The 144,179-nt window shown below is 40.0% G+C and overlaps 3 protein-coding genes, 2 long non-coding RNA genes, 9 other non-coding genes and 4 pseudogenes across 21 annotated transcripts; 10 read left to right on the top strand and 8 right to left on the bottom strand.

The window, feature by feature from the left end:
* Positions 1 to 16,162: 16,162 nt before the first annotated feature.
* LOC128604593 (uncharacterized) lies at positions 16,163 to 28,649 on the bottom strand. The gene is made up of 3 exons (XR_008385209.1): positions 23,643 to 28,649; positions 18,104 to 18,759; positions 16,163 to 16,468 (listed from the first exon to the last, which is right to left on the bottom strand). It is a non-coding gene; the product is annotated as an uncharacterized LOC128604593 (long non-coding RNA).
* trnav-aac (transfer RNA valine (anticodon AAC)) lies at positions 20,893 to 20,965 on the bottom strand. The gene has a single exon. It is a non-coding gene; the product is annotated as a tRNA-Val (tRNA).
* Positions 22,335 to 22,407, bottom strand: trnav-cac (transfer RNA valine (anticodon CAC)). The gene has a single exon. It is a non-coding gene; the product is annotated as a tRNA-Val (tRNA).
* On the top strand, positions 22,504 to 22,575 carry trnag-ucc (transfer RNA glycine (anticodon UCC)). The gene has a single exon. It is a non-coding gene; the product is annotated as a tRNA-Gly (tRNA).
* Positions 28,650 to 30,541: 1,892 nt separating the features above from the next.
* On the bottom strand, positions 30,542 to 48,456 carry LOC128604587 (E3 ubiquitin-protein ligase UBR2-like; annotated as a pseudogene).
* Positions 48,457 to 55,806: 7,350 nt separating this feature from the next.
* Positions 55,807 to 124,287, top strand: LOC128604588 (E3 ubiquitin-protein ligase UBR2-like). Of its 4 annotated transcripts, none has more exons than XM_053619731.1 (5): positions 55,807 to 56,389; positions 118,579 to 119,104; positions 119,180 to 120,127; positions 120,276 to 120,448; positions 120,860 to 121,578. In XM_053619731.1, exons 3-5 carry the CDS (start codon positions 120,047 to 120,049, stop codon positions 121,095 to 121,097), a joined length of 492 nt encoding a protein of 163 aa, XP_053475706.1. In that variant the 5' UTR covers positions 55,807 to 56,389; positions 118,579 to 119,104; positions 119,180 to 120,046; the 3' UTR covers positions 121,098 to 121,578. The 4 variants fall into 4 exon arrangements, 3 of the variants coding, with proteins under 3 accessions (XP_053475706.1, XP_053475707.1, XP_053475705.1); XR_008385207.1 differs by lacking the exon at positions 55,807 to 56,389 and adding an exon at positions 122,240 to 124,287 and having other exon boundaries at positions 117,356 to 119,104; positions 120,860 to 121,248; XM_053619730.1 differs by lacking the exon at positions 55,807 to 56,389 and having other exon boundaries at positions 117,374 to 119,104.
* Positions 65,918 to 65,999, top strand: trnas-gcu (transfer RNA serine (anticodon GCU)). Its single transcript has one exon. It is a non-coding gene; the product is annotated as a tRNA-Ser (tRNA).
* Positions 68,157 to 68,238, top strand: trnal-uag (transfer RNA leucine (anticodon UAG)). Its single transcript has one exon. It is a non-coding gene; the product is annotated as a tRNA-Leu (tRNA).
* On the top strand, positions 73,135 to 76,271 carry LOC128604590 (dynein axonemal heavy chain 6-like). The gene is made up of 2 exons (XM_053619733.1): positions 73,135 to 73,220; positions 75,373 to 76,271. Exon 2 carries the CDS (start codon positions 75,428 to 75,430, stop codon positions 75,824 to 75,826), a length of 399 nt encoding a protein of 132 aa, XP_053475708.1. The 5' UTR covers positions 73,135 to 73,220; positions 75,373 to 75,427; the 3' UTR covers positions 75,827 to 76,271.
* On the top strand, positions 90,827 to 96,580 carry LOC128604592 (E3 ubiquitin-protein ligase UBR2-like; annotated as a pseudogene).
* LOC128604591 (E3 ubiquitin-protein ligase UBR2-like) lies at positions 97,058 to 100,046 on the top strand. Its single transcript, XM_053619734.1, has 5 exons — positions 97,058 to 97,079; positions 97,541 to 97,641; positions 97,770 to 97,826; positions 99,765 to 99,829; positions 99,913 to 100,046. Exons 2-5 carry the CDS (start codon positions 97,571 to 97,573, stop codon positions 100,044 to 100,046), a joined length of 327 nt encoding a protein of 108 aa, XP_053475709.1. The 5' UTR covers positions 97,058 to 97,079; positions 97,541 to 97,570.
* On the bottom strand, positions 107,010 to 107,128 carry LOC128604596 (uncharacterized; annotated as a pseudogene).
* On the bottom strand, positions 107,329 to 107,447 carry LOC128604597 (uncharacterized; annotated as a pseudogene).
* An 85-nt stretch (positions 124,288 to 124,372) lies between the features above and the next one.
* LOC128604594 (uncharacterized) lies at positions 124,373 to 140,221 on the top strand. Of its 5 annotated transcripts, none has more exons than XR_008385214.1 (5): positions 124,373 to 126,449; positions 126,562 to 130,797; positions 134,280 to 134,935; positions 136,530 to 136,655; positions 137,174 to 137,489. It is a non-coding gene; the product is annotated as an uncharacterized LOC128604594 (long non-coding RNA). The 5 variants fall into 5 exon arrangements; XR_008385213.1 differs by lacking the exons at positions 124,373 to 126,449; positions 126,562 to 130,797 and adding exons at positions 139,372 to 139,425; positions 139,933 to 140,221 and having other exon boundaries at positions 132,168 to 134,935; positions 137,174 to 137,288; XR_008385211.1 differs by having other exon boundaries at positions 124,373 to 130,797.
* On the bottom strand, positions 131,897 to 131,968 carry trnag-ucc (transfer RNA glycine (anticodon UCC)). The gene has a single exon. It is a non-coding gene; the product is annotated as a tRNA-Gly (tRNA).
* On the top strand, positions 132,065 to 132,137 carry trnav-cac (transfer RNA valine (anticodon CAC)). The gene has a single exon. It is a non-coding gene; the product is annotated as a tRNA-Val (tRNA).
* Positions 139,019 to 139,100, top strand: trnal-gag (transfer RNA leucine (anticodon GAG)). The gene has a single exon. It is a non-coding gene; the product is annotated as a tRNA-Leu (tRNA).
* Positions 140,222 to 141,405: 1,184 nt separating the features above from the next.
* On the bottom strand, positions 141,406 to 141,475 carry trnag-gcc (transfer RNA glycine (anticodon GCC)). Its single transcript has one exon. It is a non-coding gene; the product is annotated as a tRNA-Gly (tRNA).
* Positions 141,476 to 144,179: the final 2,704 nt, after the last annotated feature.

Here is a 144,179-nt window from a genome sequence, read left to right as displayed (position 1 = left end):
TGTCTCATCCTCTCCTGACATCCCTATCTGTTGACATAAGGCCAACAAACTGCTCCATACTGGTGTTGATCACAGTAATTTAATATCGGTTCCCCGCGTGGAGATGAAACCACTGTCGTCTCCGCTTCAGAGCCAGGCTTATGCCGCATTATTCAATGTGCGGTCCGTGAATAACAAGGCGCTGCCTTTATCAGATTTTCTTACAGATAAAAAGCTGGACCTGTTGTTTTTAACCGTAACCTGGCATAAAGAAAATTATATACTCCTGTTTATCCGGATCACTCCAGCGGGCTTTGGAGTATTAGATCTCCTGAGGCTATCTGGCAGAGGCGGAGGCATTATTGTGGTTTACAACCTGAACTTCAACACAAGCTCTGTGTGTGTTCCCCAGTTTTCATCATTTGAATGCTTGGTCTTGAGTATTTCTGCTCCTATATCTTCCATCATTGCTACAGTCTATAAACCACCTAAGGCTAAGGCACATGCAGCTTTTATGTCAGAGTTTGCTGACTTCCTGTCAATGTTGAGTATGAAGTTTTTTTTGATCAAGGTTTCTTTATTAACATTTTTCAAATTAAACATACAACACCAACCAAACAGACAGAACAACCCCACCCGTGCCAGACACAGAACATACATATTACATATTATAAAGCCAGACCACCAGAGAAGAGAGCAAAAGAAACAAAATTATAGACAGTGATCACATAACAATAATGTCAGCATCCACGTCTCTGACAAAGAACAGAAAAGGTTGCCAGATTCTGTAAAATTTCCCAGTCTCCCCCTTGACAGTGTACCTAATCTTTTCAACTTAAGATGAGACATGACTTCCCTGACCCAGTGACCATACACTGGTGGAACAGGATCCTTCCATCTGAAACATATTAATCTCCTGGCTAGGACAGTGCAGAAGGACATCATGCTGGTCTCGCACCCATTTAAAAGGGTTAGGGTTAGGATTTGGTAAGAATACAATGACCCCCCCCATCACAGTTCATTGCGTGGTTGAATAGGGGACCAAGGAAGGTGCACGGGCCGGTGCTTGTTAAGCATAGATATTGTTCATGCGGCAGACCCCGGCTTGGCGTCTGCCGATTTAACAAATCTAATCGAGTCTAACCTGATTAGGTTTTATAGTTGGTGGGTCACGAGCGAGTTCTCAATGGGCTGTGGAGATGGTATTCAGTTGGAGGTGGTAATTAGTTGTCTGGGGCTAAGATGTTCGTCCCGTTTGAGGCTTCGCTGCTGACATTTGGCTGTAGCTCCACCTGAAGTTGGGCTTTTCTTCTTTTATTCACAAAAGAGTGAGGCTTTTCCTGATGATATTTGGCTGTAGTTCTACCCCGAACTTGTGCTTTCTTCTTTATCTGTAGTTGAGTGTAGAAGTGGTTGGGGCCCAAGCTGTTTCTTCTGATTCAGGCTTTGATGATGGTGTTGGCCCTGACTTTATGATTTATTTATTTTATGTGGGTCCGGCTACAGTTTGGGATAGGCTATGGTTAGGTTTTAGCGGCTGAGGTTAAGGTAAGTTTTAGGGGTCAGTGGTTACGGTTAGAGCAATGGTTAGGTTTTTATGGATTAGGATCAGGTTATAATTTATTTATTTTATGTGTGTACAGCTACAGTTTGGGATAGTTTATGTTTAGGTTTAGAGGTTGGGGTTAGGTCAAGTTTTAGGGGTCAGCGGTTACGGTTAGAACAATGGTTAGGTTTTTATAGGGATTAAGTTGGGATCAGGTTATAATTTACATATTTTGTGTGTGTGTAGCTACAGTTTGGGGTAGGTTATGTTTAGGTTTAGAGGCTGGGGTTAGGTTAATTTAGGGGTCATAGGTTACGGTTAGAGCAATGGTTATGGGTTAGGGGTTAGGTTTTTGAATTTACAATGCCCCCCCCCAACAGTCTGCCAGGGTTAGGGTTAGGTTTTTTGAAATTGCTTGTTTCTTAAATAAAGCCCCTGATTCAGGTTAATTGCGCACTGGCACATCTAAATCTTCCTTCTCTTTTTTCATCTGTTATACTTTCAGGGTTTTATTCTGTCTTTATGTATGAAGAATGGACTGTGTATCTATCATTTTCTGGTTTAAAAATGGACTATTTGGTTTTTACTGGATTATGTGTCTATGCTTTTCCTGATAAAAAAAAATTTGGATTATTTAGGGTTAGGGTAAGGCTTAGGCTAAGGAATGAAGTTTAAGGATGGGGAGATGGATAGGCTTAGGGTTGGGGTCAGGCATGGGGTTCAAAGGTTATGGTTAGGGTTGGGGTTAGGGTCAGCGATCAGGTTCAAAGGTTAGGTTTAGGGTTAGGGTTCAAAAGGTTAGGTTTAGGGTTAGGGTTGGGGTCAGGCATAGGGTTCAAGGGTTAGTGTCAGCGGTAGGGTTCAAAGGTTATGGTTAGGGTTGGGGTTAGGGTCCGCGGTAGGGTTCAAAGGTTAGTGTTAGGGTCGGTGGTAGAGTTCAAAGGTTAGGGTTAGGGCCCGGGTCAGGGATAGGGTTCAAGGGTTGGGATGGGAAATTGGGGATGAGGGATTGAGTTGTGTGTGGAATGGTTCTCTAAATGCTTTCTTTTCCTCTTTTCTACAGGTTCAATACTGGATGGCTGACTAAGGATCTAGGATAAGTGCTTAAAAAAGTAAGTGCCAATTCCACTCAGTGTCGTTGAGTACAACGTGTAAGTGCTTCGGTCCCTTCTGCAAAAAGAAAGGTAAGTGCTTAAAATATGCATTTCACTCCATTCAGTCAGTCATTCAATACACGCAATAATAATAATCCAAAGGGTTTTCCTCAATCCCCTTTCCCACCTTCCGCCATTCAAACCTATGTCATTTTTATTTATGGATAATGTTATTTTATGATTCCCCTCAAAACTTGAATTCCCTATTTATATTTCTTAAACCATTTCCGGGTTTACATATACGCTCAATGTAATGTCATTTTATGGTTTAAAACCGGTGTCTTACCATAAACTTCTCCCCCTCTCATTAAGTCCCACGGGAGTCCATGTTCTTAATCTGTGTATCCATTTAAACTCGTTTCTCTTCCTCTGTTTATCTGTCCATGCAGTGTTAGATTCCAACCCTGAGATTGTCAATTGGTGTATCCCGTGTTCTTTAAAATGATGAATCAATTTTGTATTTTTGGTGTTATTCTTGATGTTGTGTAAATGTTGTTTTAACCTTGCCGCTAGTGTGTTTTTAGTTTCCCCAATATAGCGTTTCCGACAATATGCACATGTTATACAGTACACTATATTGCTTGTGTTCAAGATTAGATTTTGTGTTATGGGTGTACCTAAAATATATTTTATTTTTCTATGGTACGCTTGCCACGGAGACCGCTGCCGGAGAGTTTTAGAGCTGAATCTGGAACAGACCAAGATATCCTTAAGGTTTTTGTTTTTTCTGTACGCCGAAATGACTTTGAATTTTTGTAAAACCGGTAGTTTGTGTTGAGTGCATTCAAAATTGTTTTTAACTTTTTTATTTAAGGCTAGTGTTTGTTGATTGTAGGTAGTTATTAACAGGATGACCTGTTGGGGGTTCGGCAGCAGGGTGTCTGGAGGTGGAGTCTTTATTTCCCTCAGTGTTGTGGCTTTGATTTGTCTTAAAAATCTGCGACTGTAGCCTCAATGTCTAAGGGCTTTAAACAGTATTCGAGTAGTGTCATGGAAGTCGTTCTCATCCGTACAGATGCGGTGGAAACATATTAACTGGGACTTAACTATCCCTTTGAACGTATGCTTTGGATGAAAACTCGATTTGTGTAAAAGACTATGCGTGTCTGTTTTTTTGAAGTACACTTTAGTCTTGAGTGCCCTGGACTGCTCAACAGGTTCACCAAGAAAACCAGTGTCTAGAAACTGAATGAATTGTCTGTTAGCGTTGTGTTTTATTGTGATGTTCGGATGATGTGTGTTTGCAAGTATGATGAATCGATCGAATTCCTCCATTCCGTGCTGCCAAACCCCAAAGATGTCATCCAGGTATCTGTAGTAAACTAGGGGCTTAAATTTGCATCCATCTAGAAGGGATGTTTCCCATTCTGCCATGGATATGTTTGCGTATGCTGGTGCAAATTTTTTGCCCATTGCTGTACCTTGGACCTCCAAGTAAAACTGTGAGTCAAATTCAAAGTCATTCCGCATTAGGCCTATTTCTAAGAGTTGTAAAATGTATTTATCCGGTCTGTTTAGATCCGGGTGATTTCTGAAAACTTTTTGAACAGCTTTCAGTCCTAAGTCTGTTGATATATTTGTGTATAGGCTGTTTATGTCAATTGTAAAGAGAAATGAATCGTTGAGATGCTGATGTTTTGTATTTTGGCAATAAAGTCCTGTGTGTCCTTTATGTAGCTTTGAGGTGTTTGTGACAACGGATTTAAAAAACTATCAATGTATTGGGCCATGCGATGGACTGCGGAAGTGAGTCCTGACACTATCGGGCGGCCCCTGGGGATCTCGCCTGGGATGGTCCATGTTTCTGGTGCAGCATGTAATTTCGGTAATAGATAGAACAGTCTAGGCCTGGGAACATCTGGACCCATTAAATAATGTTTCTGTTTTAGATTGATGTATTTTTCCTGATGCAAACTATTCAGGACGTTTTGTATAATTAATTTAGTCTCGGCTTGTAGCGAGTGATTCAAAGGGATGTAATGGTCGGTGTTATTCAGTTGTCTTTTAGCCTCGAAAATGTATTGAGCTTTGTCCAAAATGACAATCCCCGACCCCTTATCTGCCGGTTTTAAGATGATGTCTGTGTTTGTTTTAAGTGAACGGATTGCCCTTTTCTGTGTGGGTGATAAATTGTCAGATGTTTTAAAAGATCTGTTTGAGCCTATGGCTATGTGATTGTGTTTAATTAGTTGTCTGATGTGTGTGTTACATGCTGCAATTGGCGGTTCCCATTTGGACGTTTCTATGAATGGGGTGGTATTGGTTTGTGTCTGGAAGTCAAAATAGTTTAAGATCTTTAACTTTCTAGTGTGCAAATGGACATCCCTCTTAAGATCCCCAAGATCCGACCCACCTGGCGTCGTGATGAAGGTAAGCCCCTTCTCCAGCAGCAGCCTCTCTCCCTGTGATAAATGAAAAGTTTTGGACAGACTGAAAATACTGGAGTGCGAGTGGTCATTGCACGTCTCCGTCCTCAATAGTTTAATTGATCGCACCAACCATCAAACATACGTTGTGCCGTCTCTGCGGTCCAGTGGATGTGATCTTTCTCGACCCTGAAAAACAATCTGTTTAGTTCCCACAATGGACTACCGTGTGACAATGTATTTATTCAACACCTCCAGATTCTGCTGCTCCTGTGGAGGTAGGGATTCTGAAAATTGAATAACGGGTGTGTGAATTGTGGCATTTGGGAATACAAAATTTGATTGGGCAGTTCTTCAAAGGCACTGCAGTTGTTTCATGGCCGTTTTGTACGGATGTTGTCCCCTGTTATTTAAACCCCCGGACAGAATTACCTTATGTACAAGTGGATGTGGTTTTTGTTTCTGCAGAATTTTGGCCATGTGTAGGAAGTTGGCCCCCGGAAAGCTTTCGACTTGTGTGTTTGGACTTTTGATTTTAGGGATCCGACTGAGATTGGAGTCCCCCGTGAAAACTACAGGTTTGCGAATGATGGACCAATCTACCGCTTTTCTATCCGTGTTGATATGTCTGTTTGGTTTATTGTCTAGATCAATGATATCTAAGAGCCCATCGTCTGTGGAGTCCGAGGATACTCTACCTGATTTTGCCTCTGTGATATGTTCAGGAGGGGCGGGTTAGGGGGGTTAGGGGTTAGGTTTTTTGAATTGCTTATTTCTTAAATAAAACCCCAGATTCGGGTTTATTGCGCACTGGCACATCTAAATCTTCCTTCTCTTTTTTCATCCATCATACTTTCAGGGTTTTATCCTGTCTTTATGTGTGAAGAATGGTCTGTGTATCTATCCTTTTCTGGTTTAAAAATGGACTATTTCGTTTTTAATGGACTATGCATCTATCCTTTTCTGATAAAAAATTGGACTATTTAGGGTTAGGGTAAGGCTTAGGCTAAGGAATGAAGTTAAAGGATGGGGAGATGGTTAGGCTTAGGGTTGGGCTCAGGCATAGGGTTCAAGGTTATGGTTAGGGTTGGAGTTAGGGTCAGCGAAGGGGTTCAAAGGTTGGGGTTAGGGATGGGGTCAGGCATAACTAAAAAAAAACAACTAAAAACCAAAGTTGGGCCTAGTTAGTACTTGGTTGGGAGACTGAATGGGAATACTAGGTGCTGTAAGCTTTTTATTTGGAGCCAGAAAAAGAGTGATTAAAAAGGATGCACTTAAACATGAAAACAGGTATGAGTGTCTAAAGGACTTGGAGGGGATTGACTGAAAAGATGAGTTTGTTGTACGTTTTCCTCCGTCTTATGATTTTAAGAATTGTTACATTTAATGCAAGAGGACTTTTAAATGTAAAAAAAATTGAAAAAGTGAAAGAAATGTGTAAAAGGGAAGATGTGATTGTATTACAAGAAACTAACTGGAGAGATGGGTATATAAGTGAAATAAGGAAAAGATGGAATGGGGAAATATTTTATAACAATGGCGATGATAAGTTTGGCAGAGGAGTAGCAATACTAATAAAAGAAAATAGAGACATAAAATGTAAAATAGTGTATAAGGACACATTTGGGAAATGTATGGCGGTAGAGATAGAATATGAAGAGAGGAAAGTGGTGGTGGTCAACGTACATGCACCAACAGGGGAGCAGGAAAAGAGAGTATTTTAAGTTTTTAAGGGATCAATCAAGTTATTATAATGTGGGATTTAATACAGTGTTTAGTAAATTGGATATGGCTGAAGGAATGGTTTTTAAAACTGACACTGGGAGAAAAGAGCTAAAATCACTGATGGATGAAAATAACATGATTGACATATGGAGAGAAAGGAATGAAAAGAAAAAAGAATACTCAAGGAGGCAGATAGTCAGGAATTTTATGTGCAAAACAAGAATTGACTTTGTTTTATGTACAAGGAACATAGAAGGTTTTATAGAAGGGATGAGGTATGAAGAAACAAGCCTAAGTGAAGCATAAGCCACTTTTTATGCAAATAGACTGGAGTACAGTGAAAAGAGGGCCAGGGGTATGGGTCTTAAACACAGGTTTTAAAGAATGAAGAATATGTTGAAAAGATAAAAGATATCATTGGAAACAAAAAAGAAAATGGAATGTATGTGGAAGATAAAAGAATATGGTGGGAAAATGTGAAGTATGCAGTGAAAAAATTTACCATAAAATATTGCAGACAAATACAGAAAAGCAAAAAGAATAAAGAAAGAAAAATAAGGGAACGATGGGAAAAAGAATCAAATGAGAAAGAAAAAGATATACAAAAATTAAAAGTAATAGAGGAAGAACTGAAAGAAATGGAAGAAAATAAATATCAAGGTGCAAGGTTGCGAAGCAAAGCAAAGTATATGGTGGAAGGAGAAAAGTGCACAAAATTTTTTTTCGATCTGGAAAGGAAAAAAGGGAAAGCTGAAACAATAAAGGAGAAAATGGAGAAGTAGTAGAAAAAAATGAGGAAATTCTGAAAGAAATAAAAGCATATTATGAAAAGCTATTTAATTCAGAGGGAGTAAAAGAAGAAGAAAAAGCACTACTATTGAAGCAAATAAAAACAAAAGTAGGAGAGGAAGATAAAAAAAAGAATGTGATCAAGACATAAGAGAGGAAGAGATTGAAAAAGCTATAACCGAATTAAATAGAAAGAAAAGTCCAGGGATAGATGGTTTGGGGAGTGAGTTTTATATCGTTTTTAAGGATTTTTTAACTAGCACCCTGAAAGAAGTATATGATGAGGTTTTTAAGAAAGGAGAGATGAGCCAAAGAATGGGAACGGGATTGATCAAGTTGATATATAAAAGAAAAGGAGAAAGGGTAGACCTAAATAACTACAGACCGATTACAATGCTCAACACTGATTTAAAGATTTTAGCAAAAATTTTAGCCAACAGATTAAAAGAAGTAATGAAAGCATAATTAAAACAAATCAAGTGTACGGGGTAAAAGGAAAAGACATAGCAGACACAACATTAAGCATACAAGATATGATCAGATACATGAAAACCAAAAACAAAGAAGCCTATGTAATTAGTTTAGATTTTGAAAAAGCTTTTGACAGGGTAGAACTTGATTATTTATTTGGAATTTTAAAGAGTTTTGGTTTCGGAAAGAATTTTATTAAATGGATTAAAATTTTATATAGAGGGGCAATAACGAGAATAAAATGTAATGGGTTTTTAACATAGTGTTTTAAAATAAAAAGATCCATAAGACAAGGATGTCCACTATCAGCTCTTTTATATTCACTCGTATCAGAACCACTAGGACTAGCCATAAAGCAAGAAGAAAAAATAAAAGGAATAGGTGTTGAAGGAAGTAAAGAAAAGGACAAAATATTTCAATATGTGGATGATACCACAGTGATAGTAAAAGAAATGGAGAGTGTTAAAAAGGTCATGGAAATTGTACAGATGTTTTGTAAAAGCTCAGGAGGTAAGGTAAATGAAGAAAAAACAGTGTATATGAGATTTGGAGGGGTTACAGATTTAACAAATCATTTTACTTTCAAAGAAACAAAAGAAATAAAGATCTTAGGTGTTTTAAATGGGAAGGATGAAAAGAAAGCAACGGAAACCATGTGGGAAGACATTAGGAGGTATTGAAAGAAGACTGAATCTTTGGAAACTGAGGACTCTTAATTTAAAAGGGAAGGTTTTAATCTTAAATGTGTTGATGGTGTCTAAGTTACGGTATACCTTATGTGTGTCACCTATGTCGTTGTGGGCAGAACAAAAGCTGAAGGAATGTTTTTTAGATTTTTTATGGGACAGAAAGCCACCAAGAATCGCGTACAATACTTTAATAGGTGCGCTGGAAAGGGGGGGTTTGGGTTTAATGGATGCTGAGCAAAGGAAAAACAGTTTGAGAGTGAAAATAATAAAAAAGTATATGGATGATGAAAATAAAGCAGCATGGGAAAAAACAATGGAATATTTTATAAACAAATGTGGGAATTTTAATTTGGGAGATAATATTTTATGGATGAAAACAAAGAACTGGATGATGGAAGAGTTACCAGATTTTTATAAGGAAATGATGAGCACCTGGGGGAAATTCTTAACCAATGTACATTTTAAACCCCGAGGCAGAGAGAACATTTTAAATCAGCCTTTATTCTTAAACAACAGCATTTTAAATCAAGCAAAAGAGATTTTTTTTAAAGAAATGGAGGGAGGTGGGAATCACAAGGGTTAGGGATGTTTATATGAATTTAAAGAAGGGTTTTTACCTGTACAGTGTATAGTAGGTGCAATGGAGGAGGCGAAAGAGGATTTTAACAGACAAGAAATAATAAATAAGTACGATGTCATCAAAAAAGCAATACCCAAAGAGTGGATAAAGAGAATTGAAAGCATGGAAGAGGGGGGAACAGGAAGAGAGGTCTATGTGAAGGTGGGAGAAAAACTGGTTGCTTTTAAAGAATGTACAGTGAAAATGTTTTATAGCCTTTTTAGAGATGGAGTTTTTAAAAAACCTATTGTAAATGAGTACTGGCAACAGAAATTCAATGACCTTAAAGAAGAAAGCATATGGAATAACATGAAAGGGACGATCGTAGAAAGGAAATTAGAGAACCTAGAGTATTTTATCAGACATAAAGTAATATTTACAGACTTCCTACTGAACAAAATAGGAATGGAGCAAAATGCAATATGTAAAGTATGTAACGATGATGAAGAAGGGTTTTTACATTTGCTTTTACACTGCAAAGTGTTGAAAGATTTTAATGTGAAATGTAAGAAAATAATTGAACAACTGAGAGGGGAAAAAATGAGACACAGAATGGAATAAAGTCGTCATGTTAGGAGTGGATAAAAAGTGTAAAAACAATAAACTGATCAATCTGCTTGTGATGTTAAAAAGTGCAATATGGGAGAGAAGAGTTGTGGCAAAAAGAGAAAAAAATTGTAATGGATGTAGAGCGTGTTTTTAAAAGAAAAGTGGAAAAATATATAGAATGTTTGTTTTTCTATTTTAAACAAGAAGATAAAATGGATGAATTTTATAATGTTTTTACGCCAGACGTATGTAAGGTGTTTAATGATTTACAATGGAAAGTGCCAGGACAACAAGGGTAATTTTATCATATTAGGAATATAAGAGTTATTTATTTTTTAAGGACTGACTGTGTTTTAAACTGATATTACAATGGATGTAAATAATAAATGTTTATGAATTTAGGATTTATTGTTAAAAAATAATGTACATTCTGATGTATTTTAATGTGAAAAAGTATTTATGCTGTAATATGTTTTTAATGGAATTTTTGAATACTTTTAATAAAAAATTTTTTAAAAAGCCTGATCTTGTTGGGCCTGGTTAGTACTTGGTTGGGAGACTGAATGGGAATACTAGGTGCTGTAAGCTTTTCATTTGGATAAGTGTTTTAAGCACTTTACCTTCTCCTGACATTGAAGAATATTCATTACTACACCAATGCAGCCTTCAATTCTAAGTTTTCTCCCATACATGAGAGATTAACTCTAGTGCTACCTAGAACAACCTCCTGGAACTGGTCAACTTTATTAAAATCTGGTGGAATTGGGCCATTTTCATGTTGTTTTTTCAAGACAATTTTCATATCCAAATGTTCAGCAGTTACCATGAATCCATTTCTGAGAGTCGCCGTATAACCTGTAATAGGAGATGGTGTGGAGTTCTTATCATTTTCTTTATTTGTCCCAGGAAGTTTTCGAACAGAAACCCAGACAAGAAGTCAAGGCTTCCATGTTTTTTGACATCCTCAGAAAGATGGGTTAGCCCATGTACATTGTAGCTAACAAATTCAGGACCATACAACTCACTAAAATGCTTTACAAATGACACTAGCAAACTGTGAGCAAAGTCATTAAGAACTATACAAAGAGTGGATTGGAGAGTATAAAGATAGCAACAGATAACATAAAATTGCTGTACATTGGTTCTGACAGCACATCAAGAAGAACCACTGGACTTGTGTCTAACAGAAACTATCGCAATTCTGTTGCTTTCCACCTCAGTCTTTCCGAGAATTGCCTGGGTTTCCTAGCAAAGTCCTCAGGAATATAACGTCTGAAGCTAACAAGTGTGTCTGAGATTATAACACTTTGGCGAGCAGACAAATGGCAACATAAAGGCCCTGAAGCAAGCAATAAGTCCAGCAGTTTTCACATAACACCAAGACATACAAGGTGCATGTAATCATGTGGAAAGCATGATACCATGCCAATTCCTGCAGCTTAAAAGAGATGTTTCAGTATGATGGTCTTCATCAGACATGTTGATAAAAGACTCATCAGTCCTACGTGGGCTGTTGATCTCAGGAAAGGTCATTCTATGGTTGATGTACACACCAGATTGGATGCACTCGTCACAACCTGAATAACCAGTATGTGATTTAATTCCCTTTATAAAAGCTCTAGCTGGAGCATCACACAGGATAGATGCGACTTTTAGGAAAAATTGCTTCCCATTTATGGCAAATCCCTTGCTTAACCCTTGCAGTTCACTGACTAGATCTTTCAAATAGTCAGTTCGTGATGTTGGCTTTGATTTACCACAGAACAGAGCAATGACAACTGGTTTCTTAGTATAACCCTGCAGTAACCCTATAATGGGCCAAAACTACAAAGACAAACTTTTAAACAGTGGTAAGCCATCCATGTTCAGTTGAAGTTTGAATTCATACTTCTCTAGAATATAAGACCAGATTCTTTCCATGGTTTTGGACAAAGCTTTAAGAATACCAAAATAATGATATGTGCCACCAGCAACATTTTGGATATTAGATGAAGTTATCTCGTCATCTCGCACTGCAGCACCAAGATCATTTTTTCTTAAATGACTTCCAAATGAGGTGAGCATTACATTGACCTTTTTTACTGCTCTTTTTCTAACATTCCGTCTATCCATAATTTTGTAATGACCTGTCTGTTGCTGGTTCCAGTGTTGACTGTCGCACATTTAAAATCTGTATACCATGTTTATATGTTTCTGTAAAGCTGCTTTGAGACAACGTCTATTGTAAAAAGCGCTATACAAATAAACTGGAACTGAATTGAAGTTACAGTGTGGTTTTGTACAACCAAGAATATGAGTCTGTCTCCTTTTCCCTTTCCTTATCGACAGTAGGAAATACAACATACACATACAAATATAATATTTGTACACATGCAAGACCATATAAGGCTGCTTCAGTAAAAAAAAAAAAAAAAAGGGGGGTCAATTAAAATGAAATATGCAATTACCCATTATATTCTTGGTTTTAACTAGAGATGCACCGATGTATCGGCCGATACCGAACGGCTATTTTTCATCTATCGATAATTTAAAAACATCTGATAATCTGACAGCACAAAACTCTAGAAATTACTCAGAAAGTATTGGAGTTTATGGCGCTTGATGATCAACCATGCTCTGTAGTGAAGGACATGGGATTTCAGCGACTGGTAAAACTCCTTGAGTCTCGCTACACTTTACCGAGTCGGCGTTATTTCACATTCGTCTGCTTACCGGAGTTATACAACCGTATGGCAGATCATATTCACGAGCTTCTTCATAACCACTCCGCGATGAACTTCACCACAGATGTTTGGTCTTCAGATGTAAGCCTGACGAGTACGCTTAGTCTCACTGCTCAGTGGCTCCACTGTGATTTTAAACTTAAAGTCTTGCTTCATGCACAAGAACTTCCCGGTTCTCACACTTCATAAGAAGCACCTGCATCGCGTTGTAAATCGCGCTACTCGCAGGTGAACTCTCGCGATACTCCTGGGCAGAACGGGAACTCACGTTCCTGCTTCTTAAAGGGCCAGCGGAACATTTTATCCCTAGATGAGAAGGACATCTGTGCACACTGCATGGACAATACACTTAATTAAGGGCTTTAATAACCAGTTTCACAATTGGAAGGTTGTCTTCTTTTTCACCTGGTTATTTATATATAAAAATATAAAGTATTTAGCATGTTTGTATTTAGGTACTTCTGTTTCTAAATAAATAAGCATTATGTCATCAAATCACAAGTCTGTTTTGATTTAATGGTCAGAAGCTGTACTAAATGACGAATAACCTAAAATCACAAACATGATACTTGTAAATAAAATCATTTCATATATGCAATTTATTAGATCCTTAAAGTAAAAAGACAGCTAAATAGTGAAAAACATAATAATTGTTGGAATTATACAAATGAATGACAATAACTTGCTAATAGTCCATCACCTGAATCTTTCTAATTGGCATGTGCTCCAGTCAGTGTTGTTCATGGGGAATTTATTCTACAACTTCTACAGTTGTAGTGAACTTCTACAGTGAAAAAAACCCCAACACTTAAAAAAAACAGTTAATGAAGCTGAGGCCCGAAGGCGGGTCGCTGTCATAGAAAGTCTGCTGTTACTGCTACAAGCACCAGAAGTCACTGACTGCAAAACTGTGTTTACAAGAAGAGTCACTGCAGTCATCAAAGTCGATGGGATAGAGATCTGCTGGGATAGCGGTGTGGATGAAAGGGCTCTTGCTTCATTTTGTGCTTATTTTGTCTTCAATTCAACATATCCATCTCATTTGAAGAACACTCTGATTTTTCTTCAGCAATATGTTTTGAAACTTACTGTGGATGGTGACAAGCCTCTACCTACTCCAGTTACCAGGGTAATCAACCTCTTACAGTAATATCTGCCAAAAATGCCTCGCCTATTCTGTTATCCTAAATGCTCTCGGAGAACGATTGTCAAATTAATCCAGCACATTGGTCTCATTCATGCGCAAGAGGCAAATTTTTCAATAACTTGTGGTCTTAATGACTGTCAGAGGACCTTTCTAAGTATGAGTCCTTTAGATGTCATATTTACCAAAAGCATAAACACACTGTGTTACAACGGACTATGGCTGATGATCCTCAGCATCTGCTTGAGGAAGTTGAGGAAGAATGTTATAATGACGATGGTGCTTTTGAAGTTTGCAATCCCCTCGGGTCTGAACGTAACAAGCAAAAACTGTGTGCAATCTACTATACAATTGGAAATATGGGTACAAAGTATTGCTCTCAGTTAAAACATTCATTTAGCTTTACTTCCTTTTGTTATCATTATTATTCATACTGTGTGAAATGTGAGGATGAGTGGACTGTCCTCTCACCAGGTGAGGAGGTTGATTACCAGGCACTAGATATATACAATGTTGTTGACAAATTACTTATTAGCACTAGGTATTCTTGCTGAAGATAAAACAGCCCCACTTTATATTGATTTTACTCCTCAACCTTTAATCTATCTTTCTTCTTCTCCTTATTATTATTATTATTATTATTATTATAGTAGTAGCCTAGTAGTATTCATCTTAGCATAGGATTAGGAAGTGATTTCTAAAAACTGTCAATCACACCTTCATGCTAACTCTGTACATGATGTCAATGGTTCACTGCTCCTCTCTCTCTCTCTCACCGTAGATACTTACAGGGACCCTCGACTTTAAGTCTTTTTATTGCAAAAGCGGCTGCTGAAATAATTTTGTGCAGATGGAAAAAAAACGTATTAGGCTAAGCAAATGTTCCGAGTTTTTTTTCCTAGCAGTTTTTGTTATGTATATGTATTTCATCAGCGCTGCTACGAGTTTCTTTTTTTTCCCCCGGTAACAATAATATAGCCTTATTCTGTTTACTCAGAAAGACTATAACTTTATTTTCAGTTCCTCTCCTTAACTTCAGTCACTTCCTCACTGAAACCTATAATCAGAATAACTCCAAAGCTCAGGTCTAAGCCTAGGTCTCCACTCTAAATCATGTGTCTAGAACACAGGCTCTGAACTCTTATCTAACACATTTGGTGTTTTATCTGCTCTAAAGCACCCACCTCAGCTCGTGCAGGCCGCTTAATTAGCTGATGACTTGAATCAGGTGAGTTTGGTGCAGGTTCTAATTGAACATCCTCAGGAGTGTAAGGAAGCCTCTCTCTAATATCTTTCTTACCGGTTCAACTCCAACTTCAGCACCACCCCAAGAAAGCACTGCATGTTAGTAGTGTTCAGGGTCAGTATCTAAACTGATAGTCTATTCACACACACTAGCACTAATACACTTCACATCCAGTATTTCCTTCTCTAATGTAGTGGGTTCATTGGTAACAGGTTTGTCTGATTAGTATTCTGGAGAAGGTTAACAATGTCGGTGTGTTGGTTCGGAGTTGTAGTTTGTGTTTGCCATGTTTGTAGTCTGAGGTGCATTCTGGGAAACGGAGTCGCTGGTTTGCTGTGACATGACAATGACACTTGAGAGTTTACTGTTCAAGACTCAGAATTACTATACATTACTATAATTAGCATCAAGCTGCACATGACATTTTATGAAAGTAGTACTATGTTTTTTCTCATTTACCAGTACCTCATACAGTCAAAAGGTTATTGAATTTTAATTATTTTTCTTAAAAATAAAATTAAAAAATGTAAAAACTGAGGTGTGTCGTGGAAATTAGACAACACTTGCAGACTCGTCCTCTGAGGTGAAAAAGGTTTATTACAGAAAGATGGTTAATACAGCATAGAAGAAGTATCCCAGAAGACAAAAAAATTTACATGATCATCCTGTTTACAACGTTTACAGCCAGGCTCTTAATGCATGCTGTTACCTTCTTGAGCATCAGTGAATGTTTGCACCTTTTGGAATCGTCATGTACGAGTCCTTCGGTTGTCCTCAGTGTGAAAAGATGGAACGGAACATCATATAACCTCTACTGGAAAGGGCTAAAATATGCAGGAAAAGCAAAGTATGTGAAGGACCTGGAGGATTTTTCTGAAGAACAGTGGGCAGTTTAACTGCTCAGGACAAACAAGGGACTCATGAACAACTATCATAACACATAAAAAGAGTCGTGGATCATTCAGGTAACGACACACAGTATGAAGAATCAAACGTGTGTAAACTTTTGAATGGGGTAATTTTGATTAATTCAGCTATTATCTTGTGGACTATATGTAAACATCTGTTATGTGAAATAGCTTATTCATGGTGGTACTAAATAAGAAACTTAGGATTTTTATGATCAATCTTATTTTGTTAAGAGTATTAAGATTTCGTAGATTCTGCAAGGGGTATGTAAACTTCCGACCGCAACTGTATAGCCACCCAGCTACCAACACACACACACACAATTTCAACCACTTAAAAACAGCAAGGACTTTTATAAACAATCAAAAATAGACTATAATATGAACATTTTAACAAATTAACAAAGACACCACAGTTAAAACACTCTAAATACCTTCTTTTTGCAAAAGTTTTCAAAAGTCTTCTCTTGCGCCCGCACTCTCGATCTGATGCCAGCTGGAGCCACCTCTTCATGGTCCCCTCGACCTCCATCTCTGCAGCTTTAGCCGTGAAGAGGTTTCTATGAACATTGGAAGAAAGCAATACATATCGTAAGGTTATTATGAATCTTAAGCATTAATTACGTTTATACCATGGTCAGTGTGAATATTGGATTCTGATTGGCTGGAAGGTGTGCATTATAACCGTTTATTGCACAGGTAGTTCCAGTCAGTTTGATCACTGTGAGCATTTCTAAATCAACGCGCAGCCTACATGCACACACAAACACACACACACGCACAGACACTCGAGCACACAGAGACATTCGTGAACACACATTCATACACACAGACACTTCTTGCCCGCGCTGTCTGCAACTTTAACAAAAAAAATAGCTTTGCTGGTGAAAAGTTACATTATATTTCTCAGCAATGAGGTGTTACCATCACTGTTTGTGAAGTAATTCAACTCTCAGTTTTACTACACTACTGCTGCGCAACACTGACTATGTTTACATGGACAGCAGTAATCTAATTATTGACCTTACTCTGAGTAAGATAATAACGTGATTAAGGTGTTTACATGAGTCGCTTTTAGAATACTCCTGTCATGTTCCCATTTTACATGTTATAGAACATAATTAGATTAACAGCCCGCGTCATTACGTCACCGCGCCACGCCATCCGACGTCCCTCCAGAATTTCACGTATCAACATACAGTTCGTCTTCGTTATGGTATAGTATACAGTTTTGGGTGTTTTTATTTAATTTTTTTATGAACGCTTTAAGCGCAGTTATTTATTTGTCATGCTGTACGTGCAAATAGACAACTGCTTGAAGCCGTGAGCTGCATCCCAAACCGTGCACTTAGCGTCTCTATAGTAGCTGAGATAGATGTATTTTCCCCACTACAGGCCTATAGTAGGCGAGTATGCGGTTTGGGACGCAGCCGCGCTCTCTTGTTCGCCGTAAAATGTTGAGCACTGCCGTGTGTGTACGTGTCCTGTCGCAAAATGCGGTGGAAACTCACACGACGTTAATAATGTGATTCAGGTGTTTACATGTCTGTAATACACGTTGATAATGCGACTAAAACAGGAGTACTCGACATGTCTTAATTCGATTAGTGCTTACTTCGAGTAACTTGACTTTAATCAGATTAAGGTAATTAAAAATTGCTGTTTACATGGTAGTTTCTTAATCAAAGTATCGTCTTAATCGGGTTAACAGTGGATTGTTGTTGTCCATGTAAACGCACTGACTGACTGCTGAGAGGCACATGATGCAGGTAATTCATATATGCTTAATCTCTCTGTCTCTGATAGATATCTGTCAATTCATTCAAATAAATGTAATCTCATCACACTACTTTATCTCTGTGTCTGATTTATATCGGGCAAAATTCCAGATCTAACGACCTAACTAATAGAAATTAACTGTCATTTTAAACTTCTAATCAAAGTTTGTGCTTCTAAAATCAATGACAGCTTTAATGTTATTAATTGTGGAAAGACCATGGTATAAGCGGGGTAATCCATGGCTAGGTGACGATTTGAACGAGTGGTTCTTTTCCTCCACATCATGCACTAAAATCGTTTAATGCACATCTAGCTATTACCCCTTACATATCATCTGAGAGAGACATGTATGTCTCTCTCAGATGTAAACAGATGTTTACATCTTCTCTCTTCTGTATGTAAACAGATATACTTACCAATCATGACCTCTCCAAGTTGGAGAGTGGCCAGTGAAGTCTTTCCATTGACTCCCCTCCAATTGAGGTTCTTTGCCAGGGAGTTAGCAATCACCCTCTTCAATATGCGCCAGGTGCAGTCAAGCACATCTGCCCTGTCAATAAGCGCCAACCAGTTTACCCGAAACCGATGATTTTTAAAACAATAATATAATATAAAATAATATAAAATATAAATAATTAATAAGCATTTATTGCCTTGTCAACTGTGTCAGTGCTTCTCACTACTCCTGCAGTTACCCTGCCCTGTGTGCTTTCCATGTTTTGCTCCTCTACCAAAGATTAGGTCATAACTGTTCCCTCATATCAAAGTGGTGTTGAATGTTGTGCTTTGAGTACGAGTGTGTCACCTTGAGAAAACAAACACTCTCAGTCGCTGTGTAATTGTGCAAGCAATTGTTAACAAAAAAAGAAAAAAATTCTCACCAGTTTTTGCTTGCAATCTGGGCTCTGTTGCATCCTTTGCTCCAGACTATGCAGTTGAGGAAGATCTTGCAGGGCAGTAAATCTTCATCAGTATCCAAAGACTGCACCTGGAACACCTGTAGTTGAAGCAAGCTCAGTGGTTTGTTGGTCCAGCACCATCTCTAATTTAGTCAACACCTCCCTCAGCATGGCTATGGTAAAGAAGTTAACAATATTTACAAATGATACACACTACAAAACTGTACAACTCCATCCTCAGTCTTATTCCTAACCTACACAAATTCCAGTAAGATGGCTGAGTGGAAATCACGGTTAATTAATACCTACAAAAGAAAGTCAATCAGAAAGCAGGAGAATACTTGGTACTGCCGGTACTGAAAAAAAAACTTATCGTATCATTCTTTTTAAAATTTTAGTATCAACTTGGTACAGATACTTTTGACATCACAACTTACCAATTACAACATCCTTGAATTGCAGGGATGCCAAGGATATTTTCCCATTCATTTGTAACAGATAGCTGCACAGTGACAGGGGTGGCTGTGGATCAGGTGGTAGAGCGGGTTATCCACCAATCGTAGGGTTGGCGGTTTGATTCCCAGCCAGCATGACTCCACATGCCAAAGTGTCCTTGGGTAAGACACTGAACCCCAAGTTGCTCCTGATGGCAAGTTAGCGCCTTGCATGGCAGCTCTGCTACTGTTGGTGTGTGAATGGGTAAATGAGACACAGTGTAAAGCGCTTTGGATAAAAGCGCTATATAAGTGTGCCTTTTACCATTTAGTGACGCAGAAGCGGAGTCCGTTCCATTCCGTGGTGTTTTAATTAACGGAAGTAAAAAAAGAGATGAAGAGAAGGGTGGGGTCTTAGGAAGCAATGAAAAGAACAGGTGACTAGGTGAGAGAAAGCGGGACGCGGAAATGAGAGCCAGGTGGGAATGGCGGAACTGATGGTGTGCGTTTGCCAAGGACCATGCTAATGCTCTTACTGTGGATTATAACCTTGTGGATATTGATTCAGGAGGCTGGCGAACACTTCGGGAATATTCTGCCAAGGTGAATAAACGAGCGAGCGGAGTTTTGAGGGTTCGGAGGCACATCACGGTTTTGAGATCCTTTCTTTAATACTTTTGTGGAGAACCAGTATGTTTAAATCGTTGGATGTTACTGTCTGTAAAGAACTCCGAGTGTTAAGCGGAATCTGACTGCCGGTTTCCCATGCTTTCGGGTTCACGAACTCCCGTACGCCTAAATCACCGCCATTGAAGTGCAGCTTTTAAAGTGAACAACTTTTTTGTTTTGGTTAAGAATTATTTTGGGGTTAAATGTTTTTTTTCTGCCTTTTGTGTGTGAAAATTTTCTTTTATGAATAGAGCCTTGTTTCCTTATGGGTGCGTTTATTAATCCCACGTAGGGGAACTTTTTGGTTTTCATTATTTCAGTTTCTATGACTGAAACAATCTGTATTTTCTTATGTTTATTGCATAAATAATAATAAACTTATTTTGTAAGAATTGAGTAGCCTTATTCTGAGTGATGTCCAAATTATAAGTTATAAGTGACTGTTAATTTGAACTGTCTGGCGTCCAAACCCCATAAGGTACCACGCTACAGAGTGGCGCCCAAATGGGGACCGAACCGTAAGATTTAGAAAGTTTAGTTGGGGTACTGAACTTAACAGACTTGGACATTTGCGTTATTGATGGACTTGACCATTGTTAATTATTGTGAAATACAGTGTGTACATATATTTTCAGTGTTTCTGGTTGGTGTTTACATGAAATGTATGGTTATTGAGAACATTCAGGAGTCTGTGTAACTACTTGCTGCTCTGTATTGTTTCTCTTATTCCCTGGCCATGTCTACCCCTACCCCTCGAATCAAGCGCATCATTACTCTTGTCTTCTTAATGAAGGAAAGAGCCAGGCTCCCACATTCAGTGGAAAAGCAGAGACTGCTTGTGATTTTGCAAGCAGCTGTTATCTGCCTTGCTCCAAAAGCTCAATGGAAGGGAAACCGCTCCCAGCCTTTTTCGGGCGTAGACCTCTTGCTGATAGGTGAACTTGGTGACCAGTACTTTACGGAAAATTTTCCAGTCACGCACAGAGTCTTATTGAGCAACGAAAGAGCCAGGCTTCCACTTTCTGTGGAAAACCAGAGACTCCCTTTCATTTTGTAAGCAAATGTTACCTGCTTTGCTACAAAAGCAGAAAAGAAGGAAATCTGCTCTGTCCAAGGTCTCGCTTTCCGGCTGTTCCTAGAGGACCTGATCCTACGGTGATGACAACTGGTCAGTTATTAAAGCAAAGTTCAAAATTTCTAGCTTGTTTCTGCCCGGTCTCGAACCAGGGACCTTTTGCGTGTTAGGCAAACGTGATAACCACTACACTACAGAAACCACTGCAGGACCTCCCTTTAGCTGTTGCCTATGGTCTGCTGATGAGAAGAGCACATACTTAAACTTTTGTTCAGCAGCGTTGAATTACCCAGCGTGGCATTGGTGGTATAGAGGTGAGCATAGCTGCCTTCCAAGCAGTTGGCCGGGGTTTGATTCCCAGCCAATGCATGGATTGTAACTTGGAGCTTCTGGAGGTGCTTTATGGTAGTTGGCACAAAAGGAAGGAATCACCTACCTGAAAATAAATGGGTCAACCTAATGTGCCATAGGCTTCTCGGCAGGCCTCCCACAACTCTTTCTGCGTCCCACTTCTATTCTTAGTGCTTCTTTGCTGTTTGTAAACACGTCATTATCCATCAGGGCACGTTTGACCCGTGAACAGGGGCGAAAATGTAAGAAAATGCAGTCTCTCCGTGTCTGTCTTTTGTTAGCGACAAGCTAGCATGCAAACTGTGATGAGAGGTGTACATTTTCCGCAATCAGCCATCTATATAGTCAATGTTTTATATTTAATAAGCAAATATGTCTATATGCTGATTGGTCTTAAGCAGTGTTGTCCAATCTTCAGCTTTTCGTTCCAATCTAGCAGGAGCCATACCTGATTCCAATTGTTGGATCCGCTGATCTTGGCTTTCAATAGACTAAAGTGTGGCTTCTGCTTGGTTAGAATGACAACCTGCAACCACACTGGCCCATTCTGGATAAGACTGGACAACCCTGATCTAAAGCAAATAACCACTGAGGTAAGTGCCACTTTGTGAGTTCTGAATCCGTCATGCCGACTCGACGTCACTCGATGAACAGGGAAGGAACTGGTAGATCAGAAGACTTCCCACTGTTGACGAATGGCAATTTCAAGTTGAGGGTGCGTTTGCTTTGCATTTTCCCGCTTGGCGGTGGGGAATTACAAGTTGCAACCTCGAATCAAGCGCATCATTACTCTTGTCTTCTTGATGAAGGAAAGAGCCAGGCTTCCACGTTCAGTGGAAAAGCAGAGACTGCCTGTGATTTTGCAAGCAGCTGTTATCTGCCTTGATACAAAAGCTCAATGGAAGGGAAACCGCTCCCAGCCTTTTTCGGGCGTAGACCTCTTGCTGATAGGTGAACTTGGTGACCAGTACTTTATGGAAAATTTTCCAGTCACGCACAGAGTCTTATTGAGCAATGAAAGAGCCAGGCTTCCCCTTTCTGTGGAAAACCAGAGACTCCCTTTCATTTTGTAAGCAAATGTTAACTGCTTTGCTACAAAAGCACAAAAGAAGGAAATCTGCTCTGTCCAAGGTCTCGCTTTCCGGCTGTTCCTAGAGGACCTGATCCTACGGTGATGACAACCGGTCAGTTATTAAAGCAAAGTTCAAAAGTTCTAGCGTGTTTCTGCCGGGTCTCGAACCAGGGACCTTTCGCGTGTGAAGCAAACGTGATAACCACTACACTACAGAAACCACGACAAGAGTGCCCTTTAGCTGTTGCCTATGGTCTGCTGATGAGAAGAGCACATACTTAAACTTTTGCTCAGCAGAGTTGAATTGCCTAGCGTGGCATTGGTGGTATAGAGGTGAGCATAGCTGCCTTCCAAACAGTTGACCTGGGTTCGATTCCCGGCCAATGCACAGATTGTAACTTGGAGTTTCTCGAGGTGCTTTATGGTAGTTGGCACAAAAGGAAGGAATCACCTACCTGAAAATAAATGGGTCAACATAATGTGCCGCAGGCTTCCCACTTGTTTTCTTAGTGCTTCTTTGCTGTTTGCAAACACAGAATATCCAATATGACATGAAGTGCATTCACACTTATTTACAGTTAATGAGCTGACTGACACTGCATTGATTCCACAAGGGAGGTATATGCTGGTGTGTATGCACTTAGGTTCACTCTTAGGCAATTATTTAAATGTTCATCTGTCAGTCTTGTTCTGAATTTAGATTCGATCATGTTCATATCAGAACACGCTGCTTCACAAAGGTCTGTAGATCCAAATAAAGCAGATGCTTTGAGGGCAGCTTGGTGAATGTTCTTGTAGTTTTCTGGGTCTACAAGTCTCCAGAAATGTTGTGAATGTTGCTGAGATTTCAGCTGGATATGATTTTGGAGATTAATAACCTCCAACTCCATCTCTACAGCATTGACATTGAACAGTTCAGCCATCTGCTTTGAAATGTGATCCATGTCTATCTCCATGAAAGACTTGGCAACAAATGCCACACATATCTCAAGATTCTCAAAATCACTGAACCTTTCCTCAGATTCCTGCCCAAGCCTGGACAGGAGGTCACAATACTCAAGTACATCCAAAACTTTGGTTGCATTTGCATGGCTTTCTTTCTATCTTTACCAATGAGGGGAAGTGTTGCAATCTTTTGTTTTTCAATTGCTGAAGGTAAAATGACAGTTTTGCTTTAAATACCTTCACAGCACTGATCATATCACATATGGTTTTGTCTTTACCTTGTAACTGAAGATTGAGCTGATTCAGTTTCTCTGTCACATCAGCCAAGAATGCAAGATCAAGCAGCCATCAGACAACAGGTTAGTGTCCTCCCCCCCCGGTTCCATTAAAGCCTTAATTTCACTCACCAAGGAAATAAAACTGTGAAGTACCTTACTCCTACTCAACCATCTGACTTCTGTATGAAGGAGATCACCATACTCTGCAGAAATTTTGAATACAAATTCTTACATTCAGCCATAATCCAGTCCAGACATTCCGTCATCTGCTCCGTGCAGCACTGCTTCATACACGCTGTAGGAGAAAATAAAGACTTCAGATCATCATCACCATCATCACCACCATTATCACCATCACCATCATCATCATCATCGTCCTCATAATCGTCATCATCGTCGTCATTGTCATCATTGCCATCATTGTCACCCTCATTGCCGTCATCATCATAGTCGCCGTCATCATCGTCGTCACCATCATCGTAATCATAATAGTCATCGTTCTCATCATCGTAATCATAATCACCATCATCGTCGTCACCATCATCGTAATCATCATCATCATCGTCACCATCATCGCAGTCATATCATCGTCATTGTCATCATCATCACCATCGTTATCATCATCATCGTCGCCGTCATCATCATCTTCATCGTCATCATCATAATAATCACGTCATCAACATTGTCATCATCATGGTCATAGTCATCATCATCGTCACCATCATTGTCATCATGATCATCATCATCATCATCATCATCGTCGTCATCAACATTGTCACCATGATCATCACACTCCAATGCCCTCCAAAACCCTAAAAAAAATAATTAAAAAAAAAAACTCAGAAAACCTCTGAAACCCTCCGAAATGCTAAAAAACTCAAAACCCAAAAAACCCGCCAAAACAGTCCAAAAACCCCTCAAACCCTCCAAACCTGAAAAAACTCTCCAAAAAAAAAAAAAAAACCCTCAAAACCCCAAAAGTTGCAGCTTTATTACAGATTTGTTGAAAATGTTTAATTTCTCAAGGGTTTACATTGGAGACCCCCTAATGGTCAAAAGAATAAAGACATGTAGAACTGCAGCACAGTAAACCTTTACTGTGTGTAAAGGCCAAGAAGAAATAAGCAGCTGATATACACATCAGATAAAGTAGTTCCTGAAGGAGCCGGGCCAGACTGGGACAGAAATTGGGACAGAAACTGGGTCTCACACCCACCCGGTCCTCCCCATACACAATAATACATGTTTGATGTGAACATTAATAAAGCTATTGACCTGTAGCTGCATGATTTCATGTACAGTGCTGCTGTCACGTGATTAGCTGAGTGTATATGGGCCATTGCTCCAGTGATACAATAGAGACTATAATAATTAGAAAATATATTTATAATTAAAATCTACAAGTAAATATAGGAAATTTAAGTAAGACTAGTGAATTTAAATTCAATTTGCATATCCCTCATCAAAAAAAAGTTGAGCAGACACGACAGTACGTTTTTTTATTCATGAACACGCATATGTACATAAAATTAATCAGATCTCTACACTTAAAGGTCGTAAACCCTGTTACCTCAGTGTCAAGCCTGTTACTTTGTGTAAACAGCATTACCTCAGTGTCAACCCTATTACCCTTGTGTAAACAGCATTACCTCAGTGTCAAGCCTGTTACCCTTGTGTAAACAGTGTTACCCTCACGTCAACTATAAAGTTTGTATCTCCATGTGGTATTCGTGTACTGTGAAGTATCTGGTGTTAAATTTTGGGAAAATGAAGAAAACTAAAGTACAAGTTACACTCTAAACACAAGCTCCATTAAATCATCTTCAGAGAAATGCTGTTACTACAGACTTCGTATAGTAACTGATACTCTAGATAAATATCCCCGCTCATGCCAAGGGATCAAGTGGACACACACATTCATGATAAAAAGAGACTTTACTTACAGTTTACATTTTCATATCACTATAATTTGATTAAAATTACACCTCTTATTTAACAGCTCAGATCAGTAGTTCATAGAGTACAGAAGATACCAATAAGGCCACATTGTGAAGCACACACACGTAAAAGGACACATTTTGATATTTTGTAAAATAGTTAGTAAAATTAGAATAATTTCAAGTGTTTTTTTTTTTTTTTTTAAATAGCAAGCTTTTTGTGCCAATTGACAGGCGTGTCTGAGTCAGTGAGGGCGGAGCTTAAGTATAATCTGAACTGTATAACATTACCACTAGCTTCTGTTTTTATTTCTTTAGTATTTGTGGGCATAAAAGCCTGCCTATAATTAAACAGTATAATAGTTTAGTAATATCAGCTGTGCTAGCCCGTCACCTACCCACAGCACTAGTTAACATAGCGAACATTAACGTTACCTACCCAGCAGTCGCTATACAGCATTAAATAGATGATCAAGCTGAACAAGTGGAAAGAAAAGCTAACGGATGTCACATGATTAAGTTGAAAAAAAATTCACATAAGCTCCACCCATACTGAACCAGGAACACCTGTCACATGGCAAATTCAGTATATACGGACTGTGTGTGCGAGAAAGAGAGAGGTAATGCAACACATGTCCAGCAGAGGGAGCTGGTGAACTGTGTGTTTCTCCAGTACACACACCCCAGAGATAAAAGAGAAGAGAGATTTTCCTCCCATTAACCACAGCATGAGGTCATTAAATAACTCACACACAGAAATTAAATAAAATGCATTTTTAAATCCAAACCTGTGACTGTAAATGTATGTATAGTGTATGTGAACATGTACGCATGTGCGTGTGTGTGTGTTTACAGTCACAGTGTGTTTTGCTGGTCTCCTAGATGCGAGTTTCACTCTCAAAGGCGGGCTTATCATAGTGCAGTGGCACTTCAAACACACTGCCTCCAAACCTGCAAGCCAATCACAGCACAGGGTACAGTCATTGAATAGAGCCTCCATATGGAAGCGTACCTCTGCACTGAGGAGCACGCCCTCCTAAACAGTTAGGGCAGCTACGAGAAAACAGGTTCCCAGTCCATCACTGAATGCAGAAATACATAACCAGAGCCATCTCTCCCTACAGCTCTTGCCTGGCGTCCCACTGAAGATAAGCAGGGTTGAGCCTGGCCAGTACTGGGAGACCTCCTGGGGAAAACTAAGCTTGCTGATGGAAGTGGTAATAGTGAGACCAGCAGGGTGGGCTCACCCTGTGGTCTGTGTGGGGTCTAATGCCCCAATATAGTGACGGGGACACTACTGTATAAACGGCACTGTCTTTTGCATGAGACATTAAACTGAGGTCCTGACTCTCTGTGGTCATTAAAAATATAAAACATAAATAAAAATAAATAAAAATAAAATAAATTTTAAAAAAAAGAGTAGGGGTATAACCCCAGTGTCCTGCCCAAATTCCCTCATTGGCCTTCTTGATCACCCCCTAATAATCCCCATCTCTGAATTGGCTACATCACTCTCTCCTCTCCACTAATAGCTGGTGTGTGGTGGGAGTTCTGGAGCACTATGACTGCTGTCCCATCATCCAGGTGGAGGATACACACTAGTGGTCTCCTCCCAGTGTAAAGCACTTTGAGTGTCTAGAAAAGTGCTATAGAAATATAACTGTAACCAAGTAACTTGAAGACGCCCCACCTGCCAGAGGAAATCACCATGAAACCTGCCCTGGATCTCCACAGGTCAACTCAGTGACAAGACCAAGACCAAAAACTGTCAGCCACTGTGAAGAACACCGCTGCTGAGCTATTCCCATTATATGGAGAAAAGTATTAGAACAGCAAGGACAATTATTTTGGTTTGCTATATACTGGAAACATTTGTGCTCGAGATCAAACGATGAATAGGAGTTGATTAACAAATTTAGATGTAAATATTAGGAAATGAAATTCTGGTCAAACAACTTAAAATATGGCACCTTGTGTTTAAACCTACCCATTTTTCAAATGATCAAAAATATTGGAACATGTTTGGAATGTCCTAAAAATGACCGACATATCTCAAACCCAAATGTCTTCAGTGTATAGTAAAAACAAATCCTGGGCTTCAGAGGGAACTGTATTGACAGACCAGCGCACGTCCTGACACCATGTTTCCATCGAACCCAGGACAAGAATATCAGCGTTCTCACAAACCTTATGGCCTCTCGTCAGTTGAGCCACAATCTTGAATCTTTTTGTGGTCATGCTAGTATGTTTAGTCCAAATACAGGTGTGTGCTTCCAAAATAATACCCCATCCACCCACCCACCCCTCCACACACACACACACACACACAGTGAACAAACTAGCTTATTAGCAGCAGCTTCTGGAATTCAGCAAGGCAGGCTGAAATACAGTGTGTGTGTGCACGCGCACTTCTCACCTTCATGTGTGTGGTCAGCAGGACCCAGCTGCTCTGTTGTATGCAGAGATTCATATCCAGAAAAGGCAGCATCGCTGTGTGAGAGACTCGGAGTTGGGGTGTATGCTGGAGACTGAGTCACAGTGTGTGTGAAAGTACTCAGTGCTGCTGGGAAACGAACGCAAAGCAGAAGTGACCGTCTACATGTGCTGCTCCTCAACATCTGTCTCTAGAGAGATGAGAAACTCTCATGAATCCATTTACGCACACACCTCACCTCTACTCTGAGGGATTTGAGGATGTCACACGTACATCGGGCAGGTCCTGTGATCCATCAGCCATGGCTCAACACATGCCTTATGGAAGAAGTGACCACACAGACAGACAGACAGACAGACACACACAGGGTAAGACTGATAATGTGCTATGGACACAATTCTGTCTTGCAGGGTTTCAGAATGTAAAGTTTCGAGTCCAGAGCTCTGAGGTGTACACTGGCACTGCAGAGAATCCTGTACCCTCCTCACTCTCATCTCATGCAGTGCATTCTGGGAATTACAGTCTTACTGATATTCCACAAACTCCACATTTCAAGTCTACCAACAGTGTAACAGAGGTAATTTCCTACTGCCTAACTCATATTCTCTACCCCTAACCCCTTAACTCCAAAAGCCTAACCCCTAGCCCATTAGCACCAAGTGCTTGTGATCAGGGTGTGGTTCAGGAGGTATGGAGAGTTCAGTTCCTCGTTCTAAAGATATTGAGACCACAGTGTCAGAAACTGAAACTCCTCCACCTGGATTTTCTGCTGTCTGTGTTGTAAACAACATTAATCTGAATTTGACTAAACCAGAAGAAATAAATGTCACAGCGTCTCAGATTGTTTCCGAATATGCAATCAGACACACCTCCCCACCAAACAATCAGCTTTAGGGTTACGGTACACTTTAGTATTTTTACTTTTAACTATATGTTTTCTTACTCTTCCTCAAATAGAGATGTTCTATGCGTAGTAAAAGGTCGGCTGTACCGGAGCCGAAGTTTCTCTTTTCTTTTTCTTGCTGAGTAAGAAAAGTCCAGAAAGCAGGAGGGCAGTTCTCAATAGAGGAATTGTTTTTGAAAGTTTTTGCTAGAATGCTTGCAATTTCTTTTTTGAAGTCGGGAGTGTGCCGTGCTGTTGTATTTGTATGTGTTGTATTTACAGTGACCAGCGTGTGCAGAAAGCGCAGGACCTGGTCCAGGCCGAGTCACAGCTGCACAGCCTCATGATGGACAGCGTTAATCAGAACTCAGGACCCAGTTGGCTCCCGCTGTCATGACAACAGGGCCCAGACCAACACACGACGATGGATGATGTCAAAACCACGCCACCCTGCCATAACCTCAGCCCACCTGCCGTGGTGGATCTCACCCAATCAGGATCGGACGAGCTGGAGATGATGAGCATGGATGGAGGGATGGAGGTGAAGGATGAGCATGTGATGGATTTATCTACACAGGTGACAGGACAGTTATTTTGGACAAGTGTTTAAGAGCATAAATGATGAGGAGCGTTTAATCATAGAGGAGAAATCCGATCATACACACTCACTCAAATCAGACCTTGCACATTTCTCCTTTCATGCAATCAGATTCATCTGTAGTTCTGTTGGGAATTGAGTCAAACATACCAAAAGCATTATCAGAGGTGGACTTTGATTCAAAAGCCTGCATCGAGTTTGATGCTGATGCATCTAAACCTCTGCCATTGGAGCTATAGATGAATCTGACCCCACACCCAACAATGATAGCGGTAGGCAGAAATCAGTATATTTCACTGCAGCAGACGAGTCCTTGCTCTGCCCCACCAAGAAGAAAAAACTGCGAGTCATCTATGATGGTGAGGAAGAGGGGCATGAAGAAGAAGAAGAGGTGGAGAAACCTGTTTTGGCTAGCAGTCCATTAGCTCGCAGCTTCATGGGCCTCAGATCTTCCACACCCAAATCCATGCTGAATAATGGCACCAACCGCAGATGCAGCATGAACACATCAATCGCATCACGACGCTCATGAGTAGAGTCACAGCTGCAGGATATGGAGGAGGAAGAGGAGGAACCAGAGACGAAAGAGGAAAAATTAGAGGAGTGGGAGGAGCCAGAGGACGAGCCAGAGCCTAGTGAACACATGGTTGAGTGCGAGGAGGAAGAGGAAGGTGATGGTAAAGAGCTTCACTGACGTTCAACTGGCCTCTAGTGAAGTTGTGCATCAGTGTGCAGCCACTGAAGTGCAGAGTCCAAATGATGTCAAACATCAAGAGGAATTGTTTGATTCACTGGTGCATTCTGGGAAACAGTGTTTGTCTGAAGGGAGGAAACAGGAAGCACTGGACTTTTTTCTGAAGGCCATTGACATTAACACTGGAGACAGTGAGATACAACTGCTCATCAGCTTACTGTACAGACACCTGAGTCACTGACACACACACACACACCTGCATCATCATCCAACCGTACAGACACAGTCACTGACACACACAGTGTGTGGGTGGGTCTTCCAGCTAAAGTGGTTTAGAATTAGGCCTAGATTTGAGGAATGCTGTATGGTGCATGCTCTATGCCATATGAGGAGTTTTGTACATCAAAGCAAGCAATGATCATGTTTGGGGACACAAGCTCCGCCTGCTTGCCCTTTATGTACGTTATGCAACATGGCTAAAATTTTTTTAACTTTTTCTTCAATTAAAGCACCGAGATGAACAGCCACATCTGTTTCAGATTCATATTTACACTTACTCTTGCACTATTAACACTAAATCCCATTACCTGTATTTATGAATATTAACATTTGCTATTTTCATTACTTCTGCTACTCCAATTAATAATCTTGCTGTACATATTGTTATTTAATAATATAACTGTCAATCCAGCATCTAAAATTTTCACACCCCAACCAGACATCCCAAATAGCAAGTACGTTTGGGCCACATGTGGATATTATCCGTCACATATGGCCTAGATATAGCGCCGCTGAACAGATATGGGCCAAATTGTGACCATATTTGTCCTCGTCCTGCAGAGTATCCTCATTAGAGAACAGCAAGTCATGACGGGACACGCCAAACACATTCATGCCCTTCAGAGAGGAGATGTGGCACTGCAGCTCAGGGTCGGAGCGGCACGCAGACGAGTGGAGCGACTGCAGCTGCAGCCGAGTGGAGGACGAGTACGTGTCCTCCAGTGTGAAAAGCTCCTTCAGCTCCTGCTTAGAGAAGTACCGAAATGGGTTCTTTTTATCACCCGTCCTCTGGTGGATCAAAGAGTCCTTAAACACCTATAGTAGGAAAACACACACGTGCACATACATGTGCAAATACACACACAAGCACACACATGACGAAAATATATCGTATAGATGTACCGGTTCAAGTAAGAATTTTAAATACGCAACCAGGAAAAAAAAAACGTTTGTACACCCTGGCACATGTGTGTGTTTGTTTTTTTAAAAAAAGTTTTAAAATAATAATAAGAACATTAATACTGAAATAACACACACACACAAATATGCTGTGAAATCTTAAACTTTTTAAATGTTATATTTAAATTTTTTGCACATACTCAACATCTCCCAGATTCATGAAGAGCTTCACCCAGGTTACTTTTCTTAAAGTTCTCAAATGAACAGAGCTCCTTACTGCTTCCCCTGAGGTCCACAGGAACACTGCTCTTTTTAGGGCTTCAACAATTAGTTTTATAAACAAATACTCTCGACTATTTTTAATCAACTACTCCTGGGTAGCTGGAGTACTACTCCACTAAGCTTTTGTGGAGTGCCTTAAGCAGAATGAACTTAAGAATGCATTTAGGCGACTTATTAGAAGGAATGTAAAAAGTGAGTTCTTAAATAAATAAATAAATAAATAAATAAATAAATAAATGAAAATAAATAAATAAAACCTGAGATGTATCTTGATCTCAGGTTTCCCTTATCGATGGCTTGTAACTTGCTTATCCAAGTCAATGGATGTAACTACCACCCCAAAGTGACGGTACAGAGAAAGGATACATGGCGTAATGGACTATCAAATATCAACAGATATTAAATGAAAACCTGACTGCCTCTGCCAGAAAGCTTCAAATTGGCCGTGGTTGGATCTTCCAGCAGGACAATGATCCAAAACGTACATCAAGATCAACACAAAAACGGTTTACTGTTACTGTATTTGTTACACAAACACACACACACACACACACACACACACACACATGTTTGTAGTGCTTGTGTAGTTTCAGTTTGAATGTGTAAGCTCTGGGAGATTCACACACTAGAGGGTTTGAGTGGTTTCCCCCTGCAGTGTCTCCAGTTTTACAAATGCAGTAAAAATGGGAGACAGGAGTTAAGTGGTGCAGAGACACACACACACACACACACACACACACACACACACACACACACACACACACACACACACTAACTGGTATGTAAATACCTGTTATATTTCTCCTCCCTGTCTGCATCATTGATATTCAAAGACCTGCAAATAAACCAGACACAAACACACATAAGCTCAATGATACACACCTCTCAGCTCAGGGGTGCATTAACACAGCAGTCTGCACTCTGACCCCCACCTCATTATACTTTAATAATGTCCAGTGGATATATTCTGATGTATATATAACAAGTTCAATCACCTGATTTCTTTAGCTTTTGATACTCTATGGCTGCTCCTAAGGCCATACAGACTTCATATAAATCCATAATGAACTTTTTCACACTATCTGTTGTTACCCAGATGAGGATGGGTTCCCTTCTGAGTCGGGTTCCTCTCAAGGTTTCTTCCTCTTAAAACATCTTAGGGAGTTTTTCCTCGCCACCGTCGCCACTCAGTGGCTTGCTCAGTTGGGATAAATTCACACCTTTAATATCTGTATACCATGTTGATATTTCTGTAAAGCTGCTTTGAGACAATGTCTATTGTAAAAAGCGCTATACAAATAAAATTGAATTGAACTGCACTTACTCCTAAGGTCAGATCAGGTTAACGTTCTTTGCTTCCCCATGAGGCGCAATAAGTTTACAGACTATGAAAGTAACACTGGCTTGATCTAAGACAGTGAAAAATAGTCAAGTGCACATAGCAAGCTTTGTTTCATGCTTTGTGTCGATGATCAGCTCACTGTATTGGGACAAAAAATATATATATATATCTGCAGATGGCATATTTAAGCCAAACACATCCAATTTCGATCTACATCTTATCGATCACCACACATCCATGAAGACTTTCCTGTACATCACAGATTAGATTTTTGACTTTCGGTCACAAAACATCCAGACTGATTGATTAATATTAGCTAATTTATTGTAATTGCTCATATAAAGGTCATTATTTTCTAGACAAACTATTTACTGTTAGCTGCTGATTCTATTGCCTATATCCACAAACATTTGAAAGCAGCAAAACTTTTTATTTGGGATTAAGTAGAAGGCTGTCTAGAAGTAACATTTTGCCCAACTCCTCACCTCTGCCAGCAGTGAGAGTGCATGATGTGGCCACAGCTGCCGGTATGGGTACCAAAGGACAGGTCAGGGTGCATGAAGAGGGGATCATAGCTCTCTGTAACGCACATGTATCCTCCAGAAATAAGCACACTGGCTACTCAAACCTATCCAATTACTTGACTTGCACACTGTAAACCATAACCTTACCTGGATTGTGAGGGGGTCTTTTGCGGATCTTGGACATGACCGTAGAGCGTTGGACAAAGGCAGCGAGCACCAGGGCAGTGCCATCAGGTAGGATCTCCTGCGCTTCGTGACACAGGATACACATCTCCATCTGCCTCCTCTCTCCTCCTCTGGCACGCCAACGACGAGGTCCCACACACACCAGAGCACTGTCACATGAACTGGGGCTGTACCAAGCAGAGACGGATGGGTACAAGTACACTATAACCTTAATTTTATGTTAAGGTCCCTCTGAATTTGTTAAAATAATCAATGTTGAATAAATGGGTTCATCTTTTTTTAATCACAAGGAAATTGCTAAAAATGGCCTAGGATCCTCTCTACTCATTTACCCCAACAGAAAATGCTCTAAATGAATATGCAAGATAAAGAGTTTAAGGATGGGAATTTACTTATGTTATGTGAAGACCACCATTATATGCAAGAACTTTTAGGACAAAGAACAGACAACTGCTCAGCAAAGTCAAGGAGCTGTTGATGCATGCATTTACTGACATAAATGTACTGATTGGATATCGAGAATACAATACAAGTTGACTTATTAAGAACACTGCGTCACTACGAGCATGCTTAGGTACCTATGCTCTGCTGATGTAGAGGCTGAGGCGTCCAGATCCTCTGAATCCTGCGTGAGCAGATCTATGTACTTATTGATAAAATGACTCTGGCTCTCTAATGTTTGAGCCATGGTCTTTTTCCAGCACAGTTCAGCTTTCCTTTTTCTCTCTGCTTTGTCTTTGTCCCACACAGTCTGCAACACACACACACAGGTAGATTTAAGCTCTTCAACACTTTAAAGGGTGATGGTTAATATGTCAGTGGAATAGAAAGTTGCTCAAAGTCTGACCTCCTTGTGACAGTGCCCTGTTCCTTCACAGGGAGGTGCAGCAGCTGTGCCCTCACGCATCGTTTTAATGCTAACCACCATCTGTGTAGAAAAAGATACATAATTTAGGAAAATACTTTTAAAAGAAACTAGTTAGAACTACATGCACACACAATCAAAGTCTTGCAAAATTAAGCAGATGTTCAATAGAACACATTTGTGCACTAAAAAGTATATACACACACCATACCATTAAATACTGAAGATGCATTACAATTTTACTAACATTTAATTTGCCTGTTTCTCTTCAAAGTACATACTACAATACATCATTAGCCTTGGCCTACACCATGGCCTTTATATGTACATGTTCTGCCTGGTGCAGGTGTCCTGACAGTTTTCACTATATGGAAAATAAAATGCACACATCACAGTGCATGGAAATTCAGTTTGTGTAGTAAGCAATCCTTACATGTCATTTAAATATTCATGTTGACATACAGCTTTTAAGTAATACGCACAATAAGCCACATCAAAACACCCCTAGGGCCACCTACAGATGATCAGCAGCAAAACCGCTTTGTGACAGTGAAGCATTTGTGCTTCACCGTGGTGAGAGGTGCTGCTTTGCCTACCGGCCACGCCACCTTGAGCGGTGTTGCACTGCTTGGATTTCAAACAGGTCTTGATGATGCAGCACTGCTTTAAACTTCATGGTAAAAACGCTCATCTTTTGTATGTTGCGCCTACCTTCAGTGAGCGAATTGCAAAACATGCTAAGCTGCCACCTGGTGGACATATTAGGTGCACGCATAGAGAGAGAAAGGCAAATTGCAAACATAATCAAGATGTAATTTCACTTTAAGGATCCAGCGAATCATGTCTTTGTGCACTTCCAAGTGAGGCGCGCACTGCAAGGTCTCTCACAGAGCCAGGATGCTTGGAGTGTTGCCGGGGGCTTCACCGGGACCTGTGATACAAGAACCACAGATCTAACTACAGGCTTGAGACTTTCTATTGTGTGAGATGATGTACAAAACTTATGGGAGATTTTGAGGGTGAAGTTGAAAGTAACTTCATCGTCATCCCCAATGTTCTCTAGCTGTTGCTGCTCCTCCAGCAGAGCCATGCCTATCAAGTGCAGCACCTGTAGCAACACACACATACAGAATTGTGAACACTACTCAGTCATTAAAAAGTGATGCTCATGAACACAGCATAGCAAGTGGAATTTTGTTGAATATACTACACTATCATGTCATTTTAACAAAACATCCAAACATTTACCCTCTGCAGCATGGACTCAGACCAGTGTCCTCCACTGGGCTCCATAGCCCACTGCAGCACAGCTCCCAGCATGCCAAGCAGCACGTCACACTGCAGAATGTTTACCAAGCTGGCAAACAGTGGGCAGAATGGAGGCAGGGCTACGACACACACAGACACTCACACTTCAGCAATCTGCATTCAACTGACCAATCATTTTCAGATATGACTATAATCACTGAAGAAATAGCTTACCTGGGTCCTCTCCATTCTGTCTCTTAAGCTTTCGCTGAGCTTCCTCTGCCTGTATCCAAAATAAACTACATAAAAATTTAGAAAAACCATTAGTGCTCATGTGACTAAAGAGAATTACTAAATCTGCCAAAAGCAGCACATCACCTTAAGGACATCCTCAGCACTAACAGCCGAATCAAAATGCAAATGGCTAAGTGCATATATTGAGCTTCCAAAGAGGATTTCCTGATTAGACCACTAGGCACTCAAACTGGTATTTTGTCATTTATGTGCTTTTCTTTATCAATCACACAATCTGACAGAGGCTCTACACTTAAGAGAAGGAACTAAAGAATGAAGTAACACGTGAGTTGTAGACAGTTTTAGTTACTGCGTAGCAGGAGCTCGGGTACATGCTTTAAGTAGTGAATTATTATTTACAAAAACTGTTTTCAGAATTGTAATGCTGTTCTCTCCAGGGAAGGGGTCACAATGTTAACTGATGTCTGCCCCAGAGACAATAACAGCACCGAGACTCTTCCCATAATGTCTAACCTGAAATCTTCCTGTAATGCTGCAGACCGAGGGGTCCTGGTCCATGCCACCATGGAGGACATTTTAAGCTCATTGTAAAACACTGATTTTGAGTTTCTTGAAGCATTTTGGTGTTCATTTGGAAGTATGCTTGGCTCTTTATCTTGTTGAAAGCCAAGTCTGAACCTCCTGGCAAAGGCAAGCTAAAGGTTCTGGGCTAAAATATGATTGCTCCACCGACCACCAATTAATAATCTCTCTCTCTCTGAAAATTAAAATAAAAGGCACAGAAAATATGACAAAACTCAAACGAAGCAAAGAAACTGGATAGGGCAGTTTCTGAATTCATATGCATGGATCAAGTTCCTGTCTACTCTGTAGAAAAGCATCTGGAAGGAAGGAAGGAAGCATCTGGAAGGAGAATGAGACACCAACTTAAACAGTGCAACACTATCAAGGACTCTGTCCATTCCTGTCTCTTTATTCTCCTAAAATACAGACTTATGAAGCCTTTGAAACACATTTCATAAGAAGGCTTTCGATATAATATAATATAACTGGACAGCAGCACATAGAAAATCCATAACTAATTGAATAATTCCATGAGTACGTCTACTCACATTTTCAGGCAAGGCCTTGACCAGCTCACTGTGAGCCATGGGACGAATACAAAGCCGATGTATGATTTCTCTCTTTAGTTCATCACAGTCTTCTACATGCCCAATGCCTGGTGTAAACCGCTCACCTAAGACACACACAGATAGCAATAATACACACAATTATTAGGCACACATACCTTTCTGGCTGTGTATTATTACAAATATACATAACAAATAAAACGCCCTATCCACGTCTTTAATTTGCTTCCAAAACGGTCTGCACTCACCCACAACCATTATAATGAGGTGAAGCATCTCTTCTATTAAAGTGCTGTTCTGCTGGATTACATCCTGGAACAGAAAATTACCCATAAACTGTGAGAACCACTCAATGCAGAAAAGGCAATTACTGAAAACATGTATTACACACCTTATCCGTGTTCTCGATGTTGTATCTTTTCCTGCAGTCGGCTGAACTAACGATATGAAAGAGCTCAAAACGACTGAGCACAATCATCAGAAAGTGGTTGGGATCCATCATGGAAGCCCCCACCTGCTCACAGTACACCAGAATCATTGCTCAGAAAATTCTTCTCATTTTCATTATATAAATAATATATATAAATAATACAAATACACACAAAAAAAATACAAAATGCCAACCTGGAGCATCATGAGGTCACTCATGGAGCATCATCAATCACTTCACATTGTATTGGTTGTTGACCTGTTAAAAAACAAACAAACAAACAAACAAAAATATATATATATATAATTTTAAAAGGGGGGGGGGGGGAGGTTGTTTATAGGTTAGCATTTTATGGTGCTAAACAATACAAACAGATTTAAAAATATTTCATTTGTTACAGCATACCTAATTGGATAATGAGTAGTCATTTACCGTCCACATCCCAGCATGCACCTGTGCACAGAGAACCAGGCAGCGAAGTGGGTCTCAATCACCATCGGGGGCTCAGTACACACTGTGGAAAAGGACACACCACATTTGTTGGTACAAATATTCTCACACACACCAACCACCACCAACATACATACCTGTAAACTGCGAGTCACTTCTGTCTTGCTAAGGAGAGCATGAAGTCCTTAATAAAATAAAATAAAATAAAATAAATAAGTAAATAAATAAAAAGCAGAAATTAAGTTTAAAATCCTCAATTTCAAGAAACACTGAAGTACACACTTTTGATAAACTTGGTACATTCGGTCTCCTACCTGCAGGCAATCTAGACACCGGTAGGTGAATGCTGACTTTCTGTTGTGAGACACAGCAGCGGATGGTGTCCACTGAGTGTCCACACATACTAAGAGTGATGGGTTGTTCTCCATCAGTAAAACCGCTGTGGCAGTGAGTCAGAACTGTTAGGCACTTCTTACAGGCTTCAATTAGCACCCACTCCTGCAAATATATAGCACATAACAGGCTCAGCATGGACAGTCCTTATGCAAAAGGCAAATTGCAGGGTGCGTCTTTGATTGATAAACTCAAGGTCATGCACACATCAGATGTTGGAGTAGGTACCTGGCCACTGAAAAGTAGTTTTATGACTGCATTCAGATCTCCTGTTCTGTTAGCTCAGGGCAGCTATTATAAATTGCCGTTATATCCTCTCAGAAATTCAGGTTAGCGTAGGTGAGGCAGCCAGCAATAAATATAATAAATATTTACATATGACCTAGAAATCTTGTCAGAAATCACTTCAGGCTACAACATACATGCACACATACAGGGTGTCGTTAAAAAAAGAAACTTGTAACGATATTAATCGGTACAATATTTAAGGACCTAATAAGGATTACATGCAGCCCTTTGACTACAGAACAGCTTGAAAAATTCTTGGAATGCAGTCACGCAAGTCCTGAGTGCATTGTGTTGGGATGTTCTTCATTCTTCACCAGGAAAACCCCTCCGTTCAAGAGATAAAGGAGACGGACATCTACTGAGTCTGCATTCCAGATACTCCCATAAAAGGGTCAATGATGTTTAAACCTGGTGATTTAGGAGACCACTGTGTTAGTGTTCAGTACACATATATATTCAGTATACAGTAGATAAAGAACTTGAGAGTTGCTGTACATGTATAGCTACAGTTTTCCGTTACCTAACAGAAAAACAACTCAGATGTTTTACTTTGGGATCATGTGGTCCTACAATAATGTCAGCATTTTCGTTAGCAACATGACATTAACTAATAGAGCCACTGTAGTAATAGCAATAATTTTATAGAGCTTAAGTTGTTAGGCATCAGTATTAACAGAACTGTCAGTGACTGGAACAATAGTTACAGTATAAATCAGTATACAGTAAGTGGGTAATATATGTAGTGTATGCATGCATTTTGTTTACCCCAACCAGCCACATCAACCAGTAGTACTATGGCATAAAGCATAAACTGATTTTGATGGTTGAGCATCAAAAATGCTTCTGGTATTTCACTTTAAATCTGCTTTGACTGCTCTGTGTTTCAGCCAAATCATAGCATTTCAGCCAAATGATTGTATCGTGTAAAGCAACCATCTTGAATGGCATAGTCACTATTAAACTATGGGAAAAGAGTTAGTGTGAACACCAAGTGATCAGAGATCTCATCACCACTAAAATTTCCAGAAACAGAACTGGGTCCACTTTCGAGTCCAACTGTACTGTGAACACCAAAAGCACTGAGGCCATTTGCAGCTCCCTTTCAGGTCTCGCTTATATTAAACCTAGAACTCCTGAACCTAAATCTTTCGCCATCCCGTCATCAGTGAGCTCGCCTCAATCTCGTCAAGTGATGAATGAAATCTGATCTGTGCTGCGACTCTGACCCTTCGGCTCATGATGAATTGAGCAAACGCGCTCAGTTTTTAATTGCAGCGTCCTAACTGAACTAAATGATTTTTATTACTAGAAAAAAGCAAAATGACAGTAGGGGCAATGCCGCAGCGGGCAAGTGATGTAATCGCTGTGTGGCCGAACACCATGTAACACCGGGAACACCGACTAACGCATCAAGCCAATTTTGGGGACTGATGCACCTGCAATTACAACACCCACTATTTAGCCGAACTGGAGCTCTGTCAGTTGCCTGTTACTTCTGAAAACTCATTAAGGGATCATTTTCAGACCATTTTTATAGTGGCTGCATGCTGTTAGCTGGCACAATGATTCACCCATACACAATAGCTGTGCTTGTCAAGATGCTTTTTCATGTACTGTTAGTTATTTTGTCCACTTCCTGCACGTCGAATACTTCCTTCTTATTTGAAGGCTTCCATGTATAGATTTAAATTTACAACCACATGTAGAACTTTGACCTTCAAGAAATCCCTACTCAGAGCCAATCATTTCCATACACCTCAAAGACATGACAAAGACAAAAGTCCTGTGATCTTCAGACAGATCTTGTTGTTTTTAGTTTGTGCAGGAATAATATGTGCATTTGCTGCTATGGTCGCACTACCAGAACTCCTGTAGAGTGTGCACATATTGTAATATACTAGTACTGGTGAGTGTGTTAGTACTCACATCACTGGCACACCACTCTTGCATCACTGAGAATGTGTGTGAGCTTCATCTGCAATGTGAAGGCTGTCACCCACAATGGTTCCATCTCTATGTCTTGGTCCACGTCGCGTACTACTGGGTCCATACCCTGCAGAAATCACAAATCCCCAACACACATTATACTACTGATATTAAAGAACATGGCTATATTTCCCCCCCTACATGATTATTACATCTATAACTGCAAGTTAACATGGCTTATACAAACACACGTAAACACACTGCATGCACTTGAGCAGCTCCAAGAAAGCATCAAGTCCTTCCAGAAACTTCTCCCTGAGCTTGTCGGTCCACTCTGTTGGACGGCTAATCAGGACATATCTGAGTTTAAAAAAAAAAAAAGTTTAATGAGAATGATTAGCTATTAATTATCATTAATAATGATATTCTCTGACAGACAGTGTAACACATTCTGCTTTTTTCCAGCCGTACTTGAGGTCTTCTATAAGACTCTGGACCCTGCGGAATTTAAAGACCTTTTGTGCACTGTAGAGTTCAAACTGAAATCGTCCCTGCTGGTCTGGATGTCTCAGGTGATCATCGAGTGTGCGGACGATCGTGGTCATCAGGCTCTCCTCTGTGATCAGCATCCGTGCCTGTAATGAGGATAAGACCACAAATCGGTCTTCTAATAGTGATAAAGTTAACATTTTGTTACAATTCCAATAAATAGTCAAATGAAATGCACTTCGTTCAACCCTACTTTAATAATAAATGTTTTCCCCAAATAGGGAAAACGACCTTGCTGCTAGATCTTTAATCATTCTATTAAGCTGTATATTCACTATACAACTGGGGGGAAGAACAGTTAAAGTGTGAACATTCAGAATTGAGTGAATCTAAGAAGACTGTTTCTCCCAACACGTACATGATACCAAAGCCACTGCACACCAGATACAGTGGAGCTTGAAATGTGAAAGTTTTCTATATTTCTGCATAAATATGACCTAACACATCAGATTTTCCACACAAGTCCTAAAAGTAGGCAAGAACCCAATTAAACAAACCAGACTGAAATATGATACTTGGTCAATTATTTATTGAGGAAAATGATGCAATATTACAAATCTGTGAGTGGCACAAATATTGTACTTCTAACCATAGAGTAAGAACCTCGAAGATTAGCAGTTAATTTGCCTGAATCTCAAGAGAAAGTGGGTCATGCAGCAAGAAAACAACCTTAAACACACTTTTCTTCTTTAACCATTTTTGGTAGAATGAATTAAGTGAATGTTTTGGAATGTTCAAGTCAAAGTCCTGACCTTAATCCACTAGAAATGTTGTGGAAGGACCTGAAGGAAGCAGTTCATGTGAGGAAACCCACCAACATCCCAGAGTTGAAGCTAAAATTCCTCCAAGCCGATGTGCAGGACTGATCAACAGTTACCGGAACTGTTTAGTTGCAGTTATTGCTGCACAAGGGGGTCACACCATATCCTGAAAGCAAGGGTTCACATACTTTTGCCACTCACAGATATGTAATATTGGTTCATTTCCCTCAATATATAAATGATGAAGTATTATATTTTTGTCTCATTAGTTTAATTGGGTTCTCTTTATCTATAACCCCAATTCCAAAAAGGCTGGGACAATATGGAAAATGCAAAAAAAAACAAAACAAACAAACAAACCCCAAAACCAAAGAGACATTTGAAAATTCAATTCACCCTGTACTATATTGAAAACACATTATTTGATGTTGTACTTTGAATATTTAAAAAATAAATTGAATTCACACTCATTTCACATCTGATGACTGCAACAAACTCCTAAAAAGTTGTTTAACACTGTGTAACATCACCATTTCTTTTATTAACAAGCGGGATTTTCTACCATTCATCCATTATAGATTTCTTCAGCTGCGCAACTATACAGGGCCTTGGTTGCACTCTTTTGCGCTTCATAACGCACCACACTTTCTCAATCAGAAACAGGTCAGGACACGAAGGCACCGTGAAAATTTGCACTGACAGGTAATGGAGAACTCCCTGTCATGGTCATCCTTCATGTAGGGCTGGACGATATGGCCAAAATGTAGATCACGATATATTGCTTAATTTCGGTCGATACGATATAACTCCGATATCGATAAGAACAATATAAATCCTCAGAAAAACTGCCAAGGACACCCACAACAGATGTCTGTACCTTCAAACTTCTGTAAAATGAATGCCAAGTCTATGAAACCTCCTCCTATAAAACTATATAATAATTTAGAAATTAAAAAAATTATTTTGAATTTAACCTTCATACAAACAAGAAATGTGAAATCACTGTCAAATAAACAAAACTCTCACCTTTGTCAATATTAATATCTTTAACTTATTACTATTTTATTCTTATAGATTGAAATAAAAGTGCTTCAGCCAGGATAAAAAAAATATGAAAAATGCTCAGAGTTGCTGAAGAAAACAGAAAAAGTGTGAGCAATAACAAGAACACATGTTGCTGGGGCAGGGACATTGTTGGGGGTCGATGACACCCTATGACAGGCTCTAGAGGTTTCTAGCAAGAAATACAAGCTGGTCTACATTATCTGGCTTCAAAGATGCCCTTTTACATGTGACAATGTTGCCACCTGTACTAAAAACCCTCTCAGTGGGGGAGCTTGTGGCTTGAATACACAAGTAATGTTTTGCCAGTTGTCCTACTCTGGGGAAGTTCTTATGAGAGACACTAACAAACAATCTGACAGAGGCTCTACACTTAAGAGAAGGAACTAAAGAATGAAGTAACACGTGAGTTGCAGACAGTTTTAGTTACTGCGTAGCAGGAGCTCGGGTACATGCTTTAAGTAGTGAATTATTATTTACAAAAACTGTTTTCAGAATTGTAATGCTGTTCTCTCCAGGGAAGGGGTCACAATGTTAACTGATGTCTGCCCCAGAGACAATAACAGCACCGAGACTCTTCCCATAATGTCTAACCTGAAATCTTCCTGTAATGCTGCAGACCGAGGGGTCCTGGTCCATGCCACCATGGAGGACATTTTAAGCTCATTGTATAACACTGATTTTGAGTTTCTTGAAGCATTTTGGTGTTCATTTGGAAGTATGCTTGGCTCTTTATCTTGTTGAAAGCCAAGTCTGTATCTCCTGGCAAAGGCAAGCTAAAGGTTCTGGGCTAAAATGTGATTGCTCCCCTCCCTCTCCCTCTCCCCCTCCCCCTCCCTCTGCTTCAGCGGTTCAACCCCAGATACCAGGCAAAAATTACTTCATGTATACAGAGATCCCCAAACTATACACCGAAACCAGACCTCATTTCAGAACATCTCAAAGAAAAGACATTTTATGCCTACATATTTATTATATATCTATTTTGTAATTGCTTTTTATATTATGTGACTGTTGTTTTTTATAATGCTCAAGTGTTTAAATAAAGGAGTTAAAAGTATTATTTATTTATACACAAAGTGGTATTGAGTATCGTGTATTTTTGCTGGTATCAGTACCGACTACTAGATTTTTGGTATCGTGACATCCCTAGATTGGACATTCTATGTTTGAGTTATAACAACTTCCTTTTTCATGGTGAAACTTCTAAATTTGTGAGAGCGCCACGCCCACGGCGAGCAGCAAAAATTCAAAAGCTTCGCAATTTAGCATCGTCAATGCCTGTAGATGAGACTGACCGAACGTGATGCCGATCTGATGAAAGCTCTAGGAGGAGTACGTTAAAGTACGAGGCCTGGAAATGGCAAAAAACGGAGGAAAAAATGAAGAGAAAAATCAAAATGCTGACTTCCTGTTGGGTTTAGGGTATGGGTTCAAGAGACCAGGGAGTCAGCCATTTTAAGTGTTGTCTCAATTGCAAAATCCTTCCAGTGCACTGGAACGTTTGCTCCCTAAAAAATCCCACAACGCACCACAAAAACCAGGGAGCATCGATACTCACTATGTTCCCTTACTGGAAATGACCTCATGTCTCTCAGCTAATGTCTCTCTCTAGTGTCTGGTTTAAAATGAGCTCAATCTGCAAATCCAAGGTGCCTGATGTGTCCATTGTTGCTGAATATTTGAATGGAGCTATACTGAGAGCTATTGTAAATGCACTGTAGCACTTGTCTGTCCTGCAGACTTCATAGTTGAAAATGTGAACTGCTTGCTCCCGAAACTTCTTTAGTGCAGATTAGGGCTGCACAATTAATGGAATATCGATCGCGATTACGATTTTGACTGCCCACGATTAAATGAACATGATCGACTGCGATATTGACATTTAAATTCCGTCCTCCGCTCACAGAAAACTCCACTGCAGATCAAATCAAGCGGCTCCTACACTACAGCCAATCACCATAGAGTGGCGCCGGGATGACGTCATTTTGTAGTGCCAAAACCCCGAAACGGAATTAGCATTTTAGCCCTCGAGTTGCTAGCTTCGCTTCGAGCTCCAGAGCGAGGGGAAATCATGAAATTAGCCCGATGCTAAATAGCACTTCAGAGGTTGTCGGGGACATTAAACCTAATCACGCTGAGTGGGAAAAAAACTTTGCAGATAAACTCGGGGCTCTACGGTGCAACTATTTCACTCACATCTGTGACTGAAAAGTACTTTGTGCGACTGTGAATAAATATTTATTCACACCGGTGCAAGTGACCTGTTCGGAGTTGTATAATACAAACGGAATAAAAACTACAGGAAGTCCAAAATACATCTACACCGCGCAACAGTTACTTTCACACTGCTTTTCATCTCCTCAGTCCACTGTACAAGTGTGGAAATACTGCAAAGAAGCCATTATGATGAAGTGACTCTACATCATCTGCTTCTCTCAACTGTCCGATCTCACAACCGCCATCTTTTATTGATCCCGCAAAATGACCCGAACTTTCACCTGCTCGTGTAGACACAGCGGCTTCGGGCGGAGTAAATTAATAATAACGTTACAAGGTGGGTTTAATTCAGACTTCTTTATTAAATAATTCCTCACCAATCATAATCAAGAGTAGAACTGTTCCGTCTGTAAACATACAGTACACTGCCGCTCTCCTTCACTAACTCTAATTCACTCCGCTTACACTCACAGTTGCCAGATATCACTAGAAAAGTCAACTCCAGTTTCCATGTTTTGATTTATCCCCCCAAAACACAATATTATCAGCAGACATGGACACTGTACTGGGGAAACGATCTAAAACTGATAAACAAAAATAAAACTACTAAAATGTAAAGACAGAAAATGTGCTTAGTTATAAATAAATAATTTAATATATATAAAAAAATAGATATTATAATAACTTCATAAAATATAAATAAAATGAGAAATGAAATAATGTTTAATTACTATGGGTTGCATTTAATATCAGTTTGACCTTAACCTTAGATCACTATTTCCTTAGAAAGCTATTAGCCTTTTTCCTAATATGGATCATTTTTGTGTTAGTCTACTCTTAATTAGGACTCTTTATTGTTCAAGATATTTTAAAATAAATATTTTATGCTGTATATTTATCAATTAACCAACAGTATTTCTCATTGCTATTATTTTATTCAGTTAACAGTGACCATGAGCAGAGAGATTACATTTAACTGTTTATGACAGAACTCCTGATTAAAGCTTAAATAAAAAAGATTTGTATCTGGATCGGTTTCAGCTGTAAATATCCTGATCGGAGCATCCCTAATGAACGCCATTAAACTAAAGCGCTTTGCATCTGACGGGTAAATGAACTCACCCAATCACATCCTATATGAGATTATTCAGATATCTACACAATACACACAGAGCGGTTCGAGAACTGACTCCAGCCCAGAACCATGACAGTGGAAATGTCTAATAGTGTAGCTTTAAATATATTTAAGAGGAGCAGACTTCAAACAGGTTAACGGTTGTTTTTTGCATACAGTCTGTAAAATGAACTGAAAATATTACATTTAGTTTATCAGAAGATAAATTAATGTCATGGCTCACACTATGTTCCTAAATTCTGTCATAATTGACCAGCTCAAGTTCTCATGCCTACTTGTGTGTTATATTGTGGCATGAGAAAACTTAAATGTGAAAGTGCGATAAAAAAATGTCACTAAAATCAATTAATAATCGTGATAAATAATCGAGATCTCAATATTGATGAAAATAATCGGGATTATCATTTTGGCCATAATCGTGCAGCCCTAGTGCACATGAACACCTATAACTTACACAATGTCTGGCGTAACTGTTCTGCTAGACCTGACCAGATTTTCTCATTGACTTCATGGCAATAAAGGGTACAATCAATACCCAGACACCTGAATATTCGAATAATATGCTCCTTCGACAGTGGGACAATCGAGAGCGTCCTGACCAGCTGTCTCACGGTGTAGTACGGGAACTGCACCGCCTCCAACCGCAAGACCCTACAGCGAATTGTGAGGACACCTGGAAAGATCATCGGGTCTCTCTACCCACGACACCTCCTTCAACTACCGGTGCATCCACAAAGCCACCAGTATTGTGGACGACCCCTTTCACAGACCATTCACCCGTCTGCCATCTGGCAGAAGGTACAGGAGCGTCCGTGCCACCAGCAGCAGACTCTGCAACAGTTTCTTCCCTGAGACAGTCAGATTACAGTGCTCACCTGGGCTAGTCAAACACCTCACCCAGTAAGACTCATACCACTGCACACCGCACTAACCCAGTAAGACTTTACTTAGCTGCATCAGTCACTTTATACTAGAGAACTATTTCTGCTGCCAGTATTGCTGCAATACATGTGCTGCTACATTACACAGTAGCTTACAGTTACAGTCCATGTCCTGTGTATTTACTGTCCTGTGTATTTGCCGTTTTGTGTTTTTATTGTGTTGCACTCGTCTCACACAGAACAGTACGCAAGACTGGGTGAGTTAAAGTGCAAATACACAACTGTGTTGCATCATGGTCTGGAAGGAATGTCACTTTGTTCCAGTGTATACAAGCTATATAGAGGAATGACAATAAAAACCCACTTGACTTAACTAATGGCACCTCAAAAGGTTAAATGTGTATTCGAATACCTGGCACATCCCTAATTAGAAAGACTATTAACTACTAAACTCGAAGTGTAATACATTCTGCACTAGGAAAGAATAAGGATGCTTGTTAAATGAACTTCACTTAGTGTTGTGGTTTTAGCACATGGAGCCATTGCTTATTATAATAATGAACAGCTATGAGAGTAAAAGCACTGCAAACCCACATAAAAATTAAAGCATATTTCTAATTCTGAAAAAAAATGACATACTGCTGTACCTGCAGTGAAGATTTTCCCTGCACCCGAGACCACCACCACACGGCACTCTGAGTCTTCAGCAATCTGATTAAAGCATTCGATCATTTCACTGTAGGGGAAAAAAGCACTGATGTTATTATGCAAAGTTGCCTATAACGGAGTATAAAGCCAACGCCTTATATAACAAAACAAAGACGTCCAATGCAACAAAGCAGAATTATACATGGGGGAAATTAACATTTTTTTTTTTTAACCTAAATGTCTTCCAAAATTTTTTTTTTTTTCATACTTTCATTTTTTCCCCCCCAGATAGCCTTTAAGAACGCTTTTGACAAGAGAAGAATGTATTGAAATCATTCTCATGCCTGGATCAGGAAGTTGTGGCAAGGTTGCGATGGACTAACAGGAAACATGGCGAACACAGCAAACATACAACACAGTTTCCAAACTTATTAACAAATTCAAAAAGACTGCACGTGTTGCAGACCAACCGAGAAGTACACGTCCACTGACGAAGGCACAACCGACCTGGTACTGGCAAACATAGTCCTTATGTATGGAGACTTTTGGAAAACCCAGTAGTTATGTCCTTTATTTGATGGAAAAACATACCTCCAGTAGGCCTAGTTCATGGCGTTGCGTTTCTCTGGTCGGTGCAGCTCTACAGGAGTGATGTGATTGGCTGGTTGGGTGACTGACAGGGTGGTGAAGGGTGGAGTGGGGCCTCCTGAAGTCGACATGTCTCGAACAGCGTTCAGAGTAGGAAACCACAGGCTCCTATCTGATAAACACCAGTCAACAGGTTAATATGATGACTATTTACGGAGATGAATAAAGGACACAAGACTATGGCCCCATACACAGTGATGGACAATTTACAGACAGAAAAGTGACTGAAATCTTTGTTTGGTGCTACAATGCATAAATCATCTTAGTCCTAGTGGGTTTATGTTAGGAGACATTAATGGAGCATTTCTGAAAGGAATCTCCAGTGTCAACACAGTAAAAGTCAGGGGTAAAGCTACAAGTTTTCAGATACAGCCAAGACATCAGCACAGAGGACATTTTTGTGGCCCTATCGGTAACATGACAAGCAGCATTTTTTCCTTTGTTTTATATATAAAAAAAAAAGTTTTGTTTTTTTTAAATAAAATAAATAAATAAAAATAAATAAATAAACACACCACAAAATAGGTGAGGGAAGAACAGCTGTTACAACATGCTAACACAAGTGAGAACAGGAATGTGTTTTCATTCTACAACATTAAATGCAACTATTCACCGATCAGCTACAACAGTAAAACCACTGACAGGTGAAGTGAAGAACTTTGATTATCTCATTACAACAGCACCAGTGAAGGGGTGGGGTATATCAGGCACCAAGCGAACGGTTGGGGAAAAATGGGCAAGTGTAAGGATCTAAGCAACTTCGATAAGGGACAAACTATGACGTCTAGATAACTGGGTCTGAGCATTGCCAAAACGGCAGGTCTTGTACCTACCAAAAGTGGCCCGTGGAAGGACAACTGGTGAACTGGTGACAGGGTCAAGGGCACCCAAGGCTCACTGATGCAAGTGGGGAGCAAAAGCTGGCAGAAGCAATGTGATGTTCTGGGCAATGTTCTGCTGGAAAACTTTGGGTCCTGGCTTTTGTGTGGATGTTAATATACTTTTACAAGTACCACTTACCAAACACTGTTGCAGACCACGTACACCTCTTCATGGCAACAAAATTCCCTAATGGCAGTGGTCTCCTTCAGCGGAATAATGTTCCCTGACACACTACAAAAAATGGTTCAGGAATGGTTTGAGGAACATGACAGAGTTCAAGGAGTTGACTGCCACCAAATTCCCCAGATCTCAATACAACTGAGCATCTGTGGGATGTTCTGGACAAACAAGTCTGATCCATGGAGGCCCACCTTGCATCTTACAGGACTTAAAGGAACTATGGTCTTGGTGCCAGAAACCACAGCACACCTTCAGAGGTCTTGTGGCGTCCATGGCTCGACGAGTAAGAGCTGTTTTAGCGGCACAAGGAGGACCTGCACATTAGTCAGGTGGTTTTAATGTTACGGCTGATTTTTATTAATTTTTTTTAACAAATTGTTAGTGCTGCCAAGCTGCTGTGTTGAAAGTGGAATAAAACACTTTGGGATGTGCTGTTAACTCCACGTTGAGCTGAAGAACATGCCACCCCATCAGTAAATATATTTTCCTAGAACAACTCTGTGGTGTTTTATTCATTTGTTGATTTTGTGGTCAGTAAACCATTTGTGTGTTGATTTTGATGTATGTTTTGGATCATTGTCCTGCTGGAAGATCCAACCACAGCCCATTTTAATCTTTCTGGCAGAGGCAGTCAGGTTTTCATTTAATATCTGTTGATATTTGATAGAGTCCATGATGCCAGGAAGTGATGGACTTTTAACAGCTTGACCACACCACATCGCTCTTATGCCAGTTGACTTTTGCAGATGAAGCTCTTCCATAACACTCCAGAGCGTATTTTACCACCTTAACATCACCTCTAATTAAAACTGCGATATCATCCGCATATGCGGATAATTTGGTGGGTTGTTGTCAGTTTAGAGTGTCGATTTGTAGACCTGTTAATTCTTTCCTAAGCTTATATAGCAGGGGTTAAATAATTATGCTGTAAAGTTGGCCCGACAGGGGGCAGCCCTGCCTGATACCCCTCTGAGCCTTCACAGCAGAACTTAAGCTACCGGCCACTTTTATCATAAATGTAGCTTCAGAGTATAATAGCCTCATCATTGAGATAAAATTTTCACCAAAACCAAAAGCCTTTAGGGTGTTAAAAAGAAAAACATGTTCGACCCGGTCAAAAGCTTTCTCCTGATCTAATGGTAAAAACCCCATTTCAATCTTGTTGTCATACGCATGGTCATACAAGTGCCTTACTAGATGCAGATTCTCTGTAATAGATCTGTCTTTTATACAGTATGATTGGTCTTTGTGTATGATTGTGTGCAGTACATCATTTGCTCTGTTTACCAAACATTTTGAAAAGATTTTGTCTCAGAACCGCGCTCTGTCCTCCCCACGCACGCACTCCCAGAGAGAGAGAGAGAGAGAGAGAGAGAGAGAGAGAGAGAGAGAGAGAGAGAGAGAGGGGGGCACAGATCAATAGAGACAGAAAGGCAGTCAGACAGAAAGAAAGTGAGGGAGAATAGAAAGTGAGAGAGAATGACAGACAGAAAGAAAGTGAGAGAGAATGACAGACAGAAAGTGAGAGACCGAAGATAGAGACGACAGTGAGACACACATACACAGAGAGTGAGACAAAGACCGATCAAGAGAGAGATGGAAAGACAATCAGACAGTCAGAAAGAGAAAGAAATAGAGAGAGACTTGTTTCTCTCAGGCTCTCATAGTGACTCAGGCCTCAGCTGGTGCTGTCCTTGGTGCTGAAATCAGTCACCAGCCTGCAGTTCACTGAATCTTCATTGCAGCATAAACATGATATGGGATGTTCAACAAGCGTATACTGTACATGTGTGATGGTCAGGTGTCCACAAACTTTTGGAGATATAGTGTGTTCTTGAAAAAAAAGGAAGCTGGGTTCTAATGTTCAGACTTGATGACAATTTTAATAGAGCTGTGATGGTTTAGCCCGAGACGGGACTGAAAACACTCAATCCACCCTCGCACAGAAAGTGATAGGGGGCAAAAATAAATAAATAAATAAAAATAAAATAAAAAGACACTTCCAGCAGGGTTTACTGACTGTTTGGTAAACAGCTCCCCAGTGCAATACGTTATAATAATGCAGATACAATGAGGGCCTCAGAAACCATAAACTATTATGGGACTATATTAAAGACTGAGATTGAACGTGTCCCTCCTTCTGATAGCGTAAAATTACACGTTACAGATTTGGAATTGCATTCTCGATGTGATGTCTCACACTCTTTACTCTTTACTCTGGGAAGTGTGTGTGAGAGAGAGGGAGAGAGTCAGAGAGAGAGAGAGCAAACTTAATAATAATTATTATTAATAATTTAAAAAACGGAGCAGATCCAATAGGGCTTCGCAGCAGCAGTGCTTTACCTCAAGGTGATTTGTAACACACACAGTGGAAATGGTGTAGCAAAAGTCATGCAACCATTGTGGGGGGAAAAAAAGTGGGGGGGGGGGGACTGTGAATTTGTACCTGATGCATCATCTTTTATAATTGTGATTAATGGTCCATTAGAGAAGAAAAAAATCCATCCCATTCTTTGATTACTTATTTGGCATACAGTGAATATTCACACTTTAAGGCCATGTGGAACAATTTCCAAAATGCATTTAAATGGGGTAAATTGTGTACATTGAACCGAGAGTACTAGACATGTTTGCTAAAAGCAACACAAAGGCTTTATTCACACTGCAGGAATTTTATATTGTGTGTTTAGATTTTTTCTTTTAGACAGACTGTTCAACTGCAAATTTGTTCTGGTGAATGACAGGCATTCAAAATCTTTCTGCAGAACTCTGTTGAAGATTCTGTACATCAGAGATTCATCTGAACTTCAACAAAACATTTCACATGTATAGAGTTTTGTCTACGGTCATCAAGTAATCACATTTCTAAGTGTATTTATTACCTCTCCCCTCCCTGATGGATATTTACACCTCCCGTTGCCTCAGCAGAGGAAAAACCATCATTAAGGACAGCTCTCACCCTGGCTCTGATCTGTTGCCCTCAGGGAGACGTTACAGGTGCATCAGAACAAAGACTAATAGATTCAAGAATAGTTTTTTCCCAAAAGCTATAATCATTCTAAACACACACATGTACTGATTTCACAGTATAGGTATATAGTGTCTCAGAACTGTGCATTTTATAGTACCCCCCACCTCCCATAGTTAAGAGACAAATCTCCACCATTCTGAAGGCATAAAGTATGTATTCATGTGTAAGCAAACATGTGTTTTATCTATGGAAAATAAATGAACATTAGAACAGATTTACTTGTCTCTGACTGAACAAAGCAGGCCATATTAAACTGGGTTAAATATACAAATCCACACAGTTCACCAGTCCAATAGAATCTGTACAACACATTAGCAATACTTCTGCTCTGTTTAGACCCAGAAAATATAAAATACTTACTTTAGTATGAAATTTCTGTCGAGTGTCTACCATGGGGTCGGGATTTACGGTCTGTGAACACGTGCTGATTACACGTGCAGGAAAAGCAACCCACACGTGCAACCCTGACCGAGTGAGAACGACTCAAACGATTCAAGAAGAGGATTCTGAATCGGTTCATTTAAAGAATCATTACCAAAGCTGCTTATCCTACTTCGATGGTTTGATAACAACAGCCCGTCTTACAGAGTGCTGCAGGAATGAGTCGTGAAACCCAGAAACGAGTCAGCGTATTAGCACTTCCGTCAATGGGGTTTTGGGTTAAATGCCGGAAATAAGGTCTGTGGTGAACACAAGCTCAAGATGTTTTTATGTTTATCTCGACACACAGCCTAGTGAGAGACTTTTTATTATTTTAAAGGACATTTCCTGAAGAAAATGTGAGTGGTGCTTGCTGTGGCAAAATTTGGATCGGGCGCCAATACTTTTGAGAGCTGCCCGTGAAGGGCGGCAATACTTTTGAGAGCCGACGCTAAGGGCACCAATAGTTTTGAGAGCCGGACGCGTAGGGCGCCAATACATTTGAGAGCCGGCCGCGTAGGGCGGCGATAGATTTGAGAGCCGGACGCGTAGGGCGCCGATAGATTTGAGAGCCGGACGCGTAGGGCGCCGATAGATTTGAGAGCCGGACGCGTAGGGCGCCGATAGATTTGAGAGCCGGACGCGTAGGGCGGCGATAGATTTGAGAGCCGGACGCGTAGGGCGCCGATAGATTTGAGAGCCGGACGCGTAGGGCGCCGATAGATTTGAGAGCCGGACGCGTAGGGCGCCGATAGATTTGAGAGCCGGACGCGTAGGGCGCCGATAGATTTGAGAGCCGGACGCGTAGGGCGCCGATAGATTTGAGAGCCGGACGCGTAGGGCGCCGATAGATTTGAGAGCCGGACGCGTAGGGCGCCGATAGATTTGAGAGCCGGACGCGTAGGGCGCCGATAGATTTGAGAGCCGGACGCGTAGGGCGCCAATAGATTTGAGAGCATGACGCGTAGGGCGCCAATAGATTTGAGAGCTGGACACCTAGGGCACCGATAGATTTGAGAGGCGGAGATCTAAAAATAGTAGTGATACACAAGCTTGGTTGCAGTCGTGTTTATTAAGGAAAGCTACAAGGTTACAGATGTGAGGTTCTGACCTTTACGGTACAGTGAGGATGAGCAGAACATCTATACAGCATGGAACTGTGAATAGACTCAGTGTCTGTGGACTCATGTACACACAGTTTGGTGAGATTATGCTACAGGAACAGTCAAAATACACCATGGCCTTGAATGTTTTGGCCCTGTCGTAAACACTAAACAATCACAACTACTCTGTTGAGAGCGAGAAATGACCTCACAGAGTGGTGCGTGTTGACGTCCATTTTATATAGTTACTGTTTCTGATAGAAAATCGATCTCCCTCGCGCTCTCTCAATACTGCATTGTAACAGTGCGGGACAGAGACCCAAACAGCAAGGTGAAAATGATCTCTCTGCAAAACATGTGTAAAAGTCGTTTAAACAGATTACACAGGGTCTCTTTTTCCTGCAAGGGGTATGTCAACTTCCGACCACAACTATATACCCACCCAGCTACCAACGCGCACACACACACTAATTCAGCCACTTAAAAACAGCAAGGACTTTTATAAACAATTAAAAATAGACTATAATATGAACATTTTAACAAATTAATAAATAGGGCAAAAAACACACCAGTTAAAACACTGTAAATACCCTCCTTTATCAAAAGTCTGCTCTTGCGCCCACACTCTCGATCTGATGCCAGCTGGAGCCACCTCTTCATGGTCCCCTCGACCTCCATCTCTGCAGCTTTAGCCGTGAAGTGGTTTCTATGAACTGCAGCTTTGGAATAAAGCAACACATATCGTAAGGTCATTATGAATCTTAAGCATTAATTACACTTATACCATGGTCAGTGTGAATACTGGATCCTGATTGGCTGGAAGGTGTGCATTATAACTGTTTATTATTATTAAAGTCCATGGGTGTTTTTTTTTCCTCTGTTGTTTTTCTTTTGTCTTTGTAATTCACTCACAATCTGTATAAAGACCCTCTCAGCGGGGATATGACACTGATTATTAATCAATTTACACCTTGTTTTCCAGATTTTATAGTTAACGGTGCATATAACAAACCAGTAAAAGTATTTTACTTTTTTTTGGATAAAAAAAAAACATTGTCCTTATAAAAACCTTTCTAAAAAGCAACTAACTGAGCATGCTCCACAAATCTAAGATATCATATAGACATGAATAATTAACTGTGGCAAAGAAGACTGGTCTGTTTTGAATGAGAAAAGGTAAAATCCCACCTAAGATGAGTTCACTGTGAAGAAAGGTATAAAAGGGGCTTGTGTGTGTTTGTATATTTTAGAGTTTCTGCAGAGTGAATCACTTTATTGTTTCAATAAAGTTTGATAATTTTTTGGCATCTACAAACCCTCTGTCTCTGAAGTTTTATTTTAACTTAGGCTGGAAAGATTGTTTCCATGACATTTTGAGGGCTGAAAAGTGCTTCTTCTAGCCAGAGACCCCTGTAATTGTAAGGATATATAACACAAACCCCCTACAGGCCATGAGACAATAGTCATTCTAGTTAAAGGAGATGAAACAGACCAGCCTTATAGCATACACACATCACCTATTGATGATGTGAAAAGATCGCGGGAGAGGTTTCAGACAGCACTAGACTGCTCAGTGAGGCGATATAACAGCTGCACTGCTGCCACCTAGTGGATACTAATGTCCACCAACTCATTTAAAATGTCAATAAACTATCATTTGTACGTTTATAATTATGTAAACTGTTCACATACTACTGAACATAAGTATTAGTACTTATTGTGTATGTAGTCTACTATAACTGTACCATACATTTCTGTCCCAAAAAAACATTGAGTACACTCCACTTTGCCCACTTTTTAGGGGATTTTAGGATTATGTTCTTAAAACAGCTTTGCCTTTCATTAATAATAATAATAATAATAAAATAAATAAATAAAGCTTGTTTTTAAGCATGACACTTACAAATTCACTCTGTTTAAATAATTACTTTAAATAGAAAACGTATTTTCCCTGTACTTTAGAGACATTGTACTGTTCGTGAAGAACAAACACGATCTCATGACGGAAATCATCAACTTTTGCGTTGAGATTATACTGCGGGAAAATCCTATATAAGGATTTTTTTAAAATCGCATGTATTTTATAAAAAAAATTACGTTTTGTGTGTGTAATTTAATTATTTACGGCCAAAGCCTCCAAGAAAATACATCCTAAAGAGGTGTGTGTTGCCAACAGAGAAGAAGCGCTACGATCGTCCAAACAAAAGTGAATTGAAAAAAACAGATTGTGTTGGAAGGTAATCTTTTTGGACAAACGCCACCAATATGCTCATGTCTGTAAGTGTTTTGACCATATATTGGTCATATCTTTAAAAAGTCCTTTTCCTCTCACTCGGGTATTTCTTCTACCAGAAGGAGTGGGGGAGGTTTCATTTCCCTGGAGAGAAACGTAAAAAGCTACACTCGTCCACCCAGGTACCGTTACTCTTTTTGTTTCTTAGAGTGTCATGTGACTAATACACTTGTTTTTTCAACCTTCACGAAAAATTTGCATACTAGCCTCCGCCTGTAAGTTACATCCAGATGATTCATATTTGTATGAAGGAATTATTATTTTTTTTAATCGCATGCATTTTTATAAAAATGACGTTTTGTGTGTGTAATTTAATTATTTACAGCCAAAGCCTCTGAGAAAATACGTCCCAAACACGTATGTGGTGCCGACAGAGAAGAAGTGCTATGATTTAACATGGGAAATCCGACATGACTTGACAAACGGCATCATTCCTGCAAAAATAACCTACATGAAACATGACATAAGCAAATGACTTTAACGTCCATGTCACATGAATTTTTAAGATTTTTATCTAATAATGCAGGTAGGCTGCATGATTATGGCCAAAATGATAATCACGATTATTTTGATCAATATTGAGATCTCGATTATTGATCACGATTATTCATTGATTTTAGGGACAACATATTTTTATTGCACTTTCACATTTAAATGAACAGGCCGCTGCTTTCACCTCCATGTCGTGCTACATTCCTGATCATTTACAAATCTTTAACAGTGTTTACAGGAGGAGAGACGCAAGACAACTTCTTTTAGGAGCACTTGTGCTCCTAATTACAAAAATTTAGGAGAACAGTTGAAGTTTAGGGGTTTTTTTGTTTTTTAAACATTTTTTCTTTTTTTTTTTTTATTTTAGAGATGGTAACATTAATGTGCCACAATATAAGTAAATACAAGTAGGCATGAGAAAACTTGAGCTGGTCAATTATGACAGAATTTAGGAACATAGTGTGAGCCATGACACATTAATTTACCTTCTGATAAACTAAATCTAATATTTTCAGTTCATTTTACAGACTGTATGCACAAAACAACCGTTAACCTGTTTACCTTGTAAACAAATACAATACACCTCAATGTTCAGTGTTTGAAGTCTGCTCCTCTTAAATATATTTAAAGCTGCACTATTAGACATTTCCACTGTCATGGTTCTGGGCTGGAGTCAGTTCTCGAACCGCTCTGTGTGTATTGTGTAGATATCTGAATAATCTCATATAGGATGGGATTGGGTGAGTTCATTTACCCGTCAGATGCAGAGCGCTTTAGTTTAATGGTGTTCGTTAGGGACGCTCCGATCAGGATTTTTACAGCCGATACCGATCCAGATACCAATCTTTTTTTATTTAAGCTTTAAATCAGGAGGTCATAAACAGTTAAATGTTATCTCTCTGCTCATGGTCACTGTTAACTGAAATAAAATAATAGCAATGAGAAATACTGTTGGTTAATTGATAAATAAACAGCATAAAATATTTATTTTAAAATATCTTAAACAATAAGGAGTCCTAATTAAAAGTAGACTAACACAAACATGATCATATTAGGAAAAAGGCTAATAGCTTTCTAAGGAGATAGCGAACCAAGATTAATGTCAAACAGGATAGCTCAACACACACACACACTTTTATTTCACATTATTTAAAAGGAATTTAAGTGTTATTTACCATAATTATGAACACAAGTTGTTAAGTTGACAATCATTTTAAAATTCCGTTGCTCCATTTAGATTTTCTCCAGTAGAATACAGCCTTTTAAACCAGGAAAATTACTAATTTTAAGTCGTATAACATTCATAATAACTAAAAAACGGTGTAATTACCAGTCTTTCCTCCCCACAAGGGAGTTTTAGGAAACCATCAGCTTTTAACCGTCTGTAGGTTACTGTATTTGTCTGTGTTTGAGCGCCATCTGGAGGACAGATGCCATTTTGAATTGAAACTCATGCCATCTTCTAATTGTCAAAGAGGAAAATGTAGCGCCGATGTTCATCTCACTACCCAAATTGAACTAGTATTCTTCCACTGAAAATAGTACCGTGTCTTATGTTGAAAATTTTTATTGTACTTTTATTTGACTTTTGTTTTTTAAATATCAGTCCATATAATATGAAATAATATATATAATTTACATCTTAAAATAAACGTGTGCGCGGGTTGATACAGCGCGAGGGAGGTTTTTTCAAACTGCGCTTTCCTCAGGAGTATACAGTCACAGTAAGGATGTTTAAGCAAAATTTGATATTTATTTTTATAGTTCTGTTTAGAATTGTGTTCTTGTTTTTAAACTAATGCTAGTTAAATAGTTTGTAATAAGTAACGAGCAAATGCCAGCTGGTTTTAGTCAGATAATTAGCCTTATCTAAATTATAATAATCGAATTGTTCAACAAGTTTTGTACATGAAAAAAAGAATTAAAAGTGCTTTGAGTATGGAAATTCTATGAATTACATTAAAAAAAAACCCTTTTGGTCGTAAATGCCTCGTTTTTTTGCCCCCACCATGCTTAGCATGACGGTTCCACATAATGTTTTTTTTTTTTGTCTTAACACACACAAAATTTGTATTCAATCTTCTTAATGTATTCCCAAGACGAGCTTAACTCTGCTTTATGCAAAAAAAAAAAAACAAAAGTGTTTAATCGACACGTTTTTGTTAACAAGAAAAAGCGCTAACCGTCACTGCACGAGGCAGTCAGCGCTGTGTGGTGCGTGCTTATGTTTGACCTTCACAAATTGGGACAAGTTTGTATTCATTGTTATTTTAGTGTATATATATTCATAGATAAACTTTTGTGTTCACTTATAGTTTTGTGGAAAAAAAAATTAACTGGACCATGTCCGGATGTCGATCCAGATCCAGATCCCGTGCGCAAGGACCGCCTCCGCAAGAACCACCTGCGCAGGACCCGATCAAGCAACTCCTCAATGACGCCACTGTTTTGTTAGGGTAACGTCTGAACTTATTCACTCTTATTCTCTGTCTCTCTCTGCGCGTTCATTGCGCACCTGTTTGACTGACTGTGTTTAACGTGCAGCGCAGCACAAACAGTAAGACAACTAACTCAAGCACGCTTAGCTGCGCTGAATGCTCCAGCAGATCCAGCAGCTGGCCAAGATTAGAGCGGAGGGAGCCAAAGTGACTCTTGAGCAGAATGTACTACACTGAAATACTTCAAGCTGCTTTCACACCTTACCAGCCCCTGCCCCGGTCAGAGTAACTCTTCTGCACTGTAGCTTTGTAAATAGATGTTTTAGTTTGAGACTACATGGCACCTTGGAAGTGTTTCCAAAGTCCACAAAGAACACTTGTACACACACACACACACACACAAACATGTGTACACTCAATGTGCAGTTTTCCTGTAACCACTCCATTCTCCATCACGGAGGCGCTTTAGTAGGTGTACGTGTGTGTGTGTGTTCAAATAAATATTTCTATAGGAAACGCTTTAGAGCGGGGAAGCCTTACTGTGGTCCTGTAAGATTACAGTCCAGTACAGTTTGGGAATTTTCCTGAATCACACCCGATTTAAGTCCTCGGGTCATTAGGTAGGAGTGTTAGATGAGAAATCATCACACTGTGCATGATCACAGGAATTCAGGACCAGAGCCAGGCTCCCCTGATTTATAAATTAATTGTTGATGATCACCTTAAAGTAATTCCCAGTGAAGATTTATCATCTTTTTACAAGCATCCTTTTCACATTTTAGAAAAATAGAAATCGCAGTGATTTGTACATTTGTGCTCTGCATTTCTTTCAGAGCCGTGGGACTGAATTGTTGTGTATATAGGCAGTTTTTTTGTGCTCTGAAATTGAACAGGACTTTTGAGAAGACAGCTGCTCATGGTTTAATTCATTTTTAAAAAGGGACTGACAATATGAAGTGAGCGTACGTGTATCAAAAGGTGGTTGTGTTGAAGAAACCTTGTTGACCAATCTTTGCTAACTTGCTCTGTCTGTGTGTGTGTTTACTGGTACAACAGTGGTAGCAGATTTTCAGAGCCGAGCTTACAGTAACGAAGACGCTCAAGTGTACTTGTTTGGAAGATGTAGAAACTCAAGTCTTACATGTTAGCACAAACATGTCTTTTTCCTTTATTAGGGAATTTGTGCTTTTGGACATTTTTGAAAGATATCGTGCTTGTGAAATGTGCTTTGCGTGTTATTCATGTTCAACTGGTTGTATCGGTGTATCTTTATGTACACTTGTAGCAGTGTAGCTACAGTACAATAGATTTCGTTAGCAGTCATATCAATGGTCATATGAAGTGTTTGGGCTTAGATTTGTGTCTTTTTGAATCATTTACACTCTATGGCACCTTTTTACGGTTTTGCTGTATGGGCTGTGTTCCAATTGATCCGTGTTTGATCATTTCCTCCCTTCGCTCAAACATTGTGTTTGAAAAGGCCTTCTTAGTTGAACGGTTGTTTTCCTCAGCTTTGGATTTAGCTGTAGGGCCCAGAGGTTTTTGGAGTTTGAAGAGGAGGCAATAAAAGATTTGGAACACAGCCCTGTTTTCCTTTCCGAGGTTCCCCGGCTTTTTTCCGTCACCCGTCACCTCCTAGCCGAGCTCAATTCTGCTGCAGCTTTTTAGCCACAAGCTGCTGGTGCTTGACTTCTGAGGCCTTATCCTGTTAAGCGGCCGCACTATGGCAAAAAGGAGAGTTCAGTATGCTGACTGTATGAGCTTCAGTTGAATGTGTACGTGGTCGAACTCTTGGTAGGACAGTCCAGTATATTACAGACAAACACAGACGAAAACATCCACAAGGCTTCTACTAAATATTGTTGAATGTCCGCTCGTATGCAACTCTCCAACAATGTCACGTCCTATCGAGAGTTTCAGTCGATGTTTATCATCTAACCCAATGGGATTTTTTTACTCTGGTGTAATTTTCTTGACCACTTTAACGCAGCATCTCTGTTGTTACTTTTGTCAAAAATGTAGAACACCAAAGACAAGGCAATGACGACGTGATCTCGTTCCTTCGTGTGTTTTTGCCTCAGATTCTGGCGACTGTTCAGACTCGGTTTGTAGCGAAATTTCAAATTCACAAATGCCTTGAACAACGTACATTTTCAACAATCCGTTTAAATCGACTGGTCCGTTTCCGCTGCACGGTGGATTTGAAGGATGCACTGTGATCAGTGTGGCGACGTCTGGGAATCGAGTTACTGAAAAGGCCACGAGTTGGAGGTTACATTTAGTTTCTAAGGACATCTGGGCTCTTGGTGTCTTTTGGATAGGAACTGCAAAACTTTTTCTATAAGGGTGAAAACAGATGCATGCTTAGATTCTTCAGCTGTAGACAGTTTATCTTGCTCACTGCATTGACGTATGAAGTTTGGACGAGTTCTGTAGAAAGAGATTAACATGAAGGGGGAAAAAAAACAAAACAAAAAACAAGACTGAAAGTGAATTTGTCTTGGAATGTTTTATTAATTTTTTTCCATTGGGATGTCAAAAGCTTCTTCAACTTGGCCACAAATCTAACAAAGTCAGGTACATTGTCAAGTATTGCCCCAAAATACCTCTATGGTAGATAGATGTGCTCACTGATCACTTGTACATGTGCTCATTCATACAATTATCCAATCAGCCAATCATATGGCAACACCACAATGTACAACATCAAGCAGGATCAGATGAAGAGCTTCAGTCAATATTCACATCAAACACCAGAATGTAATCCAGTGATTTTATCCGTGGCATGGTTGTAAATGGTCTGGTTTGAGTATTCCAGAAACTGCGGCTCTCCTAGGATTTCCACACACACATACTTGTATGAAAAACATCCGGTAAGTGGCAGTTCTCGGGGTGGAAACACCTTGTTGACGAAAGGAGAATGGCTAGACTGGGTCAAGTTAATAGGACGGCCATGGTAACATCAAATAACCTATCTTTACATACATGGTGAGCGGAAAAGCATCTCAGGATGTACAGCATGCCAAACCTTGAGAACAGTAGAAAACCTCATTGGATTCCACCCGTGTCACCCAATAACAGGAATGTGAGGCTACACAGACTGGAAAAAGAGCCGGTTATTCGAGTCTTCAATAGTCCCATTTCGGTGAACCCCAAACGTCGTGCTGATGTTACATGCTTTCAAAAAAAAGAAATGAAAAGTTTTTCAGTGTTCATTAAATCAGATATTCCATCGATCTTACACAGGGTCACCCTGGAGTCTATCTCAGGGGACTCGGGGCACAAGGCGGGGGCCACCGTGGACGAGGTGTAAGCCCATCATACACCTGTTCACACACTACGGACAATTTACAACGCATGTCTTTGGACTAGGGGAGGAAACCAGAGTACAACCTGGGGGTGTGAAGCAAAGAAGCTAACTACAAAGCCACTGCGCCGACCCTGATACTCCAAAAACTGTATTTTTATTACAGCCTCTCTTTAAACTTGATTTTGCCCATTTTCTAAAATGTAAAAGCGTAAATGCAAAAACGTTTATAGGATTATAAAGAATTATTGACTGGTTTAACTGGAGTTAATATTTTTGCAGTCTTCTTTGAGGGTTACACATTTGGCTCCCTTAAACAGTACGAATCTCCCCATGCTCTTCAGCAAAAAACTAAACAAATAAACCAAAATAAAAACACCTTTATCCAGCACAACACGTGAAGAAACCAGTAACTTCTGGGTCATAGTCAATCGAAAAAAAAAAAATGTTCAAATGAAACCTGGACATTTGACCCGTTTTCTAATCGCTTATTTTTAACTTGAGTGTGACATTGAAAGAATGGAAAATGACTTGTTTTTTTTTTTTTTTCCTCTGTTTCATTTTGGATCTGTAAATGAATAATAAAATAAGCCATTTTTCCATTTTCGGATAATTGGATAATTGAATACGAAAAGAATGAATGATATGATACACGGATTCTATTAATTCAATGGTGTCGAAATTTCATTTCCAAATTCAATGGATTTTCACACTTTGTCTCTGTTTTGCTTCCCTATCAGTAACGACACTTCATTACCAGTTTGATTTATTCAAACGATACCGGTGAAAAGTCCACGAGGCAGGAAAGGCCGTACAACTCAACATTTTAACACCTTCATACAAAAACATGACAAATTGACTGTTTATTCAGTGCTTCCATATATTATCAAGGTGAAAGGAAGGTCTGTGAGAAATGAATAATACTGACATAACTATCACGCTTCAGTGTGATGACAGAGCGGACATAAAATAGAAAGTGAAGCCTGTTTGAGTGTTACAAGTACAAAGTGGGTCAGACATTATGGTAATGAGTATCAGGTTGGTGTGTTCATATGCACTGGATGTACCTATGATCTCCCTGTGTTCAAAAAGATCTGTGATATAATAATATATGTAGAGAGTGCTTTCATTATTTCCTGCAATGTAAAAACGATGTACTATGATGACCACTTCAATGCATACTGTATAGAAGATAACCAAATGGATGAGTTTTCTGTCATCTCTGTGAATGAACTGACACACTTTAGGCCATTTGACCAGCAGTGCTCTAATGAGATTAATCAAAGAGAGTACATAGTGCCCAATTGTTATATTTAGAAAGACTTGACCTGAGGGGTCAGTAATGTTAACGCCCTTGAAAAAAGAAAACTATTATAAAGCAACCAACTTGGTTTTTTTCTTTATTTGCCTTTTAGATTTGTAATCATTTAAATGTTATTTTAATTGTGCAGTAGCATATTAACACTTTATAGTGTTAGAGGCAACTCATTTAATAGTATGCAATTAACACTATGAGATTTAATGAATTACTCCTATGAGAATTAATTTCTAACACTACACACTGGTGTTGAGAAACTAACACTTGAGTAGTGTTCAATTTCAACTATACAAAGAGTTGATGTGAAATCTATTAAAGTGTTAAAATGACAGTGTGGAGTGTGGACCCCTCCGGACACTTTAAAAGTGTTGAAATGAAACTCCAATAGAGTGGATTTGTTTCTGTGGATTTTGCTGTGTATGTATATTGTATAATGTTAAAGTGCACACCTTGATTTCTATTATAATAACATTATTAATGTATTTCTAATGTTATTAGACATGTCATTCTCATCACTGCTCCTAGATAACTTAGTGTTCCCTAGGTGGCCTCATCTATTTCACTTCGAGAATATCCACAAATAGGGAAGAACATTACCTTTATCTTTGTAATGTATACAATAATGATCATGAACGGGTTAAAAAGGGGACACAGTAATATAAACCATGTAATATTTCTTACCCAACTCGGGCCTAACTACAAATGTACTCTTATGACAGAATACCGCTGCTGGGAAATTGCCGTTCCCGAGGTTGGGCACAGGAGGGCAGTCAAGCTCCATCAAGCACAACACACAACGCCGCCTGGAACAGAAGGTAGGTTTGGGCTATTTTACAGATACAGCTCATTACTGTGCATTGTATTGTTCGGACATAACCACAATTAACGGCTCTTCTATAAAAACAAACATTATGTAATATTCATAGCACTATATTTATCATAAAAATACTAAATTAATGTATCAACATTTTTCTAATGTTGATAGAAAGCCTTTTACATCATTTACACACACAGATATATATATATATATATATATATATATATATATATATATATATATATATATAATATATATATATATATATATATATATATATATATATATATATATATATATATCCTTTTCTCTCCATACCACGTTCTAATATTTAAACTGGACACACGAGGGCAGTCAAGCTCCATCCAGCACAAGACACAACGCCTCCTGGAACAGAAGGCAGATTTGGGCTACTGTACACAGACACAGCTCATCGGCGTTATTACTGTGCATTGTCTAGTTTTTACATAAGGACAATACACGGCTCTTCTGCACTGTTCATCATCATCTATAAAACAAACAAACATTATGTAATATACATAGCAGTATATATATATATATATATATATATATATATATATATATATATATATATATATATATATATATGTCCCCTTCTCTTTGTAAATATTATCTAAATATTCAAACAGCCCAAGAAATAAAATTAGCTGTTTTCTGAGACGATGAAGTGACTCTTAAAAGAGCCTTTGTGTATATTAGACGGAGTTGTCGTTTAAGCGCATTCTCCGCGAATACGGCAGGCCAGCTGAATATCCTTGAGAGAGATGGAGAAATGTGAAAAGCTAGCACTGTGGCTACGTGTTTCGCAGCCATGAGCTGTATTTCAATGCTTTTTGGCCACAGCATGCTGCCTCACGAACGTCCCAATTCATGCCCCCTTTTCCACAGTTGTTGTGTATATCCAGGTAAGGATAAAAGTTACATTTCCATCCATCCATCTTCTATACCTCGTAATCCTTCTCAGGTCATGGGTAAAAGTTACATTTTCCAAAGAAATTTAACTCGCTGAGATGGGCAGTCCATAGGTAGTCGGTACCTAGCCGCCCAAGGATTGGATTGCATTGCGACGGCTCAACTATGGAATTGTCCCGTTCTGTGAGACCTTTGGGCCGTCTCGCCGCATCGTCACCCTTCAGTTTATATGACGGCACAGCTCATACCTCAAGACTTGAATAAAATCTATTTGAGAAGCAGTCATCTAGTCAGCGAACATTAAACCCTCATTTGCATAGTTTTCGTTAAAAGCGGTGGGCCTCGGACGAGGTGGCCGAGAGGTTAAGGCGATGGACTGCTAATCCATTGTGCTCTGCACGCGTGGGTTCGAATCCCATCCTTGTCGCAAACTTGTTACTTTGCCTCCTCTTTCCAGCAATATCTGGCTTTGTTGCAGTCTGTCTCACACCTACAAACAGGAAGCTTTGTACAGGTCCCTGAACTAGCACTAGAGAGGGTGGAGAAATGTGAAAAGCTAGCACTGTGGCTATGTGTTTTGCAACTGTGAGCTGTATTTCAATGCTTTTTGGCCACAGCTGCTGTAAGGCTCTTGCGTCTCTGGAGGTCCATCAACGCAGAACGCATTCCGCAGTCCAGACGACAGGGGCAAAGAACCTGCACCGAAACCTCTTTATTGCTCCACACACCGGGATGTAATTTCATATGCGTGAGCTATGTCAGCAAGAGGTTAAGGTGATGAACTGCCAATCCGCTGTGCACAGCCCATGTGGGTTTGGATCCTATTTTTCTTGTAAAGACCTTGCTTAAGCGCATTCTGTAAAGGAAGCGTGCATGGTGCAGACATTGTTGGCGTCTGCATGAGCAGTTAGTCTGAAGGGGAAATTAGGGTCAGGTGTTTTCAATCAACGGGATGACAATCAGGTGTGAGTGAGCACCCTGTCTTATTTGAAGAACAGGGATCTATCAAAGTCTGATCTTCACAACACATGTTTGTGGAAGTGTATCATGGTATGAAAAAAGGAAATTTGTGAGGATCTCAGAAAAAGAGTAGTTGATGCTCATCAGGCTGGAAAAGTTCAAAAAAAAAAAAAACCCATCTCTAAAGTGTTTGGACTCCACCAATCCACAGTCAGACAGATTGTGTACAAATGAAGGAAATTCACGAGCATGGTTACCCTCCCCAGGCGTGGTCAACCAACAAAGATCACTCCAAGAGCAAGACATGTAATTGTCCACGAGGTCACAACGGATCCCAGGGTAACTTCTAAGCAACTAAAGGCCTCTCTCGCATCAGCAAATGTTAATGTTCATGAGTCCACCATAATGAGTACACTGAACAACAATGGTGTGCATGGCAGGATTGCAAGGAGAAAGCCACTGCTTTCCATAAAGAACATTGCTTCCTGCATGCAGTTTGCTAAAGATCACATGGACAAGACACAAGGCTACTCGAAAAAACGTTTTGTGGACAGGTGAGACCAAACTAGAACTTTTTGGTTTAAATGAGAAGGGTTATGTTTGGGGTTAGGAAAACACTGCATTCCAGCATAAGACCCGTATCCCATTTCTGAAAAATGGTGGTGGTAGCATTACAGTTTGGGCCTGTTTCGCTGCATCTGGGCCAGGACGGCTTGCCATCATTGATGGAACAATGAATTCTGAATAATACCAGCAAATTCTAAAAGAAAATGTCAGGACATCTGTCCGTAAACTGGATCTCAAGAGAAAGTGGGCCGTGCAGCAAGACAGCAACCCTAAGCACACAAGCCGTTCTACCAAAGAATGGTTAAAGAAGAATAAAGTCAATGTTTTGGAATGGCCAAGTCAAGGTCCTCACCTTAATCCAATAGAAATGCTGTGGAAGGACCTGAAGCAAGCAGCTCATGTGAGGAAACTCACCCACATCCTAGAGATGAAACTGTACTATAATGAGGGATGGGCTAAAATTCCTCCAAGCTGACGTGCAGGACTGATCAACAGTTACCGGAAACGTTTGTTTGCAGTTGTTGCTGCACACCGAGGTCACACCAGATACTGAAAGCAAAGGTTCACATACTTTTGCCACTCACAGGTATGCAATATTGGATCATTTTCATCAATAAATAAATGACCATGTGTAATATTTTTGTCTGGTTTCTTTAATTAGGTTCTCTTTATCTACTTTTAATACTTGTGTGAAAATCTTATGATGTTTTAGGTCCTGGTAATGAAGATGTATAGAAAGTTCTAAAGGGTTCACAAACCTTCAAGCACCACTGTAAGTGGGATGTAAGGTCATAGCAGAAGAGCTCTTCCGCAAACACTACCGATGTGACCGTGGACCATGGGGTCTTAAGCCTAGACGAATCGCGTCCAAAAGACCACGCCTTAGCTCTGTCTTCAGCTGGAAATGGTTAGATGTCTCCGGCAGAGCTGGTTAAGCGAAAGGCACTTGAGTCTCACAACAGCCCATTTGTCGCGCCCATGCCAGATTTCTTGTTGTCCGGCAGAATGACCCGGTCACCTTCTTACCACGAACGGGTTTACCACCACGTCAGCCTGGGGTAGTGTGGCCGAGTGGTCCAAGGCGCTGAATTTAGACTCCAGTCTTTTTGGGGACGTGGGTTCAAATCCCACTGCTGCCAGGGTGGTTAGCTGAAAGTAGTTCTGCTTAACTTTCCCGGAACGGAAAGTAGTTATGCTTAACTTCTCCAGTTAATTCTCAGTGGTAGTCCTTATCACTACGGATGCAATATATTTTTCGCCACATGTTGATTCCATGGCGCTGTTCCGAAGCTTGTTGTTTTCTTTTTTTGTTTGTTTTTTTTTTTTTTTTTGAAGATCTACACTTTGAATTGCCTCCGCTACCGCGTAAACCAGTTAATACTTTATTGGCTTTATTTTTTCGGCTTTCATCTATTTTTGTTTATTTCTTTTTTCCCCAGACAGCGGACATTCATTTTTAACATTCATCGTTTTACCTGAGAAAAAAAAGCGCTCTTAGGCGGCAGGTAAAGTGAACTGTACACTTACATTTACATTTATTCATTTAGCAGACGCTTTTAACCAAAGCGACTTATAAATAACAAAATTGCTTATTTACTCAAAAGAAACATCGGTATATTATGAATATCATTTGAATGGTTTAAACTATATATGTAGTGTCAATTCAGGAATATCATTATACGTTTGTATGCCGAGTGAAATTTCTATTGTCTACTGTTCAGTGTCTGTTGTTTGTTCAGTAGTCAAACACACACTTAAAATAAAGTCTTTTGGTAACAAGTGAGCAGATCACACAGTTATGTTAGATTAAGTTAGAATATATTAGAGTAGATGTGTATCTTTTCAATAGTTGTATAATTAAATTTTGGGTCATTGATCTGTTGGTCTAATATGAAACCTATCAAGTTATTTTAAAAGAATCAGTGACCATAATTTTACTTTACAAAACATAATGCATAACTAAGTAAATTCTTTTTATATATTTATTTATGTTAATTGTTCATATCTATGGGTACTATTCAGGCCATCAGCATGAAGAAAAAAAAAAATCCCTGGGAGAATCAACGTGTCCTTCAGGAGAGGCCCATCAGGTGATTTACTTCGGGGCTCATCTGAAGAGGCAAGAAGCATTAAAGACAATCCTTCTTTGCAAGAGAAGTCAACACCTCAAAGAGAAGATGTGGTCAGGAACAATACAGCCTCCCGCTCCGTTCAATCCACCTGCTAGTGGTGTTCCTGAAGACGTACCTCTGACACAGGCAGCAGTTGAGAAGACACCAAAAAAACAAATTAGATCCTGTTTAGCTTGTGGTCAGCCAAATTCTCGTTACATGGGTGATGGCTCCTCTGTACATTTCTTTTAGCAGGCTGGTGATGTTAAATACTTCTACTGCTCCAGGAAAGTCTTTGAGGCATACTCTGCAGAGGGCCTTCTGGTCATCTGTGCAGGTTCTGCCACCAGCCACTAAAACAAGGACCCAATAGCCCTCATATCCACACTGGTTTCCCTGGAGTGGCAGGCAAATACATTTACTGTCCTTCTAAAGTGCTCTCCCTGTATCAGGCACAGGGAATGAATGCAGAGACGACATGGGCAGAGTTTCAGCAGTCCTCATTCTATGAGGCTGAGAGGCAGAGGTGGATTGTTGAAAAGAGAAAATAACTTTGTTGTGAAACACAGTATTTAAGGTCTGTGCATGGCATGTCTGATTGCAAGCCAAGCACAAGGTTGGATTTTGGTAAACAGTTACAAATCCTGTGTAATACTGTTGTCCATGAATCTCATTCTACGTTTTCTGTGCTCTCTCTCTCTCTCTCTCTCTCTCTCTCTCTCTCTCTCTACCATTGTGGAATTGTGTATAGACAACATTGTATTTAAAAAAACAAAACAAAATTGTCCTGTGTATTTGTAAATATGTTTTATCTAGCTTGTATTTGTAAGTTTTAAAATCTTAGTCCTTATTTGGAATACATTTTCAATAACTTACTATAACACACCCTGCATATATTATTTAGATAGTTATTTTAATTTTGACAAACTGTTAATTTCACATTCTTCTTTGACAGTTAATTTTACACACTGAAAGAGTATCGGAATAGTAAATGTTGACAATGCCGCTTTTAAAAAATTATATAGATACAATATGTAACAGATAATATAATATAAATATTTGAACGGATGTTTTTACGTTAGGTTCGTCCGACCCTCCTCCTGGATTATCCTCGCTTTCTATTGGCTAGTCAGCGCTCTACACCTACGTGTGACTGGCCCCCGCGTGGCAGGTGAGAATTCTACCACTGAACCACCAATGCTTATCTTAAAAATCCATGGACTTCGCAGAGTGCGATTTAAAGCTGAGTACTGTGCTGCTTCAGCAATTTGGTTTAAAATTCTAAAGGAGAATCTCTTCCATATTTCAGCAGCATGGAGTTTGTCCATTACCCTAGTTTTGGGCGGAATTGATAAGGCTTGTTAAGTGCTTTGGGTGAAGGCTCAAGCAACACAAATGTCTCCAAAACTCAGTTGTGCATTGGCCTGGAACCTAACCCGGACTTCACAGAGGGCGCTTTCCAGGTAAGTATTGTGCTGACTCAGCAATTTGGTTTCAAAATTGACAAGGAGCATCCTAAGGCTCTTGTATATTTGAGCAACATGGACTGTGTCTGCTACCCTTTTTTTGGACAGAAGTGATAAGGCTTGCAGAGTTCTTTGGGTGAAGGCTCAATATTCAAAAGTCAGTCATGGGTGGCCGGGAATCGAACCCCGGCCTCACGCGTGGTAGGTCAGAATTTGACCACTGAACCACCAATGCTTAGTTTAAATAACTAAAGACTTCACAGAGTAAGCTGTTCAGGTAAGTATTGTGCCGCTTCAGCAGTTTGGTTTCAGATTTGAAAAGGAGAATCCTAAGTCTCTTCCTTATTTCAGCAGCAGTCACACACTATATTTCCAGATACTGTATAATATTATAATATCTCCTCTCTGCTCAACACGCATGTAATACAGTCTACATACCGTAGAGCAGTGTTTTTCAACCACTGTGCCGTGGCACACTAGTGTGTTGTGAGAGATCGTCAGGCGTGCCTTGAGAAATTGTCCAATTTCACTTAGTCTTAAAATTCTTTTTTATTAAAATTTATTCATTATTATCTGCAAATAATAAGCCATTGTTGCGTGTCTGTGCTGTAATATAGTGACTGGCAGAGCAATGTAATATTCGTCCGGGTGGCAGCAGGTAATTGCCTCCTACCTTCTTAGAGACAAGAGAATTAGTGACGCATGCGACAGGTCGTGGTGGCAGTGATGGAGAAGTTTTTAAAAAGGAAAAATGCAAACTCCGAACTGGGCCCTGGACAAGATTGTGACCCAGGTGAAGGGCCTAGTATGAGTGGTGGTAAAAAGAAAGCAAAGACGGTGAGCTCGAGGCAATACAGCGAAAGCTATCTTTCGTTAGGATTTACTTTCACCAGCGATGAGATGACCCCGACTCCATTATGCTTGGTGTGTGGCGAGAAGCAGTCCAGTAGCACCATGGTGCCGAGCAAGCTTAAACGCTATCTCCAAGCGAAACACCCGTCGCTTCAAAACAAGCCGATGGACTATTTTGTTTGCCTGCGTGAAAACACCGAAACAGGCAACATTAATGAGAAAAACCACAAAGGTAAATTAGAAAGCCCTCAAAGCTAGTTGCTGAACTTGTAGCTAAATGAAAAAAATCCCACACTGTGACAGAGACGTTAATACTACCTGCCCGCAAAGACACTGTCAACGAGATGCTCGGCCCTGACGCGGTTAAAGACATATCTAAACTCCCGCTCTCAGATAACACAATCGCCAGACATATTGATGACATGTCTACAGACATCGAAAGCCATGTTTTGGAAAAGATACGCATCAGTAGGAAATTTGCGTTGCAACTTGATGAGTCTACGGATATTCTCAGCTCTTGGCCAATGTGCGTTTTGTGGATGGAGATGCCATTAGAGAAAACTTCCTATTTTGTAAGGCACTGCCAGAAAAAACAACAGGAGAGGAAATTTTTTGGGTCAAATCGGAATATCTTGACCAGGGAGGACTTACGTGGGAAAATTGCACAAGTGTTTGCACTGATGGAGCTGCAGCCATGGTCGGGCACACCTAAGGCTTCGTTAGCAGAGTGAAGGAAAGAAACCCAGATCTTATTGTTACACACTGTTTTCTGCACCGTGAGGCCTTCGTTGCAAAGACTTTACCAGCAGAACTAATTCCTGTGTTGGATGATTTTGTGCGCATAGGGAACTTTGTAAAGACACGACCTTTGAAAAGGTATATTTGCATCTTTGCGTGAGGAAATGTGAGCGGAGCATAAAGCCTTATTGCTCCATACGGAGGTCCGATGGTTGTAGCGTGACAAGTTGCTGGCCCGTGTGTATGAGCTGCGGGAGGAACTTAAAGTGTTTCTGACAAATGAGAGGTCTGATTACTCAAATCTGTTTGAAAGTGATGAGTGGTGTGCAAAGCTGGCATACCTGGCAGATATATTTCATCATCTGAATGAACCGAACACACGGATGCAAGGCCGAAATGAGAACCTGCTTACAAGCATGGATAAAATAAATGGATTCCATTTAAAGGTGCACCTCTGGCAACAACATGTGCAAAGTGCCAACCTTGAGATGTTCCCACTCACAGAGGAACGGCAAGATCACCCTGCTGCACTGTGCGAGGTAATAGTTAAACATCTGAAAACTCTTGAGGAGAAGTTGTCATTTTATTTCTCTTCAGCCTCCACTGAATGCCTTGACTGCTGTTGGAAAGGACATGACTTTACAGGAGCAGGAGGAACTAACTGAACTGAAACAAGATCGTGGTTTAAAGCTAAGATTTGCTGAACTTCCTTTGGACAGTTTTTGGTTGACTGCTGCCAAGGAATTCCCCATTCCGGCCAACAAAGTTTTGACATTACTCCCATTTTCCACAACATATGTGTGTGAGCTGAGCTTTTCAAGCCTAACTGCTATAAAAACTAAAAACAGAGAGAGACTGAAAGCTGTTGAAGAAGAGCTTCGTGTATGCCTTTCTTCAATTCCTGCCAGGATATCAGCTTTGTGTTCATCTAAACAGGCCCAGGTTTCACACTGAGTGAGTATAAATGAATTGAGAAACTATATTGTAATTATATATACTGTATTAGGCTACAGAGTGTCATTCTGTAACATTTTTGGTTGGTGGTGTGCCGCAAGATTTTTCCAATGTAAAAAATGTGCCATGGCTCAAAAAAGATTGAAAAACACTGCGTTACACTACACAATTTAAGAAGCTACACTTACTTCTGCTTCCATTGTAACACTTTTCAGTTTTGGAGCAACAACAACAGCAGCAACAACAACAAAAGTGTTGGAACAAAATAAATCTTATTTTCCATTCCAGGTTGCAGGTATTCGCGGGTGCAATGCAACACTGTTCCACACACAAATAAGTCTTTTGAATGGTTAAATGACTAAAATCAGAAAGCGCCACCAGCATATCTGACAAAGATGACTCATGAACCAATTCTTTAATCACTAGCTGAAAACGACGTAATGAATTTACACAAACGTCAAATAACAAATACAACATTCTACTTTCTCATGAATATGGTATAGTGCATTGCTTAATCAGCAGTTTTTCTTAGAAAGACAAGATATTTAAATTGAATGAATTTAATGAAACCACACATCAAGCTGTCTTTTCTAACAGAACATTAAATTTAGCATTAGCTCCCAGTTCTAGAAAGTTCTAGCCAGACATTCAGGGGGAAAGAATCAGAACAAAATGTAAAATAAAAAAAGTAGTGAAAGATGAAAGTGAAGGAATAAACGAGGGGTTTGTGTCTTAGTTGTTGAGTAATTAAAAACTAAAAAAAAGGCTGTGAGATTCAGCGTTTGTCACAACGATGCCAAACGCTCTGCGTCTCCCGACTATTTCTTTGGGATTGTTCCCAAACCGAGAAATCAAGGTTCTTCAGTCATGCTTCCCCCACAATCAAGCTTTGGAGTTGACTCCATATTCACAATGACTATAGAGTCGACTCCAAAGCTTGATTCCTTTGAATCGACTCTATTCCCATTACCTGGTATCTACGAATTGACACCAGGTATTAGGAATCGCCCTGTTAATCATGATAATGATCCTATGTACTTAATACTGTGGGTTGTTCCCCTAACCTTTAATTCGAGATTTGTGCTGAATCGATTCTTGGAACAGACTCACTCAGTGTTGCAATCGATTTCAGAATATTAGCAAGGGTTTGAATCGTTATCATTTCCCTTGCTTCCACTTGTAGGAAGCTGCCTTAATCACGATGAACCCAGGCTACGCAGGCAGGACCGAGCTCCGGGACAACCTGGAGGCCGCTTCAGATCCGTCTCCATGATTGTGCCCGACCACGCCGTCATCGCAGAGGTGTGCTCGGGTGCCGTCATTCATTACATTATGTAATGAACGCAATAACGGATGTATTCTGGCGTGTTACAGAACTGTTTCATGTTGTCTTTTTTGCTGTAGGTGGACTTGTGAGCTGAGGGCTTCAAGTCCAGTGAGACTCTGGCGAAGAAGATGATTCAGCTGTATAAGCTGTGCAGCAAGCAGCTTTCCCGGCAGGACCACTACGACTTCAGCATGAGAGTCGTCAACTCTGTTATTGTCATGGCCGGGTATGTCCGTCTACGAACAGGGTGAACATATTAGATTAGATTAGATTCATCCGTTGTTTTTTCTAAATTGTTAATTAAAACTATCTATAAATGTAACAGATGTCTTGCTGGAATAAATCGAGCGTGTGTGTGCGTGTGTGTGTGTGTGTGTTCCAGGTCTCTGATGCGAGAGAACCCACACCTGAGTGAGAACGTGGTGTTGATTAGAGCGCTACGATACTCCAACCTGCCCAAGTTACTCAAGGATGACGCAGAACTTAAAATAAAATAAATTGATAAATAGTAAAGAACGCCAAAGCTTACATATGGAGTATCAAAGGTCATTATCACAGGATCACTGGAATCAGGCACTAGGAGGAAATTCCAGGACAAATTAGGAAATACAATTAACTGACATTTGCAAATTCTTTGCAACTAAAAAGCTGTAATTATATACTATATAACTTTTTTTTAAAGCATTTAAAGTATATAACATTAGCACCTTGTAATGTTATACCAGATGAAAAGTAAAGAATCCTGGAACATCTGAACATCCATAATCTGAAAATCTTGAACCTAGTGTCAATCGAGTCAATCCAATCCTTCTTGTGTGCGTTTAGCGGTATTCTGTCGGACCTCTTTCCTGGCGTGGGCGTCCCCGAGCATGACTACGGCATGCTTCAGTCGAACATCGAGGCAGCTCTATGCTCCCGCTCCCTGCAGCCTGTCTCCAGCCTGACCACCAAGGTGATCCAGCTGTACGAGACCATGCTGGTGCACCAGGGTGTCTTGCTGGTGGGCCCTACAAGAGGCGGTAAAACCACAGCGTACCGTGCCCTCGCTGACGCACTGCGCACCCTCCACGAGACAGAGGGCTGCGAGGTGAATCTCTTATACAAGCCCATCGAGACCGACGTGCTCAACCCGCAGTCAGTGAGCATGGATGAGCTGTATGGTGAAGACGACCCTCTCACACGGGAGTGGAGTACCATCAAACCGTCTCTCGGCAGTGACATCGCCGACACGCACAAGTGGGTGGTGAGTGACGTACCTGTGGACGTGCCTGTGGATTGAGAAAATTACCTCCGTGTTGGACAACAACAAGACGCTCTGTCTGGCTAACGGTGAAAGGATCAAGCTCACACCTTCTACACACATGTTATTCGAGGTGTTACCCATCAGACACAGGTAGCATCGGTCCTAAAAACCATCACAAACAAGCACAAGCATGTCATTTCCAAGAAGATTTTTTTTTTACATTAAACGCGTTCCTGATGGAAAGGTCACACACAAACGTATCTTTAAGACTTCACTCTTTCACATGCCTATAACGAGCGATAAACGCATTCGAAGCATGTTATAAAGCCTCCGTAATTCATTACGCATAGTATTTAAATAAATATTATTATAATAACATGCACTACACTACATTATGCATTATGAATTCTTAACGTATTGTTAACACGTCTTTACTGTGAGCGGGATGATGACCAGACGGAGGCAGGCTCCCAGGTACTCATATCCGTAGACGTACTGATACAGAGCCATTCTGGCCACGCAGTTATCCAGATTCACATCCCAGTATTAGCACAGCTGCCTCTGCCACTCAAAGTTACTGCTCGAGTCCACCTACGTGAACACATACACAAAGACATGTGATATATATACGATCTCATTGTATACGAATTGAGCATTCTCGCTGACGATATAGCGTGGATAGTTTATAATGAGTGCGTTCATACTGTATAAACCTGGGAACTGATTTGCATATGCACTGCTGTCAGAGCTGCAGTTATTTTTAAAAGATTTATTAACAGCTTCTGACCAATCAGATCTGACCACACCCATGATTCCCTTCGCTCTGAAGAGAAGGTGTGTAGCTGTCTGTACCCTTTCATTGACGAGCTCCGTGACGATGTCTCTGGCGTGGACATCCACAGTAATGAGAGCTGTGATGATGCTCTGATGTATTTTGGGTAAGTTACCCAAGAGTGGCCAACACATTCAGCCTCTGTATAAACACACACACACGCACAGAGTAATATTACATATTACACCATACACCATTATGTCATGTAATCAGAGAAGGAAATCTGAACTACAGTTCCCAGCAGCCACTGCATCACAGTCACATGACCACCTGCACCTGGATCACATTCCTGGTAAGCACTTGTGTATTTAGCCAGTTTTCACTGCACTCTTTGTCTCACGTTTGTCTTTCTTTACCTTTGTCCCTGGTGCTGTGTTTTTTTCTTTGGTTTATGTTTAGTCTTTGCCACAGTGATTTGCCCCAATGTCAGTGTCTTTTGTATTTTGTTTAGTTCTTTATTAAACTTGAAAAATCTGCACTTGCATCCGTCTCAACCTCCATATCGTGACACAAAAATATAAATATAATATAATATTATATATAAAATGTGTGTGGGGGTATATATTAATAGAGAGAAAGGCATTTCTTCTCAGGGGGGAGGGGAGTAATCAATAGGAAGAAGGATCTGAGAGGGAACATGGACAAAATTAATGGAACTTTTTCCTGGTTCGGCCCTAAATTTGGGCCAGATTAAATTTCATCTGTACAAGTTGGACAATAGGGATGGGGAACATAGACCCAGTACCCTTAAACCCAATTAGAACTTCTATTCCAACCATTAAAACCATTTTTTATCTTGAAATCTAGGGGCTTACCCAAACAATAAACTCTAATCACCTAATTTTTAACCAATAAAAACTCCTTTTTCCAATGTTGAAACTTAGGGGCCAACCCTAACCCTGAACTTAACCATCAGAAACAAATAATATGTTCTCTAAACTGATCCTCCAACCCCCAATAGTTAACCTCACCTAAAACGTCTTACATTTAGACAGATTTTCTTTAAAGTCTTTAATTTATTTATTCATTTTCATATGGTTCATTTACATGTGATTCATTTACGTATGATTCATTTTCATGAGATTCATATTCAAGGGACACATTTTCATGTGATTCATTTACGTTGATTCATTTACATGTGATTCATTTTCATGAGATTCATGAAAATTAATTTTTTTTTTTAAAGTGGCAGAATTTGTTTTTAACACAATATATAGATTAAAAAAAATTATATAATTTCTTTTCCATTTTTTTTATACAACTGATATTTTCTCATAGAATGTTAAATACATATAGAGAAATATATACAGAATGAAGGACAAGGTTTTGTGCCTGTGCCACCTCCCACACCAATGAGTGTTGGGTTGAGTCATCCCCTAACCTAACCCTGCCTGAGCCTTTTTATTAAAGGTGTTTAATTTAGTTTGATGTGGTTTAGTTTGTTAGAATGTGAATTTATCCGTTATATGTAGGCTAGCTAACTGCGTAGTTAACTAACGTTAGTCAGCTGACAAGAAAAATATCAGACTTTTTCCTCATTCCCTGCCTGTCCAAACCCTGCCTCCTCTACATCAGATGCCGACGATGTTGAGACCAACTCGACCAGTGAAAGTTCTCAAGTGACATTTGAGTCATTCCAGCCCGTTTCAATCGGTGTCCAATCTTTTACAGATGATGACAGCCAAGCGCAGCGAGCTGAGTCTTCTCCCGTCTCTGCAGCTCTCATCCCGACAAGACAGTTTAAATCAGCTTGGCTACAAGAGTTCGCCTGGTTACGTTATGACAAAGGGAAAATGTACTGCACCTTTTGTGCTAAAGCAGGACAAGATATTGCTGGTAAAACAGAGTTCATTACCAGTTCGAGTCATTTTAAAAAAGAAACCGTAAAGAAGCATGGAGACAGTAAAAAAACATAAGAACGCCAGGGATTGTGTCATTGCTAGGTCTGCCCCTCGTGCCACCCCAATCGTGAAAGCAGCGCAACGTGCTAGTGATAAAGTCGCTGAAAAAGAGATGAGGGAATTGAACATAAAATTCAATGCAGCCTACATGACTCTGAGCCTGAATAAGCAGGAAATGAATAAAAAAGTTAAAAAAAAGAAACAAATGACTGCACATTTAAGTATTTACGGTAATATGATTCAAGATGGGGGCAGCACTGCCACTGTTGGGCCCTTGAGCAAGGCCCTTAACCCTCTCTACTCCAGGGGCGCTGTATCATGGCTGACCCTGTGCTCTGACCCCAACTTCCTAACAACCTGGGATATGCAAAGAAAAGAATTTCACTGTGTTGTAATGTATATGTGATCAATAAAGACTCATTATTATTATTATTATATGACGTACTGAACATTGCACATATTGTGTATGTAAAGAATACATTGTGTAAACTATGGGAGGCAGAGTAAACAAAGGCAGACAGTACAGAAGGGAAAGAAAAGGCAGTGTGAGGTAGCCATTTAACAATGATATCATCATATGTCATATGACATCACTATTTTGGCTCCTGAAAATTTGATTTGGCACATAAATATTTTGGGTTTAGGAACCAATGGCTCCAAGATTTTGTTTTTTGCCTGGAGCCCTGGAATATGTTTAATAAAATAAATAAATGAATTTTTTTAATGGGATCCAGAGAGGAAAGGAGCTCTACTAAACCTCAAACAACAACAATGACCAAACCCTGAAAGGAGTAAGTACAATCCTTTTCTATGTAAAGTCTACAAAGAGTGTGCACACTGAAAACAAAGAAGAGAAAAGGATATATACAACTTTGCAAAGAAAGTTTTCCTGTTCTCCTGTTGGGATGTTCTTCCTCCATTTTATGCCAGTAGCTCACCCAGACCTCAAAATTGCAGTCCTGTGAAGAAGGACAAGGCGTATTTTATGCACATGTTCCAAGATGTCCATCAAAGGAATGATTCCTTAATTCATCCACCAGATGGCATCACTTCTACATTTTTCCCTATACATACACAGGAATGTGTTTTGTTTCTGATTTGGTGTTGTGTTGATTGAATAATTTCCTTGACTGTTTCTCCTTTCTGAATTCTATTTCATCTTAAAGGATTTTCTGCCCCTATTCATTCTTCCCCTTTGCACAGGCTGTTCCATCTTTCTTCCTTTTTAAAGTGAACTTACTTTAACAATATGTCTGTAGTATTGCACAACAGATTTGAAGTCTTGGCTGACTCTGGACTGATAAGGGAACCTGCAAATGTAAGTGAAAACCAAATTCAAGGTGTCTCAAATCAAAAACTGCTGTAGATTTAACATTGACAAAATATTTCAAATTGTTACAGGCTCTACATCGTTCAGAAATTCTGGCGGCCACAACACCGGCTAATCCTTATCCACCAAGTGTGTTCAGACAGGTCACAAAATTCACATCTTTCATTAAACCTTCTCCAAACCAGTCAACACTGGAAAAGGTCAAACAAAACACAGCACAGTGGATGGACAATAATATAGAGATCTTAAAAGAACACTACGATTAAGTAATAGCAACCATTTTGTCTGAAATAAGGGAATTGGACATTCAGGTTTTCAACAGCGCAGTAACCTGGAGCAAAACAAGATATAGAAAGAAATTCACAGCGAGTTCAGCACAGACCCTGAAATCAATGTTAACAGAAATGCCAAAAAAGTCACTCACCCCATTGGCTGAATCCTTCAATGACCCTGAATCGTTTCCACCTCTTAAACCGAGTACGCAACCTGTTATGGGTTCCTATGTGGGGACCGTAAGGGAAAATAGGGGGTTCAGTAGAGAGGGGAAAGCCAGACTTTCATTAACCCCAACACAGGCTGGCCCTAAAGGAAAAAGGGGAGAAAGGAACTTAAAACAACATGCAGAACAAACAGTAGAAGTGCCTATGGTCACAGATTTAACTAAGGAACTACAAATAATAATGGAATAGAAACCAGTTAGTTTACCATCAACCTCTACTCTACTGAGGGAGGACCTGGAGAGCAGGAAACAAACCAAGCAGCTTGAACCATACAGCAATGTAGTGTGTTAGGAAAGTGGTTTCCACAGTATGAAGACCTGCTGGAGGAACTTGCAATCAGAGATGTTCCATCACATCTGTGGAATTGTGATGTATTTGGCCTACAAGATCAGTTTTACTCTACTCGTGTGGTTGGGGAGGTGGGTAAACCCTGTGTAGAGGTTACTGCTGGGGAGAAAGGAGAGACCACGACAGTCCTTCAGCATTCAATGCAGCGGGAACATTTAGGGTGTGCTGTTGTCAGTGCAACTCATTGTACCACGAGAGCTGTGGAGAAGATGTGCTTTCTATTAAATGAAATATATTTACGGTGTTGCTGCTATGGCACACTCAACACAATAGTATCAATTTACTGTTAAAATTAAAATGATTTCAGTCAAAATTACCTGTTATCTTTTTATATTGGCCCATTTTAACTGAACAGCCGGCCCAATTTGCCTGAACATTGTGTTGTGGCTCAAGAGGGTACATGCCGATACTCTAACCCTCATAATTTTAAAACAATTATACTTTTTCACATTTTTAAAAGAAATTTATATTGAAGAGGCCCATGCTAATTTATAAAAATATCATTAGATATCATGATTTGATGAGATGATGAGACATGATAGCTTATTTGATGGCATTATAAATCATTTACCAAAAAGTGGCCCATGTTAGCTGACTTCACCCTAACCATATGGAAAAGTACCTCATGTACACAATTAACTATGGTGGTGGATCTTTAATGTTTTGGGGCTGTTTTTCTGCCAGAGGACCTGGACATATTGTTAGGATACACGGCATCATGGACTATCAAATATCAACAGATATTAAATAAAAACCTGACTGCCTCTGCCAGAAAGATTAAAATGTGCCGTGGTTGGATCTTCCAGCAGGACAGTGATCCAAAACATACATCAAAATCAACACACAATTGGTTTACTGACCACAAAATCAAGGTCCTGCCATGACCATCCGATGTGTTGACTCTTTCAAGTCATTTAACAGTAATGAGCAGTATTAAAAATATTAACATGGATATCTGAGTCTGATAATAAAATTAACTTCTACTTACAGTCAAATTTTGTAGTGTTTAGGACATTTAACACCCTTCTGTCCAAAAGAAACCAAAAGGGGGTACAAACTTTTACACTTCACTGTATTTGGTTGAAATTGCACTAATAGAACAACTGAATTATACTGTACTGTATTATAAAAAAAACATAGGATCTAATTTATTGTCACTATATTCACTTTATATACACTTTACCTGGCTGCTATCACTATAACTGCTATGATCATATTTGGTATAAGCTAATTTGCTGAATACTCAGTCATAGTGTGTTATGTTTACATTTATACCATTTTTCCATTATTGCACTACCTGTTATATGTTAAAGATCTAACAGACCTGTGCGGACACATTTTTACTAATTATCTGTTAAAAAAAAACATTCTTAGATTTCATTGTTTGTTTGTGCTCACATAGTCCTATTGAACACAGCATACCACCATCTAACATACTGCATGGTTATATCTAGAGATATAGAGATAGCTCTTTAACATTTTACACTGGGTCAAAAAAAAGTCAAAAAGTCATTATGGACTAGACGGTGTGCATTACGTTACTTCTGTTCAGAAAACACGCTTCGGGGAGTAAATACTAAAGTTCTGTCCCAAATGAAGTACTGTACATTTACACTATGCACTGTATACTCTACTGTCTGTATACTCTACTGTGTGGATTTTAGAAAGGTGATATCATCTCAAATGTATCACTAGCGATTTTTTTACTAACCGGTAGTATAAGTCACGATGACGCATGACGTCATACGCACGCTAGCATTAGCAGACACTCAGAGTCACCGACACTGACTTTCTCCAGTTTACTCTCTGTCAGCGTTACCTATTATTCCCAACATGACGTCAGTCTCCATCAGATGGAGGAGAAATCATCACGTGACTGAGGAAGAAAATCAGAAATGCAGGGAGCATTTTATATTAAACACCGCGGAGCACAAAGTTATGTTTATATCCACTGTGTGTAAGGGGCAGAGGAAACTGGTGCACGCTGCTTAAAAGGTTTAGTTTAATTTAAGTTTATTGTCATTATATGCTGTATCTGCGTGCTTGCAGTGTAAATTCTGTCGTTTATTATAACGGAAGTGATGTGTTAGTAACGAGGCCGCGTTGCGATCACGCGCGGTGTAGACGCGCTGATACAGAGTGTAGCGTGAGTAAGATCTGTAATGTCTAATTCAAACACAAAATTTTATATAATTTATTTTATAGTATTTATGCATTATTTTCATGGCTGCACAAAAAGCACTGAATTAAACTACAGTCCTAATTAATAATATATATTCTGGTGTTTAAGTTTGTGTGTGTGTGTGTGTGTGTGTGTGTGTGTGTGTGTGTGTGTATTGGGTTCTTTTCTGTTTTGGACAAACACTTGTGTAAACTTTTAGTCTGAAGTAAAACTCAGTTTGTGGATTTTATTTCAAATAAGAAGAAATGGTACTGAAAGTTTGCCCCGCCCCATCCGATTAATCGAAAAAATAATCGGCCAACTAATCGATTATGAAAATAATGGTTAGTTGCAGCCCTAATAATTATTAATGAATGAATCCTCCCCACTCCTTCCTCCAAGTGGATTTACCATATATTGTGTATGAGTATGGTTCATGTAGACCAGTTTACCTCACAGCTCCATGTTCCCTGATTCGATCCTGAGCTCAGGATACTGTTTATGTGGAACTGCAGTTTCTCCCTGCGTCTGTGCAGGATTCCTCCAGGTTTTCTCCCACCACACATAGACCTACTGGTTGGTGGATCTCCTATGCTATCTTGCCCCAGGGTGTGAATGAGTCTGTGATTCTGTGTCTGTGTGTGTGTCCGTGGTCTCCTGTGATGGACTGATGTAAGATATATTCTTGCCTCTTGCCCATTAATCCTGGATAAACTCTGGATCCTCCTCGACCCTGAGCAGGATGAAGTGGTTACTGATGATAAATAAATGAGCAAAGTTGACAAACTGCATCTGCTTTTTACTTGTATCTACTCTATGGGTCAATATCGTACACTCATATAATTGTCAAATTATTAGAAATCCATGGCTTCAATATATGAAGGGGAAAAAATATTGTTAATATAAAATGATATCTAATTCCTTTAATGCAAATAGGTTGAGTACAAAGCCACCTACTAAGCCACTGCAGTGGAACTGCATGATAGAAGTAACAACTTCATTCATGTCATGTTCTGTGAAGGGATTACTACACACCTTTGTAAGATATATTCAGTTTCTTGTCTATTTCTGACATGGAACAGCCTTCATTTCTCAAAACAACAATAGACTGATGAGTTTCTGAAGAAAGCTCTTTCTTTCTGGCCATTTTGTGACTGTAATCAAACCCACAAATGCTGATGCTCCAGGTTCTCAAGTAGCCCAAAGAAGACCAGTTGTATGGCTTTCTTAAACAGCACAACGGTTTTCAGCTGTGCTAACATCATTGCACCAAGAGTTTTCTAATGATGAATGAACTTTTTAACATGATAATGTCAGATTAGCTAACACAATGTGCCACAGGAACACAGGAGTTGCTGGTTGGTGAAAATGGGCCTTTCCATGCCTGCGTAGATATTCCCTTAAAAATCCAGCTATAATAATGACTGTATTTCTGATCAATGTTATTTTAAAAATTCTGATTTTCATTCAAAAGCAAGGCAATTTCTGAGTGACTCCAAACTTTTGAACTGTAGTGTTGCTAAGGTGATAAAGTTAATAGTAATTCTCTCATGGTGGTGTTCTAGCTATAATATCAGTACAAGCTACTGTATAAGGTGTGCTACTGTAACAAAAGAGGCAGAACATTAGTTTGGTTTGGAAATTACCAGAAGGTTTGATTATTCTAGACAGCATGGCTCAGGTTAATTGTCAGTCATAAAATACAATAAGTGGAGAGAGGAAAAGTAAAAGGATATAATGGCTGCATGGTTAAATGATGCACTGATGGATTTTCTGTGCATTACAGTGTGTGTTTTTATGAAACATTGTAAGAAGCAGTGGAATAAGGTGGACTGAGAAATGTTATGTTTCTAATAAATGTTATGTTATGTTTATAGAACATTACTTAATAGGCCTAATACTGAATATACAGAGAGTTTTATTTAGTGTACATACATTTTATGAATTCATGCTGGTTTTGTTTTCTCATTTATTTGACTTTTTTTATTCTATGGTATGCTGGTATGGCAAGAAATAAATTGTAAATGCTACTTACCTTTTAATGATGTTTTCTAATTGTGTGTGTGTGTTTTAACATAATCTGTTTACAGTGAATTCTATAAAAGATTGTGTATGAATGTGGATTTAAAAATAAACAGCTTTAATCTCTATGGTTACGTGAACACAGTACACTAAGTAAAAATCTCTGCATACGGGTGGACTGAAAATGAGGAGATGGGGCAGGCTCAAAAATCAGTTCTTTATTTTCCTTCACTATTTCTGTCTCTTTTCAGGAATTTTATTTCACTATGCACATATCTAGACACATGGCTGTCCTGTGTCTGTCCTCTCTCTCCCCCTTTTATCCTGCTCATTGAAACACAGAACACCTGTTACAAAATCCTGCACAGGTGTAGATCCTTACCACTCACTTTTCCCCGGCTCCGCCCTCCATTCACAAACTGGTGTTCAACCAAACCCCGCCTCCACAAATAAGTAGTAGGCAACTTCTATATTTCCCAGTCTACCTCATTTCCCTGCTTATTATGATGTTTCATAAAAACACCATTTAATACAGATAAAATCCATCAGTCCATAATTTAACCACCAACCCATCATTTAACCATAGGTGTGAGGTGTTTCATGCATCTCTTCCTGTAAATCCCTTCACTTTTCCTTTCTTCACTTACTGTATTTCCAGTCTTTCCCAATTAACCTGAACCATGTTGTCTAGAATTACCAAACCATGTCTGAAAATGATGCAACTATAAACATATGTAGATGACAGATTATTAACCCTTATGCTTAATGTTTACAGTAATTACATACACTTTGTTAGTGTTTAGTGGTATTGCCTGTTCATTGATTGAACTTGGGGTAGCCTTCCACAAGCTTCTCATGATTTGCTGTAATTTGTGCTCATTCCTCCGGACAGAAGTGTTTTGAAGGCCTCATTGCTCAGACATGCTTTTTCACTTCAGTCCACAAATTTTCTTTGGGAGTCAGGTCAGGGTGTTTTTGATGGCCACTCGAGTAGATTTACTTTGTTGTCTTTAAGCCATTTTGTTACAACTTTGGAGGTATGCTTAGGAGCATTGCCTTGCTTTACATTTTATTTTTTCCCAATAACCTGTGTTCAATTTCCCTTACTCGCCCTACTAGGCCAAAACCAGTGTGCACTTGCAGCATGAGGAGACGAGTGTGTAGTAGGGTGTTGTTTTTTTAAACTACTATATTTTCTATAGTTGCTATCTAAAATGACCTTTAATACAGAGGAGGTGGACTATGGGGAGGTGCAATACCAGTACCCTGATACTAACATAACATAGAGGTTCTCTTTTTTTTTTGGTGTACAGACAGTGCTAATGTTTCCTCTACGTTACTTGACAAAGTTATTATTTTAGCTGTCGAACACAGTATATTGGAGTTGGAATGAAAGAATGAATATTGATATTATTTTATTTCCACTCCAATATACTGTGGTAAAAATATATATTTTTAAAAACAATAACTTTGCCAATGTCCAAATATTTATGAACCTGACTGTATCTGCTGGGTCTGCAAAAATAATGTAATTAATAAAATAAAAATAAAATAAAAAAACAGCTTGGATGGTCATTGTGCATGTTTTTTCTAGTCCAGCCAACTTTTCTGATTTTTATGGAATTAATGAATGAATTTTTATTATTAATATTATCATGTTTTTTTCATACATCTTGCAATGTGCTTTTGGACACATTAGTGATGGGACCTGGAGTCACTGGGTGTTTTGGGTCTTTAATCCTAAGACTCCCTGGACCTGGCCTGTGTCCAAATTGCTGATCACCCTCCAGAGCCTTCTTGAAGCTCTCTCAGCAGCCTCTGTGGTGTTCCTGATAGTTCTTTTCATTTGTTGTCATGTGATGTTAAGATGCTTTAAGGCGTGGTAGAGAGACAGGCTGGAAAAGCCTCTCCAGTACACAACGGGATCCTCATAATAATAATAATAATAATAATAATAATAATAATAATAACAATAATAGCAACAATAACAACAACTATCATATGCATGGAGTTTGCATGCTCTCCCCATGCTTCGGGGGTTTCCTTCAGGTGATCTGGTTTCCTCCCCAATTCAAAGACGTGTTGTAGGATGATTGGCATTTCCAAATGATCCGTAGTGTGTGAATGTGTGTGAGTGTGTGTGCAATTGTGCCCTGCAACAGGTTGGCACCCTATCCAGGGCTGTCCCCTGTCTTGTGCCCAAAGTCCCCTGGGATAGGCTCCACGCTCCCCCACGACCCTGTGTAGGATACGCGGTACAGAAAATGGATGGCTGGATGGATGGATGTCCCAAATCAATGTCACTGCTACAGCAAAATCATAGAACTTTGGGGAAATTAAACTTATGGCAGAAAATTCTACTGAGCTTCGTGCCACTGCAACATTATTTTTTTTTTAAACTTATGGCTCAATACTAAACCTACCAAAAATTTCTCACTCCCATTTTCTGTCTGCCAGATCATTTAATAAATAAGCTAAAAATCTACAACAGAAACAGAAAGCAAAGTTAAAACCAATAATTTATTTTCAAAGGTTATGTAAACATCTCAAAATATACTGTACCTCTGTTAAACATTTCACAATAATCAGTAGGAATAAGTGGAACTAAATCTTATACAAACTGTACATGGACATGGTCAGAAAGATTCCAACAGGAATTTATAATGTGAACCTTCGATTAAAACTGGAGTACGTGAGTGAGGGGTGCGCTGCTGTTACCTGTAGTCCAGCAGTGTATTGAGTGTGGTTTGTTTGGAATGGTTTGAGTTTTGGATAGATCAAGCTAAATAAAACACTTAATACACATGGGTAATAATGTCTGTTTTTATATTATTTAAGGTTTTATGCGAAACATAATCCAAAATGATGTACAATTAAAGGTTAGTATAATTAGCCTACACTGAACAAGTTAAGTGATATATGTGCACACATACTAATCATCCACCAAATATTGCTAAATTTGGCTGAATTATAAAAGCCATTAGTCGTACTGAATGAAGAGTCGTTTGGGAGTTTATTGCTGAGCCAAATGAACTGACTCACTGAAAAGAGCTGGAATAACAATCACTAATTTGTGTATCTTTGATTCCTGTATGTGTCTATAAATCTTTACGTGCCCTGATGTTGCCATGCCAACTGGTCACTTGCGTCACGATTGCAATGAACTCAAAGCAATAAATAAATAAATAAATAAATAAATACATAATAATAATAATAATAATAATAATAATAATAATAATGTAACTGCTGTTTTACTAAGTTGAGCAGTGTAAGCATGAGTTCTTTTGGCGTGAGGTATTTGTGTTGCACAATGATGAATAATTTGCTGTATATTTCTCTTTAAACATTGCCTATGTCCACTGATGAATAATTAGTAAGATTTGATGGTAATATTAGTCTACACTTATTTTCAAACTTTTTGTAACATAGTTTCTGTCTATTACAGATGTGTTGAGTCCTTCACATTAGAATAAGATGAATAGTTAATGTTGAATTAGGATTTGCATGGATTACATGTGTCTGGATCGGACAGTGTTGCATGTTACGTGGTGGTTTCTTTTGCTGTTGATGTGACCTGTTGTTGTGCTGATGTGGGTCTCACTGCAGTGACATGTTTGTTAGTTTAGTTCAGTTACAGTCTCCTTGCAGCAGTGTAGTTTGAGTGACTTGTTTCTTTTCTGAACCGTAGACTGTTGAATAGAATAAAGTAATGTGTGAATATACAAATATATATTATATACAGTGTGTTATGGATATGTAATACAATGTATACGAAACACAAGTCTCAATATTTAAATAATACAGTGCAATGGTCACAAACACAGAGAGGTAGAGTTAGGTAGAGTTTCAATTTTCAGTCTCAGTCGGACCTGGACAGAGTGCACCTTCTCCTGAACTCTTGTCCCCGACAGCAGAGCCACTTATTGGCAACTAAATCAAAGATTAAAAGAAATATTTACAAAAGATTTATGAAGTTGCTTGGATATCAGTGAGCACTGATTTTGTTTCCAATTTTCAGTAAAATTGAGTACATTAATAAAAATAACCAAATACGCCAAGCATTTTCTGCAGAGGTGCTTACTGGAAACTTACCCCACGTACTGCCTACAAAAACTGGGCATGCAGCATGCAAAGTTCTGGTATCCGCTTCTCCACTCTTTAGTAGGTTGAACCAAATCCCTGCCGAACCCTGTAGAATAAGTGAAGTGAGTGCCATGTGCCTCATGATCATATTCAAATGTAGAAATGATTACTAGGTTCACTAACACTTTTTGGTGGAAGTGCAACACCAATATCAGGAAACACAGCTTCAAAATCAACTTCATCACTCATCTGAGACAGAACAGTCAATTTTTGAATGATATTGATATAATGAGGAACAGTATGGGTGTAACGTAGAATACATTGAATGTCAGGCCTTACACGGTGGTGTAGTGACATTGGAGGCAGAGCAGAGAGACAGAGTGGTGAGGCCATGAGCTGTAATGGTATCTTCTGCAGAGCAGAGGGGTAGGGGATGTCCTCAGTGGAACCAGGCAGCGGAGTAATGACCTCAGCTGAGTAAGGAAGCAGAGCAACCAAAGTGGAGCAGGGAGGGTGGGACATGATTTTACCTAGGTTGTGAGCCCCCTCCTCAAAGAATTTCCTGAGGGGGAACCTGGCATTGACTACGTTTACATGGACAGCAGTAATCTAATTATTGACCTTACTCTGATTAAGATAATAATGTGATTAAAGTGTTTACATGTCTGTAATACACGTCCATAATGTGACTAAAACAGGAATACTCCACCTGTCTTAATTCGATTAGAGCTTAATTTGATTAAGGTAATTAAAAATTGCTGTTTACATGGTAGTTTCTTAATCAAAGTATGGTCTTAATCGGGTTAAGAGTGGATTATTGTTGTCCATGTAAACGCACTGATTGAGCCATTTGAGTGGCTCTGACCCAACTTCCCTTCCCCAGTAGTTCCCACATCAGGCAATTTTTCTCCCCTCTACAAAGGTATGACAAAGAGTGGCCTCAAAGTCTGGCTTTAAGCATCTGGCCTGGCAAGTGCAGGCAATCCCAGTTAATCAGCCTGGAGTATTCTGGGTAACCGAGTTCCCCCACACGGCAACTCTTGCGGTGCACTGCTGCTATCCTCTGCTGGCTGTGCGGGGTGTAGCACAGCCTCTTACGCCTCACTTGTGCCTTAATACCTCTTAAAATGCTACAAGCAACATATGGAGAAATGAAGCATTTGTTTTAATCCTATGTGCCATGATATGGCAATGACAATTCCATGGATGCAGCATTCCTTTTTAGCGAAACACAACACGAGTTTTAATGCATTAAAAAGCTTTTTTTGTTGGAAAGAAACAGAATGGTAATGGGTAGCTGATTGGCCTACAGTGAGTGACATGTCATGTGTAAGTGAGTTCTTAAAAGAGCCGGACACTGCCAGTACCAGCAGTGTGATCCTGACTCCAGGACAGGAGTCAAAATGGGAAAGGCACAGCTGCACAATAGCATTCCAAATAGTGTCCCCAGTGAGACCCCTTGCTCACAGAAACAGAGCAGAGGCCAGTGTCTATACTATTTCCCAAAGCGCCAGCTCAGCCTAAAACATCTCTTTAAGTGCCTGATGAATGTGAAGGTGTCAGGGTTGAACTAAAGTCGGAACAAACTGAACCAGTGGACAGAGAGTATCACAGCGCGCACTCTCATTTAAAAAAAAACAGACATGGAAAAGCATTAAGTATTAAGTACATTGGTAGTGGGGTATAATACAGAAGACTGACACGGCACTACACACAGCCAGCTGCTATTACTGGGACAACACCACCGATGGACTCTGCATGGTCAGATGGGAGAACTATGCAATAATAAATTTTATTTGTCGCCGCCTTTCATAACACTCAAGGATACCTTACAAGAAAGACAACATACAGATATAGCCGCAAGCGGTGATTATCGGGATCCAAGCACAAACTGCTTGTGTACAGTTATACGATTGACCATGTCTCTTTTCAAATATAATACAAGTCTTTAAGTGTCTCTACATGGAAGTGTTATTCTATGTACTATATTACAATATACAAATAATACTGTCTTCATTTTAATTGGACAGCAATACATTCAGTCATGTCTAGCAACTTAACAAATATGTTTTCAGTATTTAGGATATATAAAAATGAAGGTATTTTGAAGATCACAGATTTCTTTTTGCAAACGGATTAGGCTTAGATGGTTTTAGACTTTATTAAACTTTATGAAACTATAATGAATTTTATGCATAGTGGACCAATTGAACTATTTATACTGAGATTTTAAACTATGACACCTGAAAGGATTTGTTATCATGTGGCTCCCTCTGGTGGACAACATTAGTGTTATGGCCTTCTTCTCTCATTCTCATTGATATAAATGGCTGATATTTTAAAAATTGTTGTTGGCGCTCAGAGCATCAGAAATCCATGAAACATGACATGCTTACTCAATGTCTTGTTGTCCATACCACATTTTGTGAAGTTTGAATATTGTGTTTAGAAGGCCAATTAGTCATTATGGGCCACACCCAGAATCAGCCTGTATCTCAGATAAAACTGTTACAAAGCGGTTTTGCTGCTGATCATCTGTAGGTGGCCCTAGGGGTGTTTTGATGTGGCTTATTGTGCGTATTACTTAAAAGCTGTATGTCAACATGAATATTTAAATGACATGTAAGGATTGCTTACTACACAAACTGAACTTCCATGCACTGTGATGTATGCATTTTATTTTCCATATAGTGAAAACTGTCAGGACACCTGCACCAGGCAGAACATGTACATATAAAGGCCATGGTGTAGGCCAAGGCTAATGATGTATTGTAGTATGTAGTATGTAGTATGTAAATGTTAGTAAAATTGTAATGCATCTTCAGTATTTAATGGTATGGTGTGTGTATATACTTCTTAGTGCACAAATGTGTTCTATTGAACATCTGCTTAGTTTTGCAAGCCTTTGATTGTGTGTGCATGTAGTTCTAACTGCACTGCTGTATCGTTTACTTGTAAAAGTATTTTCCTAAATTATGTATCTTTTTCTACACAGATGGTTAGCATTAAAACGATGCGTGAGGGCACAGCTGCTGCACCTCCCTGTGAAGGAACAGGGCACTGTCACAAGGAGGTCAGACTTTGAGCAACTTTCTATTCCACGGACATATTAACCATTACCCTTTAAAGTGTTGAAGAGCTTAAATCTACGTGTGTGTGTGTGTGTGTGTGTGTGTGTGTGTGTGTGTGTTGCAGACTGTGTGGGACAAAGACAAAGCAGAGAGAAAAAGGAAAGCTGAACTGTGCTGGAAAAAGACCATGGCTCAAACATTAGAGAGCTAGAGTCATTTTATCAATAAGTACATAGATCTGCTCATGCAGGATTCAGAGGATCTGGACGCCTCAGCCTCTACATCAGCAGAGCATAGGTACCTAAGCATGCTCGTAGTGACGCAGTGTTCTTAATAAGTCAACTTGTATTGTATTCTCAATATCCAGTCAGTACATTTATGTCAGTAAATGCATGCATCAACACTTCCTTGACTTTGCTGAGCAGTTGTCTGTTCTTTGTCCTAAAAGTTCTTGCATATAATGGTGGTCTTCACATAACATAAGTAAATTCCCATCCTTTAACTCTTTATCTTGCATATTCATTTAGAGCATTTTCTGTTGGGGTAAATGAGTAGAGAGGATCCTAGGCCATTTTTAGCAATTTCCTGGTGATTAAAAAAAGATGAACCCATTTATTCAACATTGATTATTTTAACAAATTCAGAGGGACCTTAACATAAAATTAAGGTTATAGTGTACTTGTAACCATCCGTCTCTGCTTGGTACAGCCCCAGTTCATGTGACAGTGCTCTGGTGTGTGTGGGACCTCGTCGTTGGCGTGCCAGAGGAGGAGAGAGGAGGCAGATGGAGATGTGTATCGTGTGTCACGAAGCGCAGGAGATCCTGCCTGATGGCACCGCCATGGTGCTCGCTGCCTTTGTCCAACGCTCTACGGTCATGTCCAAGAACCGCAAAAGACCCCCTCACAATCCAGGTAAGGTTATGGTTTACAGTGTGCAAGTCAAGTAATTGGATAGGTTTGAGTAGCCAGTGTGCTTATTTCTGGAGGATACATGTGTGTTGCAGAGAGCTATGATCCCCTCTTCATGCACCCTGACCTGTCCTTTGGTGCCCATACCGGCAGCTGTGGCCACATCATGCACTCTCACTGCTGGCAGAGGTGAGGAATTGGGCAAAATGTTACTTCTAGACAGCCTTCTACTTAATCCCAAATAAAAAGTTTTGCTGCTTTCAAATGTTTGTGGATATAGGCAATAGAATCAGCAGCTAACAGTAAATAGTTTGTCTAGAAAATATGACCTTTATATGAGCAATTACAAATAAATTAGCTAGTATTAATCAATCAGTCGGAATGTTTTGTGACTGAAAAGTAAAAAACCTAATCTGTGATGTACAGGAAAGTCTTCATGGATGTGTGGTGATCGATAAGATGTAGATCCAAATTGGATGTGTTTGGCTTAAATATGCGATCTGCAGATTTTTTTTTTTTTTTTGACCCAATACAGTGAGCTGATCATCGACACAAAGCATGAAACAAAGCTTGCTATGTGCACTTGACTATTTTTCACTGTCTTAGATCAAGCCAGTGTTATTTTCAAAGTCTGTAAACTTATTGTGCCTCATGGGGAAGCAAAGAACGTTAACCTGATCTGACCTTAGGAGTAAGTGCAGTGAGTATCAAAAGCTAAAGAAATCAGGTGATGGAACTTGTTACGCTTGGCAATCAGCAATGCTCGGTTGTTGAGGACGTCGGATTCCGCCGTGTGCTGTGCGCTTCCCAATCAAAAATACTTTTCATATGTTCCCGTTCTTCAATGGAGGGGAGTGCTGTCCAACAGTTTACACTCCTGAAGAACGTTACCTCGGATAGCTTTACAAGCAGTATATGGTGTTCCCACGTCAATCCTACATCCATGTCAAGCTTAACAGCTCAGTGGATCAGTTTGCTTGTCACTGCTTAATAGATCTGACCAGTTCGGTCATTTCTGTGATTGCATGGTACATATAAAGCTCATGGAAATTTGACAGGTTGTCAAATAATGGTCTCTTAATCTTCGAGTTATTTTCTCTTACAGATACTTTGAGACACTCCAGAGTCAGGATGCGCAGTGGCTGCATGAGCAAACTAGTTACGATGTAGAGAATGGGGAGTACTTGTGTCCACTCTGTAAGTGTCGCAGTAACACTGTCATTCCTCTCCTGCCCCTCACTGAGACCACCTGCAGGTACTCGCATACAAACTTGTGGTTGTGATTATTCTAAGTGGAGTTGCTCTGAATCCGGACCGCTTAATATTTTAACCATTGCATTGGCGAATTAGTTGTAGTGGCTCTGTAACCAGTGCAAACTTGCCTATGAAATGCCATGGAAGGGTACAGAATGACACTGTAACAGTGCATACCCCATTCCATTATTCCTCTTATTTATTTATATATTTTATAGCAAGGGATTTGATATCGGGCACACGGTGGCTTAGTGTTTAGCACGTTCGGCTCACACCGCCAGGGTCCGGGTTCGATTCCCGCGGCTCTGTGTGTGGAGTTTGCATGTTCTCCCCGTGCTGCGGGGGTTTCCTTCAGGTACCCCGGTTTACCCGGTACCCTGGTACCTCCCCCAGTCCAAAGGCATGCATGGTAGGCTGATTGGCGTGTCTAAAGTGTCCGTAGTGTATGAATGGGTGTGTGAATATGTGTGTGATTGTGTGCCCTGCGATGGACTGGCACCCTGTCCAGGGTGTACCCCGCCTTGTGCTCGATGCTCCCTGGGATAGGCTCCAGCTTCCCCATGACCTGAAAAGGAGTAAGCGGTTGAAGATGGATGGATGGGACTTGATATCTGTAGCTGAATTGCATGTCTTGCCATGTTGAGATCAGAGTATAGAATTTCTGCTTATGTAAGATGGCTAATCCACTGCTGTTGCAAGATATTTAGTCACACTGACTCAGTTTATTACAGTAAATTTGCCAGTTGTCCCATTGAGTTTGACATTTTCTCTGGTTAAATAGTAAAATGCATGCATGTTTGTAGTTACAGCAATAGTGAGCAGCCAGGTCTGGCTCATTGGCTGAATACAACGTATACAAGCAGATCAGAGCCTTGCACTCTGCTCATAAGAGAGCCAAGCCAACAAGTGAGTCTCATCATATATAGTGCGTGTGCTCCTTATTTGTGTGTGTATGTGTGCACATGCAGTCATATTGTGGTGTTTGTCTTTTAGATGCTGGTGAGACAGAGACTGTGGAGGACTCTCCTCCTCCTGAGAGTTTCAGGCTGGACCACACACCAGTGTAAGCATACCCACTGTTTCCTTTCACAACTGCGTATCTGAGCGTGTCTTTAACACTGACCTGTGATGTGTTTTGATAGCAACCCTTATTCAAGCTCCATAAGGGAGATGCTGATGACATTTGGGACCGCAACTTATAAAGTTGGCCTTAAGGTGCACCCTAATGAGCAGGACCCCTGTGTGCCTATCATGTGCTGGGGCAGCTGTTCTTACACCATCCAGTCTATAGGTCAGTCTGCACCCATTTCTTACAGACTAAGAATTCATGTATAAGATTTACAATATTCACTGACCTGTGTTAAAGGGTAGTTAGTAAAAATGTTTTGCTTTTTGGTAAAGAACATTATGATATGCATTTGTTGTTTTTCTGTGCTTGTATTTTGTACAGAGAGATTATTGGTAGATGAGGAGAAGCCTTTGTTTGGAAGTTTACCCTGTAGACAGGTATGACAACCCAACTTATTGTCATATCTCAGCCCAGCCAGGACTCGGTTTCCCGAGAAGCAACACAGTATTCTACTGTGTTTATTCGATAAGTGACTTTGGCCTTTGCTTACGTCCCCGACCACGATTTCTGTCTTACCCCGTTTGTTTTGTTTGCATGATCGCCTGACCCTCGCTTGCTTCTTGACTACGGACTGTGCTCACCCCTCTGGATTATACTGCCTGAACCTGCTGCCCGCTTCTGCTTCTGTATTCCCCACGGTACGTGACACTTATCATGCCGGAATGAATTCTTCTTTCGAGGGATGTGTGATGATGTAATAAATTCTGTATCAGAGGTATTGTTAGTGCTGTTAAAATACTCGACTAAGCACTGTTTGATTGCAGGATGTAGTAGTTAATTGTACACTAGAATAAATTCTTCCGATGATTTGATTTGCTTTTCACTTGTAATTCTAAATATAAAAGCATATATATATATATATATATATATATATATATATATATATATATATATATATATGTGTATAACTGTGTGTATATATAAATGAAAATAGACTGCATCTGTCAAATCATTAATCAAGCTTCTGAGCATCATTCGCACTCTAAAGATATCTAGAAGATTGCTCAATTATGTTCGGGGTTCATTTTGGTAGCATTACTAAATATTCTGAATCACAAATATCTGCAGGTATTATGTTATCCTTCCTCAGTTCTAATTCCTTCTATATCCTGTGATATTTATCCATATTTTGTATCCTAAATAATAAAAAATAGAAGTGTCATAAAACGTGCCCTTGTTTAGGAGACTATTTGAGTTCCCTGGCTCGGTTTGGCTCTGCATGCTGGACTGTCTCCTCTCACTCCTGTGCAAAATCACTTCATGCGACTGTTGGTAGATATATTTATTTCATTATTTATTTTTCTCTCACTTGTAGTTTTTTTAGTTCTTTAACTCTGTGTGTGTGTGTGTGTGTGCGCGCGCGCGCTCCGTGCAGCACTTGTTCTTGCTCCCCAGGTGGAAAGTTCCCCCTGCATTCTGGATGTGGACATGTTCCAATTAGTGGTGAGCTGACAAGCTTGTTAAATGATACTTTAGGCACTATTAAATGTATATTAGCATCAGATTAGAGTAACATTGTCGTCCAGAATCTAAACCTGTCTATCTAACAGGTAATTGTCTGTGGTTTCTTTGGCTGTAGTCTCTGAATCATGTTTTGTGTTTCTATGTCAGGTGAGTCTGGTGCTGTCCTATTCAGCATTGCACTGCTTAGACTCCTCAGGGCTTAGTGCGGATACTGCACACCTGCATCTCTTCCACTTGGTCATTGTCGCTCACCTGGTCCAGATCCTCCTCACCTCTGTGCCAGGTTAGAGCATATTCTACTTGGAGCACGTACAACTTAACAATAGATGGTGATCTGTGTTATGTTGTCATTTGTGTGTGTTTATTAACCCTCGTTCTTACAAATGTGTAATAACGTGTTTGTCAGTATGAATGTTCTTTTGGGATGTTTTTATTGAGGTGCTTCAAAGTATTGAGCAAAGGCTGTGAATACTTATAAACATGTGCTTTTTTTGTTTTTTTATTTTTCATAAATTTCATACTCATTAAAAGATTTCAAACAAACTTCTTTCATGTTGTCATTATGGTGTATTGTTTGTAGAATTTTGAGGAAAATAATGAATTTAATCCATGTGGGAATACGGCTGTAACATAACAATGGGGAAAAAGTGAAGCACTGCGAATACTTTCCGGATGCACTGTATATACTATATTGTATGTAGTGAAACTGATCTTGTTCTTTCCCTGTCCCCTATCTATCTGTAGGTGCTGGGGAATGGGAAGTGCTGTGTGCATATGTGTCTGCCTCCTAACCTGCTCCAGCTCTATTATAATCACCAGGAGCTTCTGGATCCCCTGCTTCAGGGGTGAGAAACTTCATAACTGAGCCGAGAAATGACAGGTTTTCTGTGAATGCTGATGATGCCATATCATGTGTACACATCATTGATTGTTTTGTAATGGGTTGAGTGTGTTGTGTCCATTTGTCCTGCAGGTGGTGCTCACATCCAGGCATGCAACAATGTCTCCAGTCACCTGAAACCCTTATAAGGTGATCATTCTTTGTTCTTATCTATAGCCTTCTGAAGTTTGCTTTGAAATGGTGGTTTTAACACCCTTACCCTGTAAGGCCGATATAGCGGCTTTACAGCGTAAATGTTATCCCCGTGAGGCCGGTGTACTGGCATTGCTCTGCTATGATTCCTTACTTATTTAATTATTATTTTTTTACCTGGAAGGTTGAAGTCATGACATCACGACGTGATTACAACATTACGCTGTCATTACAATGAAGATGATCCAAGCATGAATATTGGTGTAATAGTAGAAGTGAACTAAAAATGCCAAAGTGAAAAGCTAATCGTGTTCCAGCTAAAGTTACACCTACAGTGAACACAGGTACATCTAAAACCGTGGGGGGGGGGAGAAAACACACAGTTACACAGGCGAGAGCGAGGATTCTAGATAGTGACAGCAGTGAAAGTTCAGGCGATGTTGAAACCGAAACTGATAGTGATGCAAACTCATGATTCAGACCCTGATCCGTCTTCATCTTCAGCATCAACCAGTGCGACTGACACTGCAGGGGTCTGGAGTCATAACCTGACCATCTCTGTGCATTCGTGAAAACACTACCTGCTGGTCTGATTATCACCAGAAAGTTGACTTTTGGCGCTAAAATGCATTTATTCAAAGGCATTGACCATGCTGATGCTTGTATAGTATTTTTAAATGATTAGAAGGATTTTAGCGAGCATTTTTCATAACTTCTCTAGTTAAGAATTGTGCTCTAAGTGGAGTAAAAACACTGAACTGCTTCATTTTCAAAGTAATATTACACAAATACATTATTATAAGTTGTTTCAAGGCCTAAAAATGTTCAAATTAAAATGTTGATTTTGGCCCAGGAACTCAGGGTTGGCGTGCTGTTTCTCTGGGGAATATAGGGTTATGGGACATAATACTGTGGGAACTTAGGGGTAAGAGGGTTAAGACTGAATGGTTTCAGTGTTTTTTTTTTTTTTTTTTTTTGTGTGTAGTTTTCCTTGGGAATCCAATAAGCTAATTGATGTGCCAGAGGATTACTGTGCACTGATCAACTAGGCTTTCAGCTTCACGTGAGTGTGTGTACTCTGAGTTGCATTCATTTATACCCAGTATCTGCTTAATAGAATAGAATTCTGGTGGACATCTCTAGTTATTGCTTTTGTGTTTATAACCTCCATTGTTTTTGTAGCTGTCCTAAGTCAGATGGAGTTAAGTCTTGAGCTCAAACTCTGTGCTTGGTGTGTGGCACGATGCTGTGATCTCAGAGCAGCTGCTGCCAGACTGAGCTGGAGGGTGAGGACGTTGGAGCGTGTACTGCACACACCTTTGTTTGCTGAGCTGGTGTTAGCATTTTCCTCAGGTTAGAAGGAAGACACATCTGTGTTGATTGCCATGTCTTATAGGTGCATTGCCTGTTTATATCAGGGCTGGGCATTGGTGCGAATTAGTCAGCAATAATCCCTCACACATGGGTTACTCATTTTGGGAAGGAAGCTGTAAAGCTACTAAATAAGAAAAATAACAGCAGCTTGCTAAAAATACTCCAAATAACACTTTAATTTGAAGTTCCATAATAAACTATTTATAAGCAAGGAATACAGTTTATTATTGAAAGAGGATGTAATAATCAATTAACTGGTCAAATATTATGTTACATAACACGCATTTTCCAAAATGTTTAAAAAACTACATTCATTTTCTTCATTTATTAATACATGACTTCTTATACTAGTGGGCCTCCACCCTGTCCTAGAAACACTCCATCCTACACAGTTTCAAGTTAACTTTCCTCCCAACACTCCTCAACATCTCAGTAATCCAGCAATAGGCCTGGAGTTGAGACATTCCTGCTGAATTAACATTTATGGTTGTGAATATACAGCATTTGTAGGCATTGTCAAGTCCTAGCTTGCAGTACATGAGCCTCTGCTGTCTTTTACAGGGTGAGGGAGAATCAGGTTCTTTTCCTGTACCTCGATGACTATGGAGAACTGTCCAAGGGCTCAGGTGAGAACTCAAACAAGATACTCAACGTGTTTTGTAAAATTTGTGTTTAAACCACTGTTTATATCATTCTCTTTCCCTCCCAGATGGAGGAACGCGCTACAGAAAGATTCAGAAGCTCTGGTGCCAGCACAGCATCACCGAGGAGATGGGTCATGCACAGGAAGCTAATCAGACTCTGGAGGACATTGACTGGGAGATCCTGGATTTTCTTGGCTAATGCCAAATCTAAACTAACCAGGGATCTGCACATTTACCTAGAAATAGTGCAGAATCTTGAACATCAATTATTGAAAATGTTGAACATTTCCTTTTTTTGTTTTTACATTTCAAAATTCTAAAAACTTGTTTATTTCTAATTTTAAATAAAAAAAAAATTCTTAATCAAAATAGACAAATGTCATATTCTGAGATATTTCTAAAAGAAGTTCAGTGATCCATAACTAATGGATGCTGTAATGTACAACTGTTCTGAGCACATTTTCTGTTTTTCACTTGCAGCCTACAGCCAAAATCCCCAGTACTGACTGAACACATCAAATGCTGAGTTTACTTTTACAGTCTTGAATTAACACCTCTGCTAACTGCGTCATCACCTACAGTGCTGAATTGACAGTTTACTTAACAGCCATAATGCTCACTGTTTACAATACGAATTAAAGATTATATAAACCCTGGAATTGTGAATTAAGCACACCTTTGGTTAAAAGATGGGGAAAAAAAGAATTGGTTTATCACTCGTTGGTTTTGTAAATAAGGCTTGGTGAAAATTAGGTTTAAGCTCTGTTTGTGCCACAGGCTATACACCCTTCCTCTAATTTGTTTTCAATGGATGTGTACTGTTTTACAATCTAAGGGCTTTGTTTTCATCTATAATGATTACACGGATAAGACATGTTTACCGTTTGTCACTTTCCTTTTTTTCTCTCTCCTTTTTGGCTATACCAGTTAAATATGTCACAGTTTAGTCAACTGTAACTCTTTTTGTTCCTGGTTGTTTGGAATCAGTTAATAAACTGTGTTTTTAATATTGTATTTTGTTCATTAGATTATAACAGATTGTGAGGCATTTTTGCTGCGTTTGTTTCTTTAGTTTGGAAATTCTCCTTATGTCTCTCTTAATCACACACGGACAAAAACCAAATGTCAGAAATGTTTTACTAATTATTGACCAGCATGCAGGGATGCAAGGAATAAGTTGTTAGACATAACTTCAGTAAGCACTCATGCTGAATGAATAAACACAAACACGCGCATCACCGGAAAGCCTCGACCATTACAGCTCTGAGACAAACACGGAAGAAACTAAAACTCCCGCTAAAGCGCTACACCAATTAAATAGCAGCTCGTCCAGGAGCTCCACCAATTAGAGCGTAGCTGCGTTTGTTCGCGAGTTCCGTCTGGAGGTGAAAAGCAACCTTAACGCTCATTACTGCCCCCAAGCGTCACTGCAGTTACTCAACACTCCCACACATTACAGCAGGGGTGTAAAAGATTTTAATGACTTTTTTTTTGCAGTAACCTTGGCACCATTTTCAGATCCTTGGTCAGCTCATCAAGGAACGTTACAAGGAGAGCTGTATTATATGATCTAAGACTAGGTCTGCATCCCACCACACTATTTCCAATATAGCTCCACACATGGAGCAGTGTTTAGATTTTGTGCTGATATAAACTGGAATCAGCTCCCAGTCAATGTTAAATGTGCCACAGATGAAAATATCTTTAAATCTAGATTAAATACATTTTTTTTTCATGTGCCTACACATAATCTAGGCTTGCACTTTATGTTCATATTGCACTATATTCTTTGCACTATGATTTATGAATTGTATTTGATTTCATTTAGACCTTTAAGGAGTATTACTAATTTTTTTAATTTCACATTTAACTTCGCATTTGCTTCACTCTCGGTTTACACTCACATCACTTTCGCTTCTCTTTTGTTGCTGTCAGATCCTAATGTGACTGAGATCATTAAAAGTGTCTAATTAAAGTCAGAATGATTTCCCCCTTTTCCAATAAAATAAAAAGTCACACATACTTGTTTAATCAGCTTAAAAAAACAGTTTCGCCCCAGAGGGCAGGGCATTTCCCACAAACTGAAACTGACTTTTCACCAAAGAGCTGCTGCTTCTCATCCTTCTGCTACTAAAAGAAAGCAGTTTTTAGTGTGAAATATGAGCTCATTAGGTTTAAAACCATCCTGATGACAAAAACATCTCAGAATGAGAATACCACTCAATGACAAACCAGCGGAAAGCATCGAGTGATCAACTTTACACCAAACATAATGGAGAGTTTCATATTTTTAATATTAAACATTTAAATATTTGGATATTTTAACATTTTGAATGGTTGTATTTTGTCTCTTCATTATTAAACAAACATACATTGTGTTTCAAACATATGCAGTTTGGTGTCTTATTCACTGCATGACTTTTTATTATGTAATAGTAAATTCATAATCTTGTTTTTGGTTCAGAAGTTTCCAAATTCTGATGTCACCCTGGTAACTCTGCTGTTCAACCGACCTTCTCCCTCTTTCTTGTTCATGTTTTTTGCCTGGTGATTTGGATGTGTTTGCCACCTACACCTACGTGCAACTGGCCTTTGCGTGTGAGGCAAACAGGATAACCACTACACTACAGAAACCACGACAGGGCAGCCCTTTGGCTGTTGCCTATGGTCTTCTGATGAGAAGAGCACATACTTAAACTTTTGTTCACCACGGATACACGGATTGTAACTTGAAGGTTCAAGTGCTACTTTGTGGTAGTTGGCACAAAAGGGAGCAATCATCTACCTGAAAATAAATTGGTCACCTGAATGTGCCATAGTCTTCTCTGTAGGCCTCTTAGATCTCTTTCTGCTTCCCACTTGTACTGATAGTGGTTCTTTGCTGTTTGTAAACACATCATTATTCATCAGGGCACGTTTGACCCGTGAACAGGGGAGAAAATGTAAGAAGATGGGGTCTCTCAATGTCTGTCTTTTGTTAGCGACAAGCTAGCATGCAAACTGTGATGAGAGGTGTACATTTTCTGCAATCAGCCATCTATATAGTCAATGTTTTATATTTAATAAGCAAATATGTCTATATGCTGATTGGTCTTAAGCAGCGTTGTCCAGTCTTCAGGTTTTCGTTCCAATCTAGCAGGAGCCACACCTGATTCCAATTGTTTGATCTGCTGATCTTGGCTTTCAATAGACTAAAGTGTGGCTTCTGCGTGGTTAGAATGAAAACCTGCAACCACACCGGCCCATTCTGGATAAGACTGGACAACCCTGATCTAAAGCAAATAACCACTAAGGTAAGTGCCATTTTGTGAGTTCAGAATCTGTCATGCTGACTCGACGTCACTCGATGAACAGGGAAGGAACTGGTAGATGAGGAGACTTCCCACTGTTGACGTATGGCAATTTCAAGTTGAGGATGCGTTTTCTTTGCGTTTTCCTGCTTGGAGGTGGGGAATTACAAGCTGCAACCTCGAGTCAAGCGCATCATTACTCTTGTCTTCTTGATGAAGGAAAGAGCCAGGCTTCCACGTTCAGTGGAAAAGCAGAGACTGCCTGTGATTTTGCAAGCAGCTGTTATCTGCCTTGCTACAAAAGGCTCAATGGAAGGGAAACCGCTCCCAGCCTTTTCCGGGTGTAGACCTCTTGCTGATAGGTGAACTTGGTGACCAGTACTTTACGGAAAATTTTCCAGTCACGCACAGAGTCTTATTGAGCAACGAAAGAGCCAGGCTTCCACTTTCTGTGGAAAACCGGAGACTCCCTTTCATTTTGTAAGCAAACGTTATCTGCTTTGCTACAAAAGCCCAAAAAAAGGAAATCTGCTCTGTTCAAGGTCTCGCTTTCTGGCTGTTCCTAGAGGACCTGATCCTACCGTGATGACAACCGGTCAGTTATTAAAGCAAAGTTCAAAACTTCCAGCTTGTTTCTGCCCGGTCTCGAACCAGGGACCTTTCGCGCGGGAGCCGAAAATAGTTATGCTTAACTTTCCCAGTTCATTCTCTCATTCGCAATATACTTTTGGCCACATGTTGAATCCATGGCGTTGTTCCTAGGCTTGGTTTTTATCACTACAGATGACTATATTTTAAGATCTCGCGAATAAACTATACTTTATCGGCTTTATTTTTTCGGCTTTCATCTCTTTTTGATTAGGTCTTTTTTTCTTCCAGACATCAAATTAACATTCATCGTTTTACCTGAGAAAAAAAGCGCAATTAGGGGGCAGGTAAAGTGAACTGTACACTTACATTTACATTCATTCATTTAGCAGACGCTTTTATCCAAAGCGACTTACAAATGACAAAATTACTTATTTATTCAAAAGAAACATCGGTATATTATGAATATCATTTGAATGGTTTGTAACTATATATGTAGGGTCAATTCAGGAATATCATTATACGCTTGTATGCCGAGTGAAATTTCTACTGTCTACTGTTCAGTGTCTGTTGTTTGTTCAGTAGTCAAACACACAGTAAAATAAAGTCTTTTGGTAACAAGTGAGCAGATACAATTATTTTAGATTAAGTTAGAATATATTAGAGTAGATGTGTATCTTTTCAGTAGTTGTATAATTAAATGTTGGGTCATTGATCTTTTAATCTAACATGAAACCTGTCAAGTCATTTTAAAAGAATCAGTTACCATAATTTTACTTTACAAAACATTAGCATAACTATGTAAATGCTTTTATATATTTATTTATGTCAATTGTTCGTGTCTATGGGTACTATTCAGGCTATCAGCATGAAGAAAAAAAAATTCCCTGGGAGAATCAACGTGTCCTTCAGGAGAGGTCCATCAGGTCATTTACTTCGGGGCTCATCAAAAGAGGCAAGAAGCATTAAAGACAGTCCTTCTTTGCAAGACAAGTCAACACCTCAAAGAGAAGATGTGGTCAGGAACAATGCCCGTTCTATTGTTTTACAGAGGGGAGGGGATGTTTCAGACAAGCAAGAAGTGTTAGGAGAATACATTCTTCAATTTGGGAAGTACAAAGGGAGGTCCTTCCGGTGGATAGTGGATTGCAAGGAGAGCCTCCTTTCCTTTCTTGAATATTCAAGATGCTTTAAGGAAATTGAGGATCTCCGGCGATATCTTTCAGAGAGACCAGACCCAGTGCCAGTTTTGTCAGATGATGACAATGTTGTTGGATTTGGGGCATGAGCACAAGACACCTGGAGGAAGATCTGGAATACCAGGGCTGATGGGTATGCTGCCTTTATAATGGGGAAGAGCTGTGTTCCTGGAAGTAAAATGTACCGCTTGCAGCAATATCTTTTAAAGCAGAAAAAACAGGTGACCACAGCCCCTTCTGCTACATTGTGCTGTAGTGCTGTATTAATTCTTACAGTCTACTGATGTATTTGTTTCATTTCACAGTAATGGAGGAAGATGAGGAACTGGAGAAGATGATGCTGAGTCTGTCTCCACCCAAAAGTCCTACACAGCAGAGTAAGTGAACCAAGAGGCTGCATTAATGTCATGTCTGTTATGTCCAGAATTATCTAGTTCAACCTGTTTATGGCATATTAAATTGCACATACTAGAGTTATACTAAACAAATTCTATTGTATATTTCAGAGTCACCTGCAGCCACTGGGTGTCCAGTCTTGTTCACAACAAGAGGGTATTTTCCACATCAGTTTTGGAGGAGTATCCTATTACCCACAGATTTATCCTTCATAACTCTTTTTCACACCTTTTTTATTGTTTTGGCAGTGTTCTTGCCTGTTCTAAAACTTGTGTTCTTTTGTTATACTAACTATTGGTAAAGGTTGAACATACCAGTGATGAGGGTGAGTGCACTTCATGAATTTTATGCATGCTGTTTAACATGTTTGTATTGTCTACTCAAAGCTTTACCTGTTTTTAAAGAGTAAACTTTCAAATTAGGGTCAATTTGTGATCATTTTAATTTTTTAAATAATCTGTACAACTCAATCATATAGGTGAACATTATTTGAACTTGCATGAATGGAATTTTTAAATAAATATTCTATTGATGTAAGTTCTAACTAATCTAACAAAAGAAAAGACAGGTAAAGACATCTCATTCATGTCATTTACATGAATGTTTTATTAATTTTTTAACTTATTGTTCCATGCAGTTCTGCCACAGCCAACACCACATGTGGTCTGCCATCCTCACATACCACCACCTTCTGTGCCTAGCACTTCCTCACAGAGTAAAGCCCCTGCATCACTTCCCAGAGTACCACCACTAGCTGCACAGTCAGTACCTACAGCACCTCCAACAGCTGCTGTGCAGTCAGTACCTACAGCACCTCCAACAGCTGCTGTGAAGACAGTACCTGCTGAACATGCACCAGTGCCCTCCACACAGACAGACGCCCCTGTATTCAGTTGCATCCAAGATATTAACTGCTGGAACTGCTCCCTCCAGCAAAAAATCTGGATGAAAACAACGATGGAAGCCATGGGACTCTGGCCCGGATCACGACCCGTGAGACACCTTATGAACATGGTTTCCTTGTGGCGTTATCCTCCTCAGCCTGAGCTTATAGAAACCAACACAGGCCTGCCATCACCAAAATACTTCCAGCTCCATCCATTCTTCATCTGGAAACCGGAGCACAGTATTATGGAAAGGCTCAGGAACAATTACATCCTGCCTTGTCTTTACAGCTGTCCACATCTTCAGGTTGTTTCCTCTGGTGTGGGAAGACCCAGAGTGGTTCTTGGTACCAGCGGGCAATATTATATCCTTTCCTCTCATCTGTGCTGTAAAGCATGCAAAAAATACTGGTTCGCTGATAAACCCCAGTGGCTAGACATGCTACCAAAGCGTTTTACGAACATCTTGCCAGTGATAGATGAACTGCGGCGCTCTGGAACATCACCAAATGATATGGCCAACCAGCTGTCTGAGCTGCTTCACCTGAAGTACGAAAGAGCCCACCTAGCCTACCTGCTCAGCATGCAGAACACCAGGGATGCTGAAGCAGGGCTGTATGGACAGAGGACCATCACTGGGGCACTAAGGAAGGATGACACACCAGCACCGTTTGGGGGTTATGAGGACACTGATGGGTGGTATGGGGTGTCTGTGACTGCACACTATGTGGTGGAGTGTCTTCTTCAAGAATATCAGCGGCAGGAGGCAGCTGATATCGAACTGCTCTGTTCTCGCCCTGTAAAACGCTTACAGCACCTAGTATTCCCATTCAGTCTCCCAAGCAAGTACTAACCAGGCCCAACTTTGCTTTGCTTCCGAGGTCAGATGAGATCGGGCTTTGTCAGAGTGGTATGGCCGTAAGCAATAGCTGCCACCAAATGGGCCCTATTTAAATAGTGTAAGCAAACGACTGACTGACTGACTAACTGACTGACTGATTGATTGATTGAGTGATAGATTGATTGATTGATTGATTGATTGGGTCCCCTTCAAACCTCTATCCAATCTTTATCCCAAAAGAGGATGTTGTGCAGAGATCATGAAAACACTTATCCAAATAAAAAGCTTACAGCACCTAGTATTCCCATTCAGTCTCCCAAGCAAGTACTAACCAGGCCCAACTTTGCTTTGCTTCCAAGGTCAGATGAGATCGGGCTTTGTCAGAGTGGTATGGCCGTAAGCAATAGCTGCCACCAAATGGGGCCTATTTAAATAGTGTAAGCAAACATCTGACTGACTGACTGACTGATTGATTGATTGATTGATTGATTGATTGGGTCCCCTTCAAACCTTACTGTGATTTCAGCTGTGTGGCAACAGTTCAGGGAAGAAGCACATGTGGGTGTTATGGTCAGGCTTCCATATACTTTTGGTTACATAGTGTATTATGTTTATGCTGTAATGAAGATTCAGTGAACTGCAGGCTGGTGACTGATTTCAGCACCAGCTGAGGCCTGAGTCACTATGAGAGCCTGAGAGAAACAAGTCTCTCTCTCTCTATTTCTTTATCTCTTTAGGTCTGTCTGTCTGACTGTCTTTCCATCTCTCTTGATCGGTCTCTGTCTCACTCTCTCAGTGTATGTTTGTCTCACTGCCATCTCTATCTCTGTCTCTCACTTTCTGTCTGTCTGTCTGTCTGTCATTCTCTCTCACTTTCTGTCTGTCTGTTTTTCTCCCTCTCTCTTTCTGTCTGACTGCCTTTCTGTCTCTATTGATCTGTTTCTGTCTTTCTTTCTTTCTCTCTCTTGCTCACTCTCTCTGTGTAAGTATGTCTGACTGTATTTGTCTCTGTCTCTTTCTCTCACTTTCTTTCTGTCTGTCATGAATGAATGAATGCCTTTTATTGTCACTATACACATGTACAATGAAATTAAGAGCCACTCCTTTTTTGTTCCGTGCCAACATGTACATAAAATAAACAAGAAGAATAAACAAGATAAATAAGATAAATAAACAAGATAAATAAACAGATAAATAAACAAGATAAATAAACAAGATAAATAAACAAGATATTGGGGCGGATGGGGGAGGTACTATGAAATGCACAGTTTTGAGACACTATATACATATGCTGTGAACTCAGTACATGTATGTGTTTAGAATGGTAATAGCTTTTGGGAAAAAACTATTCTTAAATCTATTTGTCCTTGTTTTGATGCACCTGTAACGTCTCCCTGAGGGCAACAGATTGAACAGATCAAAGCCAGGGTGAGAACTGTCCTTAATGATGGTTTTTCCTCTGCTGAGGCAACGGGAGGTGTAAATATCCATCAGGGAGGGGAGAGGTAATAAATACACTTATAAATGTGATTACTTGATGGCCGTAGACAAAACTCTATAAATGTGAAATGTATTGTCGAAATTCAGTTGAAACTCTGATGTACAGAATCTTCAACAGAGTTCTGCAGAAAGATTTTGAATGCCTGTCATTCACCAGAACAAATTTGCAGTTGAACAGTCTGTCTAAAAGAAAAAATCTAAACACACAATATAAAATTCCTGCAGTGTGAATAAAGCCTTTGTATTGCTTTTAGCAAACATGTCTAGTACTCTCGGTTCAATGTACACAATTTACCCCATTTAAATGTATTTTGGAAATTGTTCCACATGGTCTTAAAGTGTGAATATTCACTGTATGCCAAATAAGTAATCAAAAAATGGAATGGATTTTTGTTTTCTTCTCTAATGGACCATTAATCACAATTATAAAAGATACAATACATCAGGTACAAAGTATCAGAGGGCCCCCCCCCCACCCCTTTTTTCCCCCACAATGGTTGCATGACTTTTGCTACACCATTTCCACTGTGTGTGTTACAAATCACTTTGAGGTAAAGCACTGCTGCTGCGAAGCCCTATTGGATCTGCTCCGTTTTTTTAAATTATTAATAATAATTATTATTCCTATTAATTTGCTCACTCTATCGCTGACTCTCTCTCTCTCTCTCTCTCTCTCTCTCACTTCCCAGAGTAAAGAGTAAAGAGTGTGAGACATCACAGCGAGAATGCAATTCCAAATCTGTAACGTGTAATTTTACGCTATCAGAAGGAGGGACACGTTCAATCTCAGTCTTTAATTAGATTTCTGGCAACGAAGGGGTGTGTGTGTGTAAAACAATAACATGCATGATGTATATTATGATCAGATCGTATACATGATTATAAGCAGATTATACCTCTAATCTCATAAGGGATTAAAAATGGAAACCGAGCTTCGGCACATCAGTAATAATAATAATAAGTGGTATGACGTGATCAGTGGATCGATGAGGCTCTCTCTGAGGCTCTCTCTGAGGCTCTCTCTGAGTCACTCAGCATTTTGTCTTCTCTCCACACCGTCATGTGTCTTTCCTTTTCTCCTGTCCGTGGCTCCGAGATGTGCTGACGTTCAGGTCTGGCAGGATGTTCCATGATTGACACCTCCAGGGGAGTCAGGCTGATCAAGTACAAAGTGTTTATATGTGCTAAAGGGAAGAGATCTGGTGGAAAGTCAGAGTTATAGAGTTATAGTGCTGAGAAAAGTCTGTAAAGAAAAAACAAATGTGTTTTTATAAGGTTTTAATTTCCTTGATACACCCTCGTATATTATTGCACTTGTTCTAATATGTTATCGTTCCTATAGTAGCTGATAATCAAGGATGGGGTTGTGTGATGCGTTACCATGACCACCTGTTATTGTTATGCGTGTGTACATAATACGGGAATGCTTTAAGTGACCATTCCCATAATAGTTTATGGTTTCTGAGGCCCTCATTGTATCTGCATTATTATAACGTATTGCACTGGGGAGCTGTTTACCAAACAGTCAGTAAACCCTGCTGGAAGTGTTTTTTTCATTTTATTTTTATAATTTTTTTTTTTTTTTTTTTTTGCCCCCTATCACTGTGCGAGGGTGGATTGAGTGTTCTCAGTCCCGTCTCAGGCTAAACCATCACAGCTCTATTAAAATTCTGTCATCAAGTCTGAACATTAGAACCCAGCTTCCTTTTTTTTTTCCTTCAAGAACACACTATGGCCAAAAGTTTGTAGACACCTGACCATCACACTCGTACAGTATACGCTTGTTGAACATCCCATTCCAGATGTATTTCCCCTTTGCTGTTACAATAGAGTCCACTCTTCTGGCCAGTAAAGTTCTTCTGCATCAACCTTAACACACTGTGTCTTCATGGAGCTGGGTTTGTGTACAGGGGTGTTGTGATGCTGGAACCGGTTTGGGTCTATTAGTTCCAGTGAAGGGAAATTGTAACGCTACAGCGTACAGAGACGTTCTATACAGCTGTGTGGCAACAGTTCAGGGAAGAAGCACATGTGGGTGTTATGGTCAGGCGTCCATATACTTTTGGTTACATGGTATATCATGTTTATGCTGTAATGAAGATTCAGTGAACTGCAGGCTGGTGACTGATTTCAGCACCAAGGACAGCACCAGCTGAGGCCTGAGTCACTATGAGAGCCTGAGAGAAACAAGTCTCTCTCTCTTTCTATTTCTTTATCTCTTTCTGTCTGTCTGTCTGACTGTCTTTCCATCTCTCTTGTTCGGTCTCTGTCTCACTCTCTCAGTGTATGTGTGTCTCACTGTCGTCTCTATCTCTGTCTCTCACTTTCTGTCTGTCTGACTGCCTTTCTGTCTCTTGATCTGTGTCTCTCTCTCTCTCTCTCTCTCTCTCTCTCTCTGGGAGTGCGTGCGTGGGGAGGACAGAGCGCGGTTCTGAGACAAAATCTTTTCAAAATGTTTGGTAAACAGAGCAAATGATGTACTGCACACAATCATACACAAAGACCAATCATACTGTATAAAAGACAGATATATTACAGAGAATCTGCATCTAGTAAGGCACTTGTATGACCATGCGTATGACAACAAGATTGAAATGGGGTTTTTAATCATTAGATCAGGAGAAAGCTTTTGACCAGGTCGAACATGTTTTTCTTTTTAACACCCTAAAGGCTTTTGGTTTTGGTGAAAATTTGATCTCAATGATAAGGCTATTATACTCTGAAGCTACATTTATGATAAAAGTGGCCGGTAGCTTAAGTGCTGCTGTGAAGGCTCAGAGGGGTATCAGGCAGGGCTGCCCCCTGTCGGGCCAACTTTACAGCATAATTATTTAACCCCTGCTATATAAGCTTAGGAAAGAATTAACAGGTCTACAAATCGACACTCTAAACTGTCAACAACCCACCAAATTATCTGCATGTGTGGATGATATCACAGTTTTAATTAGAGGTGATGTTAAGGTGGTAAAATACGCTCTGGAATGTTATGGAAGAGCTTCATCTGCAAAAGTCAACTGGCATAAGAGTGATGTCGTGTGGTCAAGCTGTTAAAAGTCCATCACTTCCTGGCATCATGGACTCTATCAAATATCAACAGATATTAAATGAAAACCTGACTGACTCTGCCAGAAAGATTCAAATGGGCTGTGGTTGGATCTTCCAGCAGGACAACGATCCAAAACATACATCAAAATCAACACACAAACGGTTTACTGACCACAAAATCAACAAATGAATAAAACACCACAGAGTTGTTCTAGGAAAATATATTTACTGATGGGGTGGCATGTTCTTCAGCTCAACATGGAGTTAACAGCACATCCCAAAGTGTTTTATTCCACTTGCAACACAGCAGCTTGGCAGCACTAACAATTTGTTAAAAAATAAATAAATAAAAATCAGCCATAACATTAAAACCACCTGACTAATGTGCAGGTCCTCCTTGTGCCGCTAAAACAGCTCTTACTCGTCGAGGCATGGACGCCACGAAACCTCTGAAGGTGTGCTGTGGTTTCTGGCACCAAGACCATAGTTCCTTTAAGTCCTGTAAGATGCAAGGTGGGCCTCCGTGGATCAGACTTGTTTGTCCAGAACATCCCACAGATGCTCAATTGTATTGAGATCTGGGGAATTTGGTGGCAGTCAACTCCTTGAACTCTGTCATGTTCCTCAAACCATTCCTGAACCATTTTTTGTAGTGTGTCAGGGAACATTATTCGGCTGAAGGAGACCACTGCCATTAGGGAATTTTGTTGCCATGAAGAGGTGTACGTGGTCTGCAACAGTGTTTGGTAAGTGGTACTTGTAAAAGTATATTAACATCCACACAAAAACCAGGACCCAAGGTTTCCCAGCAGAACATTGCCCAGAACATCACACTGCCTCTGCTATCTTTTGCTCCCCACTCGCATCAGTGAGCCTTGGGCGCCCTTGACCCTGTCACCAGTTCACCAGTTTTCCTTCCATGGGCCACTTTTGGTAGGTACAAGACCTGCCGTTTTGGCAATGCTCAGACCCAGTTATCTAGACGTCACAGTTTGGCCCTTATCGAAGTTGCTTAGATACTTACACTTGCCCATTTTTCCCCAACCGTTCGCTTGGTGCTGTTGTAATGAGATAATCAAAGTTCTTCACTTCACCTGTCAGTGGTTTTACTGTTGTAGCTGATCGGTGTATAGTTGCATTTAATTTTGTAGAATGAAAACACATTCCCGCTCTCACTTGTTAGCATGTTGTAACAGCTGTTCTTCCCTCACCTATTGTGTTTTTTTTTTGTTTTGTTTTGTTTTTTTATTTAAAAAAAAAAAAACAAAACTATTATTTTAATATAAAACAAAGAAAAAGTGCTGCTTGTCATGTTACCGATAGGGCCACAAAAATGTCCTCTGTGCTGATGTCTTGGCTGTATCTGAAAACTTATAACTTTACCCCTGACTTTTACTGTGTTGACACTGGAGATTCCTTTCAGAAATGCTCCATTAATGTCTCCTAACATAAACCGACTAGGACTAAGATGATTTATGCATTGTAGCACCAAACAAAGGTTTCAGTCACTTTTCTGTCTGTAAATTGTCCATCACTGTGTATGGGGCCATAGTCTTGTGTCCTTTATTCATCTCCGTAAATAGTCATCATATTAACCTGTTGACTGGTGTTTATCAGACAGGAGCCTGTGGTTTCCTACTCTGAACGCTGTTCGAGACATGTCGACTTCAGGAGGCCCCACTCCGCCCTTCACCACCCTGTCAGTCACCCACCCAGCCAATCACATCACTCCTGTAGAACTGCACCGACCAGAGAAACACAACAACATGAACAAGGCCTACTGGAGGTATGTTTTTCCATCAAATAAAGGACATAACTACAGGGCTTTCCAAAAGTCTCCATACCATAAGGACTATGTTTGCCAGTACCAGGTCGGTTGTGCCTTCGTCAGTGGACGTGCACTTCTCGGTTGGTCTGCAACACTTGCAGTCTTTTTGAATTTGTTAATAAGTTTGGAAACTGTGTAGTATGTTTGCTGTGTTCGCCATGTTTCCTGTTAGTCCATCGCAACCTTGCCACAGCTTCCTGATCCAGGCATGAGAATGATTTCAATACATTCTTCTCTTGTCAAAAGCGTTCTTAAAGGCTATCTGGGGGGAAAAAATGAAAGTATGAAGAAAAAAAAAAACTTTTTTTGGAAGACATTTAGGTAAAAAAAAAAAAAAAAAATGTTAATTTCCCCCATGTATAATTCTGCTTTGTTGCATTGGACGTCTTTGTTTTGTTATATAAGGTGTTGGCTTTATACTCCGTTATAGGCAACTTTGCATAATAACATCATTAGTGTTTTTTTTCCCTACAGTGAAATGATCGAATGCTTTCTTCAGGTTTGAGTATTGCTGAAGACTCAAAGTGCCGTGTGGTGGTGTTCTCGGGTGCAGGGAAAATCTTCACTGCAGGTACAGCAGTATGTCATTTTTTTTCTTCCAGAATTAGAAATATGCTTTAATTTTTATGTGGGTTTGCAGTGCTTTTACTCTCATAGCTGTTCATTATTATAATAAGCAATGGCTCCATGTGCTAAAACCACAACACTAAGTGAAGTTCATTTAATTTAACATTTTCCTTCTGGACCATGATGCAACACAGTTGTGTATTTGCACTTTATGTAGTCTTGCGTACTGTTCTGTGTGAGACGAGTGCAACACAATAAAAACGCAAAACAGCAAATACACAGGACAGTAGATACACAGGACATGGACTGTACACTGTAAGCTACTGTGTAATGTAGCAGCACATGTATTGCAGCAATACTGGCAGCAGAAATAGTTCTCTAGTATAAAGTGACTGATGCAGCTATGTAAAGTCTTACTGGGTTAGTGCAGTGTGCAGTGGTATGAGTCTTACTGGGTGAGGTGTTTGACTAGCCCAGGTGAGCACTGTAATCTGACTGTCTCAGGGAAGAAACTGTTGCAGAGTCTGCTGGTGGTGGCACGGACGCTCCTGTACCTTCTGCCAGATGGCAGGGGGGTGAATAGTCTGTGAAAGGGGTCCTCCACAATACTGGTGGCTTTGTGGATGCACCGGTAGTTGAAGGAGGTGTCTGGTGGGTAGAGAGCCCCGATGATCTTTCCAGCTGTCCTCATAATTCGCTGTAGGGTCTTGCGGTTGAAGGCGGTGCAGTTCCCGTACTACACCGTGAGACAGCTGGTCAGGACGCTCTCGCTTGTCCCACTGTTGAAGGAGCATATTATTCGAATATTCAGGTGTCTGGGTATTGATTGTACCCTTTATTGCCATGAAGTCAATGAGAAAATCTGGTCAGGTCTAGCAGAACAGTTACGCCAGACATTGTGTAAGTTATAGGTGTTCATGTGCACTAGGGCTGCACGATTATGGCCAAAATGATAATCCCGATATTTTGATCAATATTGAGATCTCGATTATTTATCACGATTATTAATTGATTTTAGTGACATTTTTTATTGCACTTTCACATTTAAGTTTTCTCATGCCACAATATAACACACAAGTAGGCATGAGAACTTGAGCTGGTCAATTATGACAGAATTTAGGAACATAGTGTGAGCCATGACATTAATTTATCTTCTGATAAACTAAATCTAATATTTTCAGTTCATTTTACAGACTGTATGCACAAAACAACCGTTAACCTGTTTGAAGTCTGCTCCTCTTAAATATATTTAAAGCTACACTATTAGACATTTCCACTGTCATGGTTCTGGGCTGGAGTCAGTTCTCGAACCGCTCTGTGTGTATTGTGTAGATATCTGAATAATCTCATATAGGATGTGATTGGGTGAGTTCATTTACCCGTCAGATGCAAAGCGCTTTAGTTTAATGGTGTTCATTAGGGATGCTCCGATCAGGATATTTACAGCTGAAACTGATCCAGATACCAATCTTTTTTATTTAAGCTTTAATCAGGAGTTCTGTCATAAACAGTTAAATGTAAGCTCTCTGCTCATGGTCACTGTTAACTGAATTAAAATAATAGCAATGAGAAATACTGTTGGTTAATTGATAAATATACAGCATAAAATATTTATTTTAAAATATCTTGAACAATAAAGAGTCCTAATTAAGAGTAGACTAACACAAAAATGATCCATATTAGGAAAAAGGCTAATAGCTTTCTAAGGAAATAGTGATCTAAGGTTAAGGTCAAATTGATATTAAATGCAACCCATAGTAATTAAACATTATTTCATTTCTCATTTTATTTATATTTTATGAAGTTATTATAATATTTATTTTTTTATATATTAAATGATTTATTTATAACTAAGCACATTTTCTGTCTTTACATTTTAGTAGTTTTATTTTTGTTTATCAGTTTTAGATCGTTTCCCCAGTACAGTGTCCATGTCTGCAGATAATATTGTGTTTTGGGGGGATGAATCAAAACATGGAAACTGATGTTGACTTTTCTAGTGATATCTGGCAACCGTGAGTTTTAATGGAGTGAATTAGAGTTAGTGAAGGAGAGCTGCAGTGTACTGTATGTTTACAGACTGAACTGTTGCTACTCTTGATTATGATTGGTGAGGAATTATTTAATAAAGAAGTCTGAATTAAACCCACCTTGTAACGTTATTATTAATTTACTCCGCCCGAAGCCACTGTGTCTACACGAGCAGGTGAAAGTTCAGATCATTTTGCGGGATCAATAAAAGATGGCGGTTGTGAGATCGGAGAGTTGAGAGAAGCAGATGATGTAGAGTTACTCACTTCATCATAATGGCTTCTTTGCAGTATTTCCACACTTGTACAGTGGACTGAGGAGATGAAAAGCAGTGTGAAAGTAACTGTTGCGCGGTGTAGATGTATTTTGGACTTCCTGTGGTTTTAATTCCGATTGTATTATACAACTCCAAACAGGTCACTTGCACCGGTGTGAATAAATATTTATTCACAGTCGCACAAAGTACTTTTCAGTCACAATGCGAGTGAAATGGTTGCACCGTAGAGTCCCGAGTTTATCTGCAAAGTTTTTTTCCCACTCAGCGTGATTAGGTTTAATGTCCCCGACAACCTCTGAAGTGCTATTTAGCATCGTGCTAATTTCATGATTTCCCCTCGCTCTGGAGCTCGAAGCGAAGCTAGCAACTCGAGGGCTAAAATGCTAATTCCGTTTCGGGGTTTTGGCACTACAAAATGACGTCATCCCTGCGCCACTCTATGATGATTGGCTGTAGTGTAGGAAGTGCTTGATTTGATCTGCAGTGGAGTTTTCTGTGAGCGGAGGACGGAATTTAAATGTCAATATCGCAGTCGATCATGTTCATTTAATCGTGGGCAGTCAAAATCGTAATCGCGATCGATATTCCATTAATTGTGCAGCCCTAATCTGCACTAAAGAAGTTTTGGGAGCAAGCAGTTCACATTTTCAACTATGAAGTCTGCAGGACAGACAAGTGCTACAGTGCATTTACAATAGTTCTCAGTATAGCTCCATTCAAATATTCAGCAACAATGGACACATCAGGCACCTTGGATTTGCAGATTGAGCTCATTTTAAACCAGACACTAGAGAGAGACATTAGGTGAGAGACATGAGGTCATTTCCAGTAAGGGAACATAGTGTGTATCGATGCTCCCTGGTTTTTGTGGTGCGTTGTGGGGATTTTTTAGGGAGCGAACGTTCCAGTGCACTGGAAGGATTTTGCAATTGAGACAACACTTAAAATGGCTGACTCCCTGGTCTCTTGAACCCATACCCTAAACTCAACAGGAAGTCAGCATTTTGATTTTTCTCTTCATTTTTTCCTCCGTTTTTTGCCATTCCCAGGCCTCATATTTTAACGTACTCCTCCTAGAGCATTCATCAGATCGGCATCACGTTCGGTCAGTCTCATCTACAGGCATTGACGATGCCAAATTGCGAAGCTTTTGAATTTTTGCTGCTCGCCGTGGGCGTGGCGCACTCACAAATTTAGAAGTTTCACCATGAAAAAGGAAGTTGTTATAACTCAAACATAGAATGTCCAATCTAGGGATGTCACGATACCAAAAATCTAGTAGTCGGTACCAGCAAAAATACACGATACTCGATACCACTTTGTGTATAAATAAATAATACTTTTAACTCCTTTATTTAAACACGAGCATTATAAAAAACAATAGTGGCAACAGTCACATAATATAAAAAAAAGCAATTACAAAATAGATATATAATAAATATGTAGGCATAAAATGTTTTTTCTTCAAGATGTTCTGAAATGAGGTCTGGTTTCGGTGTATAGTTTGGGGATCTCTGTATACATGAAGTAATTTTTGCCTGGTACCTGGGGTTGAACCACTGAAGCAGAGAGAGAGAGGGGGTAGGTGGAGCAATTTCATTTTAGCCCAGAACCTTTAGCTTGCCTTTGCCAGGAGGTTCAGACTTGGCTTTCAACAAGATAAAGAGCCAAGCATACTTCCAAATGAACACCAAAATGCTTCAAGAAACTCAAAATCAGTGTTTTACAGTGAGCTTAAAATGTCCTCCATGGTGGCATGGACCAGGACCCCTCGGTCTGCAGCATACAGGAAGATTTCAGGTTAGACATTATGGGAAGAGTCTCGGTGCTGTTATTGTCTCTGGGGCAGACATCAGTTAACATTGTGACCCCTTCCCTGGAGAGAACAGCATTACAATTCTGAAAACAGTTTTTGTAAATAATAATTCACTACTTAAAGCATGTACCCGAGCTCCTGCTACACAGTAACTAAAACTGTCTGCAACTCACGTGTTACTTCATTCTTTAGTTCCTTTTCTTAAGTGTAGAGCCTCTGTCAGATTGTGTGATTGATAAAGAAAAGCACATAAATGACAAAATACCAGTTTGAGTGCCTAGTGGTCTAATGAGGAAATCCTCTTTGGAAGCTCAATATATGCACTTATCCATTTGCATTTTGATTTGGCTGTTAGTGCTGAGGATGTCCTTAAGGTGATGTGCTGCTTTTGTCAGATTTAGTAATTCTCTTTAGTCACATGAGCACTAATGGTTTTTCTAAATTTGTATGTTGTTTATTTTGGATACAGGCAGAGGAAGCTCAGCGAAAGCTTAAGAGACAGAATGGAGAGGACCCAGGTAAGCTATTTCTTCAGTGATTATAGTCATATCTGAAAATGATTGGTCAGTTGAATGCAGATTGCTGAAGTGTGAGTGTCTGTGTGTGTCGTAGCCCTGCCTCCATTTTGCCCACTGTTTGCCAGCTTGGTAAACATTCTGCAGTGTGACGTGATGCTTGGCATGCTGGGAGCTGTGCTGCAGTGGGCTATGGAGCCCAGTGGAGGACACTGGTCTGAGTCCATGCTGCAGAGGATAAATGTTTGGATGTTTTGTTAAAATGACATGATAGTGTAGTAAATTCAACAAAATTCCACTTGCTATGCTGTGTTCATGAGCATCACTTTTTAATGACTGAGTAGTGTTCACAATTCTGTATGTGTGTGTTGCTACAGGTGCTGCACTTGATAGGCATGGCTCTGCTGGAGGAGCAGCAACAGCTAGAGAACATTGGGGATGACGATGAAGTTACTTTCAACTTCACCCTCAAAATCTCCCGTAAGTTTTGTACATCATCTCACACAGTCTCAAAACCTCAAGCCTGTAGTTAGATCTGTGGTTCTTGTATCACAGGTCCCGGTGAAGCCCCCGGCAACACTCCAAGCATCCTGGCTCTGTTAGAGACCTTGCAGTGCACGCCTCACTTGGAAGTGCACAAAGACATGATTCGCTGGATCCTTAAAGTAAAATTACATCTTGATTATGTTTGCAATTTGCCTTACTCTCTCTATGCGTGCACCTAAAATGTCCACCAGGTGGCAGCCTAGCATGTTTTGCAATTCGCTCACTGAAGGTAGGCGCAACATACAAAAGATGAGCGTTTTTACCATGAAGTTTAAAGCAGTGCTGCACCATCAAGACCTGTTTGAAATCCAAGCAGTGCAACACTGCTCAAGGTGGCGTGGCCGGTAGGCAAAGCAGCACCTCTCACCACAAATGCTTTACTGTCACAAAGCGGTTTTGCTGCTGATCATCTGTAGGTGGCCCTAGGGGTGTTTTGATGTGGCTTATTGTGCGTATTACTTAAAAGCTGTATGTCAACATGAATATTTAAATGACATGTAAGGATTGCTTACTACACAAACTGAATTTCCATGCACTGTGATGTATGCATTTTATTTTCCATATAGTGAAAACTGTCAGGAGACCTGCACCAGGCAGAACATGTACATATAAAGGCCATGGTGTAGGCCAAGGCTAATGATGTATTGTTGTATGTACTTTGAAGAGAAACAGGCAAATTAAATGTTAGTAAAATTGTAATGCATCTTCGGTATTTAATGGTATGGTGTGTGTATATACTTTTTAGTGCACAAATGTGTTCTATTGAACATCTGCTTAGTTTTGCAAGACTTTGTGTGTGCATGTAGTTCTAACTGCACTGCTGTATCGTTTTCTTGTAGAAGTATTTTCCTAAATTATGTATCTTTTTCTACACAGATGGTGGTTAGCATTAAAACGATGCGTGAGGGCACAGCTGCTGCACCTCCATGTGAAGGAACAGGGCACTGTCACAAGGAGGTCAGACTTTGAGCAACTTTCTATTCCACGGACATATTAACCATTACCCTTTAAAGTGTTGAAGAGCTTAAATCTACGTGTGTGTGTGTGTGTGTGTGTGTGTGTGTGTGTGTGTGTGTGTGTGTGTGTGTGTGTGTGTGTGTTGCAGACTGTGTGGGACAAAGACAAAGCAGAGAGAAAAAGGAAAGCTGAACTGTGCTGGAAAAAGACCATGGCTCAAACATTAGAGAGCCAGAGTCATTTTATCAATAAGTACATAGATCTGCTCACGCAGGATTCAGAGGATCTGGACGCCTCAGCCTCTACATCAGCAGAGCATAGGTAACTAAGCATGCTCGTAGTGACGCAGTGTTCTTAATAAGTCAACTTGTATTGTATTTTCAATATCCAGTCAGTACATTTATGTCAGTAAATGCATGCATCAACAGCTCCTTGACTTTGCTGAGCAGTTGTCTGTTCTTTGTCCTAAAAGTTCTTGCATATAATGGTGGTCTTCACACAACATAAGTAAATTCCCATCCTTAAACTCTTTATCTTGCATATTCATTTAGAGCATTTTCTCTTGGGGTAAATGAGTAGAGAGGATCCTAGGCCATTTTTAGCAATTTCCTGGTGATTAAAAAAAGATGAACCCATTTATTCAACATTGATTATTTTAACAAATTCAGAGGTACCTTAACATAAAATTAAGGTTATAGTGTACTTGTAACCATCCATCTCTGCTTGGTACAGCCCCAGTTCATGTGACGGTGCTCTGGTGTGTGTGGGACCTCGTCGTTGGCGTGCCAGAGGAGGAGAGAGGAGGCAGATGGAGATGTGTATCCTGTGTCACGAAGCGCAGGAGATCCTACCTGATGGCACCGCCATGGTGCTCGCTGCCTTTGTCCAACGCTCTACGGTCATGTCCAAGATCCGCAAAAGACCTCACAATCCAGGTAAGGTTATGGTTTACAGTGTGCAAGTCAAGTAATTGGATAGGTTTGAGTAGCCAGTGTGCTTATTTCTGGAGGATACATGTGTGTTCCAGAGAGCTATGATCCCCTCTTCATGCACCCTGACCTGTCCTTTGGTACCCATACCGGCAGCTGTGGCCACATCATGCACTCTCACTGCTGGCAGAGGTGAGGAGTTGGGCAAAATGTTACTTCTAGACAGCCTTCTACTTAATCCCAAATAAAAAGTTTTGCTGCTTTCAAATGTTTGTGGATATAGGCAATAGAATCAGCAGCTAACAGTAAATAGTTTGTCTAGAAAATATGACCTTTATATGAGCAATTACAAATAAATTAGCTAGTATTAATCAATCAGTCTGGATGTTTTGTGACCGAAAAGTCAAAAATCTAATCTGTGATGTACAGGAAAGTCTTCATGGATGTGTGGTGATCGATAAGATGTAGATCCAAATTGGATGTGTTTGGCTTAAATATGCGATCTGCAGATATATATATATATATTTTGTCCCAATACAGTGAGCTGATCATCGACACAAAGCATGAAACAAAGCTTGCTATGTGCACTTGACTATTTTTCACTGTCTTAGATCAAGCCAGTGTTACTTTCAAAGTCTGTAAACTTATTGCGCCTCATGGGGAAGCAAAGATCGTTAACCTGATCTGACCTTAGGAGTAAGTGCAGTTCAATTCAATTTTATTTGTATAGCGCTTTTTACAATAGACATTGTCTCAAAGCAGCTTTACAGAAATATCAACACGTTATACAGATATTAAAGGTGTGAATTTATCTCAACTGAGCAAGCCACTGAGTGGCGACGGTGGCGAGGAAAAACTCCCTAAGATGTTTTAAGAGGAAGAAACCTTGAGAGGAACCCGACTCAGAAGGGAACCCATCCTCATCTGGGTAACAGATAGTGTGGAAAAAGTTCATTATGGATTTATATGAAGTCTGTATGGCCTTAGGAGCAGCCATAGAGTATCAAAAGCTAAAGAAATCAGGTGATTGAACTTGTTATATATACATCAGAATATATCCACTGGACATTATTAAAGTATAATGAGGTGGGGGTCAGAGTGCAGGCTGCTGTGTTAATGCACCCCTGAGCTGAGAGGTGTGTATCATTGAGCTTATGTGTGTTTGTGTCTGGTTTATTTGCAGGTCTTTGAATATCAATGATGCAGACAGGGAGGAGAAATATAACAGGTATTTACATACCAGTCAGTATGTGTGTGTATGTGTGTGTGTGTGTGTATGTGTGTATATGTGTGTATATGTGTGTGTGTCTCTGCACCACTTAACTCCTGTCTCCCATTTTTACTGCATTTGTAAAACTGGAGACACCGCAGGGGGAAGCCACTCAAACCCTCTAGTGTGTGAATCTCCCAGAGCTTACACATTCAAACTGAAACTACACAAGCACTACAAACGTGTGTGTGTGTTTGTATTTGTGTAACAAATACAGTAACAGTAAACCGTTTTTGTGTTGATCTTGATGTATGTTTTGGATCATTGTCCTGCTGGAAGATCCAACCACGGCCAATTTGAAGCTTTCTGTCAGAGGCAGTCAGGTTTTCATTTAATATCTGTTGATATTTGATAGTCCATTACGCCATGTATCCTTTCTCTGTACCGTCACTTTGGGGTGGTAGTTACATCCATCGACTTGGATAAGCAAGTTACAAGCCATCGATAAGGGAAACCTGAGATCAAGATACATCTCAGGTTTTATTTATTTATTTTCATTTATTTATTTATTTATTTTTTTAAGAACTCACTTTTTACATTCCTTCTGATAAGTCGCCTAAATGCATTCTTAAGTTCATTCTGCTTAAGGCACTCCACAAAAGCTTAGTGGAGTAGTACTCCAGCTACCCAGGAGTAGTTGATTAAAAATAGTCGAGAGTATTTGTTTATAAAACTAATTGTTGAAGCCCTAAAGAGAGCAGTGTTCCTGTGGACCTCAGGGGAAGCAGTAAGGAGCTCTGTTCATTTGTGAACTTTAAGAAAAGTAACCTGGGTGAAGCTCTTCATGAATTTGGGAGATGTTGAGTATGTGCAAAAAATTTAAATATAACATTTAAAAAGTTTAAGATTTCACAGCATATTTATGTGTGTGTTATTTCAGTATTAATGTTCTTATTATTATTTTAAAACTTTTTTTTTTAAAAAAAAACAAACACATGTGCCAGGGTGTACAAACGTTTTGTTTTTTTTTTCTTTCCTGGTTGCATATTTAAAATTCTTACTTGAACCGGTACATCTATACGATATATTTTCGTCATGTGTGTGCTTGTGTGTGTATTTGCACATGTATGTGCACGTGTGTGTTTTCCTACTATAGGTGTTTAAGGACTCTTTGATCCACCAGAGAACGGGTGATAAGAAGAACCCATTTCGGTACTTCTCTAAGCAGGATCTGAAGGAGCTTTTCACACTGGAGGACACGTACTCGTCCTCCACTCGGCTGCAGCTACAGTCACTCCACTCGTCTGCGTGCCGCTCCGACCCTGAGCTGCAGTGCCACATCTCCTCTCTGAAGGGCATGAATGTGTTTGGCGTGTCCCGTCATGACTTGCTGTTCTCTAATGAGGATACTCTGCAGGACGAGGACAAATATGGTCACAATTTGGCCCATATCTGTTCAGCGGTGCCATATCTAGGCCATATGTGACGGATAATACCCACATGTGGCCCAAACGTACTTGCTATTTGGGATGTCTGGTTGGGGTGTGAAAATTTTAGATGCTGGATTGACAGTTATATTATTAAATAACAATATGAACAGCAAGATTATTAATTGGAGTAGCATAAGTAATGAAAATAGCAAATGTTAATATTCATAAATACAGGTAATGGGATTTAGTGTTAATAGTGCAAGAGTAAGTGTAAATATGAATCTGAAACAGATGTGGCTGTTCATCGCTTTAATTGAAGAAAAAGTCAAAAAAATTTTAGCCATGTTGCATAACGTACATAAAGGGCAAGCAGGCGGAGCTTGTGTCCCCAAACATGATCATTGCTTGCTTTGATGTACAGAACTGCTCATATGGCATAGAGCATGCACCATACAGCATTCCTCAAATCTAGGCCTAATTCTAAACCACTTTAGCTGGAAGACCCACCCACACACTGTGTGTGTCAGTGACTGTGTCTGTATGGTTGGATGATGATGCAGGTGTGTGTGTGTGTGTCAGTGACTCAGGTGTCTGTACAGTAAGCTGATGAGCAATTGTATCTCACTGTCTCCAGTGTTAATGTCAATGGCCTTCAGAAAAAAGTCCAGTGCTTCCTGTTTCCTCCCTTCAGACAAACACTGTTTCCCAGAATGCACCAGTGAATCAAACGATTCCTCTTGATGTTTGACATCATTTGGACTCTGCACTTCAGTGGCTGCACACTGATGCACAACTTCACTAGAGGCCAGTTGAACGTCAGTGAAGCTCTTTACCATCACCTTCCTCTTCCTCCTCGCACTCAACCATGTGTTCACTAGGCTCTGGCTCGTCCTCTGGCTCCTCCCACTCCTCTAATTTTTCCTCTTTCGTCTCTGGTTCCTCCTCTTCCTCCTCCATATCCTGCAGCTGTGACTCTACTCATGAGCGTCGTGATGCGATTGATGTGTTCATGCTGCATCTGTGGTTGGTGCCATTATTCAGCATGGATTTGGGTGTGGAAGATCTGAGGCCCATGAAGCTGCGAGCTAGTGGACTGCTAGCCAAAACAGGTTTCTCCACCTCTTCTTCTTCTTCATGCCCCTCTTCCTCACCATCATAGATGACTCGCAGTTTTTTCTTCTTGGTGGGGCAGAGCAAGGACTTGTCTGCTGCAGTGAAATATACTGATTTCTGCCTACCACTATCATTGTTGGGTGTGGGGTCAGATTCATCTATAGCTCCAATGGCAGAGGTTTAGATGCATCAGCATCAAACTCGATGCAGGCTTTTGAATCAAAGTCCACCTCTGATAATGCTTTTGGTATGTTTGACTCAATTCCCAACAGAACTACAGATTAATCTGATTGCATGAAAGGAGAAATGTGCAAGGTCTGATTTGAGTGAGTGTGTATGATCGGATTTCTCCTCTATGATTAAACGCTCCTCATCATTTATGCTCTTAAACACTTGTCCAAAATAACTGTCCTGTCACCTGTGTAGATAAATCCATCACATGCTCATCCTTCACCTCCATCCCTCCATCCATGCTCATCATCTCCAGCTCGTCCGATCCTGATTGGGTGAGATCCACCACGGCAGGTGGGCTGAGGTTATGGCAGGGTGGCGTGGTTTTGACATCATCCATCGTCGTGTGTTGGTCTGGGCCCTGTTGCCATGACAGCGGGAGCCAACTGGGTCCTGAGTTCTGATTAACGCTGTCCATCATGAGGCTGTGCAGCTGTGACTCGGCCTGGACCAGGTCCTGCGCTTTCTGCACACGCTGGTCACTGTAAATACAACACATACAAATACAACAGCACGGCACACTCCTGACTTCAAAAAAGAAATTGCAAGCATTCTAGCAAAAACTTTCAAAAACAATTCCTCTATTGAGAACTGCCCTCCTGCTTTCTGGACTTTTCTTACTCAGCAAGAAAAAGAAAAGAGAAACTTCGGCTCCGGTACAACCGACCTTTTACTACGCATAGAACATCCCTATTTGAGGAAGAGTAAGAAAACATATAGTTAAAAGTAAAAATACTAAAGTGTACCGTAACCCTAAAGCTGATTGTTTGGTGGGGAGGTGTGTCTGATTGCTTATTCGGAAACAATCTGAGACGCTGTGACATTTATTTCTTCTGGTTTAGTCAAATTCAGATTAATGTTGTTTACAACACAGACAGCAGAAAATCCAGGTGGAGGAGTTTCAGTTTCTGACACTGTGGTCTCAATATCTTTAGAACGAGGAACTGAACTCTCCATACCTCCTGAACCACACCCTGATCACAAGCACTTGGTGCTAATGGGCTAGGGGTTAGGCTTTTGGAGTTAAGGGGTTAGGGGTAGAGAATATGAGTTAGGCAGTAGGAAATGACCTCTGTTACACTGTTGGTAGACTTGAAATGTGGAGTTTGTGGAATATCAGTAAGACTGTAATTCCCAGAATGCACTGCATGAGATGAGAGTGAGGAGGGTACAGGATTCTCTGCAGTGCCAGTGTACACCTCAGAGCTCTGGACTAGAAACTTTACATTCTGAAACCCTGCAAGACAGAATTGTGTCCATAGCACATTATCAGTCTTACCCTGTGTGTGTCTGTCTGTCTGTCTGTCTGTGTGGTCACTTCTTCCATAAGGCATATGTTGAGCCATGGCTGATGGATCACAGGACCTGCCCGATGTACGTGTGACATCCTCAAATCCCTCAGAGTAGAGGTGAGGTGTGTGCGTAAATGGATTCATGAGAGTTTCTCATCTCTCTAGAGACGGATGTTAAGGAGCAGCACATGTAGATGGTCACTTCTGCTTTGCATTCGTTTCCCAGCAGCACTGAGTACTTTCACACACACTGTGACTCAGTCTCCAGCATACACCCCAACTCCGAGTCTCTCACACAGCGATGCTGCCTTTTCTGGATATGAATCTCTGCATGCAACAGAGCAGCTGGGTCCTGCTGACCACACACATGAAGGTGAGAAGTGCGCGTGCACACACACACTGTATTTCAGCCTGCCTTGCTGAATTCCAGAAGCTGCTGCTAATAAGCTAGTTTGTTCACTGTGTGTGTGTGTGTGTGGGGGGGGGGGTATTATTTTGGAAGCACACACCTGTATTTGGACTAAACATACTAGCATGACCACAAAAAGATTCAAGATTGTGGCTCAACTGACGAGAGGCCATAAGGTTTGTGAGAACGCTGATATTCTTGTCCTGGGTTCGATGGAAACATGGTGTCAGGACGTGCGCTGGTCTGTCAATACAGTTCCCTCTGAAGCCCAGGATTTGTTTTTACTATACACTGAAGACATTTGGGTTTGAGATATGTCGGTCATTTTTAGGACATTCCAAACATGTTCCAATATTTTTGATCATTTGAAAAATGGGTAGGTTTAAACACAAGGTGCCATATTTTAAGTTGTTTGAATTTAATTTCCTAATATTTACATCTAAATTTGTTAATCAACTCCTATTCATCGTTTGATCTCGAGCCCAAATGTTTCCAGTATATAGCAAACCAAAATAATTGTCCTTGCTGTTCTAATACTTTTCTCCATATAATGGGAATAGCTCAGCAGCGGTGTTCTTCACAGTGGCTGACAGTTTTTGGTCTTGGTCTTGTCACTGAGTTGACCTGTGGAGATCCAGGGCAGGTTTCATGGTGATTTTCTCTGGCAGGTGGGGCATCTTCAAGTTACTTGGTTACAGTTATATTTCTATAGCACTTTTCTAGACACTCAAAGTGCTTTACACTGGGAGGAGACCACTAGTGTGTATCCTCCACCTGGATGATGGGACAGCAGTCATAGTGCTCCAGAACTCCCACCACACACCAGCTATTAGTGGAGAGGAGAGAGTGATGTAGCCAATTCAGAGATGGGGATTATTAGGGGGTGATCGAGAAGGCCAATGAGGGAATTTGGGCAGGACACTGGGGTTATACCCCTACTCTTTTTTTTTTATTTTTATTTATTTTTATTTATGTTTTATATTTTTAATGACCACAGAGAGTCAGGACCTCAGTTTAATGTCTCATCCAAAAGACAGTGCTGTTTATACAGTAGTGTCCCCGTCACTATATTGGGGCATTAGACCCCACACAGACCACAGGGTGAGCCCACCCTGCTGGTCTCACTATTACCACTTCCATCAGCAAGCTTAGTTTTCCCCAGGAGGTCTCCCAGTACTGGCCAGGCTCAACCCTGCTAATCTTCAGTGGGACGCCAGGCAAGAGCTGTAGGGAGAGATGGCTCTGGTTATGTATTTCTGCATTCAGTGATGGACTGGGAACCTGTTTTCTCGTAGCTGCCCTAACTGTTTAGGAGGGCGTGCTCCTCAGTGCAGAGGTACGCTTCCATATGGAGGCTCTATTCAATGACTGTACCCTGTGCTGTGATTGGCTTGCAGGTTTGGAGGCAGTGTGTTTGAAGTGCCACTGCACTACGATAAACCCACCTTTGAGAGTGAAACTCGCAGCTAGGAGACCAGCGAAACACACTGTGACTGTAAACACACACACACGCACATGCGTACATGTTCACATACACTATACATACATTTACAGTCACAGGTTTGGATTTAAAAATGCATTTTATTTATTTCTGTGTGTGAGTTATTTAATGACCTCATGCTGTGGTTAATGGGAGGAAAATCTCTCTTCTCTTTTATCTCTGGGGTGTGTGTACTGGAGAAACACACAGTTCACCAGCTCCCTCTGCTGGACATGTGTTGCATTACCTCTCTCTTTCTCGCACACACAGTCCGTATATACTGAATTTGCCATGTGACAGGTGTTCCTGGTTCAGTATGGGTGGAGCTTATGTGAATTTTTTTTCAACTTAATCATGTGACATCCGTTAGCTTTTCTTTCCACTTGTTCAGCTTGATCATCTATTTAATGCTGTATAGCGACTGCTGGGTAGGTAACGTTAATGTTCGCTATGTTAACTAGTGCTGTGGGTAGGTGACGGGCTAGCACAGCTGATATTACTAAACTATTATACTGTTTAATTATAGGCAGGCTTTTATGCCCACAAATACTAAAGAAATAAAAACAGAAGCTAGTGGTAATGTTATACAGTTCAGATTATACTTAAGCTCCGCCCTCACTGACTCAGACACGCCTGTCAATTGGCACAAAAAGCTTGCTATTCAAAAAAAAAAAAAAAAAAACCTTAAAATTATTCTAATTTTACAAAATATCAAAATGTGTCCTTTTATGTGTGTGTGCTTCACAATGTGGCCTTATTGGTATCTTCTGTACTCTATGAACTACTGATCTGAACTGTTAAATAAGAGGTGCAATTTTAATCAAATTATAGTGATATGAAAATGTAAACTGTAAATAAAGTCTCTTTTTATCATGAATGTGTGTGTCCACTTGATCCCTTGGCATGAGCGGGGATATTTATCTAGAGTATCAGTTACTATACGAAGTCTGTAGTAACAGCATTTCTCTGAAGATGATTTAATGGAGCTTGTGTTTAGAGTGTAACTTGTACTTTAGTTTTCTTCATTTTCCCAAAATTTAACACCAGATACTTCACAGTACACGAATACCACATGGAGATACAAACTTTATAGTTGACGTGAGGGTAACACTGTTTACACAAGGGTAATAGGGTTGACACTGAGGTAATGCTGTTTACACAAGGGTAACAGGCTTGACACTGAGGTAACACTGGTTACACAAGGATAACAGGCTTGACACTGAGGTAACAGGGTTTACGACCTTTAAGTGTAGAGATCTGATTAATTTTATGTACATATGCGTGTTCATGAATAAAAAAACGTACTGTCGTGTCTGCTCAACTTTTTTTTGATGAGGGATATGCAAATTGAGTTTAAATTCACTAGTCTTACTTAAATTTCCTATATTAACATGTAGATTTTAATTATAAATATATTTTCTAATTATTATAGTCTCTATTGTATCACTGGAACAATGGCCCATATACACTCAGCTAATCACGTGACAGCGGCACTGTACATGAAATCATGCAGCTACAGGTCAATAGCTTTATTAATGTTCACATCAAACATGTATTATTGTGTATGGGGAGGACCGGGTGGGTGTGAGACCCAGTTTCTGTCCCAATTTCTGTCCCAGTCTGGCCCGGCTCCTTCAGGAACTACTTTATCTGATGTGTATATCAGCTGCTTATTTCTTCTTGGCCTTTACACACAGTAAAGGTTTACTGTGCTGCAGTTCTACATGTCTTTATTCTTTTGACCATTAGGGGGTCTCCAATGTAAACCCTTGAGAAATTAAACATTTTCAACACATCTGTAATAAAGCTGCAACTTTTGGGGTTTTGAGGGGTTTTTTTTTTTGGAGAGTTTTTTCAGGTTTGGAGGGTTTGAGGGGTTTTTGGACTGTTTTGGCGGGTTTTTTGGGTTTTGAGTTTTTTAGCATTTCAGAGGGTTTCAGAGGTTTTCTGGTTTTTTTTTAATTATTTTTTTATGGTTTTGGAGGGCATTGGAGTGTGATGATCATGGTGACAATGTTGACGATGTTGATGACGACGATGATGTTGACGATGATGATCATGATGACGATGATGGTGACGATGATGATGATGACGATAGATGATGACTATGACCATGATGATGACAATGTTGATGACGTGATTATTATGATGATGAAGATGATGATGACGGCGACGATGATGATGATAACGATGGTGATGATGATGACGATGATATGACGGCGATGATGGTGACGATGATGATGATGATGATGATTACGATGATGGTGACGACGAAGATGACGATGATGGTGATTATGATTACGATGATGAGAACGATGACGATTATGATTACGATGATGGTGACAACGATGATGACGGTGACTATGATGATGACGGCAATGAGGGTGACAATGATGGCAATGATGACAATGACGACAATGATGATGATTATGAGGACGATGATGATGATGATGATGGTGATAATGGTGGTGATGATGGTGATGATGATCTGAAGTCTTTATTTTCTCCTACAGCGTGTATGAAGCAGTGCTGCACGGAGCAGATGACGGAATGTCTGGACTGGATTATGGCTGAATGTAAGAATTTGTATTCAAAATTTCTGCAGATTATGGCGATCTCCTTCATACAGAAGTCAGATGGTTGAGTAGGAGTAAGGTACTTCACCGTTTTATTTCCTTGGTGAGTGAAATTAAGGCTTTAATGGAACCAAGGGGGGGAGGACACTAAACTGTTGTCTGATGGCTGCTTGATCTTGCATTCTTGGCTGATGTGACAGAGAAACTGAATCAGCTCAATCTTCAGTTACAAGGTAAAGACAAAACCATATGTGATATGATCAGTGCTGTGAAGGTATTTAAAGCAAAACTGTCATTTTACCTTCAGCAATTGAAAAACAAAAGATTGCAACACTTCCTTTCATTGGTAAAGATAGAAAGAAAGCCATGCAAATGCAACCAAAGTTTTGGATGTACTCGAGTATTGTGACCTCCTGTCCAGGCTTGGGCAGGAATCTGAGGAAAGGTTCAGTGATTTTGAAAATCTTGAGATATGTGTGGCATTTGTTGCCAAGTCTTTCATGGAGATAGACATGGATCACATTTCAAAGCAGATGGCTGAACTGTTCAATGTCAATGCTGTAGAGATGGAGTTGGAGGTTATTAATCTCCAAAATCATATCCAGCTGAAATCTCAGCAACATTCACAACATTTCTGGAGACTTGTAGACCCAGAAAACTACAAGAACATTCACCAAGCTGCCCTCAAAGCATCTGCTTTATTTGGATCTACAGACCTTTGTGAAGCAGCGTTTTCTGATATGAACATGATCGAATCTAAATTCAGAACAAGACTGACAGATGAACATTTAAATAATTGCATAAGAGTGAACCTAAGTGCATACATGTCAGCATATACCTCCCTTGTGGAATCAATGCAGTGTCAGTCAGCTCATTAACTGTAAATAAGTGTGAATGCACTTCATGTCATATTGGATATTGTGTGTTTACAAACAGCAAATAAGCACTAAGAATTCAAGTGGGAAGCAGAAAGAGTTGTGGGAGGCCTGCCAAGAAGCCTATGGCACATTAGGTTGACCCATTTATTTTCAGGTAGGTGATTCCTTCCTTTTGTGCCAACTACCATAAAGCACCTCCAGAAGCTCCAAGTTACAATCTGTGCATTGGCCGGGAATCGAACCCGGGTCAACTGCTTGGAAGGCAGCTATGCTCACCTCTATACCACCAATGCCACGCTAGACAGTTCAACTCTGCTGAACAAAAGTTTAAGTATGTGCTCTTCTCATCAGCAGACCATAGGCAACAGCTAAAGGGCACTTCTGTTGTGGTTTCTGTAGTGTAGTGGTTATCACATTTGCTTCACATGCAAAAGGTCCCTGGTTCGAGACTGGGCAGAAACAAGCTAGAAATTTTGAACTTTGCTTTAATAACTGACCGGTTGTCATCACTGTAGGATCAGGTCCTCTAGAAACAGCCGGAAAGCGAGACCTTGGACAGAGCAGATTTCCTTCGTTTGTGCTTTTGTAGCAAAGCAGTTAACATTTGCTTACAAAATGAAAGGGAGTCTCTGGTTTTCCACAGAAAGTGGAAGCCTGGCTCTTTCGTTGCTCAATAAGACTCTGTGCGTGACTGGAAAATTTTCCGTAAAGTACTGGTCGCCAAGTTCACCTATCAGCAAGAGGTCTACGCCCGAAAAAGGCTGGGAGCGGTTTCCCTTCCATTGAGCTTTTGGAGCAAGGCAGATAACAGCTGCTTGCAAAATCACAGGCAGTCTCTGCTTTTCCACTGAATGTGGAAGCCTGGCTCTTTCCTTCATCAAGAAGACAAGAGTAATGATGCGCTTGATTCGAGGGGTAGGGGTAGACATGGCCAGGGAATAAGAGAAACAATACAGAGCAGCAAGTAGTTACACAGACTCCTGAATGTTCTCAATAACCATACATTTCATGTAAACACCAACCAGAAAAACTGAAAATATATGTACACACTGTATTTCACAATAATTAACAATGGTCAAGTCCATCAATAATGCAAATGTCCAAGTCTGTTAAGTTCAGTACCCCAACTAAACTTTCTAAATCTTACGGTTCGGTCCCCATTTGGGCGCCACTCTGTAGCGTGGTACCTTATGGGGTTTGGACGCCAGACAGTTCAAATTAACAGTCACTTATAACTTATAATTTGGACATCACTCAGAATAAGGCTACTCAATTCTTACAAAATAAGTTTATTATTATTTATGCAATAAATATAAGAAAATACAGATCGTTTCAGTCATAGAAACCGAAATAATGAAAACCAAAAAGTTCCCCTACGTGGGATTAATAAACGCACCCATAAGGAAACAAGGCTCTATTCATAAAAGAAAATTTTCACACACAAAAGGCAGAACAAAAAACATTTAACCCCAAAATAATTCTTAACCAAAACAAAAAAGTTGTTCACTTTAAAAGCTGCACTTCAATGGCGGTGATTTAGGCGTACGGGAGTTCGTGAACCCGAAAGCATGGGAAACCGGCAGTCAGATTCCACTTAACACTCGGAGTTTTTTACAGACAGTAACATCCAACGATTTAAACATACTGGTTCTCCACAAAAGTATTGAAGAAAGGACCTCAAACCCGTGATGTGCCTCCGAACCCTCAAAACTCCGCTCGCTTGTTTATTCACCTTGGCAGAATATTCCCGAAGTGTTCGCCAGCCACCTGAATCAATATCCACAAGGTTATAATCCACAGTAAGAGCATTAGCATGGTCCTTGGCAAACGCACACCATCAGTTCCGCCATTCCCACCTGGCTCTCATTTCCGCGTCCCGCTTTCTCTCACCTAGTCACCTGTTCTTTTCATTGCTTCCTAAGACCCCACCCTTCTCTTCATCTCTTTTTTTACTTCCGTTAATTAAAACACCACGGAATGGAACAGACTCCGCTTCTGCGTCACTAAATGGTAAAATGGTAAATGGCACACTTATATAGCGCTTTTATCCAAAGCGCTTTACACTGTGTCTCATTTACCCATTCACACACCAATGGTAGCAGAGCTGCCATGCAAGGCGTTAACTTGCCATCGGGAGCAACTTGGGGTTCAGTGTCTTGCCCAAGGACACTTTGGCATGTGGAGTCATGCTGGCTGGGAATCAAACCGCCAACCCTACGATTGGTGGACAACCCGCTCTACCACCTGATCCACAGCCACCCCTGTCACTGGGCAGCTATCTGTTACAAATGAATGGGAAAATATCCTTGGCATCCCTGCAATTCAAGGATGTTGTAATTGGTAAGTTGTGATGTCAAAAGTATCTGTACCAAGTTGATACTAAAATTTTAAAAAGAATGATACGATAAGTTTTTTTTTCAGTACCGGCAGTACCAAGTATTCTCCTGCTTTCTGATTGACTTTCTTTTGTAGGTATTAATTAACCGTGATTTCCACTCAGCCATCTTACTTGAATTTGTGTAGGTTAGGAATAAGACTGAGGATGGAGTTGTACAGTTTTGTAGTGTGTATCATTTGTAAATATTGTTAACTTCTTTACCATAGCCATGCTGAGGGAGGTGTTGACTAAATTAGAGATGGTGCTGGACCAACAAACCACTGAGCTTGCTTCAACTACAGGTGTTCCAGGTGCAGTCTTTGGATACTGATGAAGATTTACTGCCCTGCAAGATCTTCCTCAACTGCATAGTCTGGAGCAAAGGATGCAACAGAGCCCAGATTGCAAGCAAAAACTGGTGAGAATTTTTTTCTTTTTTTGTTAACAATTGTTTGCACAATTACACAGCTACTGAGAGTGTTTGTTTTCTCAAGGTGACACACTCGTACTCAAAGCACAACATTCAACACCACTTTGATATGAGGGAACAGTTATGACCTAATCTTTGGTAGAGGAGCAAAACATGGAAAGCACACAGGGCAGGGTAACTGCAGGAGTAGTGAGAAGCACTGACACAGTTAACGAGGCAATACATGCTTATTAATTATTTATATTTTATATTATTTTATATTATATTATTGTTTTAAAAATCATCGGTTTCGGGTAAACTGGTTGACGCTTATTGACAGGGCAGATGTGCTTGACTGCACCTGGCGCATATTGAAGAGGGTGATTGCTAACTCCCTGGCAAAGAACCTCAATTGGAGGGGAGTCAATGGAAAGACTTCACTGGCCACTCTCGAGCTTGGAGAGGTCATGATTGGTAAGTATATCTGTTTACATACAGAATTAGCTGTCTCTCTCAGATGATATGTAAGGGGTAATAGCTAGATGTGCATTAAACGATTTTAGTGCATGATGTGGAGGAAAAGAACCACTCGTTCAAATCGTCACCTAGCCATGGATTACCCCGCTTATACCATGGTCTTTCCACAATTAATAACATTAAAGCTGTCATTGATTTTAGAAGCACAAACTTTGATTAGAAGTTTAAAATGACAGTTAATTTCTATTAGTTAGGTCGTTAGATCTGGAATTTTGCCCGATATAAATCAGACACAGAGATAAAGTAGTGTGATGAGATTACATTTATTTGAATGAATTGACAGATATCTATCAGAGACAGAGAGATTAAGCATATATGAATTACCTGCATCATGTGCCTCTCAGCAGTCAGTCAGTGCGTTTACATGGACAACAACAATCCACTGTTAACCCGATTAAGACGATACTTTGATTAAGAAACTACCATGTAAACAGCAATTTTTAATTACCTTAATCTGATTAAAGTCAAGTTACTCGAAGTAAGCACTAATCGAATTAAGACATGTCGAGTACTCCTGTTTTAGTCGCATTATCAACGTGTATTACAGACATGTAAACACCTGAATCACATTATTAACGTCGTGTGAGTTTTCACCGCATTTTGCGACAGGACACGTACACACACGGCAGTGCTCAACATTTTACGGCGAACAAGAGAGCACGGCTGCGTCCCAAACCGCATACTTGCCTACTATAGGCCTGTAGTGGGGAAAATACATCTATCTCGGCTACTATAGAGACGCTAAGTGCACGGTTTGGGATGCAGCTCACGGCTTCAAGCAGTTGTCTATTTGCACATACAGCATGACAAATAAATAACTGCGCTTAAAGCGTTCATAAAAAAATTAAATAAAAACACCCAAAACTGTATACTATACCATAACGAAGACGAACTGTATCTTGATACGTGAAATTCTGGAGGGACGTCGGACGGCGTGGCGCGGTGACGTAATGACGCGGGCTGTTAATCTAATTATGTTCTATAACATGTAAAATGGGAACATGACAGGAGTATTCTAAAAGTGACTCATGTAAACACCTTAATCACGTTATTATCTTACTCAGAGTAAGGTCAATAATTAGATTACTGCTGTCCATGTAAACATAGTCAGTGTTGCGCAGCAGTAGTGTAGTAAAACTGAGAGTTGAATTACTTCACAAACAGTGATGGTAACACCTCATTGCTGAGAAATATAATGTAACTTTTCACCAGCAAAGCTATTTTTTTTGTTAAAGTTGCAGACAGTGCCGGCAAGAAGTGTCTGTGTGTATGAATGTGTGTTCACGAATGTCTCTGTACGCTCGAGTGTCTGTGCGTGTGTGTGTTTGTGTGTGCATGTAGGCTGTGCGTTGATCTAGAAATGCTCACAGTGATCAAACTGACTGGAACTACCTGTGCAATAAACGGTTATAATGCACACCTTCCAGCCATTCAGAATCCAATATTCACACTGACCATGGTATAAATGTAATTAATGCTTAAGATTCATAATAACCTTACGATATGTATTGCTTTCTTCCAATGTTCATAGAAACCTCTTCACGGCTAAAGCTGCAGAGATGGAGGTTGAGGGGACCATGAAGAGGTGGCTCCAGCTGGCATCAGATCGAGAGTGCGGGCGCAAGAGAAGACTTTTGAAAACTTTTGCAAAAAGAAGGTATTTAGAGTGTTTTAACTGTGGTGTCTTTGTTAATTTGTTAAAATGTTCATATTATAGTCTATTTTTGATTGTTTATAAAAGTCCTTGCTGTTTTTAAGTGGTTGAAATTGTGTGTGTGTGTGTTGGTAGCTGGGTGGCTATACAGTTGCGGTCAGAAGTTTACATACCCCTTGCAGAATCTACAAAATCTTAATACTCTTAACAAAATAAGATTGATCATAAAAATCCTAAGTTTCTTATTTAGTACCGCCATGAATAAGCTATTTCACATAACAGATGTTTACATATAGTCCACAAGATAATAGCTGAATTAATCAAAATTACCCCATTCAAAAGTTTACACACGTTTGATTCTTAATACTGTGTGTCGTTACCTGAATGATCCAGGACTCTTTTTATGTGTTATGATAGTTGTTCATGAGTCCCTTGTTTGTCCTGAGCAGTTAAACTGCCCACTGTTCTTCAGAAAAATCCTCCAGGTCCTTCACATACTTTGCTTTTCCTGCATATTTTAGCCCTTTCCAGTAGCGGTTATATGATGTTCCGATCCATCTTTTCACACTGAGGACAATCGAAGGACTCGTACACGACTATTCCAAAAGGTGCAAACATTCACTGATGCTCAAGAAGGTAACAGCATGCATTAAGAGCCTGGCTGTAAACGTTGTAAACAGGATGATCATGTAAATTTTTTTGTCTTCTGGGATACTTCTTCTATGCTGTATTAACCATCTTTCTGTAATAGACCTTTTTCACCTCAGAGGACGAGTCTGCAAGTGTTGTCTAATTTCCACGACACAACTCAGTTTTTACATTTTTTAATTTTATTTTTAAGAAAAATAATTAAAATTCAATAACCTTTTGACTGTATGAGGTACCGGTAAATGAGAAAAAACATAGTACTACTTTCATAAAATGTCATGTGCAGCTTGATGCTAATTATAGTAATGTATAGTAATTCTGAGTCTTGAACAGTAAACTCTCAAGTGTCATTGTCATGTCACAACAAACCAGCGACTCCGTTTCCCAGAATGCACCTCAGACTACAAACATGGCAAACACAAACTACAACTCCGAACCAACACACCGACATTGTTAACCTTCTCCAGAATACTAATCAGACAAACCTGTTACCAATGAACCCACTACATTAGAGAAGGAAATACTGGATGTGAAGTGTATTAGTGCTAGTGTGTGTGAATAGACTATCAGTTTAGATAGTGACCCTGAACACTACTAACATGCAGTGCTTTCTTGGGGTGGTGCTGAAGTTGGAATTGAACCGGTAAGAAAGATATTAGAGAGAGGCTTCTTTACACTCCTGAGGATGTTCAATTAGAACCTGCACCAAACTCACCTGATTCAAGTCATCAGCTAATCAAGCGGCCTGCACGAGCTGAGGTGGGTGCTTTAGAGCAGATAAAACACCAAATGTGTTAGATAAGAGTTCAGAGCCTGTGTTCTAGACACATGATTTAGAGTGGAGACTTAGGCTTAGACCTGAGCTTTGGAGTTATTCTGATTATAGGTTTCAGTGAGGAAGTGACTGAAGTTAAGGAAAGGAACTGAAAATAAAGTTATAGTCTTTCTGAGTAAACAGAATAAGGCTATATTAGTGTTACGGGGGAAAAAATAAGCTTGTAGCAGTGCTGATGAAATACATGTACATGTCAAAAACTGCTAGAATGTTTTTTGGCCACAGCTGCTGTAAACCCACCCACATCCTAGAGATGAAACTGTTCTGTAATGAGGGATGGGCTAAAATTCCTCCAAGCTGACGTGCAGGACTGATCAACAGTTACCGGAAACGTTTGTTTGCAGTTGTTGCTGCACACTGAGGTCACACCAGATACTGAAAGCAAAGGTTCACATACTTTTGCCACTCACAGGTATGCAATATTGGATCATTTTCATCAATAAATAAATGACCATGTGTAATATTTTTGTCTGGATCCTTTAATTAGGTTCTCTTTATCTACTTTTAATACTTGTGTGAAAATCTTATGATGTTTTAGGTCCTGGTAATGAAGATGTATAGAAGGTTCTAAAGGGTTCACAAACTTTTAAGCCCCACCGTAAGTGGGATGTAAGGTCATGGCAGAAGAGCTCTTCCGCAAACACTACCGATGTGACCGTGGACCATGGGGTCTTAAGCCTAGACGAATCGCGTCCAAAAGGCCAGGCCTTAGCTCTGTCTTCAGCTGGAAATGGTTAGATGTCTCCGCCAGAGCTGGTTAAGCGAAAGGCACTTGAGTCTCACAACAGCCCATTTGTCGCGCCCATGCCAGATTTCTTGTTGTCCGGTGGAATGACCCGGTCACCTTCTTACCACGGACGGGTAAACCACCACGTTGTCCTGGGGTGGTGTGGCCGAGTGGTCCAAGGCGCTGGGTTGAGGCTCCAGTCTCTTCGGAGGCATGGGTTCAAATCCCACTGCTGCCAGGGTAATTAGCTGAAAGTAGTTCTGCTTAACTTTTCCAGTTAATTCTCAATGGTAGTCCTTATCACTACGGATGCAATATATTTTTCACCACGTGTTGATTCCATGGCGCTGTTCCGAAGCTTGGTGTTTTTTTTTTGTTTGTTTGTTTGTTTGTTTGTTTTTTTGAAGATCTACATTTTGAATTGCCTCCGCTATCACGAAAACCAGTTAATACTTTATTGGCTTTATTTTTTCGGCTTTCATCTTTTTGTTTATTTCTTTTTTCCCCAGACAGTGATTAACATTCATCATTTTACCTGAGAAAAAAGCGCTATTAGGCGGCAGGTAAAGTGAACTGTACACTTAGATTTATTCATTTAGCAGACGTTTTTATCCAAAGCGACTTAAAATAATAAAATTGCTTATTTACTCATAAGAAACATCGGTATATTATGAATATCATTTGAATGGTTTAAACTATATATGTAGTGTCAATTCAGGAATATCATTATACGTTTGTATGCCGAGTGAAATTTCTGTTGTCTACTGTTCAGTGTCTGTTGTTTGTTCAGTAGTCAAACACACAGTAAAATAAAGTCTTTTTGGTAACAAGTGAGCAGATCACAGTTATGTTAGATTAAGTTAGAATATATTAGAGTAGATGTGTATCTTTTCAATAGTTGTATAATTAAATTTTGGGTCATTGATCTTTTACTCTAACATGAAACCTGTCAAGTTATTTTAAAAGAATCAGTTACCATAATTTTACTTTAACAAAACAATACATAACTATGTAAATTCTTTTTATATATTTATTTATGTTAATTGTTCATATCTATGGGTACTATTCAGGCCATCAGCATGAAGAAAAAAAAAAAATCCCTGGGAGAATCAACGTGTCCTTCAGGAGAGGCCCATCAGGTCATTTACTTTGGGGCTCATCTGAAGAGGCCAAGAAGCATTAAAGACAATCCTTCTTTGCAAGAGAAGTCAACACCTCAAAGAAAAGATGTGGTCAGGAACAATACAGCCACCCGCTCCATTCAATCCACCTGCTAGTGGTATTCCTGAAGACGTACCTCTGACACAGGCAGCAGTTGAGAAGACACCAAAAAAACAAATTAGATCCTGTTTAGCTTGTGGTCAGCCAAATTCTCATTACATGGTGATGGCTCCTCTGTATATTTCTTTTAGCAGGCTGGTGATGTTAAATACTTCTACTGCTCCAGGAAAGTCTTTGAGGCATACTCTGCAGAGGGCCTTCTGGTCATCTGTGCAGGTTTCTGCCACCAGCCACTAAAACAAGGACCCAATAGCCCTCATATCCACACTGGTTTCCCTGGAGCGGCAGGCAAATACATTTACTGTCCTTCTAAAGTGCTCTCCCTGTATCAAGTACAGGGAATGAATGCAGAGACGACATGGGCAGAGTTTCAGCAGTCCTCATTCTATGAGGCTGAGAGCCAGAGGTGGATTGTTGAAAAGAGAAAATAACTTTGTTGTGAAACACAATATTTATGGTTCTGTGCATGGCATGTCTGATTGCAAGCCAAGCACAAGGTTGAATTTTGGGTAAATAGTTACAAATCCTGTGTAATACTGTTGTCCATGAATCGCATTCTACTTTTTCTGTGGCTCGCTCTCTCTCTCTCTACCATTGTGGAATTGTGTATAGACAACATTGTATTTTAAAAAACAAACAAAATTGTCCTGTGTATTTGTAAATATGTTTTATCTAGCTTGTATTTGTAAGTGTTTTAAAATCTTAGTCCTTATTTGCAATAACATTTTCAATAACTTACTATAACACACTCTGCATATATTATTTAGATAGTTATTTTAATTTTGACCAAGCTGTTAATTTCAACATTCTTCTTTAACAGTTAATTTTACACCCTGAAAGAGTATCGAAAGAGTAAATGTTGACAATGCCGCTTTTAAAAAATTACATAGATACAATATGTAACAGATAATATAATATAAATATTTTGAACCGATGTTTTACGTTAGGGTCGTCCGACCCTCCTCCTTCATTTTCCTCACTTTCTATTGGCTAGTCAGTGCTCTACACCTACGTGTGACTGGCCCCCGCGTGGCAGGTGAGAATTCTACCACTGAACCACCAATGCTTATCTTAACGGATCAACGACAGTGCAGAGTGTGCTTTTCATTAAGTATTGTTCTGATTAAACAGTTTGGTTTCAAAATAGAGGAGCATCCTAAGTCTCTTGTGTATTTCAGCAGCACGGAGTTCGTCTAGTTTGGGCAGAAATGATAAGGTTTGTAATGTTCTTTTGGTGAAGGCTTAACTTCCAAAGTCACTTCTGCATTGGCCAGGAATTGAACCTGGCCTCCCGCGTGGCGGGCGAGAATTCTACCACTGAACCACCAATGCTTAGTTTAATAAGCTAAAGACTTCGCAGAGTGTGCTGTTCAGGTAAGTATTGTGGCGCTTCAGCAATTTGGTTTCAGAATTGAAAAGGAGCATCCTAAGTCTGTTGTATATTTCAGCAGCATGGAGTTCGTCTAGTTTGGGCAGAATTGATAAGGCTTGTAAAGTTCTTTGGGTGAAGGCTCAATAGTCAAAACTCTGCTGTACATTGGTTGGGAATTGAACGCGGGCCTCCTGCATGGCAGGTGAAAATGTTACCACTGAAACACCAATGCTTATTTTAAAGAACCAAAGACTTTGCAGGGTGCGATTTACAGACGAGTATTGCGTTCCTTCAGCAATTTGGTTTAAAATTCTAAAGGAGAATTTCTTGTATATTTCAGCAGCATTGAGCTCGTCCACTACCCTAGTTTGGGCAGAATTGATAAGGCTTGTGAAGTGCTTTGGGTGAAGACTCCATATGCAAAACTCTGCTGTGCATTGGTGGGGAATCAAACCCAGACTTCAAAGACCCTGCTGAGTGTGCTTTTTTTCAGGTAAGTATTGTGCTGATTCAGCAATTTGGTTTCATAATTGAAAAGGAGAATCCTAAGTCTCTTCCATATTTCAGCAGCACGGAGTACCCTAGTTTGGGCAGAATTGTTAAGGCGTGTAAAGTTCTTTGGGTGAAGGCTCTTGCACCGCAAACGTCTCCAAAACTCAGTTGTGCATTGGCCTGGAATCTAACCCGGACTCACAGAGGGTGCTTTCCAGGTAAGTATCGTGCTGACTTAGCAATTTGGTTTCAAAATTGACAAGGAGCATCCTAAGGCTCTTGTATATTTGAGCAACATGGACTGTGTCTGCTACCCTTTTTTTGGCAGAATAAATAAGGCTTGTGGAGTTCTTTGGGTGAAGGCTCAATATCTCAAAACCCAGTTGTGCATTGGCGGGGAATCGAACCTGGCCTCATGTGTGGCAGGTCAGAATTCGACCACTGAACCACCAATGCTTATCTTAAAGGATCAACGACAATGCAGAGTGTGCTTTTCATTAAGTATTGTTTGGATTAAACAGTTTGGTTTCAAAATAGAAAAGGAGCATCCTAAGTCTCTTGTATATTTCAGCAGCATTGATAAGGCTTTTAAAGTTCTTTGAGTGAAGGCTCAATATTCAAAAACTCTGCTGTGCATTGGCCTGGAATCAACCCAGACTTCAAAGACTTCGCAGAGTGAGCTTTTCAGGTAAGTATTGTGCTGATTCAGCAATTTGGTTTCAGATTTGAAAAGGAGAATCCTAAGTCTCTTCCTTATTTCAGCAGCAGTCACACACTATATTTCCAGATACTGTATAATATTATAATATCTCCTCTCTGCTCAACACGCATGTAATACAGTCTACATACCGTAGAGCAGTGTTTTTTCAACCACTGTGCCGTGGCACACTAGTGTGTCGTGAGAGATCGTCAGGTGTGCTGTGAGAAATTGTCCAATTTCACTTAGTCTTAAAATCTTTTTTATTAAAATTTATTAATTATTATCTGCAAATAATAAGCCATGGTTGAGTGTCTGTGCTGTAATATAGTGACTGGGAGAGTAATGTAATATTCGTCTAGGTGGCAGTAGGTAATTGCCTCCTACCTTCTTAGAGACAAGAGAATTAGTGACGCATGCGACAGGTCGTGGTGGCACTGATGGAGAAGTTTTTAAAAAGGAAAAATGCAAACTCCAAACTGGGCCCTGGACAAGATTGTGACCCAGGTGAAGGGCCTAGTATGAGTGGTGGTAAAAAGAAAGCAAAGACGGTGAGCTCGAGGCAATACAGTGAAAGTTATCTTTCGTTAGGATTTACTTTCACAACGATGAGATGACCCCGACTCCATTATGCTTGGTGTGTGGCGAGAAGCTGTCCAATAGCGCCATGGTGCCAAGCAAGCTTAAACGCTATCTCCAAGCGAAACACCCGTCGCTTCAAAACAAGCCGATGGACTATTTTGTTTGCCTGCATGAAAACACAAAACAGGCAACATTAATGAGAAAAACCACAAAGGTAAATTAGAAAGCCCTCAAAGCTAGTTGCTGAACTTGTAGCTAAATGAAAAAAGTCCACACTGTGGCAAAGACACTGTCAACGAGATGCTCGGCCCTGACGCAGTTAAAGACGTATCTAAACTCCCGCTCTCAGATAACACAATCGCCAGACATATTGATGACATGTCTACAGACATCGAAAGCCATGTTTTGGAAAAGATACGCATCAGTAGGAAATTTGCGTTGCAACTTGATGAGTCTACGGATATTCTCAGCTCTTGGCCAATGTGCGTTTTTGTGGATGGAGATGCCATTAGAGAAAACTTCCTATTTTGTAAGGCACTGCCAGAAAAAACAACAGGAGAGGAAATTTTTTGGGTCACATCAGAATATCTTGACCAGGGAGGACTTGCGTGGGAAAATTGCACAAGTGTTTGCACTGATGGAGCTGCAGCCATGGTCGGGCACACCTAAGGCTTCGTTAGCAGAGTGAAGGAAAGAAACCCAGATCTTATTGTTACACACTGTTTTCTGCACCGTGACAGCTTTGTTGCAAAGACTTTACCAGCAGAACTAGTTCCTGTGTTGGATGATGTTGTGCGCACATAGGGAACTTTGTAAAGGCACACCTTTGAAAAGTCGTATATTTGCATCTTGTGTGAGGAAATGTGAGCGGAGCATAAAGCCTTATTGCTCCA

The sequence above is a fragment of the Ictalurus furcatus genome, unplaced genomic scaffold, assembly GCF_023375685.1.
Source record: "Ictalurus furcatus strain D&B unplaced genomic scaffold, Billie_1.0 ctg2, whole genome shotgun sequence".
NCBI lineage: Eukaryota > Metazoa > Chordata > Actinopteri > Siluriformes > Ictaluridae > Ictalurus > Ictalurus furcatus.
This window is presented reverse-complemented; position numbering and strand designations above follow the sequence as displayed.

Bases quoted from the DNA above. Each gene is read 5' to 3' on its own strand.
- LOC128604590 (XM_053619733.1), top strand. From the start codon at position 75,428: ATGCTTCAGTCGAACATCGAGGCAGCTCTATGCTCCCGCTCCCTGCAG.
- LOC128604591 (XM_053619734.1), top strand. From the start codon at position 97,571: ATGTGTCTGCCTCCTAACCTGCTCCAGCTCTATTATAATCACCAGGAG. The intron at 97,642-97,769 runs GTGAGAAACTTC...TTTGTCCTGCAG, and splicing joins CTGGATCCCCTGCTTCAGGG to GTGGTGCTCACATCCAGGCA. The intron at 99,830-99,912 runs GTGAGAACTCAA...TTTCCCTCCCAG, and splicing joins AGAACTGTCCAAGGGCTCAG to ATGGAGGAACGCGCTACAGA.
- LOC128604588 (XM_053619731.1), top strand. From the start codon at position 120,047: ATGGTGGTTAGCATTAAAACGATGCGTGAGGGCACAGCTGCTGCACCT. The intron at 120,128-120,275 runs GTCAGACTTTGA...TGTGTGTTGCAG, and splicing joins CAGGGCACTGTCACAAGGAG to ACTGTGTGGGACAAAGACAA. The intron at 120,449-120,859 runs GTAACTAAGCAT...TGCTTGGTACAG, and splicing joins TCTACATCAGCAGAGCATAG to CCCCAGTTCATGTGACGGTG.